The sequence below is a fragment of the Lampetra fluviatilis genome, chromosome 30, assembly GCF_964198595.1.
Source record: "Lampetra fluviatilis chromosome 30, kcLamFluv1.1, whole genome shotgun sequence".
In the NCBI taxonomy this organism is placed as follows: Eukaryota; Metazoa; Chordata; class Hyperoartia; order Petromyzontiformes; family Petromyzontidae; genus Lampetra; species Lampetra fluviatilis.
Window position 1 is genome coordinate 12,408,224 of NC_136304.1, and position 144,179 is coordinate 12,552,402.

The 144,179-nt window shown below is 49.1% G+C and overlaps 1 protein-coding gene across 2 annotated transcripts; it reads right to left on the reverse strand.

The window, feature by feature from the left end:
- Positions 1-11,761: 11,761 nt before the first annotated feature.
- On the reverse strand, positions 11,762-111,035 carry INO80 (INO80 complex ATPase subunit). Of its 2 annotated transcripts, none has more exons than XM_078870646.1 (37): positions 110,675-111,035; positions 94,989-95,172; positions 90,917-91,038; positions 88,801-88,962; positions 88,229-88,296; positions 86,897-87,040; positions 85,487-85,607; positions 84,300-84,505; positions 83,983-84,036; positions 82,897-83,100; positions 81,404-81,593; positions 79,343-79,410; positions 78,129-78,338; positions 75,911-75,991; positions 72,074-72,169; positions 66,429-66,488; positions 64,511-64,653; positions 64,250-64,334; positions 63,856-63,973; positions 63,217-63,302; positions 61,269-61,433; positions 60,518-60,651; positions 58,406-58,473; positions 55,102-55,195; positions 53,922-54,087; positions 50,113-50,253; positions 42,076-42,292; positions 26,549-26,676; positions 23,704-23,798; positions 23,451-23,523; positions 20,819-20,977; positions 19,724-19,826; positions 19,253-19,347; positions 17,999-18,145; positions 16,944-17,085; positions 14,423-14,689; positions 11,762-13,179 (listed from the first exon to the last, which is right to left on the reverse strand). In XM_078870646.1, the coding sequence occupies exons 2-37, from the start codon at positions 95,138-95,140 to the stop codon at positions 12,941-12,943; spliced, it is 4,803 nt and encodes a 1,600-aa protein (XP_078726772.1). In that variant the 5' UTR covers positions 95,141-95,172; positions 110,675-111,035; the 3' UTR covers positions 11,762-12,940. The 2 variants fall into 2 exon arrangements, with proteins under 2 accessions (XP_078726772.1, XP_078726773.1); XM_078870647.1 differs by lacking the exon at positions 110,675-111,035 and adding an exon at positions 107,033-107,098.
- Positions 111,036-144,179: the final 33,144 nt, after the last annotated feature.

Sequence of the window (144,179 nt, forward strand, 5' to 3'; positions counted from 1 at the left end):
AATTCGCGTGCCTCGCTCGCATAATGAAGCCTCCGCCGTCCCATCTCCCAGGGGGATCCCCCCCACCTCACTCCCAGCGCAATGGGACAAAATAAAGATTAATAATAACCCAGCCAGAACTCAACAGCTGGCAGAGAGAGGGAGAGAGGGGGAGAGGGGGGGGGGACTGCATGCCCAGCATTGCCCAGGGCAGCATGAATTATGGACGAGTGTGTGGCCAGAGCGCACTGCCCGCTGCTGAGCACAGCACTTCGGGTTTGAACCAATGGCCCTGACCGTGGGCCATCGACTCGCCACATTATGCCAAAACATGATAGAAAATAATTTAATATAACCCCAGAGCCATCTGCAAACTATTCTTTTTTTCCAAAGTTTCTTCTTCTTTCTTGAAACCTCAGCGCGAACTACATGAATGGATGCAACGGCGATACGAATGCGACCGCTTTTTTGCCGTGCAAGTGATGGCACAAACAGGGAGACATTTGTACATGCGAAGGCTATTGAATGCAATAAATGAGGACCATACATCATAGAGGGTCCTTGTCTGTAATGCAACGCCTGGCTCTGCTGATGAGACACAATGTCGACGCACGTCCAGTTTGCTCGTATTAAACCACTTCAGCTGAAACGTAATAATTTCAAGATGCCATGTGGCTGATGTAATTATGTAAAACGTACACCCACATGCTTTGGGAGAGACAGTCATTGGAAGAAGGCATGCTGTCTGCCGTCTACTTACTTCTTTAGTGAATTAACAGATTATTTAAATTCCGGAATTGATTATCGGTGCACAATTGAGTGTTGCGAGCTTCAAAGACAAAGACTCCCCCCCCGTATAGCCTTAACAGACTGTTAGGGCAAGTGCTGTTAGCGAGCAACTCTGAAGGCCGACACGGCACACGAGGGGGTGGTGGGGTGGCCAGCATCACGCTCGGCCGCCTTTGCCTCCCTAGTGCTGTTTACAAACCGCACCAGGTACTCATTTGAGGCCGATTCGACCTAGGGAGACCCAGGACCGGTTCAAATAATCGTCACCGGTGTTGGCCGTGAGCGGGAATCGAACTTGGGTCGACCTTGGGCCTCCTGTAGGTCAACTCAGCCTCCACCACCACCACGGGCTGGCGGCGCGGCCCTCGCTCCTCGCGATGGCATCGCCCAGGGAGCGTCTCGTGGAGAGCGGTGGTCGACTGCAGCCTTCTAGAAGCCGCCGCGTTAGTGATGCGATACAAAACATCGCATTGATACATCATCGCCCTCAATTAAATTGCCAGGTTTTTTCTCATTCATTCGTACCTGATGGCTATTGCTTGTGTTGCAATCGAAACGTCGTATTCTATTATTTAATTTATTTTCTTTCTACGTGACTTTACCGAAAGAACCAAAAAGTTAATTCTAGAATATGAGCTGCTGTAATTAACCACCCTTGCCGCCAAGAGCACTGCCTGCCTGATAACGTCGCTAAATTAACATCTAATCATTTAATGTTTGGTTCATTGCTATTCCAACAAGACGCCGCACCAAATCTCAATAGCCGGGATCCCTTTCACCCTCGAGTTGTACGCATAAAGGAGAACCCTGTCGCCGTGGTGTCGCCGTGGGGTCGCCGTGCGTGCGTGCGATTGGCGAGGAGCGCTGCTCGGGCTGGAGAAAGTGGTGGTGGTCGGTGGGTCGGGGCCATCGGGAGCTGATGGGGGCCCTCCCGTCACGTCCTGCACACCAAAGCCCCCCCCTCCCCCCCGTATAGAATAATTGTGAGCTGTGGGCTCCGCAGTCACGATTACAGAAGGCTGCTACCGCCTCCGCCTCACCCCGTGCGCTCTGCTGGATTGTTTTATTATGCAAATGCTCATATTGCCCACCCAGATTAGCCAATATAATCGGCGCGGCACCACGGGTCCCACAATACGCACGCTGCTTTGCTCGTGTGTGGCGCTCGCCGGCGCGGCGTTGATTGCGCGATACCGCTCCACAATGCGACATCGCCACTGGCATCGTTCAGCATGTCATTATTTTTTTTAAGCAGTGAGCTAGGCAATTAGAAATCTCAATATTCGTTTTAAGGCTCTCGTCTGTCCCGCAATCCTAATGCTCAGTAGTTGAAAGACACATCATTAGCTGTTGACGATTCACGCATTAAAATCAAACACTCTTTAGCATTTGCGTTTGTCGCCAGTTGAGGTGTATCCCAGCTGTGCTGCTGGCATAAATTTGCACGTGTGCGATTTTTTTCCTTCCCCATTTTGAACGCCTTTACAAACAGCGGTCACACGTCCCATGGAGCAACCTGGAAGGAGACATCGGACATTCATCACCGGCCAGCTAAATGTGCAATGTAACCGGTATTGATCAAACATCCAAATGCAAAAAATTACTACAAAATTACTCAATTGGCATACACGCAGCAATATCACTCCCTGCTGCGACAACTTGAATCGGACTCTCCCCCCCCCCCCCCCATAAAGAGGCTCGAGACTCATCCCACACAGAGCCTGCACACGGCCCAATATCGTCGGCTCCATTTCCCCGGCGAATGTCCTTCCTGGGCGCTTTCCCTCCGTCAGCTGCCCCATCCATCGGGACAGCCGTCCACCGGTCACCATCGCGTCCAGCGACGTGTCCTGCCTAACAGGTAATTTGTACCACCGTCATTATTGTTGTAGCCATCGTACTGTTGGCAGGGTGCTCAACTAAACATTGTAAGATCGAGTAAAAAATTCTGGTTGGGGGTTTAACTTAACCGATTGCAATTTTCTGGAGGGGGTCTTCTAGACAGACTCGTTCCTGCCATGGGAACGTGCATTCGTCACCAGCTTAGAAACTCAAAAGACTCAGGTCACTTTGACCAGGCCACGGTCGTTGGTAAAGCTGACGGACCAGCATCGAGCGCGAGTTCTTGCACCGCATCCAAGACGTTTAGCCGGTGTGGAAGAGTGGAGGCTCTTCCGCCAGCAGTCGTGTGAGCGAGGAATTGCAGAGCTACAACTTTACCTTTTTACGCTGTTGTATGCAACAAAACAATGTTACACCGTTTGGCTTGGGCTCTTGGTTTTTTTTATATATATTATACCAGGTAAGGCCCGCTGAGCTATATAGCTCTTTTTCAGTAGCGACCTAGCCACAAATGATAGCCCAAGGAAGTGGCTTATCATGTGAACATTTATAGCAGCCAAATACTCTCAAGGCATGTTTCTAAATGTGGAAGTAAAAACCGAAGGTCCCGGAAAAAAATCCACGCGACCAAGGGGAGAGCATGCATATTCCAAATATACAGCCATCAGGGTCGGGATCGAACCCACAAGCTTCTGTTTTCCAGGTAAGGTATATTAACATCCCGCCACCGCGGCGCCCACTGCAGGGGGAGTAATCACAGCCACTTGTGTCGTGGATTCTAAATAGGCGCACACCGAGTCTTGGAGGCAACACGTTGATTTACTAACACAACTCGAACCAGCTAACATAACAGATAACTGCGCAACGCTCCGAAGTTAACCATGTACATTTCTGGTTAACTATGTACATTTCGGGTTAACTACATAGGGTGGTGGCCACCGCTCCTAACCACGTAACCACTGGAACAGGATCACTATATGGTGGGACCAGGACAGCTAACACACTGCCTGGTCCTCGTGCGCGAAAACTGAAGAATGGATCGAAGAAGGCGGCTTCATTCCCCGGTCGAACAGCCCAGCTCCCTCTCGGGAATGCTGCAGTGTGACCGGGCTCCACCCCTGGCCACGCCCCCTTCTAGATCCTTTGTGGAGGCTCTCGGTCCCTACCATATGGCCCTCTCACCCCCTTCTGGGGGTCCCCGTGCCCCCTCGTCCGGTCACGTGCTCTCGCGGGTTCACGCAGGCTGTCATGTCCTGACCTGACTGTAGTGATACCATTTATGTCGCTACATAACCCCCCCCCCCTTTGTAAAACACAGCTGTCCCGGCTGTCAACAATCTTAAAAAGAGTGTGCCTCCCATAACCATAACAACAATAACCGACGCCTGAGCAATACAGTAAAAATAAATTTACAGTTTCCGAGAGGGGGGGGGGGTGGAGAGAGACGGAAGAGAGATAGGACACCACCAACACAATAATAAAAACAATGTTGGCAATGTACACAACCCCGGTTACCCCTCCCAACACAAAAACACGTCCCTACGCCTGTGTGTGCGTCCGCACCCAAGAGCACGAGAAGGGTCAGGTGCTGCCAATGACCCAACTGACTCTGGAATATGACAAGCAGCGAAACGATGCAGGAACATGCATGGTGAAAGGGAGTCACTTGAACGGGGCAGTCTTTGAACGAGTCCTTGTAGCCGGGCCCCCAGGTGAGGTGGGCGTGAGCTCCCTGGGGGTCGCGGGGGCCCCTCCTGAAGGTTCACAATGCTGGGCGGAGAATGGGTGGCGGACGGTTGCTCCATACTCCGCAGTCCATCTGCGGTCGGCGAGATCGGTGGCACCGGGGGTGCTAAGTGCTTGGAGCCTGTGGGCGGGATAACATAACTCCCCTGAGGTGCGGGCCCAATGGACACGCGCCCCAGCTCGTCGGACTCACCAGACCCAGCCCTTGGCTAGTGGGGATGAGGGGACGGCTTTAAGCGTGCCGGATAGACAAACCACTGTCTGCGACCGAACTGGATACGAACACATTGAGGGCTCAGAACTTGCACGACCTCCACCGGGCCCTGCCATGGTTTGTGTAATTTAGGGGACCTACCCACCGGTACCTGGGGGCAGTGGAGCCAGACTTTGTCACCCGGCATTCACTTCGTGATGGATTTGCGGAGCAGGACAAGCCGCTCATTAGCAGCCTGTCGCAACGTCAAATTTCCCCAGGATGCTTCCCGCGCCTCAGATAGCCGTTTGAGAGTGAGGCACATGAGGTCGGTAATATTTTTACAGCTCAGCTCCGAGTTTAATTTAACGTCTATGGGGAAGTCTTGCTCCCTGCCGTACATAAGAAAAAATCGAGAGAACCCGGTGGAAGCGTGAATAACCAATCTGTAGGCAGCAAGAAAACCTGGCACGTGTAAGTCCCAGTCGGACTGGCCCTCATTGACTGGTTGGCACAACATGGAATCAGGGTTCTGTGTAGCCTTTGACCATCCCATCAGTCTGGGGATGATAGGGCGAGGTGCAAACTTTTTTTTGTGCCCAACAGATCGCATACTTCCTGTAATAATTTAGAGGAGAAATTATTGCCTTGGTCGGTCAGGAGGCGTTCAGGGGCCCCCTTGTCTAAAACATAACCATGTAAGAAGGCGTCTGTGATCGTCGTGACCGCCTGGTCTGGTAGTGGCCAGGCCATCGGCCAGCACGTGAGGTATTCCACCCCGAACAACAAGTATCGGTTACCCCGAGGGGTGTTTGGAAACGGCCCGAGCACGTCGAGTGCAACCAACTTATTCACACGAGACACACGGATGGATTTCAATGGAGGGCGGTCCACTCTCGTCGGGGGTTTTCGGCGAGCGCACTCTGTGCACCCTTTTAAAATGTTACAAACGTCGTCCGCCAAAAAATCTAACTGGATGGTGGACAGCGTTTTTTGGACACCCAGGTGCATCACCTGGGCATGCACGGCCCATATAATTCTACCCCGTAAAACAGTAGGCACAACGATGTTATAACGGTGCGACTTCGCCGTCCCACCGCATGAGCAGGCCCCCCTTAAAAACAAACGAGGACGGCCATTGCCGACCCTCCCCGTGCTCCCGTTGCCCGACGCGGCGTTGCAATTTGAGCAGCGAGGAGTCTTCTACTTGAAGTCGACTCCACTCCACGTGGATGTGGCCGATAGTGTTATCGCACACCTCCGTTGTGGCGGAAGGGGGAACATCCGCTGATGCCACTACTGTGGGGGTCGAACCTCTGTCAGGGGGTTTACACCGCCCTGACCCCGTAAGACACGCACAGCGCTCGCTCGATGTTAATTGCGACAGAGCGTCGGCATTGACATGGCGAGTCCGCTTTCTGTACACAACACTAAAAGAGTAGTCCTGGAGGACATCTAGCCATCGAGAGTTGGCCGGACGGCTGCTCAACCCGCAATACATACTGTAGAGCCGCGTGGTCCAAGCGCACCTCAAACCGTTGACCGTAAAGGTACGGACGGTACTGCTGGACGAAATGGACAATGGCCAGCAGTTCTTGGCACGTTACACAGTAGCGCTGCTCAGTTGCAGAGAGCACCCGACTCCCATAGGCAACCACACACTCCAAGCCGTTCACTACTTGAGACAAGATGGCACCAATCCCAGTGTTGTTTGCATCCGTGTCTAGGATAAAGGGTAGAGAAAAATCGGGGTAGCGGAGGGGAGGAGCATTCACCTGACCGTCTCGCAACGGGACAAACGCAGCCTCCTTCCCCCATCAAAAAATTTGTCCCTTAGAGGTAAGAATGTGGAGGGGCTTTGCAATGGTGGCAAAACCAGGCACAAAGCGACGACAATAGGAAGCGAACCCAACCAAACTTCGTACGTTGCCCACCGACTTAGGGGTCGGCCAGGTACCTACACACGCAGTTTTCTCTGGGTCCGTTGCTATCCCTGACTCGCTGACAATGTGCCCGAGGTATCGCACCAATCGTTGCAAAAGATGACATTTTAGTGGCTTGAATTTGAGGTTTGCCGCCCGCATGTTTAGGAAAACGGCACACAACCTGTGCAGCTGTTCATCAAAAGTACGCCCATCAAGGTAAATTAGACAAGCGTCTCATTGGAGTCCAACCAATACCAGTTCCATAAGCCGTTGGAATGTGGCTGGGGCCGAATGGAGTCCCATCGGAAGCCGGTTAAATTGGAACAACCCTAGTGGCGTACGGAATGCCATCTTAGGCTTAGAATCGTCATCCAAGGGTAGCTGCCAAAATCCGGACAATATATCGAGAGTGGAAAAAAAATGCACCCCAGGAGTCATCCATCCAAGGGAGTGGGTATGCGTCGGCAATTGATACCTAATTGAGCTTGCGAAAATCGACGCAAAAGCGTAGACTTCCGTCCTGTTTTTTCACAAGCACAATGGGGCCCCCCACGGGCTATTAGACGGAGAAATAATGGCTGCGGCCAATATCTCGTTGACCGCTTCACGTACGTGATTTTTTTCCTTGGGCCTTAATCTATAGGGGTTTTGACGAATGGGGGCGGCGTTCCCCGTATCAATATGATGATGTAACAGGGATGTGCAACGCTAAAAACGTCGAAAAATTCTAAGAGAAGCGCGCGAAGCCTGACTCGTTGGGCATCAGACAACTCGGGGCTCTCAGAACAAAGCGCGTCCACCAATAAGTCATTGCGCCCCTCTCCCTGTTCCACAGCTGCCACGACCCGGCCCCATCCCTACCCCCACAACCGGCGGGTGAAGCGTGTGCTAGAACCGTACCCGCCTGGATGACGGAAGTCTCTAGGCCTGCATTGAGAACCTGAAAAAAGGGTTCTTGGTCCCTCGCGACCAAAGTCTGCGCTCCCATCAAAGTCAACCCCCGGGCCATCTTGTTCGAGGGGGCCAACAAAATTCCCTCAGCGGTCGCCTCTCCCCCCAGCTGTTTACGCAGTCACAGGGGAACTAACATTTGGGCCCCGGGGTGAATTTTAAGTCCTCGCCGCCATCCACCGCCCCGATGGTAATTCGATACAGCCCTGATCGATGAGGACATTTCATCGATGAGGGCATTTTACCCAAAAAAATCAGTGCCCAGAAGACAGGGCACAACGAGAGATCTAGAGACAAGTTCAGGCCCCGTCATCCGGATGTCACCAATGCACACGTCTGCCGAAACCTGACCGACAATGCCCAGGGACCCCTGTTTGCCGAGAAACACAGAACCGCAACGGGACACAGCGAGCAAATCATGGTGGCGGACACACCCGTGTCAATCAACATCCCACCTCCACGCCCTGAACGGTGCCAATGATGGCCAAACGAAGCCGCCGTGGTGACAACGCGGTGGCCCAGTGCCGACCACTCGCTGTTTTGCCGCGGCCACCCATCGTTCCCCACAAGCTGTTTAACACACTCCGCAACCCGACCTGACCCGACCGTACGACTCGCGAAATGGACGCGACGCGCAAATGAGGTGGGTGAAGTGGATGCAAGGACCAGGTGTGTGGTTTGTCGCTACTCGCCTGCGGGCCCGACGGGGTGGAGGACGACCCGGAGGAGGATGATGATTTGTGTGGTCCTTCCCGTTCGGCGCAGCAGCTCTTGGAGATGTGGCCCAGTAGACCGCATCTATAGCAGATGGTCGGGGAGAAGGTCCCCCTCCGAGTGTCCTTCAGCCGTCTCCGGCTGTCGTCGACCCTGAGCCACTTGTCGCCGTCGAGCGACTCGCAGATCTGTGAAGGCTGGGCATCTTCGGGTGCCCCCACCGCCGCGGGCGAACCGATGCATGCCGCCACCTCCGCCCAACGTTTGCAGGCATCGCGCTATGCATAGCAAAGACAGTCTGTCGTCCTCCGTGGTGGGAAGAACGACTTTCTGATGTCCCGCGCCAACCCCAACAACCGCTCGAGGACCAGAGTCCAAGCTGTCAGCATCCATCCTCGGGTAGGCAGCCTGCGCCAGCGACACAAGCGCGCTGCGAAAGTCAAGGGGCGTCTCCACCTACCCCCGCCTTCGCGCAACGAACTTATGTCGCATGTTAGATGGCTTGTCAAAAATTCCCGCCATCTGCGCAAGTGCCTGCTGGAGCATCTCACGATCTTTTGGCGGGATGGCGTACAAAGCACCCAGGGCGTCGTCGTCGAGGGTAGTCAGCAATGCTCGCAGCGCCTCCGCGTCCGTCCACCCCGCTAAGTCGCAGGTGGCTGTGAACCGGCGACGGAATGGCGCCAAATCAAACCCTGCAGCGGTGAACTCCTTAACGCAGGGAAGGGTCTTTTTCAAAGCTGGCACCTCCGCATGTTGTTTTGGCGGGAAAAACGTCGAGCGAATCACGCCGTCCCGCGATGGTCGATGTTGTGTCATCTGCGCGTGCGGGCTGCAAAATCGTTGTTTCCTGTGCGTCCGCTGAAATAGTAGGCACGCGCACGCGGGCTGAGCAGCCGGGGATTCCCCCGCATCCGCTAAAATGGCGGCCGCGAGCGCGGGCTGCGTGATCGTGGTTTCCCACGTGCAGGAAATGGCGGCCTCGTGGTCGTCTCCCCGCAGCGGCGGCCCGCCGTCCCTCTACAGCGGCTCCTCCAGCCCCATTTCGGCTGCTAATACGGTGGCCGTTAACAAGTCCACGAGGCGGGCGCTCCGCGATCGACGCATTTTCATGGGCTTTGGCGGCGCGGCGAGGTCGGGCTCCTCTCGCTGTTCCGCCAACTGGGCTCCCACGTACACCATCTCCGAGATTACAACACCCGGGGCTGTCTGGAGAATCAACCCCTCTTCGTCCTCGTCATCCGAAGATGTCTTGGTAAACTGTCTTTTTCTCGTGAATATTTCACAATACTAGGTTACCACTAAATTTCACACTTTCTGACACCAGATGTAGTGGGTTATAAATAGGCGCACACCGAGTCTTGGAGGCAACACGTTTATTTACTAACACAACTCGAACCAGTTGACATAACAGATAACTGCGCAATGCTCCGAAGTTAACTATGTACATTTTGGGTTAACTATGTACATTTCGGGTTAACTACATAGGGTGGTGGCCACCGCTCCTAACCACTGGAACGGGATCACTATATGGTGGGACCAGGACAGCTAACACGCTGCCTGGTCCTCGTGCGCAGAGACTGAAGAATGAATTGAAGGCGGCTGTATTCCCGGTTCGAACAGCCCAGCTCCCTCTTGGGACCGGGCTCCGCCCCTGGCCACGCCCCCTTCTAGATCCTTTGTGGAGGCTCAGTCCCTACCACGTGGCCCTCTCACCCCCTTCTGGGGGTCCCCGTGCCCCCTCGTCTGGTCACATGCTCTCGCGGGTTCACGCAGGCTGTCATGTCCTGACCCGACCTCCGTGATACCCGGACCCTGCCCTCTAGTGAGCCCCGTAATGCAGTACACACACTGGTGCCATAAAACGGCACCCCGCATACAGTACCACTCTTCCCTCCGTACTGTCGCTACACTGTAGTGATACCATTTATGTCGCTACACTTGTAACACTCTCACCCCGGCGTGCACACCCCTCCCAGCACTTTAACAATAGCACACAGGAAGCTCCTCAACCTCAACAGGGCTCATTAGCGTGTCCCATCTGCAGGCCTTTCGCTCTCCCTGGGGGCTGCTCATTTATATAAACACGGCCAGGAAACTGCCCTGCTGCACTCACCCATAAAGCTCCCCACAGATATATTGCACACGTCAAGGTTCTGCGGGTTTTGGAAGGAGACGGGAGACAGCCGATGACGTAGGTTGTTGAACATTTCTCGTCACTACGTCTGGGTGACACGTCTCAACCAGTGGCTCACTACTCCACCAGTCCTCAGTGACAGTGGTGTGTCTGTAAACGGTGTTACTCTGGTCACGAGCGGAAATGAGGTTTACAAACGGATACATTCGTACACGGCCTTGGTGTCAATCCACTGTCCGGTGAGGCCCTCCCCACGCCATGCGGTGTAATATTTGACCATACTTCACCACACTAGTATGGATCCAGGCTACTAGTTTGGAATTGTGGCCTCTGATTGTTTCAATTGGACACTGCAGCTAGAACAAGCACGAGTGCAGTGCTCTTGTTGAGCGGGTAAAAGTTTGTTTTGTGTTACTGGTAAGAGCAAGGAAATTAACCGATGAACAGTTTGCCACACGTATGGAAATGTATCGAGCAATGATCGTCAAGTGTTTAGCTTCTCAACTGAGAAACCAAGACAGCTGCCACAGCTGTCTAGGTTATATTCCATCTTCTGGAGTGGCAGTTGAACCAACGGCGTTAATTTGTCAAATCTACTGCAATCGGTTTACCAGTTCACGCCTCTTGGACAAATAACCAGTTAGCGCTTGACAACCCTACTCGAGTTTTGTCTGCATCCCATTACTCAAAACGCCCTGGGTGGTCAGCTGTGATCCATTACAATACAATAATCAGATAATTATATGTACAAGAAAGCATTGTGTAAGCAAGATTTTAAAAACAATCATTGATTGCCGATTTAAAAAATTTGGTCTATGCTACCAACACACAATGGCCTACTTTTGTAAATGCAGTCAGGTTCTTGAGTGTTCACTTAGCAGAAGTAGTGGTTAGTGGAAATTAGTGGTTGGCAGCAGGAAGAAAATCAACTCGTGGCATCTAGCCACAAGTGGTATCCTAAATCAACCGGTTACCAGAGAAGAGTATTTATAAACATCTATTGTCTGCTGGCCCACAGCTTTCCTTGCAGAGCCAACACATTTCACTGGACACGGTGTGGTCCGGCAATCTTGGGCCTGAACAAACGAAGCAATTGGGGGAATCACCCCCGCAGTGGTTGACTGAATAACAGGCCTTTTTTTCTGCGCAGTTTCACTTCAAGGAATTGATCAGGGGGGACACTGCCCCCATGCCTGCGTTCCGCACGGCGGGAGCGAGCGCAAGGGGCCCCCCCACAGGGGACTCTGAAAGGGGAAGGGGTAGAGCCACAGGTGCGGAGAGTCTCGCTTCACGGACGCGGCTTCCACTCGCGGGAGGGATCCTGCAATGGGCCGAGCATTCCACAGTCATTGTTGTCTATCGAGGCTGGGCATATCTTGCGGGGGCTCTCAAGGTCAATCAACATCAATATGAGCAAGTCAATAACAGTGTTACAGGTCGACTACGGTGATGTACAAGCAGGGAGTGATGTGCCTGTGCAGTGGGTTGTGACTCAGATCAACAGGTGGCTAAGCACACTGCTTGATCGATGACAAAAGCCATGAAGAACAGCTTCACTATGTAGAATGTGGGTAGGGTGGCTTTGTAGGCAGTTGGTTCCAAGATCATGTGACCAAGCACAATGTCTCCTGCGTGTCATCGCCCGACCTAACTGGAGCATCGTAGACGCACCGTCCGAAGTGGCACGTTATTGTGGACAAGTCAGGCACAAAGACTACGAATAATATTAGAGATTTATTTCATACTTTATAAGCAACAGTGGCTCACTGGCAAAGCTTTTTATACAATTGTCCCATTGTTACAAATTGCATTTATATTATATGTAATTACAGCTAAAAAAATAAAGCCCTTCAAAATGTGGGCCTTTCATCAACCCTGTGTCTGCGAGAACGTTATTTTAATAAAGCCTTTTTGCTTTGACGTCCAAGCATGATCCGCATGTAACTCCGTGTAACGCACACGGACCTTCCCAGCGGCAGACCCAGCACAGAGCCGAGCCGGGGCCGTGTGCAGCGCGCCCCTCTTCCCCGACATCACCAAGCGCGAGTGCACGCACACCAAAACACATGCACACTACTGTGTGTTAACGAAACGGAGCAGCCATAATCAAACCAACGGGTTGTATCTATTTAAAAAGGAACGTACGTGTTGGTCAGTTTGTGTATTGTCAGTTTCTTACAGGAACGTGGGGACTGTCACATTGCCCAACGACCAAACTTGCAGGATGTGTGGGCCGTGCGGTTTGCCACCCAAGATCAAGCAGCCGAGCTTTTGCAAGTGGTGGGGGAAGCAGCGGAGGGGGTCCCCGTTGCACTAGGGTGGGCTTTGGTGCTCACGTGCCACCTTCCCGTCGTCTGGGTGTGAGAGGTGGTCAGCCCCTCTGCGTCGTTACGCACGGGGCCCCCTCTTGCAGTTGTTGCAGAGGGCAGGAGTAAAGTTTGTCGGTCACTTGCCGAACAACGGGATGAGTAGAAGGCGGCGCGTTACCTCTCCCGCTCCAGCCAGCGTACCCCCCCCGCCCCCCCAAAGCTGGGCCAGGTGCAGTCAACACTCATCACAAACCCAACAATGGCACTGCTGCTGCCTAGACCCCCATTGTCGCCACCTGCGTTCTCGTTTTATTGGAACAGTCTTCGTCTGGCACCAAAACGTTTTGTATTTTCTCTACGGGTTGGCAGAGGTGTTGGCAGGATTTTTTCCGTGCCTGCGGCCTCCGTGAGACAAAAACTGCTGCTGCTGCTGCAGAGACTTGCGGATCGTGGGAGGTAGCTTGCCAGCAGCTCGCCCGAGAGCAGCCAGCGAGGAGGGGTTGCTGAAGCCGGTCGTGCCTTGGGAGGATGTGGAGCCACCAAACCCGGTCGCGGAGGTGGGTGGGGGAACCAGAGGGGCCTGCCGGGGGCTTCCTGTCCACGCAAACACAACACACATCCTTTTGTCTCCGCGCCACACGTGCACTTGAGTGCTCCTGCATCGTGGCACAAAGAACAAGTGCACAGCACAGGAACACCGGCCACAATTGTGGTCCAGGGAACACACACTGTCAATGCAACAGTGGTGTTTAGGAAAAATGGGTTTGGACTGAAATGCATTATCTCTTTGCCGGGGTAAACCGGGGAGTTGTGATGCATGTGCAGACGATGTTAGATTTACCTAAACAATAACAAGGCATTTAAAAGTAATTAATGTCAATTAATGTGCCACCCAGGAGGCAAGTTAAGAAGGTGGTGTTCCATTTCATTGGGGGCCGAGTTTGGGCCCCTAACATAGAGGGCAATGTTCTTCATTGCAAGGCCCGCAGGACACTGGCGGCCCACGGTCGCCTTTAGTGCGGCCCCTCACGTGCAGCTCCCAACAATACACCAATGTGAAAGCACCCCATCATCGTACTGTCAAACCCCAATGGTTTCAAATGTGTGGCGGCCCTCAACAATGATGATGTCTTATCGGTATAGGGCGAAGAGACCCACCTTGCCCCAGTACAGACAGGCTGCATATCTCCTCCATATGTCGAAGCTTTTCAGCATTATTTGGGATCTTCTAGGAAGCTAAGCGACTCATAGCAACGAGAACGAAGAGTAGAACCAATGCCTCTCAGTCGGCATGATCTCCACCAGCCTAGTGGCAATCACATTACCTGTACGGCCACCCAGCCACTCGCATACACATACTGCACGAGATAAAGATTCTTAAATGGGATCTCACCGGGTTCATTCAATCATAATAACCACACAAAGTGCAGAAATTAAGAGCATATGTGTCTGTTCATTTATAACTAAACTAATTTTTATATTTTACCAGGTAAGGCCCACTGAGCTATATAGCTCTTTTTCAGATGTGACCTGGCCACAAATGATAGCTCAATAAGGTGGCTTATACACTAAACGCGTGTTTCAACATGTGGAGGGGAAAACTGGAGGACCCGGAAAAAAATCCACACGACCACGGGGAGACACGCAAACTCCAAATAAACAGCAGGTGCCACGACCTGCTGCATACCAGACGAGGGAGTTAACATCTCGCCACCGTGATGCCCTTTATTCTCTGTCAGGTTGACACTTGGACGATGGCGCGGTACCCAAAGACGGACATTTACAGAGGTACCATCGAAACCGCGGGGGGCTGTCGCATTAGATGGGGCGGACGTACCGTTGGTATCCTTGCTCACGCTGTAGCCGTATGCTGCGTAAGCTGCCGCAGAGGCGGCCGCCGCCCCTGCCATGGCCCCTGCCATGGCCGCCGCGCTGCCCGTCGTCGACTTGCGGCCTCGGCCCCGGGTGGGCCCCGCTGTGGCGGCGGCGAAGGCGGCGCCGATGGCAGCGACGGTGGTGGTGGTCGGCGCCTCGCTCTGCCGAGAGCGGCCTCCGCGGCTCCGCGCCAGCCCTCGGCCCTTGGGGAGGCCTCTCCCCGCATTCTCTGCAGCACAAGGGGTTGCCAAAGCACCGCACACGCAACACGTGACTCTCACGAACTACCACAAGTTGAACCAAGACAACCTCAAACTACTTAACAATTACTAAACTGGACGAAAGGAACCCGAGGAAAACATGAATACGTATCTTGATTCACAGGACTAGAGGACAATCTATCAAATAAAGGCAGCTGTCTTTGCAGGCGCAAAATCGTTAAAGGGCATTCGATCCTTTCTATTCGGCGGAATGTCAGATGAGTACATCCTTTTTTATAGTGGGAACAAAGATATTTAGAGCAACAAGCACTCTATTGCAATGTCAATGTCTGCCTACTTGAAAGAATAACCTGGGAGCACTCATCAGCCTTGGCAGCCCTGAGCCAGTGGTGGAAATTCCACATTACCATGGTAGAGGCCGGTTTCTCTACAGGACGACCAATGTTGACTTCCCAACAAATTCGTGCTCATTTTACTTGCCGTGGTGGCGAGATGTTATTTCCCTCGCCTGGTATGTAGGAGGCCGTGGATTCAATCCTGACCCTGACACCTGTATGTTTGGAGTGTGCATGTTCTCCCCGTGGTAGTGTGGATTTTCTCCGGGTCCTCCGTTTTTTCCCTCCACATTTATAAACATGCATTTGGAGTGTTTGGCTGCTATAAATGTCCACGTGATGAGAAGCCACTTTGTTGGGCTATCATTTGTGGCCAGGTCGCTTCTGAAAGAGAGTTATATAGCTCAGTGGGCCTTAAGTTGCCCTCATTTCAAAATATGAGTCTCGGTATTTACCCTGAATCCCGGAGATCATAATTATGCCGGTCTACCTGACTTGCATGTGAAACCGACCAGTCGATAATGTCACTTTTCTATAATTGATTAATGCCCATTTTCTTCTCACGATCGGCTTTGTTCCGCCGTTTTTGTAAAGCAAAAATATACGGCCATGTGTCATTAAGCATGACATATATTCATATTCATTAAAAGTTATTAGCTACTAAAATGTTGTTTTACGGAAGGTATCCAGACATTATTAACCATTATTTGGTAGCAATCCTAAGTCATTAACCTATACAGTCATACCTCAGTATACGACCGCTTTGGAATACGTCGAATTTGGTATACGTCGTGTTTTGACGAGAAAAAAATGTCTTGGGATACGACGTCTTGCTTGGGATACGACGCGCTTGCTAGAACTTTTATGGGTCGGGATGAGTCACCGCGTACAGTACACAATACTGTTACGGCTCTAACAAGCCGTAACAGTATTGTGTGGAATGACCAGACAATTTCACACTTCAGGAACATTCTTAGAAGAAGGCAAAAACAAACTTCAATGGACAGGTTTTTAGTGAAACTCAAACCTGGTGAGCCTCAACCAGGCCCAAGTCAAGAAAAAAGACAGAAAAGAGAAAGAGATAAAACCCCAGAATTTCAGCTTCCTGAAGTGTTTATGGAAGGGGACTCTCCTTCCAAAAAATAACATCTCCTCCTCCTCCCCTTCCTCACCACCATCCTCGTAGGCTCTGAACTCATCTCAGCAAGGTAAAGTGACGTTAAATTATATTTTTATTTCAATTTCTTTTAACCCCATTAATGTATAATATGCCATATAAAATATACTCTGAAACGGATTATTTCCTTTCCCTTTATTTCTTATGAGAAAAATTCGTTTGGTATACGTCTACCTTCTGGAACGAATTAACGACGTATACCGAGGTACCACTGTATATTAAAATGCAGCCAAGAGTAGTGTACAGTGGTAAATCATTTATGTTTCTCCTTCCGTGGCTGCTCCCTTCTGAGTTTCCTGCCCATTGCCACGCTGTAGCCATGTGCTCGGCATAGCAGAAAGACAGTCATGGCGGCCGCACAGGAAAGAGGTGCATGTGGTGCGGGCCGTGCATGCCGCAGTCGGTGTGGTGCAGGCCGTGTGTGACGTAGATGAGGTGGGATTGGCCATGTGTGACGCGGTAGGTCTGGTTACACGGGCCGTGTGTGACGCAGAAGGTGTGGTGGCACGGCCCGTGTGTGACGCAGTGTGGCACGGGCCGTGTGTGACGCAGTGTGGCACGGGCCGTGTGTGACGCAGAAGGTGTGGTGGCACGGGCCGTGTGTGACGCAGTGTGGCACGGGCCGTGTGTGACGCAGAAGGTGTGGTGGCACGGGACGTGTGTGACGCAGTGTGGCACGGGCCGTGTGTGCCGCAGAAGGTGTGGTGGCACGGGACGTGTGTGACGCAGGCGCGGGACTCGCGCGCGCACCGAGAGGCTGGTCCGCCGCCACGCTCCGTGTGGGCGTGCTGCAGTGGCTGGCCGGCGCGCCATCATCCACGATCACCAGCATGTCGTTGCTGCTCTCGTCCGGAGGGATGGAGCCTGGCTGCAGCTCGCTGCCCAGGGACATCTGAACCATACACACGCAAGCACATCACGTCCAGATATCTCCCGTGTAGCCTTTAACAGGCTGTTGGGACAAAAGCCGTTGGCGGGAACCTATTAAGGCCGGCACGGCACACGATCCGATGTTTACACATTGCAGCAGGTAGTAATTTAAGGCTCAGTCGACCTAGGGGAGACCTAGGAACGGTTCAGATATCTGCCACTGATGTTGTCTGTGAACGGGAATCGAACTGGGGGCCACTGAGTGTGTGCGAACTACTGGTATGTTATTGATATTTACCAGAAAAATTACACTGAATGCTTGTTTAATTAATGTAGGGAGTTCAAATTCTGGAAATGTTGCATTAATTTGATATCATTTTAATTTTAAAATAATTTTAAGTTAAAATGGTTGCCCAGACTAAGAATTATTTCCCCATGCTGATGATTAACTGCATTAAATATTAATTCGGGTGAAGTCGCCTCAGGCCAAATGGAGACATTAACTAATTACTGATGGGGTCCACAGATCAGTACTGAACTTACGTGGCTGGGATTGCTGTGCAGTCCTCTATTTAACAACCACAGAATTACTTGCAAAATTATCTTTGCTCATTTACATTTTGGTTACGCAATCGTTAGTGGCCAATGACAAGGACACTCCGCATACAGCGCTGCAACGGCATCTTTAATTCCAATAATTTAGGATTGCAAAGCAAAAAAAAACTATAACGCTCGTCATTTATTCTTGCAGATCGAACGCACGCACGCAGCTCGCGCCAGCCTTCGGTGGTCACGCCGGCCTGGCGCCGCTCACCGGCTGGCTGTGGCTCACCGGGGCTCACCACTCACCGGCTCGCCGTGGCTCACCACTCACCAGCTCGTCATGGCTCACCAGCTCACTGCGGCTCACTATCTCACCACGGCTCACCGCTCACCTCGCTGTAGGGGCTGGGCTGCGCCGAGTCGACGCTCACGTAGCACTCGTCCCACTCGGCTGACGTGTTCGAGTTGTCGGCAGATGGCAGCGAGGGGGGCGCCACCCCGATCTCCAGCCGCATACGCTTGCCATACCCTTCCCCAACCTGCTCTCGCACCACCACCGCCACCAAGCAGGGGCCCACGGGCACGCCGGCAACACGTTACTGAGGTGGTGATGAGGCCCCGCCGTGGCACGTTCGCTGCATTTTGCCGAGGTTCGTAAATCGAATCCGGTAGGCTGCCCACGGTTAATACTGCAGGCGCGTTAACCGTGAAATACCCATCGCCTGCTTCACAGTGGACGTTAATATTCCATTACATCATTCGAAAAAATTGTAGGCCATTATATGCTGACGTCATGCTCCTATGTATGTGAACCATACCATCTTCACAATAGCCTTGTGCCATAAGGATGGCGCAAATACCAAATTTCCTCAATCGTTGTTCCTGCACTATTGCAGTAACAACTGAGTAATGGCTTCTCAGCAATGCAAAATGCACCAACAGAGTGTGAACACAGCATGAATGCACAAAATGCATGCAATATACACACAAGCAACTTAGCACGTACGCTTTACCAGCCACTATTACGATGATTCATGATTTATTAATGGGGTTAGGCCACGTAATGATCTGGTAAAATCTGTGTTCTAAGAACCTCCACCACCCGACACATTAAAAAAACATAAAATGGTTGTGTGGTGTACAAGCGTGCGATGTGCCATTTGTTTTTGTTTCAGTTCACCGGTGAGTTGAAGAACAGTTCTCAAAATCAAATTGAGTAAGTTTGGCCCAAAACTAAAATCAATTAAGGACGGCGCATAAGAAAGGCATCAAGATTGCACAAATCACCGAGGACCACGCTGGGTGGGGCGTTGTGTAGACAGGGCGAGTGGTGAACCTTCTCAACGGCTGCAGATGAAAAAGGCACTAAAACCTGATGTGACTAATATTCTTTGAAGAAATGTTGAACTAGAAACAGACTAAAATATAACACAAAGGAGGGAATACGTCTTTCTAAAACAAACGGAAAATGTTGTTGCTGCTGGGGAGGTGTGTGGCACGGCGTGGTGGGCACGCAATGCCCGCCACGCCATCGAGGCGCGCGCACGGGCACGCACGCACACACACGGGCACGCACGGACACACACGGACACACACGGGCACGCACGGACACACACGGACACACACGGGCACGCACGGACACGCACCTGCTGCTTCTCGGCGTACTTGTCTCGCTTGCGCTTGCGTTCCTTGGCGCGGCTCACCTCCTCCTGCTGCTTCTTTTCTTCTTGACGCATCCGCACTGTACAACCATCACCAACGACAGGTGCTTCCAGGAACCCGCTAGCACTCAAACTGCACTGATAGGGTGGGAGCTTAAACAAGTTTATGTGAATCACCAACCCTCGTATGTTGTTGATGTATGTGTGTTGAACTAATTTTGCACCGTCCAACCATGCTAATCGCAAGTGCGGGGGAAAGAAATTCGTTTTTGCCTCTACAATGTTCCACTCAAGGGCGTGCAAACACAGCCGCCGCTGCCTGTCGCTTAAAATTATTTTCACTAAGATGTGGTTTTGCAAAGCCATTTGCCCATAAAACAGGCGGTGCCCTCAGCCACTGTCAGGGTGAGTGCTGGCAGCAAGAGGCTTCAACAACGCCGTCCCTCTCGCTCTTACGCTTTTTCTCAAGCTCTTCGTCGTCCAGAAGCAGGGAGACCACCTCCTTGGGCTTCAACGCATCCGGTTTGAAGTTGCTGCCCGAGATCACCATCTTCTGGATCTGCACGCGGAGAGGTTCCCCCGTTTCAAGTTAAATGTTTGTGAGCCGGGCGAGAACGCACGAGACGCGGGCAGTGCAGACACGTTCATATATCGATAGTGAATCAAACAAAAGTGTCGTAGTGCAGAGGGTGCTAAGCTCCCCGTGGTGGATAGCAACTGCACATCCCAAGTGTACAGCTGCCATTTATTTGGAGCCAGGGCGCATTGAGACCAACATGGGACACCATGGTAAGAACTTCTGCCAGTAATGACCACAAGTGTGCACGATGGGAAAGAGAATCCCTGGGTACATATAGCAAACTAAACCGTTGTTTTAGACTAGTATAATCAATTGTGTTCATTATGTAGTGGCGAACTATACTTTTTTTATTACCAGTGTTTACACACGCAAAAAGCTATTTCTTCAAGCTGATGTCTCAACAAATGGAATATGAACCAAACACGTTGTGTCTGACAAAGACAACATTCCCCACAAACCTTTCCCAGTGCTCCGAATGGCTGTGCAATCATGTGTGTGAGTCACTCTGGATATTTTATGAAAAGGAACTCATGGCTAGGTCTGATATAAGCTATTAGAAAAATACAAATTTTGTCAGTCCACTGCTGACTGCTGACCTCCCCATGCCATGTCAATTATGGGGGTTGTTTGACCATACTTCATCACTTTCGGTATGGGTTGGTGAAGGAAACAAGGACCAGTTCACATATCGATGGTGATGTTAGCTATGGCCGGGAATCGTGCTCAAGTTGCTGGGTTTAGAGCACATTGCTAACCAATGTGCCATTGCTCCCCCAACTGAGAGTTTCACGGAGGAAAGATTGGAAACGACTGGGTCAACGATGGCCAGACTAAACGTCGCGGAAGCATTCTGGAGTAATGGGCTTTATGCCAGATGGCTTTGGCTGAAAGTGTTCAGCGGCCTGGTACGAGAGCAGCAGAGCGAGCGGGCGCGGGCAATGGGGGTCGGGCGCGATGGGGCGGGCGGATACCTCGCTCTTCTCCTTAGCGCGCTGCAGGATGCGCTCCTCGATAGTGCCCTTGCAGATGAGGCGGTACACCGTCACCTGCTTGGTCTGGCCCAGACGGTGAGCTCGGTCCATCGCCTGCTGGTCCACGGTGGGGTTCCAGTCACTGTCGTAGAAGATCACCTGCGCACGCGGGCAGTCACCCCCGGCCTTATTAGTCGTTCCAATATTCACAAGTTGCTCAACATAAAAGGTAGGGTTGCCACCTGTACAGATTTGACCTGGTCGGTCTGGAAAATGGTATCTGTTCGGGTGGTAGGAATTAATTCGGACTGAGATCTGGTAAGGTTATTGTGTTGATGATAGACCCAGGCTGAACGAGAAATGGGTGGGTTTGGTCTGTGGGAGAGGTGGCAACCCTACCATGAGGAAACAACTATGTCCCCCACATGGGCAACGACTGTCCAATAACGCAGCCCTGACACAATCTGGCTTCTTCAAAAGTCAAGGCATCCAAGTGATAATTCTTCATGGACTTGCAGTGTTTCCAACACCGCACAGCCCAATGCCTTGGAGATAAACTTCTGCTCACTAGGCCCAGGAGACAGCCAGAGATGTTGCGGCGTGAATGGGCTGGGAATCCCCAATGCATGATTTGCTTCTGAACATAATCTCTCATCCACAAGGCCATCCCTACACTATGGGAACCTCATTTGCCAGTAAAAATATGATAATTGGTTCTTTACCCTTCTATCTGGCAACAAAACTGACAACTTTTTACAAGGAGTCATGTTTGCATAGACCGCAATACCTGCAGTCATAATACAAACAAAAGAACATAACTCTGATAATGTGCACTGTCCTTAAAGTTGATTGATCCACACCCGAGACAGCTTTCCTTAGAGCCTAGTCTCATATGGGTTGGACCAGATGACGCCAAAAGGGGCACAACTCAAAGACAATGCACCATCAGAGTATGAGAGCTCGGGGCAAGCATCTACACTATGGGAACCTCATTTGCCAGTAAAAATATGATAATTGGTTCTTTACCCTTCTATCTGGCAACAAAACTGACACCTTTTTACAAGGAGTCATGTTTGCATAGACCGCAATACCTGTAGTCATAATACAAACAAAAGAACATAACTCTGATAATGTGCACTGTCCTTAAAGTTGATTGATCCACACCCGAGACAGCTTTCCTTAGAGCCTAGTCTCATATGGGTTGGACCAGATGACGCCAAAAGGCGCACAACTCAAAGACAATGCACCATCAGAGTATGAGAGCTCGGGCAAGCATCTACACTATGGGAACCTCATTTGCCAGTAAAAATATGATAATTGGTTCTTTACCCTTCTATCTGGCAACAAAACTGACACCTTTTTACAAGGAGTCATGTTTGCATAGACCGCAATACCTGCAGTCATAATACAAACAAAAGAACATAACTCTGATAATGTGCACTGTCCTTAAAGTTGATTGATCCACACCCGAGACAGCTTTCCTTAGAGCCTAGTCTCATATGGGTTGGACCAGATGACGCCAAAAGGCGCACAACTCAAAGACAATGCACCATCAGAGTATGAGAGCTCGGGGCAAGCATCTACACTATGGGAACCTCATTTGCCAGTAAAAATATGATAATTGGTTCTTTACCCTTCTATCTGGCAACAAAACTGACACCTTTTTACAAGGAGTCATGTTTGCATAGACCGCAATACCTGCAGTCATAATACAAACAAAAGAACATAACTCTGATAATGTGCACTGTCCTTAAAGTTGATTGATCCACACCCGAGACAGCTTTCCTTAGAGCCTAGTCTCATATGGGTTGGACCAGATGACGCCAGATAGAAGGGTAAAGAACCAATTATCAAGGCCATCCCTGTTTTGAGGCTGGCCCGACTGGCCCCTTTTTGAGGCATTCCAAAATCAACTAAAATATGTTCTCAATCTACATCTTATAGCCCTCTGAAAGGCAAGTCAATGCCCTTTCCAAAGTCAATAATTGCATTTGCATAAGGATCATAGTTCTACACGGCAACAAATCTAAAATATGACAATAAATGACAATGTATTAATAATGATATTGCTGTGTTTTTTATATACACCAGCCAGTGTGACTCAGCACATTATAACTCATCTCAAACAATCGTAAAGGCACCCCCCCCCAGTGGCAACTGTCCCTCTAGGTGCAATGTGACTCAGCATCTGGCCTGCAAACAGGTATTAGCCTGCCAGTAGCGGGTGGGGGGTGTGCTTTGTGTAATCAAAATTGCGCAATTTTCAGGTAAATATGTTATTTGGCTAATTTAAATCGCGACGCCGCTGGCACACTATGGCCTACTCTTGCACTTGATGTCGAGGGGATCTTTAACATCCACTGTGAAGCAGATGGTGTGTAGTATTATCGTGGTTATTACACCCACAACAATATTCAGGGCGGCTGCTAGATTAAAACCGTGAACCTCTACGACAACCGCCAGGCCATATCACCGCGCCGGTGACGTGGTTAATCTCTACGCCGGAATCGAGAGGAAGACGGCTGGAGAATGCCAAGTTGCTGACGCAGTTCGATTCACGAGAGAGAGAGCGTTGAGGCCCTCCGCGCCGGGAAATCGCTGTGAACCCCCCGAGCGCCGGGGAAGCTCATACCGTGTCTGCGGCCGTCAGATTGATGCCCAGGCCACCCGCCCGCGTGCTCAGCAGAAACACGAAGATGTCCGATCTGCGGGGAGATGCATCGGTCCGTCACGGGGACGCTCTGTCCACTCAGCGCACTGCTCCGCCAATGCGCGAGCGCTTTAACGCGAGTGAAATGGCAACATCAATCCATCCCTAGGGTGCTTCACAAGAAAAAAAACAGCACTTCGTAGGGAGACCGGTAATGACGATATGACGGGGGTACCTGGTCTGGAAGTCGGCCACCATATCCCTGCGCTCGGAGATCTTTGAGGAGCCGTCAAGGCGGATGTACGTGTGGTTGCGGTACACCATGTACTCCTGCACCACGCGGGACGGAACAAGCGGCGCCATCAACAACAACGACTCCGTTCGGCTCAGTCAAAGTCCAGGCCCTCTAGATATTGCAACACCACAGGGTTCGGTGACAGAAAATGCAACAACTCAGAACCCCACTGTTAAAAACTTTTCAGGAGTGTATATTTACGTGAGAAGATCTTTGATCAGCTCGCATTATTTGTGGTAGGCTCGCAATAACCATGTCATGAGGTCAAAGTATGATTAAGGTTGAACTGAGTCAAATGAATGACCCCTGATGGGAACATTTGGTAGGAGATGCCAGTTTAAGTGCTGTGGTTACACTTGGTCCCATCACAAGGGTTTTCACTGGGGACATAGGGGCTGTCCATAAATGACGTCACGCACCTAGGGGGGGGAGGGGGGTCAGACATTTGTGACGATGTGTGAGGTGGGGGGGTTTTAGAAATGTGACGTCACGTATAAATGCTCAACTTTAAATAAATATAAACACGTTCTACTTAATTAAATAGAATTGTTATAACACTAATTTTTCATTATTAACTTTTTTATTATTTAAATTTATTAAGGTCACCTTTTATTTATAGTATAGATTATATTATGATGTTAAACATAAGAACCGGAAGTCAAACTACGTCACACTTTTATAGAGAATAATACTTCGTCAGGAAGAGGAAGTGCAAATACAAATTTAATGCAGTCGTTATATTAAAAACGCTTGATAGTTTCAAATAAGAATTTTTAAAACGTAAGTACTATTATTCCTGTCATATCAATCGACATAATTTTAAATCACACACATTTGCTTATTAAATATAAATTTTTAATGTCAGTATGACATTTTTATACTATTATTATGTTACGATAACATTTATAATAATATAGGGAGAAAAGTTTTTGGGTACAAAGATATCAAACAGCCATTTTTGAGCATGGAGGGATAATTCATCATGGAGTACCTACTAAATATACGTCATTCGGCAAGCGTACAATAGCCAACGCATCCTCCATGATTAATTATTCCTCCATGAAATTTTTGTTCTTTGTACCCAGAAAATGGCATCATGCTTCTTTTCGCCATTGTCCTACTATGAACCATGAGTGACTGAATTTAACCATTTAGGATCTTTAATTTAACTACGGAGTTCCCTTATGGACATGAAAAAAAAAATTTAACCGCTCACAATTCAGTATATCATGTGCACGATTGAGTATTTATGCGCAAAAAATAATAAATAGTTTTTTTATTCCTTGAAGGAGCATTTTGCTTCTCCATGGGAGAATGGAGAAGCATACATTTTGTAAATTTTTTGAATGATTGTTATTAAATATTTTGATTCTGATTCTACCAGGGATTTTCATTCTGTGGAATTAATATGTGATTGTTGTTATTGTACTCTCCATTTTGCTTCGTTCTACTACAAGGTTTCAAGTATGTTTTTATGGTTATAATTACTTTTATATTGTTTAATTATAAGAGAATTTCAATATAATATTCTGAACATCTGCAGTTTTAGCTAGATGATTAATATTTTCAAGTGAATTTTATGCTAAATTTAAGCTTTCCAACACCTCATTTGAATACGTGTTTTCTCCTACAACATCAGAGTGCAGTGCCACATTAAATATGCGCTACAATGATAACAGTTTAAAGTGATTTGAAGCATGTTTTATTTTCAAAATGGAAATATAGTTTTAGGGGGGGGGACAGAGCTTTGTGACGTCATCTTTGAGGGGGTCTGACTTTTTGTGACGCTGTGTGACGAGGAAGGGAGGGGGGGTAAAAAATCTGCCAAAATCGCGTGACGTCATTTATGGATGGCCCCTTAACAGACGTTAAGACTGACCCAAATTCAGGGGTGGCATGTGACTGGTTTCCTTATTTAGACCCAGGAGGGCACCATCGATATGCGATGAATATTTTGTGAGGTAGATGTGGGTTACCATACAAGGCGAGTGTCAGAAGCATTTTTGTTTAGCTAAACCACGGCAATCTGCCCTTAAACACTGGCAACCCGATGACGTGGCCACGTAGACGTGGCAAAGTATTCAACATCCATTCCAGAAACTCCCCACAAACGGCCACGGCAGGAATGGAATCACTTACTGCATGTGTAAAATAAGGCCGTGGTAAAGGGTGTGTTAACCGCTGGGCTACCCAGCGTAGACAATTATGATATACAGAATAGCGTCATGTCGTGCGAGTCTGCTTTCACTGCTGCTTTTATTCCCCAGCCATCATCTGACTCGGGGCCTGTGGTCAGCAGAGCAAGGGTTGTGCTCTATCCAAAGAGTGAACGCAAACCACTCATGAACATCATTGTGGAGAATAAAAGTATGAAAATAACTAAGTAGACAATACGCCTCCTGCACATATTCGTCTCTCCACTATAAAAAATGTAAGTATTTTTTGTACAAATCCCGTCAGCTACGAAGCCTTCTGAGAGTTTTTTTTTTTAGCACTGTTCGTTTGATACAAGTCTGGACCGGTTTAGACATTCTGCGTCTCATCATCAGTCAGGCTCACTTAAACCAACACTGACCAATACACAACATAAACATTTGGCGGAACCATAGTGCAGTGCGGTAAGAAGGGTAGGCTTGGCTCGTTAACATGTTTGTGTTGACATCGCCCTCCTTTTCCCCACACATTTGGTTTGTACGATCGCCCCATTACAGGAGCCAGACAGCAATGAGCGAACAAACTGAAGACACTCGAGCGAGTGAGCAAGTGAGCGAGCACGCATCGCTACCTCCAGCAGGTCGATCATGCGAGTCATCTGGGAGTAGATGAGGACGCGGTGGCCCTGCATCTTGAGACGGCACAGCAGGCAATCCAGCGCGTAGAGCTTGCCGCTGTCCGTGATCAGCGTCTCTTTGTCTGCAAAGCACATGTGGACGCGCGCACGGGTCGGTGAGTAACACGAGCGCAGACTGCAGTGAGGGGCTGCCCATTTCCATAGCGGGCACCCATTAAAGCTGTAATGCTCCACACTGAAATGGCACTCGTCTTTGAGATCCTTTCAATGGATTGCACAGCTAAACTACTGCACATCAACTGCAAAAACACTGATGCAAATGGTTCATGGTATCCAAAAAAAATCATATAAATATATTTGTATATAGCCACTAATCCACCAGCTCTCTGTATCCATGTCATATAAGTTCTTACACAAGTGTAAGAAATTTCTCCTGCACCTTTGCTTTTCCTGCCATATGAATGCCCTTCGGAGCGTTCTGACTCTGGTGCAATTTAATGCCCAGATAAAGACCTCCGTACTTCCCGTCTCTTGACACTTGATTACATTTTCTTTAAATAGCCATTGAGCACAGGCCCAAAGGCCCAAGATGTCAAGAGGTCAGCAACAAACAGCAGTTAACACGCTTCAGCTTGTGAAGAGAGGCGATGAGAGGAAATTGTGCAAGTCTAGGCTGTCCAGTTGTTCAGCATTAGCTGAATAGCACCAAGCTGGAAGTCCGAACCTCTGCTATGAACTAATCGCATGACACTTTAATTCTGATGCCCACAGTCCCGATCGGCCTTCAGGTTTGTTAGAGGTTTGTGGTTCAAATCTAGCAGGTGCACCCTGGTTACCACCACCTGGTTACCACGGACGGCTCGCTGTGCTTTACAGTGAACACACCGTAAAGCACAGCGCGCTGTCCGTTTAACAGTGGACAATAAAGATCCCGTGACGACATTTGAGACGAGCAGGCCTTTCATTGTGTGCCGGCGCCAAAGCCCAAATTTGAAATAAACTCACAAAGTTAGTCAACCGGGATTGCAGGTGGGAATTATCTCTTCTTGCTGGCAAGCTAATGCCCACTTCTAGGCCAGTGCCCGACCAATCCTGAGTTGCACAGCAACAGCTGCCACCCGGGGTCCTCTTTGAAATGTGAGATGAGACACAAGGTGCTGTTCAGAGTTGCTGAGGCATTTGATTGCCGTATAAATGTTGTCATAAAAAAAATACAAGGGTAGGGGTCAGGGCATTTGGGAGGGAAAAGGGGAGGGGGGTTCCTACGATGAAAACAAGTAGCTGTTCGTTATGTTATACAATTTATGTTGTCATAAACAAATTACAATTCCGAAAGCGATGTGGTTAGTTCATTTTTCCACGGCATTCACACAGAGCACAGCGCGTGACACTGGCACCCGGGTCTCAGCACCAGGCCTCCACAGCACCTCAACGAACCTTAGTCACGCGAGACCAATCACCTCCACTATACCCCCAGGAAGTTTCCCTGCGTCTACCGCAGGTTAGCAGCCGTGCATCCACCACCCGATGCATGCGTCTACAGATTTCATAATTAAGGTTTGTTTGCGTTAGAGTGCGTAAGTATAAATGTGTTGTTAACCCAACCGATGATGCTGGATTAAATTACCAGCAAAACGTTGTACTAAAATTGTAAATGTTGTGGACTTACTCTCCAACACACTGGTGGGTTGAAGTAGTAACTAATTGGCATGTTTTGTTTCCGTGATAAACCTTACTAACAGGCTGTGTCGGATGGTGGTGGGTTAACGACACATTTATACTTACATTATCTAACCTGAAAAAAACTTTATTATGAATATTGGTCGTGAAAGCCTGTGTCAAACTGTCTACATATTTAATGCCGAACCAGCATCAACATCATCGTCTTCATCATCATCATCATTAACATGAACCACACTCCATAGGCACCGCTAGGATCAAGACCTCCCCACCACACCGCTACGATGCAACAATCCAAGTAGCCGTAGTGCACGTGCCGATCTCTGCACCGGAGCTGCGCCAGCCTCATGCCAACCCATGTGGCTGGCGCTGGTGATAGAGCTTTTGTCAAATTAGCTCCAAAGTTTGGGCCCAAAACGCCACTCTCATCAGGAATTTTAAAAGCAGTGTGGCTCATGAGCAGGAAACGCACGGAGCGTGGCCGAATTGCCGTGCGATTAATTGCCGAGCGGTAGAAATAATCAGGATATTGCAAGGCGCCTTGCGGGCGTTTCACTACATAAAGGTGCAAGATTAATGCGATTATCACTGTCAATCTACACAAAATATCAATACGAACATTGTAAATGGTGGTGCCCATACGATGGAAATGACCCATATGGTACTCATAGATGTTATTCTAAGGACAAAGGTTTATTATTGTAAATAGGTCTTTAAAAAAACACACACATTACTGTAAATAAAGAAATAAAACAAGCAAAAACAAAAGGGGAGTGCATAATGACTGGAGGGTCGCGGCCGCGGGAGCGAGATTGGGGTCGCAGACGTTTTCGACACAAAACACGGGGACCGGGGGAGACCTCGGCAACAAAACAGCGCGCGGCCAGCGGCACGGCCGCCCCGCGCGTGCTGTACAAACAGGAAGGGGCTATTACTGGGCTCCGGTGCCGTCAGCACTTCCACACGGCCCTTGTTATGTAAAACGCGGCAAGGAGGCCGAGCAATGTTTTCATTTGCGTGGGGCGGGACCCCGAGCGCCCCGGCCTCCATGAGCTCCACTATTGCATCTCACGCAACCCAATCAACACGAACATGGAGCACCATCAACACGGCACCGTCAAGACGGACACGCAGCACCATCAACACAGCACTGTCAACACCAATACGCAGCACCATCAACACGGCAATGCCAACATGGCACTGTCAACACGAATACGCAGCACCATCAACATGGCACCGTCAACACGGACACGCAGCACCATCAACGAAGAAGCGCAGCACCATCAACGAAGAAGCGCAGCAACATCACCACGAACACACAGCACCATCAACACGAACACACAGCATTGTCAAAGAAGCATTTTTAATATGTCTAGGCAGTGTAATGTGGTTCTAATCATAAGTTATTATTTAGTTCATTTTGTATTTGTGCCATTCTTACAGAACAAGGTCATCACAAAAGGCCGAAGAGAGAGCCACACGTATCAACAGTTGAGGGGCTTCTTGGCAGTGCTGTATATGTGAAGAGCAGATTATAATGCGCGATGGCTTAGTGGATTGAGTGCTTGTCGCTCAGCTAGTCTGGATGGAGTTCCATCGATTGCCGTTTAATACACTCAGCAGGGACATTGCCTAGTGTACGGTTTACTGTTGAGAAAACGTTATATGTATCTTGAACTTCTTTTGCACCGTACGTAGCCAACCGTGCTAAAAACTAACCCACAAAAAGCAGTTCAAAAGAAATGAGTTTTCAAACTAATGGAATTAGGGCAACATCAATTCTTCTCGTGAAATATCTTTACGAAACAAAACGGCTCTTTTGCATGTTGTTACCGGCCGTGATTAGCTCCTGAATGACAGCGTGGCCATTATCAGGCCCACAAGCTGGCATTGCTTTCTTCCTGTTTTCTGGCCGAGTCCCATGTTCTTGGTGAAGCAGCTCAGGAAAACGGCATTATTCACACACTTCCCCTTGCCGGAGGTTACCATGGAGGCCCGAGGCAGGGTGGGGGTGGTAGGGAAGCAAGCACACACACAATAAAGTGTCGCCCCCATTAATACGTACACAACGCAGAGGACGCGGCACGCGACACACACAGGCAAACAGGGAGCAGGCGCGCGGCAAACGCGCAGTGCCCAACGTTCAATGGAGCACGCAGCGCCGAGTGCACAAAGCAGGACATGATACAAAGCTGCACCAACATAACACGGCACGTTAATACGGCATGCAGCATTGAACGGGGCAGTAGAAGGCATACAGCACCACTCGAGGTTGTAATTCCCAAGAACATTTGACTATGCTCTTATTGTTATTCACGTTTCAAACGTTTGCAATGACCAATGAGGTGCCAGGGTTCAGTCTGAGTCCCAAGTTATACAACGGTTCTCGAGTGCACTGCGGACTGTGTAGCGGTCTCACCAGCGATGACCGATTGCGCTAAGCACCCCGTGCACGGCAACTTCGGCCTGGCATTTGATTTACGGTATTCAGCAATAAGGAACCGAGCTGTATTTGTGCAGAGAGGAGGCAGAAAACCACTTCCATACAGCCGTAGAGGCGGTGTCTCGTGACTGTTGTACGAGACGCACGCAAGCGCCACACGCTATTTCTATGGCGTCTAGTCCCGGGGATTTGTCCTCGAAACGTGACACTTGACCGTCAACAAGACGTTAAGCAATAAACAGCTATTTCACCCAGAAGCAGTGATGCATCCGTGCGGCCCGACTTGCTGCACGAGACGGACTGAAAACAGTGCACAGATTCAGCACTCGTCTCCAACGGTGACCTGTGCCAGTCATTGAAATTCCAAATTACCATGGCAGTTCCAGCCATTGTTGACTTTCCAAAAAGCATTAATACAATTTTCGGCCCAAGAGAGACCATATGCAGAATTGACCGGCAACTTGGTTAGTCAAGATTCTTATTATGAATTATCAAAACAGTACTGTGGGAAAACACGCAAAGTATATTAAATAAATCAAACTTGAAACAATGAAATTGAAACATGCAGGCATTAACAAAAGAGGTCGCACACAGGAAAGCAGGTGGCTCAGGTGCTGTCATGACCGGGATCACAGGCTAAGTTGCAACGTTGGCGCGCGTGTTACGCACCACATGACGCTTCACCCAAACAGTCCCTCTCCCTGGGGGTGACCAACGAGGGCCTTCACACGTTCACAGAGGAAGTCTCATTCTCGGCACTAATTTATAGATTCCGGACAGTGCTAGCTCTCCCACTTGACAACGGCAAGAGCGGCGGTCATAAATAGCGATTGCGATGCACTCATGGCCACGACAAACCTGGCTCAGAGGGAGCGCGCAGAGCGGCCGAGCCACGAGGGCCGGTGCCACCACAATACTCCGTCAACACCACCTGCAGAAACCCCCCCTTCTGCTTTGCAAAATTCTGACGACTCGGTTGGAAAGCCCTAAGGCTTACGGCAGCACAGTTACATTCAGATAACGGTGCTAAATCGATCACCATTCTATGTAAATAATATATACTGTATATACATTTTAACACGGTTCCTAAGCACACTCAAATTCCCAAAGAAAAAAACAGTACAATCAAAGATGTAATAGGTAAGAGTTAACACATATCTTGAATTGACAAAGGGGAAAAGAAACGATGAGGAGAGGGAATTCCAAAGTGCCGCAGTGAAAGTAAAGAAGCAGAAATATACGTGAGGTGACCTGTCGTGTGGTGAGTGGGTGAATGTGTTGTGACTGCAGTGTGATGAGGGGGAGAGTGAGTGGGTGAGTGTGTTGTGATCTACATTGTGGTGGTTGAACTCGGTCGGAGGAATTAACATATGCAGTTCACGGGAACCGTAACGTGGTAGTCGCCATAGAAGAGTGATACGCAGGTGACGAACCACCGGGTGAGCGAGTGATATACTGCGCTTTACTGTGAATATAACATTACACAGAAAAATGTTCTACTTGCCACTAACAGACACCTAAGTGGGCACCAACCCCAATGAATAAAAAACGACTAGAGGCACAGAACTGCAGGATTCCCACCATACAGGATTGCCACCACTCAGCACCACCAACGCAGCATCAACTAGCGCTCGACATGGCAAGACAAAAATCTGACTTTAGATCAAGATTCACCCGGTTCGATATGGCGACGGGGATCTTTGCGAGTTCGATATCTTTTGATTAATCATTCTTAAATGATCCAAGTTCATTATTTCTTTCGCAAGGGAGACACCAGTGACTCGAGATGTTCAAGCAGCAGTTCGGTAACGTTGCACTTTAAGCCCGCGTCTCATATCGTCGCTCGTAGGCATGCTTTGCGACACCAACACAAGATGCCCCTTGGTTTTGTGAATGACATCACAGAGCTTTGATAATGCCTTTTGCTTTTCCCTGTTTAAACAAAATAAAACTTTCATTCAATGGAATAAATATCCTTCAAACAATGCCAACACATAACACCACCCCACCCCCGCAACTTCCTTTACATGAAAAAGTTTTACACGTGAAGCGTGGCGTTAAAACGCATTTTTTCCCCCAGTCCTAATCACAATTACTTTCCACGTACCCTTCGGGGGGGAAAGGATCGATTGGATTTATAATAACAATGCAACTGACGACACAATTCAATTGCAGGTGACGTAAATTTAACCTGGCCAGTGTCTAATCTGTAGTCGGCTTGAGCAGGCGAGATATGCACGCGACGGTTCCACGTTGCGCACGGCGCGAATGCCAACGCAACCATCTCTCGGGAAGATTCGGATGTGGGCCCTGCCACTGTCCAACGCAGAGGCCACACGTGCCGCACCATTTCGGCGCAGGCATGGAAGCATCCAGGAGCTGTGGCAGCACGATACCGCGACAACTGACAGCGAGCACGCGCGGTGCCAAAACCAGCAGGAACCGCACCCATCACCTGATCGCCACCAGCAACACTCCAAATGTCAAGGCCCGTACAGGAAGGAAGCGTTCAACGCTTCCCGTCAAGGCGTGAGGGGTGGCCGCCGTGTATTCCCCAGCACGTTGACACCGTGACGCTTGCATCACGAGCGGCCCCCGCTGCCGAGGCTTTCCAGACAGGCACGGACTTGCATCGGCGCGGATGACCGAGACACGGACTTTGCCTCAATACGAGGGGGCACGCGCGCACAATCACAACTTCTGCGTCTTACGCAATCCGTTTCAAATGGCTCGAACTTTCTCGATGACAACCGCAACGAGAAGAGTCAAACACATTAAGGAGCTACTCTGGTGATGGTGCCCGGGCACGTGTAAAATCGTCACCCTAGTCATGTGCAGTTGCTTATCCGTTTGATTTTTAGTAAAAGTGAAATCTAAAATTAATTAATTGGTGAGTATTAAACAAATCCTCGAACATACTTCTCTGGCATCCGTCACAAACGGTACTCGTCCTAAATAGTCAATCATTTCCACCATAGGAATATACAATTTACACCACTGGCTCAGGAACTGAAACCCCACCATGCATTATTTAATTTATTTTCCAATCATTTTAAATAATAGCAAAATTGTATTCCAATAATTTTTTTCTCTCGATTATATTAAGATTATCTATAGAGCATTCAGTTTAAAAGGACTATCGAGATAACTAGGAGAAAATAATACAATAATTATTTTACATGGAAAGTAGACACATTTTACTACAATAATGGAAAGTAGACACATTTTACTACAATAATTTCAAAGGTGGAAGAAATTTTGCTCGCTCCAAGTGTTCTTGGAGGAGACGCAAGGCACTTGTTGTATCGTGGCAAGCTGCTACACCGAGCCACGGGCAGAGGGCACCGTGACTGGCGCAAATATGAGAGAGGAGCGGCAGCGAGGAGGAAACAAAACCAGCTGAACAAGAGCCAGAGACACCAAACCAAACAAACGCACAGACAGGGAGTCGGGGTGGGGGGCTCTCTGGAAGAGCTGGCGATAGACAGACAGGGGGGCGCTGGGCTGGGTCCTGCTCCACCAATTTTCTTTGTGAGCCCCCTCGTCCCCCCAAGTTCCCTCTCCTTTGCGGTATATCACCGTCACAGTGGGGCCCCACACACAACAACCCGATGGTCCCAAATCCGAGAGGAGCTGGAGCCGGGCTTGCTCCCCAGTAGAATGCGTCACATCAGTCGTGACGAGAGAGCTGCTCCGAGCAAGTGGAGTGAGCCACTTAGTGGCACCACCGGTGCAAACCGCGCTGCTCCTAATGCAATGCTGCCGAACGATGGCACAAGCCTCGCTTTCCATTTGGGAACAGAGGAGGAAATGAGCAGCGAAGGAGCTCTGAGAGCGTAGCTAAGTGCGCGCTTCACAGGCACTGCGAGCATGAACACTTGATACGCCATTGGTCTGTCGTGCCAGCGGACGATACGCTCGACTTAAGTGGATGGAGCCTTGCGACTAGAGTCATTGCAATTGTCACCGCAATTAAATATCAGTTTGAGGATGAAGAATGTAAAACGAATCACTTGAGCATTTTCAGTCATTGATGCTTCTATCCATGTTGAGGATCCAGGCTACCAGACTGACTATATTCTTACAGCTTTGTGCAGTAATCTTCGACAAATCTCTCTCAGTGTAATATGTTTTCCTGGTTAACAAACTATATAAATTATCATTTTACAATCAAGCTTTTATTTAGTGTATTAACCTAAGCAACAAATCAGAAGCAACAGCAAAAAAAAAGTTTTGTTTTGTGACATGAGATTAATCAATGGTGGGAAAAAGGTTAACCTACCAATGTATACTTTTGTATTTATACGGCACTTGTTTTTGTATACTGGCAATATTTTGACACAAATAATTAATCAATCAAGTCAGTAGAGGACTACCTGTATATGGGGCCAAAATTCTTCCAGACTAAGATTAACCACAGCGTTACTAGCAGGCACACGTTTTCTTCTTTTGTTTATGTATGTATGTATGTTGAACTTCTTTCGTACCATACGTAGCCAACCGCGCTAATCAGAGGTGCGAAGGAAGGACAACAAACTAAACACAAAAAGCAGTTCTAAAAAAATGAGTTTTCAATCTAGATTCAAAAATGCATAGCAGCTATGAAAGAGATTCAGTTGCGAGTGATTTAGCCGTTCGGTCGCAACAGTTGCTCTTCTGACTGGGAGGTCGAAGGTCAACATTCGGTCACCGCGTTGATGATATTCGTTGTCGTGGTTTCCCACTGATGGGACTCGGATGCGGCCGAGCACAGCAACGTGCCGGAACACCCTTGGCACCTCACAGCACTGGCAGCTGTGGTCAGCCAGGTGACGAGCGCTCGGTCCAGTTCCCATCGCTACCGAGATTTAGCGGAGCTCACCATGCACTGTAGCAAAGTGGACATTTAAGACTCAGTATGCACCATTTTCTAGACTAAGCCATTGTGTGCGCAACTCGAAAATTGGAACAAATTACCTGCAAACTTAGAAAATTATTCTTGTGGAATTAACCACAATCCTGGCACTGTTATCCAATTTTCCTGTTGTGAAAAAGAAGCGCTGAAAGGAAAGGGAAGTATTTAGAGCATTTTAACGGCGGTGGCGAGACTGGGTTGCTGTGCGTATACAAGCCGCCAAAAGTTGAGATTCAACGGCATCATGGGATTGAACCCATGACGATGTACTTTCCACAGTTTTTTTCCACCATCATATTTGACCAAATTTACCTGACCAAAATAACACATTGATAGACTTCGATCACAATTATCATTGCAAGTCACCAGAAAAACATAGGCGGGTGAGGGAAGGCTTTAATTCCCAAAAAATTGTGCAGGGTTCCCAGTGCACGAGGGTGAGGAGGAGCGGCTGGGAGCGCAGCGGGCACGGGCCCAGGGAGAGGGGCCCAGGAAGCGCTCGCTCGGGGTGAGCGGCGGCGAGCGATGATAGCGGCAACCAATTCTCATCGTTGACACAATGGGAGCGGTACCGTGGTTTCCCCTGCGGCCCGTCCTTGACCCACGCGTGCGGCAGCTCATCCTGCGTTTGGTAAACACACCGGGGCCGCGCAGGCTTCCTGCTCAACATCCTTTCTCACACCGTGCAGCCATAAACAGCACGTACTGAGGCCGTGCTGCTGCACCGCACAGCACAACACGGTACACCAAGCAACACATCCTTTCTCACACCGCGCACACAAACAGCATGTACTGAGGCCGAATGCTGCACTGCAGAGCACAGTACTCTAAACAACTCATCCTGTCTCACTATTAAAGATGCCAAAGCTAGAAGAGTTCACTCGTTTCTTAAATTGGGAAAGGTGTTTTTTTTAATACATATAAGCGTTTGGGAAAAGACAATGGCAGGGAATTCCAAAGTCGAGCAGTGAGATGGAAAAAGCAGAAGAAGTGGTGTCGTGACCTGTAGTGTGGTGGTTGAATGCAGTGTGGAGGTGGAGGTAGACAGAGTCCTCAATCAACATGGGTGGAGGAGTCAATGAGTGAAGTTCACGGCAACAATAACTATGGCAGCTGCGACAGAAGAGTAACAAGAGGTAACTGACCACCACGGAGCAAGTGATGGAGTGAATGCTGGATCAATCAACCGGACTGCATTACACTGCATTTAGACACGTTTGTGTACCTTTTAACCCTTTCCCATTGCGATGACGTACGTGTACGTCATCAGTTTGTCCATAAAAGGCCATGTGGGAGGGTGTGTGGCGCAGTTTGGCGCCAGCTATCGTAGAGTGCCGTCATGTTGCTACGGTTCTCTTCGCCGAGTACAATGTATTAAAAAACAGCGGCGCTACGCCTCTCGAAATAAAAATTAACTCTAACCGCTTGCACTTTCCCAGATTCAGTGGTGAACGGGACCCACCCTGCAACTTCCAGATGTCTCGGAATGGGAGAGAGTTAATACCTTCCCCAAATGGCTAAACATTTGACAAAGTGCATTTGTGTTCATCGTCTACCGAACATGTGATACAAAACAAAATAAATTTGACCTGACGGGTGACACAAAGCCACTCAACGAGGCGTATAACTAGAGGATAAGCAAACATATAAAAAAGTCAAGGAACACAGTGACAGAATGAGCCTTCACACGGAGGTGACGATGCGTAGGTAAGCATGTCACGTTCGCTCATCAAGGCCGTACGCTGCCTGCAATGCCACTGCCACCACGCAGGGACACAATCTGGACACGCAAACTGAATTATTTTTATTTAATTCACATTTTACTTCAACTATTTTCCTTCCTATGGGAACCTCATTTGCCAGTAAAAATATGATAATTGGTTCTTTACCCTTCTATCTGGCAACAAAACTGACACCTTTTTACAAGGAGTCATGTTTGCATAGACCGCAATACCTGCAGTCATAATACAAACAAAAGAACATAACTCTGATAATGTGCACTGTCCTTAAAGTTGATTGGTCCACACCCGAGACAGCTTTCCTTAGAGCCTAGTCTCATATGGGTTGGACCAGATGACGCCAAAAGGCGCACAACTCAAAGACAATGCACCATCAGAGTATGAGAGCTCGGAGCAAGCATCTACACTATGGGAACCTCATTTGCCAGTAAAAATATGATAATTGGTTCTTTACCCTTCTATCTGGCAACAAAACTGACACCTTTTTACAAGGAGTCATGTTTGCATAGACCGCAATACCTGCAGTCATAATACAAACAAAAGAACATAACTCTGATAATGTGCACTGTCCTTAAAGTTGATTGGTCCACACCCGAGACAGCTTTCCTTAGAGCCTAGTCTCATATGGGTTGGACCAGATGACGCCAAAAGGCGCACAACTCAAAGACAATGCACCATCAGAGTATGAGAGCTCGGAGCAAGCATCTACACTATGGGAACCTCATTTGCCAGTAAAAATATGATAATTGGTTCTTTACCCTTCTATCTGGCAACAAAACTGACACCTTTTTACAAGGAGTCATGTTTGCATAGACCGCAATACCTGCAGTCATAATACAAACAAAAGAACATAACTCTGATAATGTGCACTGTCCTTAAAGTTGATTGGTCCACACCCGAGACAGCTTTCCTTAGAGCCTAGTCTCATATGGGTTGGACCAGATGACGCCAAAAGGCGCACAACTCAAAGACAATGCACCATCAGAGTATGAGAGCTCGGAGCAAGCATCTACACTATGGGAACCTCATTTGCCAGTAAAAATATGATAATTGGTTCTTTACCCTTCTATCTGGCAACAAAACTGACACCTTTTTACAAGGAGTCATGTTTGCATAGACCGCAATACCTGCAGTCATAATACAAACAAAAGAACATAACTCTGATAATGTGCACTGTCCTTAAAGTTGATTGGTCCACACCCGAGACAGCTTTCCTTAGAGCCTAGTCTCATATGGGTTGGACCAGTGCACATTATCAGAGTTATGTTCTTTTGTTTGTATTATGACTGCAGGTATTGCGGTCTATGCAAACATGACTCCTTGTAAAAAGGTGTCAGTTTTGTTGCCAGATAGAAGGGTAAAGAACCAATTATCATATTTTTACTGGCAAATGAGGTTCCCATAGTGTAGATGCTTGCTCCGAGCTCTCATACTCTGATGGTGCATTGTCTTTGAGTTGTGCGCCTTTTGGCGTCATCTGGTCCAACCCATATGAGACTAGGCTCTAAGGAAAGCTGTCTCGGGTGTGGACCAATCAACTTTAAGGACAGTGCACATTATCAGAGTTATGTTCTTTTGTTTGTATTATGACTGCAGGTATTGCGGTCTATGCAAACATGACTCCTTGTAAAAAGGTGTCAGTTTTGTTGCCAGATAGAAGGGTAAAGAACCAATTATCATATTTTTACTGGCAAATGAGGTTCCCATAGTGTAGATGCTTGCTCCGAGCTCTCATACTCTGATGGTGCATTGTCTTTGAGTTGTGCGCCTTTTGGCGTCATCTGGTCCAACCCATATGAGACTAGGCTCTAAGGAAAGCTGTCTCGGGTGTGGACCAATCAACTTTAAGGACAGTGCACATTATCAGAGTTATGTTCTTTTGTTTGTATTATGACTGCAGGTATTGCGGTCTATGCAAACATGACTCCTTGTAAAAAGGTGTCAGTTTTGTTGCCAGATAGAAGGGTAAAGAACCAATTATCATATTTTTACTGGCAAATGAGGTTCCCATAGTGTAGATGCTTGCTCCGAGCTCTCATACTCTGATGGTGCATTGTCTTTGAGTTGTGCGCCTTTTGGCGTCATCTGGTCCAACCCATATGAGACTAGGCTCTAAGGAAAGCTGTCTCGGGTGTGGACCAATCAACTTTAAGGACAGTGCACATTATCAGAGTTATGTTCTTTTGTTTGTATTATGACTGCAGGTATTGCGGTCTATGCAAACATGACTCCTTGTAAAAAGGTGTCAGTTTTGTTGCCAGATAGAAGGGTAAAGAACCAATTATCATATTTTTACTGGCAAATGAGGTTCCCATAGTGTAGATGCTTGCTCCGAGCTCTCATACTCTGATGGTGCATTGTCTTTGAGTTGTGCGCCTTTTGGCGTCATCTGGTCCAACCCATATGAGACTAGGCTCTAAGGAAAGCTGTCTCGGGTGTGGACCAATCAACTTTAAGGACAGTGCACATTATCAGAGTTATGTTCTTTTGTTTGTATTATGACTGCAGGTATTGCGGTCTATGCAAACATGACTCCTTGTAAAAAGGTGTCAGTTTTGTTGCCAGATAGAAGGGTAAAGAACCTATTTTCCTTCCTGCTTCGTTTTTTTAAGTTTAATAATTCGTCACTTGTCAATGTGGCATTAGTTTGCTCTGGTTCCTCAAGGTTACAAGTGTTTTGTCCAAAACGTTCAAAATTGTATAGAACAAATTGCCTTTAAACATGATTCATTGTTAAAACATCACACTTCGGCATCTCCCAAAGCATCACACTGCGCATTATCTGCTGCCTAATTTTCAAAACGTTTTACTTCCAGTCACAGAATTTTGCTTTTATTTTCACTGACACAAACTGCAACTACAAAAATGGCAATCTTATGCGTGTGTGTGCAGCACTATATAAATACACTGCTGGATGAAGGCCTCCCTACAACCTTTCGGTCATGGGGGTGTTTAACCATACTTCCCCAAGGTGAGGTCAGTTCGGGTTGGTTCACATATCACTTGCCACCAGTGTTAAGCCAGGGCTGGGAATCGAACTCGGGTCGCCAGGTTCATAGCGCACGGCGCTAAACACTGCTCCACCCCCACCCAGCCAGATGGACAAGTGCTCAATTCATATATAGGTAAAAGACCACTGTCAATTCCGCTCTTCGTGGGAAATCTGGAGGAAATACAATTAAAAAAATATACGTAGCACGGGAAGAGGGGACAATGTTGGCGTTGATGATCAACTCGGAGGTGTCGGGCTCCTGCATAGTGGCGCAGCTGCTTCCCGTGTCCTGACCGAGCTACGCGGGGCGGCACTTCAGAGAACGAACGCCCTCGCTGGCAAGAAGCACACTTCATCATCGCCGCTAACCATTTCACTTTCAGATTGTTCACTTTCGTTATTTTTTTATTAAAATTCAGATTAACACGTAGGCTTCAAATGTTTACCTCAAATCAGGTGTGTCGGTTAGCAGAAAAGTGACGTTGAGCAATGCAGACAGGTTGCCCACAAACAGTTAAGGTGAACGACGTGAACGTCTCTGCACTTCCACGAGCTTACTCGTAAACGCACCTCCGATTAGCACGGTTGCCTACGTACGGTGCAAAAGAAGTTCAACAAACACATATATACAAAGACAAAGATCCCCATATAGCCTTAATAGACTGTATGGGCAAGTGCTGTTAGCGAGCACCACACATATATATACAAACAAAACGAAATGCACCACCAAGTGCCACAACGGGACTCGGACACCATTGACTTCTCTCGAGCGTCATAAAAGCAGCAGTCTCGGACAACTGGTTTGAAATGCATCGGTGTTTAAATAACAATACACAATAACGTGCATTTAGTCAGTTCTCAAGATATCTTATTCCAAAGTTTCCCAAGGAGTTCCTGATAATACAAATTTGTCCCACATTAAAGTTTACATAATAGCAGCAGACACAGCCAATTAATATCACTAACCAGTGATTAGGGTATTTTTTACAGGCAAAATAAGAATATTGCCAAGCAACTGGGTAATGGCAGTACCGCAACCAGTCTCAGAACTATGGAATGCCAGTTTAAAATGCAAAAACCTTAACCTGCTGACGAATAATTATTTAATTGCTATTTATAAAATCAGTGCTGTGTTGTTTATTGTGAACTGTCACAGTCCTCCAACTGTCTGCGAATTTTAAATAGCTTCGGGCATGTCAGTCATTGGCCCATCAAACTCGACTGCATGTAAAAAGCAGCAATTATTTTGGGTGGGTGCATACTATTCCAATACACAAACTCAGAACGCAGGATTCAGCGCTCTAATACATGCACAGCAAAATTAGGTGAGCCACCAAGCCATATGTAAGTTAAAATACAAAAATTGATACACACTGCCCAAGTCCCGGTGGAAAGATGTTATCCCCCTTGCCTGGTATACAGGATGTCGTGGGTTCGATCCCAACTCTGACGCTTGCGGTATATTTGGAGTTAGCATGTGCTGCCTGTAGTCGCGTGGAATTTTCTCTGGGTTCTCCAGTTTTTCCCTCCACATTTAGAGTCAAAATGTGTTAAAAGGATTTGGCTGCAATAAATTTCCACGTGACAAGTCACTTCATTCAGCTATGATTTGTGGCCGGGTCGCTTCTGAAAAAGAGATAGAGAGTTCAGTGGGCCTTACCTGGTAAAATAAAAATAGTTAAATTTTTGTTTAGTTAAAGTCGAAAAACAACCAAAGGCCTTCAAAGGTTGCTGCCACAGCTCTGTAGCAAACGGGGCGGCATGACCACCTACCGGGAATGCGGATGAAGGACCAGCCGTGGAGTGGCGCGATGGCGTGCAGGCCGGCCAGTGGCGACGGAAAGAAAGAGTCGTGAGGCCTCCGCGCCTGAACCGCCCGGACAGGACTCCCGAAGAGCAACGCCTGCTGTTCCACCGCCCCGCCAGCCTCCAGACGCTCGAACTCCGCGCTCCGGTCCACGCAGTGCCACTGCCGGAACCCAGACACCACCTGCCAAGGCGAGGGATGGTGCAGGTGTCAAGGATCACACATAAGAAGATGGAGCCAACCAACCGGTGACATTCAAACAGCGCTGTGCGCGCAGAGATATGCGCTATATGGTCAGCTTTTATGCGGCACTGACAAAAGTTACATTATAACAGGATGCAAGCAAGATTAACCTTTTAAGACTCAACTTTCCCCAGAGGGGTGGAGCAGTAGTTTGAACATGACGCTATGAACCTGGCGACTTGAATTCGATTTGCGACCATGGCTAATATCAGCAGTGAGTGACGTCCTAACAGTTCTTAGGCCTGAGCAAAAGTGTCAAAGAACGTAAAAATGAAAGTGAAAGGAAAGTATTTACAAAAAACATGAACTATAAAGGAGGTTTTTGTTAATCATATGACCACATCCATCATTTGGCATTGTGGATGGAAGCTCAGAGCCCCTTTGCAACTTGCCAGGCAGGGGGTTATTTATTGGCTCCCAACATTTCTTGCAATTCACCTGTACAGCAGAATACGGCAACGATATCCCGAAGACCAAATAATAACAAAATAAATAAATGCTTTTACCAGGTAAGGCCCACTGATTTATATAGCTCTTTTTCAGAAGCGACCTGGCCACAAATTATAGCTCAATGAAGTGGCTTATCATGTGGGAATTTATAGCAGCCAAATACTCAAACGCATGTTTCTAAATGCTTGCATGTTCTCCACAACCATGGGGAGAACATGCAAACTCCAAATATACAACAGGCGCCAGGGGTCGAGATCGAACCCACGACCTCCTGTATACCAGGCGAGGTAGTTAACATCTCGCCACCGTGGTGCCCCGAATGTAGGTGGCTGCATTGTTAAAGCAACCAGCACGGTCCAGGATTTCACATCCCAAGGTTTCCATGGCAAACCGGCTCGGTGATGCACACTGATTGCTAAGTCTTCCTCCAGAGGCCTTCAGCCTCCAATATAATGTTTATTTTTTATTTAATCTAATTACACTATGTAACACAATTTTGTTCCTGGGTAGTAAGTGTTATTTCCTAATTGCTTATGCCAAAAAAGTATAGAAAATGGCTATTATTCCCCACAAACTTAGCTTTTGTGACCAGGACAGTGATATTTTGAAATCTACCTATTTTCATTTAAGTCAGAAAAAAAATATGAATCAAAATGAACGTGTATTTATACTAAAGTAATACAAAAATTACTACAAAAGATTTAGAAGGGAGTAGTTTTTCGAGATTTACGATTATACTGTAAATCACTTTCACGAATCAGCCCCCAAATGTAGTCTCCCATCACGATCTCGTTATACTGTCCTTGGTAGCGGCGTTCAAAGTCGAGCATATCCTGGTGGAAGCGCTTGCCTTGTTCCTCCGAGTACGCTTCCATGTTCTCCTTGAATTAATCAAGATGAGCAGCAAGGAAAAGGGCTTTGAGGGACATCTAACAGCCCATTGTGCCGTAGTTTTTCACCAGTCTCAACCAGCTCCACATAATTTCCGACCTTGTGATTGCCCAGGAAGCTACGAACCACTGCGACAAAGCTGTTCCAAGTCGCTTTCTCCTTACGAGTGAGCTTCTTGGGGAATTCATTGCACTCCAGGATCTTCTTTATCTGTGGTCCGATGAAGCTTAGAAAAAAAGTCTTGAAGGTACTAGCCACGCCCCCTCGAGGAACCTTCCCGATGGTTCCCGAAGCATCCTTCCCGATTCCGCCTGTCACCTTTGGCCCAGATGTTATTCCCTCTTAGGATTGGATGCCGGTTACATAATAGTGCCTGTATCCAGTTACCCTTTGGCACCCACTGGATGGCACTCTCTCATTACATCACTATTTATATTACTGGAAAGTTCTAAAATGGTCTAGAAGTTACTCCAAGTTTACTCAGCACTGAATATATCTGGAATGTTTTGAAAAATAGGTAAATTAAAAAATATCACTGTCCTGGTACCGAAAACAAAGTTTGTGGGGAATAATAGCCATTTTCTGTACTTTTGAGGCATAAGCAATTCGGAAATAACACTGACTACCCAGGAACAATAAATAAATAAATACATGTTACACAGTGTTATGTATGGATTAAGGGAAATATTTAGTATAAGCTTTGTAAATATGACCCTGCAAAAATTAAGCAAGCTAATGATCCAGAGCCCCCACAGATGCACGATCGTACACAACGCTGCCAGCCGTGGGGGACAGATCAGCTTGGCTGGGTATCTCAATGCTGCAGCTGACAAATGTTGCAGGGCGGTATCCAAATAAATTTCGATTTAAAGCTTTCGTGACTGCAGGGATTCATCTTCTTTGTTCTTTCGGTAAAGTCACGTAGAATGAAACATTTCCCTTCTACGTGACTTTACCGAAAGAACCAAGAAGAGGTATCCAAATATTCACGCAAAAACCATGCCGCGGTGAATGATAATGGACCTTCCCTGTTGGGAATCCCAGATCTCTCCTGTGATGAATATTAGGCTTCTCAATGGAACCACACCTCACCCGGTAACGTACAATGGGCTGCCTCGATCGCCAACCTTCCCACGCAAATACTCAGAGAATGGCGATGCAGTTAGCTGGGTGGTGCTTGTTAAATCAAATCACTGTCACAATTATTCTCTGCCCATCATGACACCTGGGGTGGATAAATTAAATACCAATATAAGGGAAGTCAAAAGTTATACCGGACCCCAATGGAAATATGGAATTTCTACCACTGGAAAATGAGTACAGCCCCATCATTCACATATGCAGAAAGACAATTTTACTCTGAACATAAATACACAATTTGTGCATGAAGATCACATGCATTGCACACGAAACAAATCAACTTGTAATTGAGAGCAGAATTACTCAAGTTATGATTTTATGACCCGATGATTAAAGCACTGTGCTGTGAACCCAGCGACCAGAGTTCGACTCCCGGCAACAGGTCTTGGTCCCGCCCTTCACCGCCCTGACCAGTCTAGTGAAGCATGGTCAAACATTCCCACAATACTGAGAATGTAGAGAGTCCATCCAGCAGTGGGTTGACAAAGGGCTCGTATAAATACATGTATTGCTACCCACATGCCAAATTTCAAGTTTGTTGCATGTTGGGAAGTATGCTAAACATTTCGAACAGACACACATTCACAAATTTCCCTTTTATATAGATGAGTGTGGTCTTGAAAGTGTAATCTCTAAAACCTACAACTGCATTTACAACCACTGATTGTGAAGTGCTCTGCAACTACACACCTGCCAGTTTTCTGTGGCAGCTGTGACCCAATATGTTTATGATTGTTAGGCCAACGGTGAAGTCCTTTATTGCCAGACCCAAATTAGTCTGCATTGCAAATACCACACGGTATGCAGGCAGACATTGTTGAAGTGCCAAAGTGCTGCGAGTTACTTTTCAGGAGCCAACTCTTATTTTGAAATTTTGGTCGTTCCATTTAGCACATTTCCCCTCTCCTTCCTGCCATGAATTAGAACGCTCCTATCAGCCATTTCTCTCTCATCCACCGAGACGGGGAAGATCTGTGATGTCACCCGCATGTGGCAGCGTTACGCAGTGTGCCTGCTGACGTCACGCACCCCCCCCCCACCCTCCGCGTAGGCCGTGTATTAATCCAAGACGAGAATCCAAGTCTCGGGTGAAGCCGGGTAGTAAAGCTAGTCAACGATAAAAAATGGACTGGATATCATAAAACTCCATCATCAGGGGACTTTGCGAGAAATTCAGAAAATTGCGTCGCGAGCTTTAATCACGCGTCTTATACGGTCTGGACAGGGAAACCAGGGGACCTTGTGTTGTGTGAGGGGCACAATGCAGCACACTGGACGAGTTGGACAAGAAGCTGGTGTGAGCAGAAAATTTACTTCGCCATTTAAATCTAAACTGCTATTATTTCACTGACCACCCATGATGTAATCTATGGCTACACTTAATTTGCTAAGGGCAACAGGAATATTTAAAAATAAATCAATCATCACACAAAGACCTGACATCTATTTTGATGTATACATTGCTGCCTGCTCAAGCCTATCCATCCCATGAATGAGTGGTGTTTCAAGTCACTTTTAATTTGCAAGCATTAAGGTTTGAGATGTGCTTTTCTAAAGTTACATTTCCAGTGAAAAATGGCTCCTTCTTTAAAATATTTTTTGTGTATTTGCTTAAAGGAAATTGATAACCAAACTGAACCCATACCCCCCACTGTGTAACCTCCAGTAAATGCAGCACACGGCAGATGCGAGGGGAAGGCCAGGTCAGGCCATCGCCGAGACGGAATCTCTAAACTGTGGTTGGCGCAGCGGTGGGTTGCGCAGAGCCTACGGGTGGCTCCGCGTGGCCACTCCATAAACACCACCGGCGAGGCATAAACAATCCTGAAACCGAGCGCACTCCACTCCCCTTTTCACAGCCGCTCTTGCGAAACCCGACCCTGCCACAAAGTGACCCGTCCGTGTACCTTGGTACCCCAAACAAAATTACCGCTTCTCTCACTCGGTTGCCCCCGCTAGAATTAGAGAGGTGCCATTACTACGGGTGGCGGTTAAGAAAATAAGCGTCCGCGACAGGTGCAGGAGCCAAGCACCTGCCAGACGGTATGAGCCACGCGCGAGCGAGCGAACGGGCAGAGGTGTGCGGACACCTGCCAGGAGCGGCTGCGACGACAACGCTGCCTGCTAACGTCACGGCCGTGACACCTGCCGACACCGTGAGGTCATGCCCCTGCCCGGTCATGCCCCCGCCCCCCCCGCCAAGCATCGAAAACAAACCTGGGAGGGAGACTGTGGTCTTAACACAAGTAATTCCAAAAGACACCTGGGCAGGCAACTGCAACAGCAATCCGTCGTGGAACCCTGGGCTAGCTTACCAGTCAATCTCATTACATTTACATTGTAAAAAACAATATCACCAACTGTAGCTCATCTGTATCTTTGGCTCTGTAGCAGAAACCAAAACCCAACATTGATTATGATGTGTATACATTTTTGTCTTGCTCAAGCCGAAGCAAGCCATGAGAGAAACATAATTTAATGAAGGCTACTCTGAATGGGTTTTGAGAAGGTAAACAGGATGAGAACACAGACAACTCAAACAATAAACAATGACGCTCTTGGAAGCTGCACCACGTTAAGTTTAAATGCAGTGCTGAGAGCGTTCAGTGAGCGTTTAGCCCAACGGCGAGCGAGCTTCGGCTCTTTTAACCTGCCAGCTGCTTTGTGCAATGGTGTTCACGAAACACTCAAAAAAATTATAAAGATTAGCTATCTACGTTGATATCACCAGTCATCTTTCCTGGAAGAAGTGGCCTCAAAACAGGCTCTTCATAATATTAATAGGCGTGTGTGTGTTTATTTTTGAGTGCATCTGATTGATGAAGGTGAAGTCTAAACAGCCGACAATGTAAGCCCGCGTTATCTGGCGAGCTTCCCGCTCCCGCAAATCATAATGTGATAGAATCGCCGGCGTGCACCCGCACTATTGTGACATTAGCACATTACGATTGATTACAACGGCTATGTGGTATGATAACATTGAGCCACGTACAATTAATACATTTTGTCGACCTTTTGAACTTTTAATTACATAAACATTTAAAATTGACCTATGCAATCATGATCCATTAACAGACCAGGTGCTGCTCATAACATTTGCTGTAGGACTGCATTGATAATGACACGCAAACAGACACAGCCACACACACACTCACGCAAACTTAGCACACGGCCAAGATGACACACAAGGCAGGTGTGACAACCTGTCCCTAATCAAGGCACAGTGCCGGTCTTATTTACCAAGATTAGCATTACCACACACTTGGAGAGTCATGCATCTCCTTTAAAACGTGTTTAAAACTTGGCAGATACTTGGAGAACGGCAGACTTCAGAGCAGCCAATAAAAATTAATTGGGCAAATGTGTATTTACAGACGCAGACAAAGGCATCTTTTACAGGGCAGAGAAAATGCCGAAGCATTTAAATTTATAATTTTATTTGATCAACAAATAATATCAGAAAGCTCCTATTAACACTGCCATGGCACACTATGGGTCACATGGCGAGTACTTGACCAAGGTGTGTGTTGATATAGTTGATGCCCAGGACTGCTTCAGATACAATTCTGCACTGCTGTGCACATCCAAGAACAAAACATGCACCTCTGGCAATGTAGCACATATCCAACATGGACCCCAACAGCGACCCAACTGAATCCCATCCTGGCTTCTCGCTACCACGTAAACTCTGGACCACGGCGAATCGTCGCATTCGGACACCTGTCGCACGGTCGGTGCGCCCCCTTCTTCTACATGAGTGGAGGACAAAAGAGAGGTCCCACCTGCGACTTCGGAGAGGAGCAAATGATGGGAGCGTGCGGTCACCCTGCTGGTGGCCCACGGAGACCATTTAGCGACATCACAAAAGCAATTCATCAGTTCGCAGCCACCAGCGCTGTCGGATGGCGACAGAACCCAGACATTGATTCATAACGTTTTTGCCGTTCCAAAAATCAGTTGCTTATCTCTGTTACAGGCTGCGCGAAAGCAAAAAAATTTAGCCACAACACTGACACCCACGCGACATGTAACACACTCCTCTGTGTAACGTAGGTTCATAAATGCATATGCTAGAGCCAGTAATGCAGACTGCATCGTTTAAAACGTTTCCGATCACAGGCGAGCAACAAACAGCACTCTCAAAGTTGTAATAGATAAGAGTTTAACACATCTCTTAAAATTGAGCATTAGAACTTGGGAAAGAGACGACTAACAATTATATATTTTTAACCAACTAAGGCCCACTGAGCTATTAAAGCTCAGTGGGCCATAAGTGGAGCAGTGCTAGGGAAGATACAAAGAGCAGAAAGAGTGGACTAGCCCCATTGTGTGTGTGTAGACAGAGCAATCGTGCTGGGTTCAATCGTTTAATTCCATCTTACAGTCGATAATGTTGTGGGAGCACGCCATCTGCTGGAAAATGGTTATTAATGACCTCAATACGTAAAGTAGGCCATTGTATGCAAATGTAATAACAAATCATTGGCAATAACAATGTAGGCACAGCAGGCGTTGGCAAAGCCACGAGTCACTCACCCTTTGCCTAAACCGAAGCAGGGGAATTTTAATATGCGTGATGTGCACATTAAGTGTACACACAGCATGACTTGGATGCACGTAGTGGACACAATTTTGAGGATGAGGCAGGCAATGACACAATAAACAACGCAATGAAAAGGAGAGATGAGTATTGAGTATACATTAATGACTACATTGAATTTTGTAAAAAGAATTATACTTTGGACCAACTAATACGCACCTGGGCAGAGCAAAGATTCAACAGCAAACACACAGTGATACGAGCCAGGTGACCGGAGTTTCACTCCCGGCCATGGCTGGTATCAGTGGCGATGTCTGAAACGGACCTGGGCCCTCCCATTTAGTCAACACGTAAAATATGGTCAAAAATACCGACGAGCAAAATGGCAAGGGAAGGCTGTCAACCAGCAGTGGATAAACAAACGAGTGTAAATTATTAACAAAATTAATTATCATGCACAATGCCTTAGGATTGAGAAATAAATTAGGAATGGAGCAACAAAGTCATATCCTGTATTAAATCCTGCAGCAAACAGCATAATTAATCTTAGGAAAATCGCACGTTTCTACGAATGCTGCTCAACCTATTCGAACGCGGCTGCCAATGCATGTATGTATGTACGTTGAACTTCTTTCGCACTGTATGTAGCCGATCGTGCCAATCGGAGGTACACGAATCGACCTTGAGGCCTCCCCGTGGCAGGCCACCTCGAGGCAAGGGTGGAAGTGTCGAGTCTCACCTTGGGGAGGTAACCGAGCAGGAAGGAGGGCACGTCCGAGCGCTGGCATTCGCGCAGCACGGTGGAGGCCGTTCGGCGCGAGCGCACGGCCTGGCGCACGTGGCTCAGCACGTGGCTCGCGTGAGCGGTGAACACCAGCTCCTGTATGGCACAGGCAGAGGACGACAAGTCACCCCCCCATCCAAGTGCTTCTCGAGCTCTCTCGCCTCCTCTCCCCGAGCGACGCTTTCCGAGCCGAGCCGTGCTCTTGCTCCGATGAGCAATGAGGCCCGGGGTGGTCCTGCAAGCAACCGTTAAGTAGGCCCGGACAACCGGCGCCAGGCACGGGCCTGTGCTGTGTATTGCAGTGGCCATTCGTTCAACAGCGGAGGCAGCAAAGATGATTGGATATGGCCTCAATGTGGCGAGATGTTAGATATCTCGCCTGATATACGGGAGGTCGTGGGTTCGATCCAGACCATGACGCCTGTATATTTGGAGTTTGCATGCTCTCCCTGTGGTCCCGTGGATTTTTCTCCGGATTCTCCGTTTTTTCATTCCACATTTAGAAACATGCGTTTAGAGTATTTGGCTGCTATAAATGTCCACTTGATAAGCCACTTCGTTGGGCTATCATTACTGGGCAGGTCGCTTCTGTAAAAGAGCTATATAGCTCAGTGGGCCTTACCTGGTAAAATAAAAAAGTTATAGTTTTTATAGTTTATACTTTTAGCCACCTAGCTTGCTAGCTTTCTTTACCTAACAGCAGCAAAAAAAACTTAACCCGATTTTAGATGTCTCCAACAACCAGCTATCAACCTACACCACACTCAAAATGGGCAGAGTGAACACTATCCAGTTGAGATGCTATTAAAGACAAGATGGTAGGTAAGAAGGCACCCTGCAACTCATGATAACAAGAAAATCACCAATTATGCTGTGTTGATCGATCACTGGAAATGCACTTCCATAAATAGGATGAGATTCAAATATTCCTTTTCATTCAATGTCCCTTTTGCATTCAATTGCAGTAAACGTGCTGCTACTTCCAAACGCAACATACGAAATAAATCTGCAACTGAATGCAATCTTGTCACCTGGCCCTTATTTGTATTTTTACTTTCAAGAAATAAATCCCGTTCACACAAAAATCGTTAGCACGGAGACCGTGGCACTGTTCCTCAAGCTGCGTCTCTCCATGTACAGAGCGTGCAAACTGGCCGAGTGAATTCAAGCTGTGGACCAACTGGCCAGCCGGAGGGCAGCCGCCCACAGCTGACAAGCTAAGGACACAACAGAGCTTGCCCCACTAATTCTGCAGAGACTTTGCTTTGGTTTTGCTCAATCTGATTGCATCCATGCACAAGCTGCTCCACTATTCACGCCAAATAGGCATCTGATCCTATTGTAGACAAAGGGCCCAGCTGTCAAATCATTTGGCCCTTATATAACAAAGTAGAGTTAAATTAAACAATAATGCGCTACGTAATTAAAGTAAACTATCACACCAAAGTGCAAACACAATTAGTGACAATAGGTTTTTTTTAAAGCTGAAAATGTTTACAACTACAATCTGTCAAAATATATACTGTATTATAAACGAAATAACTTACATTTTTTTCTCCATTAAAATTAAATACAACTTTCAACGCTCCATAACCTTTGAAAAACACTTTACCAATAGTACAGGCCAGTACTAAATTATAATCGGACTTGATTTGGAGCTTTCGTGACTGCAGGAATTACTCTTTGGTTCTTTCGGTAAAGTCACGTAGAAAGAAAATAATTATTAAATAATAGCATCCGACGTTTCAATTGCAACACAAGCAATCATCATTGGGTACAAATGAAAGAGAAAAGAAACCTAGTAAACTTAGAAATATAATGCAATACAACACAGAGAGTCGGCTAACATAACAGTCAACACCCTACCTGATTGATTACGTTCTTCCAAAGATTGCTAAATTTGAGAGAGAGACAAAACACAGACACGGAGACACAGACAGACACATAAGCAGAGAGAGATAACACAGAGACACACAAAGAGAGACACACACAGAGACATACAGAGAGAGACACACACATAGGCACACAGAGAAACAACGCCTCTGTGTCGAGGCCTTAAATAAATAGAGAGGGGGCAGAGAGAGGGGGGGTAGAAAAATTAGCATGTCAACGAGAGATTTGGAGCTTTCGTGACTGCAGGAAATAATAGAGCAACAACACGAGGACACACAGAGACAGAGAACACACTTAATCAAACAAACTTAGTAAAATTTGGAAATGTAATGCAATGCAACACAGAGAGTCAGTCAACACACAATTAACGCATAGCCTGGTTGATTACGTTCTTTTGTCCCACCCCTCCTCCTGAAGTCACTTCAATGGGACTCACTCTGGTCATACTTTTTACATGCCCTGAAAAAGAGTGCTCACAGCATGTCAAACCTACATCATTTGTAAATCTCCGAGCAGGAATAAATCAGTAACTGGGCTGACACTGGAAACAACTCATTAAGCACTAGAGAATTATGGGTATGAAAATATGCATCTGTATCGATGTAAAATTACAATTATATTTAATCAGCCCAAGTGCCTTTAGGACTGTTATTCGGCCATATTTATTTAAGCAACTATACCAATGTGCAAGCTTGGAATTCTGGACTAGTTTACTTGCTTATTCAAAAGCTGCTGGGTAACATTAATCGGTTGATGAACAAAAAAATAAAACTTTTATGTGAAAAGACAAGACTGTTGTTGATTTGAGGTTCGAAAGCCTGGTTAATCACAAGTGGCGGCCCAGATTCAAACACAGAATCTGAGCAGTGCGGTTCACTGTAACGTGGCATTAGCCTTCGATGGCTAATGCCACGTTTATCAAAGACAACAATAACGACAGAAGAACAAAAATAATATGTGCACAAGTTAATGACGTCAGTGCCAGTTTCTTGAAATCATTCCCATAAAACTACCAGTGCCTGTGACTACAGATCCACACACGGACCTCAAGTGTGCACTTAGGAAGCTCATTGATATGTAGGCATTATTCCGAATACGACGCCCACTGTGATTGCATCAAGCAACCTGTGGTGGCCCTGTCCAGAGCCAGAGCCTCCTCAAAAGGCTTCCTCTATCTATCAGAGGTGGGGGGCCCCCAGGGAGCACTCAGGGGGTGGGGAGGCGCAGTTGGGCCGGCCGTTAATCAGTACGGAGAGTCGGCCGCCACGCGGGTGTCAGCTCACAAGCTTTCTGGAACGCGCCTCCCAATGGTCGGGCCACCCGTGCGTGCGGCTGTGGGAGCTGTGAAGGGGCTTGTATCTGGGGCCATTGCAATAAAGTTCATTGCATGGCTTCCGGTGCAGAGCGATGCCGCTATTCGATGGACAACATTAAATCGGCTGCTGCCGCTTTTAACAATTGCTTCATCTCTTGGAAAAAAACAGGGACTGTGCCGCCTCCAAATTACCACCATCATGACATTCCCTGGGCAAAGTGGAGGCGTGCAGGTTAGGAGTGTCTGTGCTACTTGGGAGCGCAAAGCGCCGGTTACTGTTGTGGTATTGTACTGTATTCGATTATAAATGTAATTACTCACACAAAACATGATCTCCCATGGAATACCTGCTGCAATTTGGCTCATATCACTACACGAAGATATGAATAAGTGCATTACGTAAATAAATGGTTATGAGCAGGCAAATATGGAAAAGAATAAACTATCGATATCAACACAAGTTCAAGAGGCCGTCACGGCTACTGCAATTGCAGCCATCACCCCCTGGGCATTGTTTTAGTGGGCACTGCCACCCATTGACAAACCAGACTCTTACCTGTAACACGGGGCTGCTTTTTACACCGGGCATCGAGGTAACTCTCTGGGGAGAGAGCAGCAGCGCACGCGAATGCAGGTACGGCACGCGAGCCACCTCCTCTGGCCAAGCCTGCTCGTACTGCAGCCGGTACGAGGCCTTCATGGCAAGGAACACGGCCAACCACCTACAGGTAGGCAGGCAGGAGCGCACCGGGAAACACACACACACATCACTACGGTTCACTTGCTGCAAGGCGAAGCAGCAAACAGCATGGAGCCTGAATTGGCCGACAAAATGTCAGTGTTGAGATGGCATTTTAGTAGGACCAGGAGGATACTTGTGCCGAATTCATGGAATGCAAATTCGTTATTTTATGCTGCGGCCTCATTCATGCAAATTGCAACCTCAAAGCACTGTGCACAATGTGCAACATGCGCAGTTTACAAATGGAGGCACGGGAAACCGCAGGCAAGGCAGAGCCAGAACCGGAGACAAACAACTGCCCGAGCCCTGTGGTCTGTGAGTAGGGGGGGCGGTACTTGCCATGCATAATCACAATTGCTTAACGTGTGGGTTCATTTTCTGATTTGGCAAATGTGGACCACGACGCAAGCACACAATGCCAGTCTCATGCTAAAGATGTCAAAGAACCTTGAACGTCAACCATGAAGCAGGCAACGTGTACTCTATGATTAATACACCTGAAGTAGCAGCCAGGGTGGCCGCTGGATTCGAACTTCGAACCATTGCAACAAGCGGCGAATGCGCACTGTCACCGCCTGGATTAACATTGATATCTTTCTAACAGTGTTTGATCTATGGGATTCCACAAGAAAATAAAGGGAGGAAGTGAAACAAAGAAAATGATACTGATAACAAGTCAAACGCTTGAAATTTGTTTTAATTGACAGAAAGCTTAACACAACTGCTACTATAAAAAACGTGAAAATTTAATTTTACTGGTTAAGAATCAAATCCAAGTGTATTTTTTTACATTTCTGGGCTAAACCTCGATATGTTTTGATAATAATGTTTTGGTCATTTAAAAGCTCCAGTCTCATAATTGGTCCGAGAGGCCTTGGTCCGAGAAGCTTTGTACTACAAACAATATATGATAAAGATGAGCTACGCCTGGCACTCGGCCTGCCCCAACTAATCTGTAGTAAGTGCCCGTGGCAATGGGTAGAGGAGGCTTTACCTGACCAGCAGCCCCTGCAGCATGAGGTTAGACAGCTCGGCCGGAGAGGTGTCCACAAAGCGCAAGAAGGAGAAGGAACTGTTGTTGCTGCCGCCTGCACACAGAGGTGATGATATATTTTATTATACAATGCGATTCGTGCAAATTGCATCTCAAATACACTGTAAAATTTGTAACATGCACATATTTTGCAGGGAGGCCTGCGTGGAAAAACCGTAAACAGGCAGCCAGAACAGGAGCCAACAATTTCCCAAGCTCTCTATTCCTATATTGGGAGTTTTGTCTCACTCCATTAATGGGTGATTGTACATTTCCCGCACAACTCCCTGCCACCGGCCAGCACGGTCCAAGAAAAGAATAACAGAACTCCTCAGTCGGATGTACGCATGGTGATAATGTGCAGCATGAACATTGGGGTGCACACTGTATGTGAACATGTATGTCTCTCCACTCGGCACAATGTGCAGCCTATTTTTGGATCATCGTAAATGCATCCTGCGTCACAAGTTTTTTTTGTTCAACCTAACCCTAACTCCAAAGAGACCAGGATGAGTTTAATTTCAAAAGCGATCAGGGGTATCAGTCTGCCAGTGGGAGGGGGGGGGGGAGTGATAATGATATGTATAACAGCAATTGAGTAGTTTGCATGTAATCTTTGAATTTGGAAAAAAATGTAACCCAAATGCCAGCACACAATGGCCTACTTTTACAAATGACATGGAATAACGGAGAGAAGAGAACCACTGATGCAGTAAACAAAGAGGTGACTGGGTCGTCCATGAGTCGGAGAAATGAAAAGGCGCTACCGAGATCGACGATTCAAGTAGAGGTATCCACCCATCATTACACTGGATTCTCAGCAATGGTGCATTGTGTGCCGATGGTCTTAGTTTGGCCACAAACTGACGTTACAAAACAACAGATTTAAGTTTGATTGTGTGTGCACTTAATCTGGCAAATATTCCAGCTGTTGTTTTGTTTTACATGCGATAAGAAAGTCTACAGCTCGGCATGTGTGAAAGTGCAGCAATCGTAATATTGATAACAAGTCATTTGAACGGATCTCATAAGTAGTTCTACAATATCTCCTTCTGCAGGCCATTCTCTTATAAAAGGTGATGCACAGCTCAGCAAGAATGCCAAATGGAGAATTATTTGTTCATTACATTATGCCGATTGCACAATGGGAATACAATTTGCGAAAAAATAAAATATTGACAAGCTCATGCCAATCCATGCTGTGCTAAGACTTCAATATTGGCCAAATAATAACAGAGTCGAGAGGGTGGGTTTTGGTGGAAAAACATGAAAATCAAGTCTGAAGACCACACAGTATTTCTTACACGAGATGCTTTGAGTGAGCATCTTTTAAATGGTTCGTGCTGTAAAGCAACGAGGCCAATGCATCTTCTGTTTTAACACAGCGACTATCAGCACACTGATTTCCAGTTGCTGTCACACAGCCATGTCCCCTGCTAACACCCATATATATAAGTAGCTGTCCTCTTAACATTTCGGTACATGCCTCTTATGCCAAACTGCAACACAGGCATAACTGATTTAAGCGATTATTACATATGCTAAGCTTGTAGCTACCAACAACGTTGGCTTTACATACTCATTCGTTGATATAACATCGGCATATATGTTTGAATCAATTCTCTTTGGTTCTTTCGGTAAAGTCACGTAGGATTAAAATAAAAGAAATTTAAAAATAAAATACATTTTATACCTACATGACTTTACCGAAATAACCAAAGAGTATGGATCCCTGCAGTCACAAAAACTTCAAATCTAGATTGTTTAAATCAAGTTGAGGTTTTAGGAAATAGCTTGCAAGGCCAGCCTAGTAGATAGATGCTTCTCTTCTCAGGCCATGTTAACGATTAATTGTGTTTGAGCTATGCCTGTACATCCCTGCCAAAGCGTATGCATTATTTTTCCACAACAATTGTGCACACGGATTGCTGTCGGCCCAGTTGCAAGGCCCTGTCTACATTGGTTATCTAGTTTTATAGTGAAAACACAATACAGGCAGGGCTATGGCAATAAAAGCCATAGGCAATGCTGGTGTATTTTCACTGGGTGTTTTAACAGCCATTGCTACCTGGTAGGTTATTAATATGGGCAGTTATATCACCTCCGTGTACATAGCACAATCTGTTTTACAAAAATGTTCCAGACAGTGCTTTATGATCCCTGGCGTGCGCGCGTAAGTTATGGCACACCCACTCGGGAAGGGTGCACGCTGCAAAAGAACACACCTATTCAGAAAACGTGCGGCCTTTGTTCGAACTGAAGACAAATAATCTTTTGTTTGTTTTGCTTTTATCAAGAAGCGAAATCTAATAATAAGAAACGCAGCACTGTAGAGTGGAAGGGCTCAACGCGAACGTGTGTGTGGTTGATCGCGTTAAAACACAAATATCCTGCTGATGAGGGCACTCGCACACAACACTGCCATCGGCCCCTGCTCCCTTTCCCAGCGCGTAAGTCATACACGCCATCTGGAGCTGCCATAACAGGAAGCCCCCGCCTGCCTGCCAGGCCTCTCCTGCTAGTGGGAATGCGCTTTCCAGACGGGGGCCACACTTTGAAGCCACGGGGAGGGCGGCCCGCCGCGGATATCCTGGTTGTAACACGAGCAACGCGAGCGTGCTCCGCTGCACAACAACCCGGGCCCGCCTGCGTCTGCCCCGCGTGCCCACGGAGCGAGTGCTCTCCGAGCCGAGGGCGACACCATATGGCGGCACGGTGCAGGTGGCACCGGTAAGGACGACGGGCCGGCGTGCTGCAGGCGCTCTTCCACCTCCAACCCAGTTTATATATAAGCTCCTAGCTTGGTAGTGTCTCATTCTTCACCTGAAGACGGCTGCTTGCGTTGTAGCCGAAACGTCGTGAGAATTATTTCATTTTATTATGTTTTATTTTTATTATTTTATTACTTCCCTTCTACGTGACTTTACCGAAAGAACCAAGAAGAACAATCATAAGGTAAAATGCTGCTTGAAAAATCTGAAGAACACTGAAATACGTCTATACAATACACAGATAGTAGCTTGTATTCACTTATATATAGAACATTAACTTGTACAAAGGTATAAATAAAGGTGTAGCCCTGCCCATGGCACTGCTGGCAGAAGGGCCTTCACTTCAAGAGAGCCCTGTTTTATCGAACTGGCTACTGGCCTATAGAAAAAACGTGCGTGTTTAACACTAAAAATGATTGCTCCAAGTTACAAAAGGTGTCCGTGCGATCGCTGTCCCCTGGTGGAGGGGGAGATCCGCGAGGTGGGGCGCTTACCTTTGGCGTGGAAGAGCGAGGAGTGGATGTGCTCAGCAGCGAACGGAGACAGGGTGGAAAGCAGCAGTCTGAGGCACAGCACACCAAGCGCCATGGTGTACACAGTGTTACAACAAGGACACACAGCACCAGCAGTGTACGAAATTATTTCCTGCACGCCAAAGCAGACAAACTGATGACAAAATCCTCGAGCAATACCAATTTTACGTTCGTTAGTAAGAGACCAAAGCAAGCCAACCAGGGATGCTAACATCCCTACACTCTCAAGGGTCGATTTCAGAAAATGTTTTTTCTGCCAGTCTTTACTAACAGCATTTACCATTAAAGATAAATAACGATAAAGTTACTCATAATACAGTTTTTTGGGTTAGATCAGGTAAATGTTTTTCCACAAGTATGTGTGGTTAATGCAGACTTGATGCCTTGCAGAAAGAAATCTATTTGGTGCTTCAACATCTTAGCACCTTTTGATACTGGCAAAAATGTCCCATAGATATAAATGTCTCGTTAAACCACCATCACCCGCCAATTAGTAAGGTTTGCCATGGAAACAAAACGTGCCAATTAGTTACTAGTTCAGCACACCGGTGTTGGAGAGCATACCCACAGCATTTACAATTCATATTTACGTGACATTTTTTTAAGAATAATAATACATAATGAATGACAGATTCATGAAATATAACACGTTTTTTTCATAACAAAGAAGAAAGTAAAATCTCAGCTTTTATGGCCGACTGGTCTTTTAAATTAACTCCTGGGGTTACGACTCTGATATACCGGACGTACCAGGTGGAGTCAAGTTTACGTCGTTAGCGCAACGCCAATCAGCAGGAGGTGATTACAGCGTATAGAATGAAACGAACAACTAAAAATCACAAAACAATCAGGCAATAACCGAGCAACTGGTCAAGGACACAAGCGATTTATGCTCAGATGAGCATCGAGACAGCGGTCGTCTCTCCTGAAAGCCCTAAGCCAGTGGTGGCACATCCACATTCTAATGGCAGGCCAAGTCCATCAAAAGGACAACCACCGGTGACTTTCCCACAAAGTGGTTCTCATTGAGCTCAGTTAACCTCTAGATGGGATTGAACTCGTAGCCTTCCGACGTGCTAGCCGCTCGCTCCACCGCCGAGCCACCGGGCCCCGGCAACCAGAGAACCAACCAAACACCACCCCGCACCAGCCCCGGCAACCAGAGAACCAACCAAACACCGCCCCGCACCAGCCACGAGAACCAGAGAACCAACCAAACACCACCCCGCACCAGCCACGAGAACCAGAGAACCAACCAAACACCGCCCGCACCAGCCACGAGAACCAGAGAACCAACCAAACACCACCCCGCACCAGCCACGGCAATCAGAGAACCAACCAAACACCACCCCGCACCAGCCACGGCAACCAGAGAACCAACCAAACACCACCCCGCACCAGCCACGGCAACCAGAGAACCAACCAAACACCACCCCGCACCAGCCACGGCAACCAGAGAACCAACCAAACACCACCCCGCACCAGCCACGGCAACCAGAGAACCAACCAAACACCACCCCGCACCAGCCACGGCAACCAGAGAACCAACCAAACACCACCCCGCACCAGCCACGGCAATCAGAGAACCAACCAAACACCACCCCGCACCAGCCACGGCAACCAGAGAACCAACCAAACACCACCCCGCACCAGCCACAGCAACCAGAGAACCAACCAAACACCACCCCGCACCAGCCACGGCAATCAGAGAACCAACCAAACACCACCCCGCACCAGCCACGGCAACCAGAGAACCAACCAAACACCACCCCGCACCAGCCACGGCAATCAGAGAACCAACCAAACACCACCCCGCACCAGCCACGGCAATCAGAGAACCAACCAAACACCACCCCGCACCAGCCACGAGAACCAGAGAACCAACCAAACACCACCCCGCACCAGCTACGGCAATCAGAGAACCAACCAAATACCACCCCGCACCAGCCACGAGAACCAGAGAACCAACCAAACACCACCCCGCACCAGCCACGAGAACCAACCAAACGCCGCCCCGCAGCAGCCACAGGAGCCTGTCGGCAAACCAGCCGTGCGCAGACAGCGCAAACTCACTTGCGCTTGTAGAGATTGCAGGAGGCAGGGAGGCACTCGCGGTACACTAGCTTGGGCACAGGGTACACCTCCGTCGGAAAGAAAAAGGGCGAGCGAGTCTCCTGGCGCTCAAAAAGGTCCGGGTGGTTGCACACCTGCACAAAGAGCGGCCAGCAGACACACACATGTACCCACGGCTCCACGCCCACGGTATGCCCACCCACCCGCCCGCGGTATGCCCACGCATGCATGCACCTTCCCACCCATGCACCTACAGGAACGGGCACGACATAACAGCCCGCAATGTTAATAGCAAGCTCAACGAATGTCGTATTTTGAAAGCATTCCTAACTCTTTAAAAGTCTAAGAGGAATTTTTATTCCGCCTCAACCATTAAATGCCATCGGACATTACATGCAGGTTTGTAATACCCCACCCCTACACAAAGAAAATGTAATATTATACTCTTCCCTGATGGAAAATGTTGCTGGCAACCATAAATCCCTCTTCATCACCATAAACTCCGCACTATATCGCCATAAATGATCTTGTTCTATCCCATGCCTCAGATAAAAAAACATCCAAAACTGTAAATATGCAGGAAAATCTTTTTATCTCAAGGTTACAATCAGGGACGGTCGGTGAGAACAAGTACCACCTCCACAGCCGCCCCACTACCCCCCAATTAAGAGGCTGCCGTGAGCACGCCATGTTCGTTGGTGTGTCCGTGCACGTGTGTGCGCGTGCGATTGTGCGTGTGTGAGAGCCATGCCTTGCGGAACTGCATGACTAGGTTCATGAGGCTGCTTGTGGTGGTGTGGGCGAGCTGGGTGCCCATGGACGACTGCAGCAGATCCTCAATGGAGATCTTGTTTTTGAGGCCCTGGTATAAGAGCCGTTGCCTCGAATTCAAATGGCAGTAGACCAGCACCTCGATCTGCAATGTAAAAGCACACAGAGGACATGTTATTGCAAAAATGTAGGCAATACAGAAGCCCCAAGTCACCCAATGCCAGACTTGTTTGTGCCCACTACATAGCATTGCAGTGCACTTTTCACAACCACGCAGCATCATTAATGGGTGGCAGCAAGGATTATATTCATGACGTCATGTAAATATCCACTTCTTGTGCATGGTTTAGTGAAGAGCAACTTAAAGCTCTATTATGTCTAAGTTAGAAAGCTGCGTGATGGTTTCAGGTAAGGCTAAATGATTTCTGCTGCCTCGGTTCCAAATGCGTCTTCCGTGGTCGCCGCTACCTCGCCTGGTATGCAGGCCGTGGATTCGATCCCGACCGTGATGCCTGTATATTTGAAGTTTGCAGGTTCTCCCCATGGTAGCGTGAAGATGGGTACAAACTGAGCAATCATTGGAAGGATGTTATTAACCAGGTAAAGTCTTAACTGACTCTGATGTTTCCATCCTACAGGCCTATGTCAGCTGTTATTTACGACTCTCTCTGTCTCTCTTTCGGTATGCCTCTCTCTTAGATCTCTCACATATCCTTTGGATTGCACTCTCATGCTCACATGTCCTTTGGATTGCGCTCTCATGCTCACATGCCCTTTGGATTGCACTCTCATGGTGCTAATCTCTCATTAATACTGCTGTTGTGCGCATATGCGGGCATGATACTCGTATGCGGCGACGGAAGCTCATTCATGCTAATCTCCCTCCCTAATCCCTCTCTCCCTAATCTCCCCCATTAACACAACTAACGTGCTTGCATCCATGGATGTAATTCCTTTCAAGCTCAGACCCCGCTTGCTTGCCCATCGCCACATATATAACCTTGTTGTAACTGCTCTCTCACTGGTTCAGCAGTTCCACTGCTGGATTCTATTTTTCCCACCTGAGGACGACCGCTTGTGTTGCGATCGAAACTTCGTGATTTATTTTATTTTATACCTACGTGACTTTACCAAAAGAACCAAAAAGTATGGATTCCTGCAGTCACGAAAGCTTCAAATCAAGACTTAACTTCTATTTAGCAATCTTTGGAAGAATGTCATCAACCAGGCTATGCGTTGTGTGTTAACCGACTCTGTGGCATTACATTACACTTCCTATTTTACTAAATTCTGCTTTCTCAAACTTCCGATTTTCTTACTCTAAATATTGCCATGCTGCTTGTTTATAGTACATTGTCTCTCCTCCGGCCACTATGGTCCAGAATTCCACAACTATTCTTTGGAGGAGTGTGGTCTGCCTCTGGCCACTGTGCTCCGGAATTCCACACAACTCTCTCATTGTCCTCTGCCCGCCCCCCTCTCTCTCTGCCCCAACCCCTCCCCCCCTCTCTCCATTCAAAGCCTCCACACAGTGGCGCTGTCTTTCTTTTTGTCATTCTTTGGGGGAGCGTGGTCAGCCAGGTGGAGGGTGTTGGCTGTTGTGTTGTCCGGCTTTCTGTTGTGTTGCATTGTGTTTCTAAGTTCACTATGTTTTATATTCTTACCTTGTGTTGCAATGGATTTTCTACGTGACTTCACCGAAAGAACCAAAGAGGAAAAGCATTCCTGTAAACTGTGTCAGTCACATATGTGCTGACCACCCGGCCGACGGTGCCATGTGTAACGAACACTGTGCTGACCACAGCAGGACGCAAACTACTCTGTTCCTTGCGCAGTGTGCAGCGCGCATGCAGGACGTGCACCGTACACACACGGTGAGTGCCGTGTATGCCGGTGCAGTGCATACAGGCGGTCCCGCGGGCGCACACCTTATCGGAGAGCTCATTCTCCACGTCCTTCTTGATGCGCCGCAGCATGAATGGCTTGAGGATCATGTGCAGCCGTGACAATTGGTCTGAGGGAGGCGAGGGCAAAAACACACGTTAACTATTTTGGGACAGACTCCAAAAAATTCTGCTTGTAATATAAATACATTATAATCTGTATGATTTTCAACATCTGTGATGTCACTGGAAAAGCAACTTCCTTGACCTTTCAATTGGTACACAACGCTCGCTGACATACGTTCCACTATTAGGGCAGCGTTCACCTCAAAAGTGCGTCATGGGTAGTACAGAGCCAACACAGCCATTTCCTCACCGTAGCAGACCGAGGATCAACCGTGTCACAGTCACAGCACATATCACATAAACAATGTGGCCTTAAAACACGGATGTTTCAAATATCTGCATACAACCCAGATCTGGATGGAATCCGGACATATTTTCACTATTTGGATACAGCCTTATAAAATTATAAAATCAAACAAGGTATTTGTTTTAGGTTTTGCATTGTCACGTGTGGTCTGGGAGGTGTTGAAGAGAGAGGGGGAGAGACGAGGGAAGAGATGGTGGAAAGGGAGGGTGTAGTGAAAGGGGAAGACGGTGGAGTTGGGGAGCGGAACTCACTCTCGTCGATTACAGACTTGTTCTCGGCGTGGCTCTCGATGTCCTTGGAAAACCACTCGTTGAACTCCTCGTGAGAGTCAAACAGTGTGGGCATGATGAAGTGCAGCAGGGCCCAGAGCTGGCCATCGCAACACGCAGGCAGGCACACACGCAAACACACACACACGTGTAAGCGCGGGATGCAGGCAGCACCCACGTGGCAGCAAACAAACCCAGAGTGGCAGTGTAGCAAGGCAGGTGCCAACGCAGTAACTACGCACGTTCACAAACCACCACACAAACTGCACAAATTTCTGATTAAAATAGTTGTCCGGCATTCTGAAAGAAGCCACCTCTGGTGTGCCTATTTTACAATTATTTTAATCCCCTACGGGTAACAGGAAGCAGAGCTCACCTCCGCCATGGTGTTCTGGATTGGCGTGCCAGTCAACAGCAGCCGGTTCCGGCACTGGAACTGCAGCAGGATCTTCCACCGCACACTGCCGCATGACACGCACACAAGACAACCACCACTGTAATTCACAGCTGTATGCTGTTGACATTACCACAACTACGCAAGGTTTGGAACATGCTGCCTTAATAATAACAGCTTATACAGGCTAGGAGAAGTGTGTGTGTGTGGTGCACAGATGAGATGTGTGTGTGCTATGCTGACCTTGTGCTGCTCTTGAGGGCCTGTGCCTCGTCCAGTACCATGTACTGCCACTTAACGCGTTGGAAGTACTTGACGTCCTGCACCACCAGCTGGTAGCTGGTAATCACCACGTGGAACGGTGCGTCCTGCGTGAACAGGGTTTTCTGCAGGGCGGCACGCGCGCACATGCACACACGGTGGCCGCAGTCATGGAAACTGTATCCACACAATGTCTTCATAGGGATGGGTATAAAGACATCGAATACCCACATTAACAAAAGTGGGTATTGGATGTTGACAATGATCATTGGCTGCACAGTCAATGTTCCTCATGTAACCAAGTACAAAATCAAACATGTTTGTGTAAATTGTGTTCTGTTTTGAAATGCTTGAAGACTCGTGATATTTCTAGTAACAAAGGAGACATGGACTATGATATATATGATGGGGAATATTTTTAATGAACATTTTTCTGAAATTTAATTACAATTATATATATTTGGGCCAAAACGCCCAAAGATCATGGCCTACTCCAGTGAAGTAATTCACGGGTCTCTAACATCCAATTAACAAGAGACCGGGCACTCTAGAAAAGCGCTGCCAACATTCTAGATTTGAAGCTTTCGTGACTGCAATGATTCATACTCTTAGGTTTTTTCGGTAAAGGCACGTAGGGAAAAATAAATAAATAATAAACATCTATCATAAAATTTGATAATAAAAATACTAGAAATAATAATGGAAATTAAATAATAAATCACGATTTTTCGGAGGCAACACAAGTCTCCGTCATCAGGTGGGACCGTCACAGCTAGATTTACTGTACCTTATTTCTAGTATGTTTATTATTTATTATTAAACCTGATTATTTATTTATTTTTACCTACGTGACTTTACCGAAAAAACCTAAGAGTATGCTGCCAACATTCCCAGGCAGCGAAAGGTCCTGATTGGCTTACTGAGCCTAATTGGGATACTTCTTTCACCTCATGACACCAATGATAAGAGTTTTTAAAAATCTGAATTTAACAAGCAGTTGTACAACATCACTGATATCCTGTATGACACCACTAATGGGATCAAGTGTCAAGAATCTTCATCTATTGATGTTCTAACTTATGTCTGATATTATTATAAGAACATCATCTTTAATAATACTTTGTGACTTGCAATTGGCTATGTTCATTCAAATCAGTGAACATGGGCCAATTTTGACAAGGTAACAACAACGGTGCGATTCCCCGCAACACCGTTGCCCCGTCTCCGTCCCCGCCTCCCAGCGGCTCGCCAACACCGCCGCCAATCGTGGCGTCGTACTATTTGTCCAGCCGTGCCGTCGAGTCACTCACTAACATTTCGACAGAGGAACGCGATAAAGGGTCGGCCTGACGCGGGTCTTGTCGATAAAACGATCAGCAACATCCACACCAAACCCAGCGTGAAACTCAAACATCAACCAAGCCCCCAATCCATCAGAAAGGTCCCTCAGGAAATTGCTCTGCCATTTTCTGACAGCTTCTGCAGTGGCACCAAGGTGGCGAGATGTTAACTACCTCGCCCAGTATATAGGAGGAAGTGGGTTCGATCTAGACATTGCGTGTCCTCCCTGTGGTCGCGTAGATTTTTCTCAAAGTTCTCTGGTTTTTCCTTCCACATTTAGAATCAACGTGCATTTAGAGTATTGGGCAGCTATACATTTCCAAACATTTATGCTATTTTGATGAGCGATAATTTGTGGCCAGGTCGCTTTTGAAAAAAAAGCTATATAAGATCAATAGTTTTTAGTTGAATTTTACCAAATACGTCATGCAGAGATTAGAGTGAGTTTATGATTATCAAGGTTGACACTACGGGCAATTGTTCCCCCTTCACACGTCCTCAACGGGATCAAAGCAAGCCACAGCACAATGCAGAGCTTGAACGGAGGGTGCACCCCTACCTGGCTCCAGAACTTGCGGATCACCTTCCTGTCGTGAGGATTTCCCCAGTAAGGCAGCACCTGTCAGACAAAGGGGGATCAATGTGAGCGGTGACAAATCCCACGCAACTACCAGTCGATTAGACAGCTAGTGCGCATGTTAAGTACCAAACTGTAGTGCAAACGTGAAGCATGTTAATATGTGTACACTTGAGAGTACGAGTGATCATAAATCATGGAGAAGTGCCACATTTGTCTATTGTCCAAATTGTTTTAAATTATTTTCTACTGGTCCCATTATTTCAATGTTTGCTATAATTGTTTAACTTAAAAAAAAAAATGTATACAGGCATTAGAACTACGTGATAGCCCCCCCACCACCACCCCTCAAAATATCCCACGTGGTAACAGCAGGGACTCAATGTGTAAAATACACACATGTTAACTAATTGGAAAGTGAAAACGGTCACTTGGCTGACCGTGCCAACACTCTAAAAAAATCCATAGAGAAGGTACACCGCTCCATCCCATCGTCTCCACCATTAACTCACCCACCGACAAACTGGCACGATTTCTGTCTGAGACCCTGCTTCCATTCACTGGCAAGATCACGTCAGCTGGACTTAACTCAGCTCACTTGGTTTCTCTAATCAAAGACATCTCACTGTCTCCAGATGATTTGCTTCTCAGTTTCGATGTAGTCTGTCTGTTCACCAAGGTACCTGTGCCTGACACCATTGCCAACTTTGGTGAAGCACTGCCTTACCAATACTAACTACACCTGGAATGGTAGGTACATTCACAAACAAGAGGGTACCCCAATGGGTTCGCCCTTATCGCCAGTGGTAACGAATGTTTTCATGGAGAAATTTGAGACAGATGCCATCCAGAAATCCACCCTACGTCCTTCCTTGTGGAAGAGATACGTAGATGACACGTTCGTCATCTGGCCACATGGCAGCCAGCACTAAACCAATTCTTCAACCACATCAATTCCATACACCCAGCCATCAAATTCACCATGGAAGTGAAAAAGGATGGCAAGTTACCATTCCTGAATGTTCTGATCGAGATGAGACCTGATGGCTCGATGGAACATTCTGTCTACAGGAAAGCCACCTACACGGATGCCTATCTAAAGCCTGACTCCCACCACCATCCAGCCCACCTAGCCAGTGAGCTGGAGCACGTACAACAAACGCAATATCCAGGTTCGTTTCAACACAGTACACAAAATCCGTGGTTTGATGCCATCGGTAAAGGATGTGATTCCTTGACATGCAATATCCTGGTATCTCCAAACTAAGTTGTGGCTGCAGCAGCAGTTACATTGGGGAAACGAAACGACATGTCTCGGATCGTGTACGCGAACACAAGGCAGATCTGAAGCACAGTAGGACCAATACCTCTGCCGTTGCTGATCAGTTTTAACGCTGTGGGCACACACGAAATAGATTTTTCCAAGACGAAGGTACTCTGCAAACCCACTGGCTATCATCAGATTTGTTCATGAAGCCATCCAGATATATAAACACAGACAACTTCCGAGAAGATGGGTACAAATTGAGCAATCATTGAAAGGACGTAATTAACCAGGTAAAGTCTTAACCTGCTGTGATGTTTCCATCCTTTCTGCGATTTTAGCCGACTCTGAGTTGCATTATTAGGTTGAGTGTCTTTGTACTTGATGGGCTGGATGTCCTTCTCGCTCAGTCATCGATGCTGCGACATACTAGGCAAGTCACCGATGCTGCGACATACTAAGCTCATGCATTGACATGCTAATTTCTCACAATACAATAGCCACTTCCACAGCCTTCAGGGAGACTATCTCTAGCCCCGCCCTCTGACCCTAAGGCTGCACCCATCTTAGGCCTATATAAAACCTTGTTTCAGTAGCTTTCTCTCTCTCACCTAAAGACGGTCGCTTGTGTTGCGATCGAAACGTCGTGATCTATTAATTTTCTATTTACGTGACTTTACCGAAAAAAAATCACAGAGTATAGATTCCTGCAGTCATTAAAGCTTCAAATCAACTCAAAAAGCCCCTTAAGCCAGAATTATGCATAAGTTATATTACCCAAAACAAAGTACTCATATTTTCACACAATCAGGCAGTAGAAGACCCATCAGGGCCTGCAATTTAGAAAGTTGATTATTACTCTCAAGCTTTGAGAGACTTCAGTTTTCCCATTTACTCCAACAAATTCCTTCCTGTCTTCTTACACTTGTGAACATTTTTGCTATGCTTCAGCCTTGACATGGTCAAAGTATTTCCAGCCACTGGCAGGTTTCTATGAAAACTGCAGCTGTTCACTAAGAACCGTAAATAAAGACGTGGGCTACTGAATAAGTGAAAATAAATGAAAAAGGAAAAAAAATCTGCAAGGTCATCAAAAATTATGTGTAGAGATGTTAATTACCTTGCTTTATTTGTAAGACTGCAATGCTTTTGACACTCAAGGTTTGAAGCACTGTTAGAATGTCTAAGTGCAAAGTGGAGGCTGAAAATAACTAAATGCCACCATAATAATTAACATTGCTGTTTAAACTCAGGAAAAAACATTGCTAATGATGCAGGCAAATGACCTTATTCAGATGAAATACACACGTCTATACATTTGTGTTCACTCATTAATTTCAAGTGTATCTCCTGCAGGGCCACACTGCGAGATGATGACATCCAGGGACAGAGAACGTGCATTTGGATTACCCGGGAGGGTAAAGGGTTGGGTTCAGTGAGCGAGTAAACTTGTAATTAAAAGTACTGGTGGCTTCAAGTGGCAAATATCAAGGGTGCAGCGAGGTATGTTAACCTACATCTGTGTGGAACAGTGAAGGGTGTGTGTGGTTGATTGAAAGTCTGTTGCTAAACCTAACTGGCAAAAACGATTTAAAGCAACATCTCATGTAAACAACCCTTTTTAAATGATGCAGGAAGCAATGCTTTATTGTACTGAGAACAGGGGTGGTGGAGAAATATTTATCGAAAGCCCAGCAAATAATGGATGCAGAGCGCAGATGCTGATAAGAGGTACATAGCGAAGTGGAATGGAGAGATGTTAATGGGCAGATAAACTAATTTGATTTCAGGCCATTTAATCAAACAGCTCTGGAATAAGGAACCATGGATTATGGCCACAGAGCAGGGTTAAGGCAAAGCCATCTTTGACAACAAAAAAACAACGTCAATAACTAAAGCACACAGTGCAAGAGAAAATACTACAAGCAGCACAGGGGTTGACTGCCACGTCCCATCTTTGAACAAATCGAGGTTTGTTGAAATATAAACATTGCTGTAATTTAATTGCAAGCTATTTTAAAATGCTGGATTTGTGATTAAATTCTGGCAAGCCGTGACTTTGAAAAAAGGAACACAAGGACACCTGACAAGTTATTTTGCAGTAGTCGGTCTAACATGGTGTGATTTCACCACTTTGTGGCAATGAGGTCCAATTGGGAATTTCTTCACCTTGTGACGTGGCATTGAAGGCACAATCGGCATTATCAAAAACATGATTCATCGGTCTCCGAGTCAGTCACTGCACTCACTTCAGGAATTTTCATCGTACAGAATCAAGTAACAACACATCATTCTGACCGCAAGGATTCAGAGACCTATGGTGTTGATGATGAGCTATGTCCAACATATTACCTTAGACCTTGGTTGAAAAAACTGACTGCACATTTTCACAATGCTAATCCTAGATAATTTGAAATGCTCTTCCTGTTTCTATTATTTGTCATGAGTTTGGAATAGTTTCGTAAAAAGACAATTTCCCAAAATAAGAATGTATTCGCTTTGGTTTGAAAAAATAATAATAACCCCACTGACAAGACAAGATGATATCTCTATAATTGAATACTAGTGGGAAGTACCCGGCGTTTGCCAGGGCGAAAACTATATTTAAAAACTCCACTAAAAACATAACATATACATACACAAATACAGAAAAAATTAATGTATGGATAAAGTATTTGTGCATACATTTTACGTGTTTAGGAGAATACAAGTGTAACAAACAAAAAAAATGGTAGTCCCTGCTGGCGACATTTACGACACATCGCAGCAGGTTCTCATTTGAAGCTGATTCGACGTAGGGGAGGTGGCACAGGACGGGTTCAGATAATTGTCACCGGTGTTGGCCGTGAGCGGGAATCGAACTCGGGTCGCCGGGTTCGTGGTGCAGCGCACTTACCGCTACATCACCGACACACACACATCAACTTACACACACACATGGACTTAAACACACACAAACATTGACTCTCACACACACATCGACACACACACATACATCATCGACTCACACCCATCGACTTTCACACACACACACCCACTCACACATCGACACACACACGGACTCACACACATGGACTCACACACACATCACGCACACACATATATGGACTCACACGCACACATCGACTTACACACACACATTATTACTTTTATATTTACTAAGTTTTAAAATAATAGTTTTCTATTCTTAGGTTTTTCGGTAAAGTCACGTAGGTAAAAAATTAAAATTAATAAAAGTAAAATAAAAATAAAATAAAAATCACGACGTTTCGGAGGCAACACAAGCTTCCGTCTTCAGGTAGAACCGTCACAGCACGATTGCTGTATCAAGTAAGAGAAATTCCAAGAAAACCGTCCTTGTATGTATATATACTGGTTGAGGGTGGGAGGAGCCAAGGCAGGCCCCTGGATATTATTATTGTGAGGTTGGTGCGGCTGAAGCACGCTGCTAGGAATGAGCCTTTGTTGTGTAGACTGGTTGAACTGGGAGGTTCCAAGAGTTGTTAAGGTGCGGCTGCTGTAAAGGTGCGGCTGCTGTAAATGGGACTGAGCCTTTGTTATGTAAAGGTTGGTGCGGCTGAAACCGCTGCACATTTACATCAGCCGCACTTTAACAACTCTTGGAACTTCTTCTTGGTTCATTCGGTAAAGTCACGTAGAAGGAAAATAATAAAATAATAAAAATAAAACATAATAAAATAATTCTCACGACGTTTCGGCCACAATGCAAGCAGCCATCTTCAGGTGGAGAACAGGTCTGTCGAGAAGGCAGAGTCTGAATTCAGACTCTGCCTTCTCGACAGACCTGTTTGCGTTGTGGCCGAAACGTCGTGAGAATTATTTTATTTTGTTTAATTTTTATTATTTTATTATTTTCCTTCTACGTGACTTTACCGAAAGAACCAAGAAGATGAATCCCTGCAGTCACGAAAGCTTTAAATCGAAACTCTTGGAACCTTTTTTTTCTGCATTTTTTACGAGAATGAGAATTCCCCCCTCCCCCCACCGATCGCGTGTGTGCGTTGCTAGGGGCAACCACCGGTCAGCTTTCTCACGCATGCACAGATGCGCGCTTTGGCGCGCGCTCAGCGTAGTGATATAATTAATAGTACTAAATTGTTCATTTAACTACTTTAAAGTTGACGGATGTGAAATACGAATAGCGCTGGCTCACCACTGGACTTATCGCACGGTATCTGGGTACTTTTTAAAACGGAAACCCCACGTTTTGTGAGTTAAATCCGTCGAAAGTTGAATCCACAGACACACAGACAGACAAAAAATTACATATATAGGGAAGATGGCTGTCAGTAAAAAGACAAACAGGTTCCGAAAGTTGTTGGCATGGCATGCAAGAGATTACCTTGAACTTGGGTGTAAAGCGTGTAAATTCCTGGTGCCAGTTGTTGAGTGTAGAGGCAGGGGAAATGACCAAGAAAGGGCCCCAGATATTTTCTCTCTGCACACACACACAGAAATACCACTTTTACGTGAGCGAGCCGTTCAGGAAAAAACAAGGCTTTGTACTTATGTTAATCCAGTTTTTGCAAGTGGTCGCTGATTCACTCTGACCCCACACATATGAACCCACAACAGACAGATGGTGGAACATGTTTCATCCAATATAATCGTCCAACATCTGGCCCTGTTGGAACAATACCGCTGAGATGGCTGCCCTTCCAAAAATTGCACTTGGGACACGGCCTTCTTGGGACATGCGAAATCACCAGCCAGATCTCTCTGCTCTGCCCACTTGAGTGGAAGAAATTACTGCTTCACTAATGAATCGTGGCTTGAGGAACCTTGCATGGTACAATGAACATCACAGTTATCATAACATTCTTATATTTGCTTTCCCATCACCATACATTTGAAATGACTAAGGGTCACAGCTTGATAGCTTAACTTAGAGTTCCAGGAGAATGAGGATTCCAGCTAGGACCAGTGACCTTGATCTGAATTTCTCAATGATAGGTCCCAGAAATCTACAGCACGGCAGAAGGTTATGTGAGAAAATCGCATTGATACCCTCAATAAAAACTGGTAATGATGTATTTCATAGAATGTAGGAAATTTGAAGCTGTTCAAGATCTTGGGGCCATGCTGGTGGCTGCAGAAGGGAACACGTGCACAAAAGGCAGATTCCCCTATAGCCGTACAGACTTTTGGGGTAAATGCTGTTTATACAAGTACACACAAGAACGAACGCACGGACATAGTAAAGTTGCCGATCCTCTCAACCTCCAGTCCCCATGCCTCTGCTGTATGGCTCTGCTACTGCTCGTAGCACCACACGTCCATTTATCCCTTCTCTGAAAGTGCTCTGTATACATGTGTAGTGACATCGCTGGATGTCATCAGGTTGTGGGTGTAGTACCAGTCCTAGAGGGGCACGGTGTGCGTTGAATAATAGCGCTGGATGGCACCATGCTGTAAGTGCAGTGCCGACCCTACAGAACATGGTGTGTGGGTGCCGACCGAAGGGATAGGTCGCGTGGGGCCAGGGCACTCTGGTTGACCCGGGAGGACACGTGACCGGTTAAGTTGACAGAGGGGCCGCAAGAGGGGGCCGAGGGGGGGGGGTCACGTGATTGGAACCCAGGTCCTTCCAGAGCGTTCTGGAAGGTGGACGTGGCCAATGGCGAAGAGGGCCACGCCATAGAGAATATAAGCCGGGTCCCGAGAGGGACCGGGGTTGTTCATCCCGGGAAGAAACCCTTCGTCTACGATATCTATTCTATGAGTCTTCCAGCACGTGGACCCAGGCAGATACTGTTGGTCCCGGGTCCGTAGTAACAGTTACGTGCTAACTAGTGTAGTTAGCTGGGTGGTCACCACCCTATGTTGTTTTCTGTTAAGGGGAAGTTACCCTGTCTGTTGGAACTAAATAAAGTATTGCCTCCAAAGACTACGTCTGCGACTCAGTTGAATCCATTACACGTGTGATTTAGCTGTGCCCTCGGGCCAAACCAAGTGTTTATTAAAATGAACAATACGGTGCATCCCTATTTATCTATTTATTATGTAAAAGGGAAATTTGTGGATATTTGTGTCTGTTCGAAATGTTTAGCATACTACCCAAAATGCGACAAACTTGAAATTTGGCATGTGGGTAGCTCCCATACTGGACACAATGTAAAAAGCATAAAAATTTGAATTTTGTATTTTGGGGGGAGAAATGACCATGAAGTGTATGGTGTCAACCCGCATACAGGACTGGCGAGAATCGATATCTGGTGAGCTTTTGTGGTATCGATTAAACGGGAATAGGTCGATTCTAAAGAAATCTACCTTAGATTCCTTTGCTCGATTTAAAGAATCGATTCTTGGCACGCGAGTGTAAGTTTTTTTTTACACCGCGCGTTGGGTTTTATTTTAATTAATCAGGTAATGATCTATGTTTTATTTTCATTTTTCATTCAATTGCTTAAAATATATATAATTACATGAATTATGAAGAAGGGTTATTGTGTGCAAACGTTACATGTAGCACGTTAAACATTTTCCCCCTAAGTAACATGGCTAAACGGTACAATGCCAATGGGTCTTTTATGTAAAAAATTATTTAGGTAAATTATTATTGCAAGTACTTTTAATTCTTACCTATAAAAGTAATTTTTTGTCTGTCTGTGTACGTAACTTGCGACGCTTTAAACTCACAAACTGGGGTTTATCATTTCTAACTTTAAAGTAGTTAAATTGACAATTTAGTACTATTAATTATTATATTACTACACTGCGCGCGCGCCAAAGCACGCATCTTCGCATGCACGAAACGTCGTGGTTACCATAGCAACGCACACGGGCGATTGGTGGGGGCGGGGAAAAATTATCATTCGCTTTAATGCAAAAAAAAAAGACAACGCTCAAGTAATTCTTCAAAGTATGATGTCCTCTTCTCCCCCTCCCACCCCAATGTGTGCAGTTACTACTATAGTCAGTATATACTGCTGCAGAGTCGGTAGATACGACTATAGAGTTAGTAGATACTACTATAGTCAGTAGAAACTACTATTGAGTCAATAAATACCACTATAGATTCATTAAGTACTACAATAGTCATTAGATACTACTGCAGTCAGTAGTTATTACTGTAGAGCAAGATACTCCTGCAGATAATAGTTTTTTTACCCTTTTATCTGGCAACAAAACTGACACCTTTTTTTACAAGGAGTCATGTTTGCATAGACCACAATGCCTGCAGTCGTAATGCAAACAAAAAACATAACTCTGATAATGTATGGTCCACACCCGAGACAGCTTTCCTTAGAGCCTAGTCTCACATGGTGTTGGACCAGATGACGCCAAAAGGCGCACAACTCAAAGACAATGCACCATCAGAGTTTGAGAGCTCGGGGTAAGCATTTACACCATTGGAACCTCATTTGCCAGAAGCAAAATATGATAATTGTTTTTTTACCCTTTTATCTGGCAACATTGGAACCATTGAGGTTCCAATGGTGTAAATGCTTACCCCGAGCTCTCATACTCTGATGGTGCATTGTCTTTGAGTTGTGCGCCTTTTGGCATCATCTGGTCCAACACCATGTGAGACTAGGCTCTAAGGAAAGCTGTCTCGGGTGTGGACCATACATTATCAGAGTTATGTTTTTTGTTTGCATTATGACTGCAGGTATTGTGGTCTATGCAAACATGACTCCTTGTAAAAAAGGTGTCAGTTTTGTTGCCAGAAAAAGGGTAAAAAAACAATTATCATATTTTTTCTTCTGGCAAATGAGGTTCCAATGGTGTACTCCTGTAGAGTCACTAGATACTACTCACTCTATTGAATGTAGGGTGTTTAGGTATGCATGCCTACGTGGGGGTAAACATCTTTTTTGAGGGTGGCGGAGGGGTCGACAATTTTCGCAAACCTTTTAGATCAACTATTTACCACCAACTTTCTATAACTTTTTTTGTTGACGGACAAATGGACAAACAAACCGCACGCCGACTTTCACAATAGCTTAGTATTTGTGTATGTATATGTTATGTTTTTAAGTTTTGAGAAGTTTGTAAAATATTTTTCCCCCGTGCAACGCAGGGTACTTCCTGCTAGACGCAACAACACGAAACTAACTCTGCACTTGACGTTATGCAAAGGTATGTGCGGATAACTGTGTGTGACGTGATGCAAAGGAATGTGCGGGTCGATTCAATGCATAGCGGCCGATGCAGGGAAGTTTACAAGGGACCGCACCTCTGCCAGATGTGCGAGCAGCGCGATGCTCTGCACTGTTTTCCCCAGGCCCATCTCATCCGCCAGGATACCGTTGATGCCCTGCAGGATAAGTGCCACACAGACACAAGTTAATTGACCGATTTGCAGCACTGATATATTGTACATTGTCACTGCTGGATATTCGATGATTTGATGCCATCGACTTAGTCTTACTATTGGACACCCACTGTCAACAACAAGTGGGGCAACACCGTAGCGAGATGTTAACTACCTCGCCTGGTATACAGGCGGTGTTCGATCCCAAACCCGACGTCTGTATATTTGGAGTTTGCAGTCTCCCCATGCTCGCGTGGATTTTTCTTCGGGTCCTCCGGTTTTTCCCTCCACATTTAGAAACATGCTTTTAGAGTATTTGGCTGCTATCAATTACCACGTGATAAGCCACTTCGTTGGGTAATTATTTGTGTTCTTAGGTTTTTTCGGTAAAGTCACGTAGAAAGTAAAATAAAATAAAAACAAAAATCACGACGTTTCGGAGGCAACACAAGTCTCCGTCATCAGGTGGGACCGTCACAGCCAGATTAGCTGTATCAAGTGAGGCAATGATTCAAGATGTAATCCCTTAAAAGCGAGTTGAGGGGGGAGGGAGAGGGAGGGGGGAGCTATCCGCCAAGCTGTCTCTCCCACCACACAGAAACAGCCACATGAAACTCCGACCAAAACCATCACGTTACCATACATAGCTGGCGTGACCAAAAAGATCTCCAAAATTCTAAACAAACATAAGATCCAAGTCCGATTCAGTACAGTGCATAAAATCCGTGATCTGATTCCATCTGTGAAGGATATCGTTCCTGACTTACAGTATCCTGGAGTCTACAAATTGAGTTGCATTTGTGGTGATTGCTACATTGGAGAAACGAAACGTCATGTTTCTGATCGTGTCCGCGAGCACAAGTCAGATCTGAAACACGGCAGAACTGATTCTTCTGCCGTGGCCGATCATTGCTACAACTCGGTGGGCTCTCATGAAATTGTCTTTTCCGAGACCAAGGTTCTCTGCAAACCTCCCGGCTACCATCAAAGGTTTGTACACGAAGCCATACAAATATACAAACACAGACATAATTTCAACCGTGATGATGGGTACAAACTTAGTAATCATTGGAAAGATGTTATCAACCACGCAAAAAAGACTTAATCACAAATTTTTTGGACCATCTTATCTGACAGGCACTATTTTACTGTACTTTACCGAGTGTTAACATCCCCAGTTATTTTAACAGTACTCTCTTCATTGTTCAGCCAGCATTGGTATGAACATGGGCATTTTCGTTCTTTTGTCTATCATGTGTATCAGACCCCCCACTCCCCCTCTCTCTCCATTGTGTTGGCGTGTGCAGTAATTGGCCGCTTGCGCACAAGCGCTTCCACGTCCGTCGCCCACCCTTTTGGCCTCGCCCCCACCCCCCCCCCTCCCTCCCGATACGTTCCATTCATTGGCTACCATAGTCTGATGAGCTCCCCCTAAGTTTGTACCCATCATCATTTTCGTTCTTTTGTCTATCATGTGTATTAGACCTCCCCCTCCTCCTCTCTGCCCATTGTGTTGGCGGGTGCAGTGGCTGGCCGCTTGCGCACAATCGCTCCATTGTGTTGGCGTGTGCAGTAATTGGCCGCTTGCGCACAAGCGCTTCCACGTCCATCGCCCACCCTTTTGGCCTCGCCCCCCCTCCCTCCCGATACGTTCCTTTCATTGGCTACCTTAGTCTGATGAGCTCCCCCCTCCCTCTCCCTCCCCCCTCAACTCGCTTTTAAGGGATTACATCTTGAATCATTGCCTCACTTGATACAGCTAATCTGGCTGTGACGGTCCCACCTGATGACGGAGACTTGTGTTGCCTCCGAAACGTCGTGATTTTTGTTTTTATTTTATTTTACTTTCTACGTGACTTTACCGAAAAAACCTAAGAAGATGATTCCTTGCAGTCACGAAAGCTTCAAATCTAGAATTATTATTTGTGGCCAACTCGCTTATAAAAAAAGAGCTAAAAAGCTCAGTGGGCTTTACCTGGTAAAATAAAAACAGTTTTTAGTGTCACACACAAGATCAAATTAATTTAGCAAACCTCTGAGCAATAAGCCTGTGTTCCCATCCCCCTTCATTCGATACCTGACTGCAGCAGGGCAACACAACCGGCGAGGGCAGTCGGAAAAAACTCCCATCTGCTCATACCTGCTCGTAGAGGTTGGCCAGCCAGTTCATGCCCTTGAGCTGGTAGGCCTTGAGCTTGCCGCAGAAGAAGGAGGGCTGGGGAATGTCCTCGCCGGCCAAGATTGAGGGGTTCGCGAGGCTGTAACTCTCCCCGAAGCCGGTGCCCGACGCGTCGGCCGCGCGCAGTGCCGCCAGCCGGCTCTCGCTCGCCTCGTCATCAAAGAGCCGCGTCTGCACAAGCAAAAGCGGGCAGGGGGCAATCATCGGCGTTGTCATTCAGAATCAATTCCTCCTATACAATAAGCAAATCACAAAGCACTCACCATAACTATCACTGAATTCATCATGGGACCTCCTCTGACAGTACCAAAATGAGAATAGGTTTTTTCCCCTTTTTTCTGGCAACAAAAAAACACCTTTTGCAAGGAATCATGTCTGAATTAACCACAATACTTGTGGTCAGAATTAAAAAAACACTGTTAAAATATGCATTGTCTTTGAAACTGATTGGTCCACACCAGAAACTTTTTTTTGAGCCTCTGGTCTAACACCGTTTGAGACGAGGCTCAAAAGAAAGCTGTCTCTGGTGTGGACCAATCAGTTTCAAAGACAATGCACATATTATCAGAGTATGTTTTTATTTGCATTCTGACCACAGGTATTGTGGTTAATGCAAATAAGATTCCTTGCAAAAGGTGTTTTTTTGTTGCAAGAAAAAAGGGTAAAAAACCTATTCTGTCACTGAATTGTTGTTGCTAGGCGCAAGCTCGGTGTTTTAGACCTTTGGGCCTGTGTTCGGAAACTGTGCTAAAAACAATGCCCCACACTTGCATGAAAAGAACACTCACTGAGCAGAATATAAAGCTACACTGCACTAAATTCACCTCGAACAAAGAAGCTCTCAGCCTCCCAAACATACAACTGTCAGTGGACAGGAATGTGCAATTACCCCATTGAAAACAGGTCATGAGGAATTAGTACATTTATTTCAGTCACGTGGAAATTGTAATTTGTAAAATTATGCATAAGCATCTAAATAAGGGAACAGTTGTTATGTTCTGGTTATAGTTTTCAACCTTAACATTACCCTTTCGTTGATATTCATACTTCATAAACACAACATATGGAGACTGAATGTTTTCTGCAGATGCTAGGCAGGTCATAGGAGGCATATTCAAAAAGCTTTTGGCTTTTCGAATACGCGCTCTGCATCGCGGTGCTTTGTGAATCCTTACCCTGGCCTGATGGGCCTGGAAAGCTTCTTCAGCATTGCGTAGAGCCCGAGCCTTGTAGAATCCGCTGTCTGTGACGACAATCGTAGGACATCAAGCGGCAGCCAGATGCACCATCAATACAAACATTTGCCCGGACATCCGAGCAGCCAAGTGGTCTGCGCACCCCTCCACCGACAGTTCAAAGTACACGTTACAGAATGTGGGGAAGAGTTAAAACATAATAACTACATGCAAACACAAAATCCCCATGTGACTACAGTTGCTTAAACAGCCTGAACAGAACGTGTAGAAGACATATGAGCAATCTTGAGAGTCAGAAGAACAATGGCAGAGGAGATGGAAGAATTGAAAAGGGCTGATACTCTGTAGGACGCTGCGGTGGGAATACTGTGGTTATGAATGGAGTAGGCAGAGGATTAATGTTTGTATGTAGAACTTCTTTCACCCTCTACGTAGCCAACCATGCTAATCGGAGAATCAAGGATGGAAGAAGATATTTATTAAGTTACAAATAATGGCAGAGATGTGCGGTTGACTTGATGTGGAGGATGTCGAGTGAAGATGGCAAGTGACAAGGGAGAGGGTCACGAAACAGGAGGAACAAAGAAAGCAGGAAAGTTGCTCATGCCTGCTGATCAAGATGTCACAATGGCCAAAGCCGTTGATGCCACCCGCTAATCGGTGGGGCAGTTTGGGCGACTGGGCTTTGGGGGCGTAGGGAAGACGTTTATGGAGCTGAAGAGAAGTGTTGGGTTTCCGGCACCATTCGTGCTCCTGCAAGGGCAGCCTGATATAATTTCAAGTGTTTCTGCCTTGACGTGGTGATGAATTTTGAAACGGGACTTTGATGGCTTTCCGGCCTGCGACTTTTAACTTCGCAGATGGAAGGGGTGAACCAGGGGGCAGACAGACCGGCCTCGGGATTTTTGGCTGGCCATCGAACAAAGACGGTCACGGCATCGCACGCTTTCAAATGCGCGTCTGCGGCCATCTGGAATGCTCTTCCATCCGATATTAGGAAGCCACTGGAGCTAATCAGTTTAAAATCTAGATTGATAACTAATTTCTTTAGAACTGCTTTTTGTTTAACACGTAGGCTTTCGCGACCAATGTTATTCATAATCAACGTTTTTGGGTTTAGATCGCGTTATTTATAAATGTGTCGTAACCCTCCACCACCCGACACGGCCAATCAGTAAAAATGTGTCACGTTGACAAAAGACAAATAGTTTACTGCTTTAGCCCACCGGTGTGTTGAACCCACAACATTTACAATCTGAGTACGACGTTTCGCTGGTAATTGCATCCAGCATCATCGGGCAATTCGCCAGAATGGTGAGGCTCTGCTGTGTCTACATTACAATTCCTTATAAGGGAAACAAACACTAACTGATTACTAATGTAGCATAATCACAATAAAACACATTCCAAATGATTACTAATCTACAACTCGCATCGTAACAATAGCCTGATTACTAATCTAGTATATAATTACAATCACTCCCCCCTTGAATCTTTGCACCTGATGAGTTAATGAGTTAATGATGACGTCACCCTGCTGCTGCTCTATATAAGAACGGGAGACACAGCAGAGCCTCACCATTCTGGCGAATTGCCCGATGATGCTGGATGCAATTACCAGCGAAACGTCGTACTCAGATTGTAAATGTTGTGGCTTCAACACACCGGTGGGCTAAAGCAGTGAACTATTTGTCTTCTGTCAACGTGACACATTTTTACTGATTGGCCGTGTCGGGTGGTGGAGGGTTACGACACATTTATAAATAACGCGATCTAAACCCAAAAACGTTGATTATGGACTGCTTTTTGTGTTCAGTTTCTTGCCCTTCTTCGCACTGCTGGTTAACACGGTTGGCAACGTAAAGTGTGAAAGAAGTTCAACATACGTACATAGAGCATGAGTAGGAAGTTGGGGTAGTGGACATCCCTGGTGGGAGAGAACAGTTAGGGGTGCCGCAGGTAAGCGATGGGCATTGGTGTGCTGGGATCTGTAGGGTTGGTCGACGTTGTGCATTAACCGTTGCACATTGCCACCCTCACCATAATCGTCGCGCGCGGGGTCCAGCGTGACGCCCCCTGGCAACTGGATAGGCCTGCTGGGCGTCGAGTCCTCCAGTTTCCTCAGGATCTCGTCCTGCTCCATGTCCATCGCCGTCTTCCCGCCAACGAAGTGCGCGTACAGCTCCGTCTGCGTTATCAGGAAGTTTAGCTTCCGCTGCTGGCGCTTGGCCTGCGGGATGGGAGCGGGAGGGGAGCGGGACGGGAAGGACGGGAGCGGGACGGGAGCGGGTTGCGCATTATGGCCGTGTGCGATGGCAGCGGCCATGGTGCAACAAATGCCTTCTCTCAAATGCAATCCTTGTATTTAGCTACTTTTCAACAGAATACGTTAGATTGTTGATTATCCAGCAGGTTCGGAGGAGGAAGGCGGTGCTGGATTTTCAAAACGCAGGATAATCACATCATTATTTAGAATGACTTAACTTTGCACATTGTTTCGATATAAAGTTTTCGTGACTGCAGTGATTCATCTTCTTGGTTCTTTCGGTAAAGTCACGTAGAATTGAAATAATAAAAATAAAACATAATAAAATAATTCTCACGATGTTTCGGCCACAACGCACATTGTTGTATGATATTATGATTTTAGTTGTTGTTACATGCTTCATGGTGTTTTACATGTGTTTGTGAAATTGACATGAATTAACCTAGAGACAAAATGCCTTTTCCCACTTAATAAGTTACTGTATTTACTGGAAAGTACTTACCTCTCTGATCTCGAAGACTCTGCATGGGGCGATGTATATACATGCAGTATTTTCATTGTTTAAGTTGTATGTAAGGTAATACGTACTGTATATAATATTTGACAACAAAATAAAGCCGAGCTACTTTTTTGGTCATGCACACGGTGCCGGTCGCCGGATTGGTTACAGCCTTTGTAGCGATTTTGCTGGTTCAGCCCGGGACCACCGGATAATGTTGGAAGCCACATAATAGCGTGTCGGATAACTGATGATCAACTGTATGTCAAATGTAAGTCTGGCCTCGGTCTTCGGAGGTAATTGTATTACAACAACTGAGTCATGGGTTTTCGTTAAATTCCCTGCTACACTGCATAACAATTAAATAATACATGCCTGTAGCAGATTTTCGCAGTGGGATACTCAACTCTGTATGGCATCTATCATTAAGGAAGTCGCTTACACACATCTCATTGACAAAGGTGCTGTGTTCAGGGACGGAAAATATTGATCATGTAGCATGAAAATCAAAACTAAACATTTTTATCCCTAACAATGGATTATATCATCACAGTATACTGTTAAAGCAGGCAAACACTTCAGATCATGGCCATTATTTATCATGTGCTGCCCTCTCAAGAGGGTAGGCATTAGCTTTTGATGCATCGCTTCAAATTGAGTCATCCTATGAAGAGGACTCGTCCCTTGGCCATAGGAATGTGTAATTCCCACCACTAGTGTTAACAGGAGACAAGTGCTGCCACGTTGTTCATTAGAGCAGGAAATCACCTCTCTCATCTCCTCGTCCAGCTTGCGCTGCTCCAGCGCCTCCTTGTGGGCGCGCCGTCGGTGCTCCTTCTCCACCTTCTCGTAGCGCTTCCAGTAGAGCAGCATCTCCTTGGTGAGGCGGCGCGCTCGCGGCAGCGTCTCCTTGCAGTTCTTCTGTGTCTGGATGGCAGCTCGCCGCACCTCACGCATGCACTGGTGCGCCAACTGCTCGCGCCCACCACACGCAGACATCAGCCGTCGTCCCGCAACACCCCTCCAATGAGAAGTGGTTGGTGCCGCAAAAGCGGGCGTTAGCCGCTCGTTGCACTGGTTCGCCGTTCGAATCCGGCGGGCCGCCCCTGATTAAACGAAAGGCCCACTGAGCTACGTAGATCTTTTTCTAAAAGCGATCTGACCACAAATAAGAGCTCAAAGAAGTGGCTTATCACATGGAATTTTATAGCAGCTAAATACTCTACACGCACATTTCTAAATGCATGCCGCTGCTGGTTAATACTGCAGTGCCCGTTTATTAACCATAAAACACTACACACCCTCTGCTTCAGTGTGGACGTTAAAAAGTCCCGTGACATCATTAAAAAAGGAGTCCATTGCATGCCGACGTCATGCTGCAAATTTGCCAAATTTGAAAATTACCTGCAAATGACTGAACTCGTGACAGCCTCCCACTAGAAAAATAGCGCGAATATCAAACATACCCAATTATAATTCAATATTTTCATTCCGGGCAGGGTAGCGACAACTTTTGCAGTTTTGGTGAGAAAAATGTAAAACATTGTAGGCTGGTGTCATGATACCAAATTCAGATTACTCAAGATATGTATACATCCGCTGAAACAGGAAAAATGTACTCTAAGCACCGGGCTTAGTCAATCGCACGGGTACTGTAGATATGCAATTACCAAGCAAAGAGACACACTTCAGATTTAACAAATAAAAAACACATTAAATTGCACCACTATGAATCCAGGCAATAATGGAAGTGATACAACTTAATATGCTTTAAATGCAGAGCTCTGCCATTGGCATGGCAATGCGGAAAAAGGTCACGGCTTCCTAAACGAGACGGCGACGATCCCGACCCACCTTTTTGGCATTGGTGAGAATGTTGTTATGGGCTGACGACTTTTGTTTTGCGGCCTGCAGAAGAAAAGAAAAAACCCAAACAGGACACTTCAATCAATCCACAGCGCATTCACAAAACAGCTTTGACAAACTGTATTCGTGATTATTCATATTTGATGAGCTCTTGTTAAATCTAAAACGTGGACGAATCTGACACCGGCAATCACATGCAACACGGAGCACAGGTCCAGCACATCACACCGAGCCAACTGGAGCCGGAGCCCCTGGGTGCACCGCTGCCACTGCCGCCACCACCGCCACCACCGCCGTTCTCTCACTTTGGGAATATCTTTCTTGGCGACGGTGAGCCACGCGCGGCGCCGCCGCTGGCCCAGCTGCTCCAGGGTGAGGTGCTTGCGGCGCGACGATGTCGTCGCCGTGCCCTCCTGGGAGAAGCGCGCCACCGGCCGCCCATCCCACGGCGCCGGGGAGCCGCGCTGCTGCTGCTCCTCGCGGCGCCGCTTCCTCATTTTCTTCTTCATGGCTACGGGGGGCACAGAAGCCGCGCGTGGTGGGGGTGCGGGTGGCAGTGTTTTTAGAATGTGCGTGAATGCACTGAAATTTTCTAACCGTACGTAACCAACCATACGAATTGGAGGTGCGAAGAAGAATTACACCAACACGATAGGAGAGTAAACCATAATATTATAGCCATGCTGACGTTAGGAAAAAACGCCACTTTTTCAAATTTTCCTGCTGTGGATTTCACACCTGATGATGATTGCTTGTGTTGCAGTCGAAACGTCGTGAGAATTTTAATTGCTTTATATTATTATTATTTTATTATTTCCCTTCTACGTAACTTTACCGAAAAAACCAAGAATATATAACCATCCTGGTACATTGGAACCTCCCATGTTAGGGCCCTCCTGTATAATTGTTTAAAGCAGGAGGTTGGGAGTTAAATCCCGACCGTACCGCTGGTATATTTGAAGTTTTTCCATCCACGTTTAGAAATATGCATTTAAATAATTTACATTATTTTGCTGCTATAAGTTTCCACATGATAAGCTGCTTCATTGAGCTATCATTTGTGACCAGGTCGCTTCAAAAAAAGAGGCTAATAGCTCAGTGGGTTTACCTGGTAAGATGAAAAATTGTTTAGTTTTATTTGTATATTTTAAGTGATTTGTTTACCTTTTCCTATACTTTGCACTCCTATCGTGTCTTTGTATTGTTTGTTATTGTAAGGTTCTGACCTGCCTCTACTGGACATCTGTGAAAAACAGCTTAATAGCTCATCGGATTCCTCCAGGATAAATATTCTGATTATAATACTGCATGTAGCATTCGTCGTGTCTCAGGTAAAAGTGGAATAGAACCACATATTGCACACTTTCACAAAAACAACTGCCTAACAGCAGGACTCATCCGAAGGAGCCTCACAGACTTTGCAAACCGACCTGGGTAAAAAAACTTGCCATATTATAATCATTGTGAGAGCAGACATACAAAGGCGAGGCACCTTTGAGCTTGCGCTCCTCCTTGGGGCGCTTTCGCTTGGGCCCCGAGGAGTGGCGGTGCGCCTCGTGGTAGCGGTCCAGCGAAGACAGCAGCCCCGCGCTGTAGAACTGGTACTGTTGCAGCTGCACACGGCACACATGGGCGTCACAGCAAGCGTCAACCGCACAGCCGCGGCACCGCCCATCTCGCAAATACCACTCGTCGGCCTTCCACTGCACGTCTCGGACAGGGCCGGATTAAGGTTCTTGTAGGCCCTAGGCACTTCTGAATTTGCAGAGCCACGCAGGCCGGCTGCCTTCGTCTCCCCAGCGCTGCTGGTTGCACACCACGACAGGTTGCCGCAGCATTTCCCAATAACTGAAACAATTTAAACGAGGCTCCCTCTAGTGGGGAACGCCAATGCAGCTCCCAATCAGATCGCATAGTTCACTCAAGCGTTCTTCGTTTGAAAAACAGTGGCGGACTTATTTTGAGTGGGATCTGGAGACAAATGTGTGATGCGATCGTATAGGATTATGGTGTGGCATGATGGTGTAATGGGCCACGACGGGCCAGTGAGCCATTGCCGAAGATTCATTGGCAGCCTGCAGACCAAGTTTAATGCTTATTTTGCGAAACCAGGTGAGCACTCCAGAGACCAGGATAAGTCTCATTTGCAAGTGGGGCAGTAGTGTCCCTTGGTTAACGTTTTTTATCTGTTTCACGAAAACTACTGTTAACTGAAATAACTGTTAATCTAATATAGGAATTAATTACATGATATTACAAGACAGCAATTTCCACTGCCAAAACAGAAAACGTAATGTAAACAAAGCCAATGGAGGGTTATACGATCATAAATGGGCATCGCTGATTGTCTGAGGGCAAAACTGGCACCCGCGTGCATAATGGAAACATACCGTTAATCTAAATTTTTACGTTAGTCGAAACCAAGGGGTCCTATGGGAGGCGAAATGTTAATCGAAAAACCATTAACTGATGTCACTGTTAACCGAGGGACTACTCTAATCCCAATTCAGTAATTTGCAGACATTTTTACTTTGAAAAATTTGAAGCAATCACTTTTAAGCAAACACACTTTTCAACAAAGTCTGCTTTTATTGGCTAAATAAAACACTCATTCTATGCCATTGCCCACCAAGTTGCCATAGGCGATTATGGTTACTGCGTTGCTGGTGACAGTTGCCGGCAACAATATTCCTAAAATGTCCCTATTTTATCTCGGCCTTAAGTCAGCACCCACGCCAATGTGCCAGTTTGCTGAGTCAACGCTCCAGTGCCACTGCAGCCCAATCAAAAGCGAGGTGTGCTGCCAGTACAGGTGACTCGGTAAGTCTGGGGCTCCCCCTGTGGGTTGCAGCGGCGGTGTCCACACGGCTGCTGCTGCTTAGGCACGTGGCGTGCAGCGTACCTCCTTGTGCGAGCGGAAGCGGCTCTGATGGAGCTTCCTGAACTTGTGGAGGCGCAGCATGTCGTGCAGCTCCTCCTGCGTGAGGGAGAAGGCGGCCTCCTCCCCGTCGTTCTCCGACTCGGAGGAGTCGCTCAGGAGAATACTCTGAGGGCACGCGCCGTGCACACCACAGCCGGGGCATCGTCACAAACCGCTTTTTATTGGAGGAGGAAACTATCAGCCGAAAATCACACAATTTAAAACGTATTCTGAAAAGCACCCTAAGTACATGCTCAACAGGAGCAGGTATGCCACGTGACATGGTAGCGCTGCTTTTTCAGTACTGAGGACCAATTATAAGGTATGTATTTGCCATGTTTCTTAAAAATACAAACGTTTCAACGTTCGTTATTTCTGCTTGTTCAGCTGGTGGCAATCAGGCTGCTGTTCATGAGTCATTGCCTATAAACAATTGGCAGTTCACGAGCATTGCTTTAAGCATGCTCGACTCTGCTGATGAGACACTGAATGTCAAATTAAGTCCAGCGTTTGCTTGTATTAAACCAACGCTGCCGAAAATACACTACGGGCAGGCTGTGTGGCCGATATGATGTGCAAATAATACTTTAACTTTCATGTGGATAGACAGATATGAGGTGGTGTAGTGTCAGCTTGAGTATAATGTTAATTACCACTGTAAATGGTCTCTCGGTAGGGGCATGCCAGGTGCTAGTTACTTGCCATGAATGCAATGCACAACAAGAATTTCAGGGACGCATTTGTATTCCTGAGCATTGTTACACACCACACACAAATGCCTTGTTGTCGACCAAAATTGTAAATATTGAACAAGAAATAAGTTTCACTTCCAAGCCAAAAGCCAAAGGTTCAGCTCTATGTAATATAACAGTGCTGCATTTATCTACATGTACAATTAAAAGTGAGATCCTGCTTCAATAAGTATTGAGGCGGTGCTCATCACCTGTTACAGCCCCAGCCAGTGGTGGTAATTCCACATTCTTATGGTGGGGGCGAGTCTCTGAATAAGATAACCGCGGTTGAATTTTCCATAAAGTGGTCGTCATTTAGTGACTTCAGAGGAATGGATAAGCTGTAGTCGACCTCTGACGAGGATTTGAACTTGCAACCTTCCGATTGCAAGCCGCACTTTCTAATGCTGAGCCACATGGCTAGTTGTACAATATTACATTCAATACTTTTTTTAAATAAATATATATAATATACCACAAGGCAGTATAAACACCGTAGATTCTGGTTTGAATTCCCCCGAGTAATTAATTAATTTGTTTTAGGAACATAACCATGACCAATGAGGGTCTTGGTAAAAAATACCTTCATCCATTTCCGACTTTTCTTCAGCTTACTGAAGTTGTACAATTGCGCCTTCTCAGCCTTCAGTTCTGTCAAGAGAAACACATTCCGCTGTAGCAAGCCAGAGAAATGCTTGCGATGACAAGCACGAGCTGGTTTAGGCCACAACCCCTGCATCTATTCCTTAAGCTTCTCAAATTTACTGGCTTCCAGTTTAACGCTTCCTGTACAAATTCGCTGTCCTGTTAAAAAGCGCACAAATTTGGGGTGAACCGGCAAATGCAACTCCCAGTCTCATCGCGAGTCCCATCTCTCAACTTCTAATTGACAACCTCGGAGTCTCTCTCGAAGCAGACATGGAAAACATCGCTTCTCTGATACCACTCTGGCCGCCTGGAATTCACTACCTCTTCTCTTACTGCACACTTCGGTGTCGGCATCAACCTTGTGCCAGAATGAGAATACTTTTCAATTTTTTTAATGTGTTCTCCCACACTGCTGAATGTCCTTTAAAAGTTCATTGTGTGCGCGTTACAAATTGGTATTTCTCAATTAATGAAACGTCAACTAGGAACGTGGTGAGGACTCCCTACCTGCTGACAGGAAGCCATTGGCCGGCTGTGCGTAGTGGAACTTGTCCGCCACCCTCTTGCCGTGGCGGTCGCCGCCCTCCACCTCCTGCTTGATGCAGCCGAGCCGCGTCAAGGCCCCGGCCTCCTCCACTTTCAAGGCAGCTGCTCGGCGAGCCATGCTCCCTGATGCGCAAACAAACAGCACCCGCCCTTTCATTCCACCCGCCACAGCAAACGGCTTCACACGCGGCAACCGACGCAGCGTCATCATCGGCACATTAACCGGAGCAATTGGTAAAGTCTTGCGTCGTCGTGCAACCACTGCCGGAAGGTGCATGCTATAAGACGTGGTGTGATATCGTTAGATATTTCGCTTGTTTATCAAGGAAAGCCGCACCAAGCCTTCAGAAAACATGTTAAGGAGAGTCCTGCCAAGTTTTTGCAGTAGGGGGTGATGTTGCTTTGTGTAATCCCAGTTTGGTAATTTCTCGCTATTTTTTTGTATTGGGATGTTTAGGTCAATACCAGTTACATTGTGTGTTGTTTTCAGCTATGAGAGGAAGCCAGAGAACCCAGATGAAACCCCATGCAGAACAGGGAGATAACATACAAAATCCACAGGGAAAGGCGCCCAAGTCGAGAATCAAACCCAGACCCTTGTTGCCGCGAGGCGCAAGTGTTACCACTGTGCCACCCTGCCACCCTAAACCATATAATTAGACTCATGTGCATTTTTTCCTCGAGGTACATTGATGACATCAATGTAAAAATGGCTCCTGTTGGTGAAGACAGGTACAGGTGTGTTTCGCTTAACGCGTGACACTCCTGTAGGAGCGAGTTTCTAAGCAGTGGAACTGGAACTCTGGGAGAGCGGTAGTACTGTGCTTCAAATTATGTAAAAAAAGGACGAGGTTTAGCGACTGTGATTACGAGCATGGAGGATCGCACAACGGCTTTATTGAGTCTATGTGTCTTGAATAAGCCAAGGAGAAAATAACTGTGCGGTCGAGCGGACCTGCACATAAAAAAAATCAAGCACTCTTTTAATTGTAGGATGTCTCGTAAAGTGCCGATGTCCTCTGGTGAAATGCAATGGTACTGGCAAATGAGGTCTAATGATGTAGATGCTGACCCAGAGCCCTCATTACTTTGATAGTGCATTGTCTTTGAGCTGTACGCCTTTTGGCGTCCTCTGGTCGAGCACCAATTAGGTCGAGGCTCAAAAGAAAGCCGTCCCTTGGTGTGGACCAATCAGTTTCAAGGACAATGCATATATTATTATAGTATGTTTTTTGTTTGCATTTTGACTGCAAGTATTGTGGTTAATGCAGACATTAATCCTTGTAAAAAGGTTTCAGTTTTGTTGCCAGAAACAAGGGGGAAAACCCTATTATTATTGTACCCTTTCAGTTTGTGTGCATGGCTCAATGCAGCGGTTCGTTAAATGCTCATCCAGAAAAAGTGCCCTCAGACTTGCACTTGAATCAATTGATGTGAAAAACCAATGTGATGCAATGGTACATTGACGTCGTAAATTATCACGGTTGCTGAGATCTTGAACCTCACCGTAACTCATGCAGTGCTGGTGCTGTGACCCAGTTTGTCTGACTTTGTAAGCAGACCTATGATGGCCGAACCAGGCCAATCCTTAGTGCTGAGCACACCCCTTGCAATACATGCTGCACATCTTAGCTGGCAACTAACATCACTGATCATCATCACAGCCTTGCTCTTTCACTGAAAAGTGTTGCTTTACTAGCAAGAGGAGGTACGTGCGTTTAAAGTAAAGAGGGAACATAGAAATGGAAGGCATAAGGTAGTAGGCACACGGGAAGGGCCAGCCCCATTTGGTTGAACTGAACTGGGCCCAGCTGGATTCCAATTGGACCCCAGGGAGACCCCAGCGATACCCCAGCAAGGTCCCATCATCGTTCCACCCGAGCTACGACGTGAGATTCATATAAACACGTCGAGCCACCAAGAGGCACCCAAGCTTTGTCAAAGAATGATGTCATCACAGCCAAAGCCAACGAGGCCACTACACCTCGCCAACGCCTTCTCTCCCTCGGCCAGATCGAGCAGCCGAGGGCCCCACCAACACCGAATACTGCTGGAGGGCGGACCGAGGAAGGGGCACCTGTGATCCTGACGGACGGTCGTGCATCCTCAGCCTCGGGGCTTGCCTCCCGCTTGATGTGCAGCAGGCGCTCCGCAAGCCCCGCCTTTGAGTCTTCGCCACTCTCATTGCTGTCATCATCACTGCCAAACACATGCATGCACAAACCCACACACACACAGTGGGGGGGAAGGGAGGGGTGTTAGAACGACGTCCACCCTCTTATAGTGAGATAGATTTTAGAGTCAAGCGCACAGGAACTTGAGCCGCATCATCGGTACAAAACCGGCAAAAGTGTCATTCCCGATATCCAGGTTTCTCAAGAATGTTTATAAAGCTGTTGATGCATTGTAGAATAATTCAACAATGTTATTACCTTATATTATAAATGATCAATGGATATTTAAAAAGTTTCATTCAATTGTTATTCAGGTATATTTAGACTGAGGAATCACCAAACGAATTAGCTATTGAACGCTTGGCTTTATAGATCCTATGACATTATTCATGAAAATAAACAACCGTGCACTGTCATAACTAAATGGCAATGTTGCAAAGTATATAGATGTGGATTATATATAACCTATTCTGAAAAACACTCCCTAAAAAATGTTCAACATTTGTTAAGGAGGTAATTGATATAATTTGGATTGCACAGACCCAGACTCAAATCCACAAGCAGGAGAGGAACTCATCCTCCTGAGTGTCAGCCACCACTGTCTAAATTTCAAGGCTCCCCTCTCTCAGACTCCCCAACAAGGGAACATCATAGCAATCCTTGAGCCACGAAAGCATCTTGGAGCTCACCTGTGTGTCAACGACAAAATCTGTCAATTTTCAAAACACGTTGTGGCTGAATTCACTCACCTCTGTGACCCAATTTCCTTATGCTCCCTTTCCCACCGTCTCTACTCAAAAAAGTATCTGCCTTATTTTCCCATATTTTAATACATTTCTCTTCTATTACCATTCATCTGGAATGGCCTCCATGCCGTAACGTAATGTAAGACCCATGCTGGCAAGATGTTAACTGCCTCGCCCGGTATACAGGTCGTGGGTTTGATCCCAACCCTGACGCCTATATATTTGGAGTTTGTATTATCTCGCCATGGTTGCGTGGATTTTTCACCGGGTCCTCTGGTTTTTCCCTTCACATTTCGAAACATGAATTTAGAGTATTTGGCTGCTATAAATATCCACAAGCTACTTCAATGAGCTATCATTTGTGACCAAGTTGACTTACCTGGTACAATAAAAATAGTTTATTTTATAGTTTAATTCGTTATCTTGCTTGTGGAACTACCCAATTAGTGAGGTGCATTTTAAAGATTACGCAATGTACAGTAATGCAGTATACATTTCAGATCATTACAGGCTATTATGAGTCTCAAGCGTGCAAAGTGTTCATCACACGTTGGCAATAGTGATGACAACAGCTATGGAAACCAAACTAGATCTTCTCAAACAAAACCCATCAGAGCTCCACAATTCTGAAAAAGCACATGGCTCAAATGGAAAAAAATGTCCATTAAAATAAGTCACCTTAAACATAAGAGACCTGAGCCTTTGGATTCAAACACTGTAGAAAAGTGAGCATCGCACTGCATTTTCACAGAGCCGAGTGCAACAGTAAATATAAAGTTTACCGATTGAAGTTGAAGGAGAAAATGTGTGCTCAAGCAGAAGTGGTCAACTCTGCACAAGTGGGTCTCCGGGTGAAGAGATTATTAGGCATGAAAAAGCATCATGAACACTGCCAAGACTTAACATGTGCATGCGCCATCATTCTCCAGAGTGCACCACTCTGCGTCACTCAAAGCCACACTCAAACAATTACGCACAGATTGTAAAAAGAACGAGGCAAGAAATAAACATGCACAGAGCAAGAAAGTAGAAAATGTCTTCTAAAGGAGACAATCATATTAACGAGTTATCACCTGGTTAAAAATGGACAATTATGTAGAGTAAATATGTTATAACTTAACAACCAGAAAAGTAGAAATAACTTCATGCGACTTGGTTGTAATTGGCCAATCTCCAACATTTCACTTCATTGAGCTTTATCATATAACAGGGCCACATGAAGGATCGTAAGCAGGTCACCCTAAATTGGAACACAGAAAGTCCCCAAGTTACGAACGCCCGACTTACAAACAACCGCGCTTTCGAATGAGCGTCCATAAAATATTAACCATACAATGTGCGAACACCAGCTCGCATTTGTGAACCGAACAGCAGAACAATTTTGTTCAGCGAAGCGATCGTCCGCGTTATGTAACGAGTCTCAGCATCCCGCTGTGTTTGTGTGAGTGCGCACGTGTGTGAATTTGAGTGTGTGTGAGAAACATTTAGGCTGGCCTGCCTACGATCCATCCTGGGTTTAACCAGGCTGGATTGTGTGAGGAGCTCACAAGTCCTTGAAAGATCTGGGCAAAGTCCCATCAGTGAGCTCCTCCGGCAGGCAAGGCTGCGTTGGCTGGGTCATGTAGCCCGCATGCCCAGCCACCGCATGCCTAAACAGCTTTTGTTCGGCCGGATCGAGGGGGCTAAACAGGTGCGGCACGGGCTAGAGAAGAGATGGAGTGATGTGGTACAGGAGGACGTGGAGCTGAGTGGACTTGCCGATGACTGGTACCAGCGGTGTCAAGATCGGCCTCAGTGGAGGAGGCTCGTGAAGGACGCTACTGGGCAGTTGGAGGCAGTCGCCCTCCAACAACAACGGAGGGCGGAGGAGCAACGCTCACAACAACGAGCGGAGCGCCGGGTGGCTAAAGCACAGCAAGTTGGTACAGTAGGGGGCACAGGTGGTGCATCAGCCAGTCATCTCGGTCATCTCGGTCAGTCGACCCGTGGCACCTGGGTCTGCCCCGTGACCTCCTGCCAGCGGGCGTTCGACACTTCACGTGGCCTCAAGGTGCACATGGCCTGGCACAAGCGTCGTGGTGACGTCACCTCCACTTAGTGGCGAATGGCGGTTGTTGTGCGTGTGTGAAAGTGAGTGTGCGTATCTGTGCGCGCGTGTGTGCATACGTGCGCTCGCCCCCGTGTGTTTGTGTGGGGAACGGAAGTGCAATGGTTAATGCGCTGTGCTACCAACCCGAAAAGCAAGCCAAGCATCAGGACTCAATGTAAGTGGGAAAAAAACTGCTTTTTTTTTCTTTGCATGTTACTTAATATTACGTTTATTGACTATGCAATATTTATTATTTATGAGTTTAACAAAGCTTCCCTTTTTTGTTGAACCGTAACACGTGTTATAACACTGACTGTATGGGCATTTAAATACAGTACATTAATGTGTTCCAACTTGTGATCTGTTCGACACGAACGGGTCTTCGGAACCAAACCCGTTCGTAAGTATTGAAAAAAAAATGAAGACAGCACAAGAACAAACACCCCATGTTCTTACAAAGCACCGAATAGAGATCTAAACAAATGTTTGCGCAATCAGCAGCGATATTTTAGCACCGATTAATTACCCATACAAGCACTGATAAGGTTTTGCACACACCAACTTGCACAAAGCTCGTACACCGGCAAAGCTTATGACTAACAAGAGCCACACACCTTCTGGCTTACCCGCTTAACCGTGCTGCACACATTATTCGAATTAACATGAACATCCCCTTGCAGTGTCTACCTCAAAAACAGCATCTCCAAGGTGTTTATGCACCTTTAAACTATTTATTTCCCACTTCACCCCCTCACACGTGAAACACATTGCACTGAATAGCTCAGTTAGCAGATGGAGCACGATTACTGGTACACTTTTAGGCATCACACCTGCCATGAGCGAACAGTGGTTAAATTTTGACTTAAAGCTTTCGTGACTGCAAGAATTCATATTCTTGGGTCTTTCGGTAAAGTCACGTAGATAGGTTCAAAGAAAATAACAAAAATTAACCAAAAACTACGACCGCTTGTGTTGCGATCGAAACGTCGTAGTTTTTAGTTATTTTTGTTATTTTCTTTTAACCTATCTACGTGACTTTACCGAGAAACCCAAGAATATGGTAGTTAAATTGCCGCTTCGGGCGTCAGGCGAGCTATTTTGAAGTTCGACGCCCCCCTGTGAGAGAGCGTGTTTCCTCACCTGACGGGGAAAGTGCGGTTGAGCACGGCTGACACCTGGTGCAGAAAGGGCTCCAGGCGCAGACAGCGCTCCAGGTGCTGGAGCTGCAGGGGGCTGGCGAGGGCCGGTGGGCCGCCCCCGGGTGCTGCGTCTGCTCCGGCCTCCGTGGCCATGGGAACCTAGCGGCTTGCAGCCAACGGGGAGCCTGCACAATGGCCACGAGGAGAGGAGGAGAGGCGACCGAGTGCTTTCGCTGTCATAGTGGCTAGACGTCTGTGGAAAAGAGCTTTATAGCTAATTGGATTCCTCAAGTGCAAATAAATATTTTTATTCTGTATTGCGCAGAACCACAATCATCTGTGGCCGTGTAAACCCACGAACTGCATTCATCGCAAGTCAGGGTTTACTTACAAACCCGTTCACTCGATAAATAATACTAATTCACGAGAACTGCAGAGGAATTAGCATTCCTCTCAAATTTCATTACTCGATATACAGCAATGGAATTGTTCAGTTCGGCCTCCTGAAATGAAGATATCAAGCAATACCAGGATGGGTATTGCACAGAGGTAACTAAGAAATACACAAGAGAATTGGTCATCATTTGGATTTTTTTTATTAGAAAAGCTTACGAATAATATAATGCTAATAATTTCAGAGAAGGTGGTGTGAGTGTTGTGTGTGCAGTGAGTTAATGCTATTAATAGCAATGTTCAACACTGCGGGACAGCGTGAATGTGCATTTTTGCAAACCTTGCCAGTCTTCTTCATGAGAAGAGTGTTTTAAATTTACATTATCGTTCTCCAATTAAACCAAGTGTGTTCTTCCATTCCCGGACAGAGCGGAAAGCATTTTTCTCTTTGGAACAATTCAACAGCAAGGCAGCCGCTCATACAAGCCAGCAACCCAACAATGCCTAGCAAGCCTTTGCCTGAAATCCTCTCAGGTTCTACCTTATCACAACTTCAAGACATCCTTTATCTGTAGACATGGGCACATGGTTCACGCTTGTTTGCCTTTAAAAGAACAAACCCTAGTTTAATCAAGGCAAAATCATTTCTTGCACGTGGTCTTATCACATATTGCTAATGAGAAGGACACAACCCAGCTGTCCGCAAGACTACCATACCTCAGCTGGAGTAGATACCTGCACTTGGGATTAGGTGAGCGCAGCGGTGTAAGTTTGTCTGGGCACGCACAACAGGGACTGCAAATAGCCCAAGCCACTGCTGCTGTGGCTACTGCATGATTATTTATTATAGTGGACACGGAATTCCACTGCTCCCTTTCAAAAAGCAAATGAACACTTGAAAAACATAGATCCAACATCAAAAGCAGGTTTTTATATCATACAACACAGCAAGTGCTGTTGCATTTAGTTGTGTCGTTATATCAACTTGGAATATATGACAGAGCACATATATACAGGAAACATTTTATTAATGTGGAAACGAAATAAAGGTTACACTTACACCGAACGAACAATTTGCGCCCCTCTACAGTCGACACTATGAATACTGATTTATCTCAATCAGCCGTAACAATACTAGGACAAAACTATGTTGCATTTTAGTGCCTGCTTTTCAAAATAACAGGACACGTGCACCAACAAAAAATTATTGCATATCATTGTTACATTCACGTGTGCCTGAAGATATTTCAGAGAGCAAAGCAGAGAGGAAGGTCTTCAGCCAGAACTTGAAAAGAGGCAGGGAGTCAGAAATGCGGAGGGCCAGTGGGAGGAAATTCCAGACAATGGAAGCAGCAGAGAAGGAACGACCTCCCTTTGAGTAAAGATTGGCTAAAGGCTTTGATTGCTGGAGCAAAGGGCAGATGGAGGGGAGTAGATTGAGATGTAGGCAGGAACATTCTTTGAGGATATTTAAGAAAGTTTTTTTTTATTAAAGATGAATGACAACTAGTGGAGGGACCTGGGGATTGTGGCGATGCCGCCACATCTGTAGTAGGTAAGAGGTCCGGTCTTCTCAATTTGGAGTTTGGGGTGAGATATTTGGGGAGTCAAGAGATGACAAAGGCATGTGCATGGGTCAATGGAGTAGATAGGACAAGTGGCAGACACAGGAGATGTTGGTCAGAAATAGGTAGGGGAGACTGCAGAGATCAGATTACAAGGGAGATGAATGAGAGCTCAGGGCTGATGCTAAATACAAGTTATGGCCATTCTTTGTCAGCCTAAGGCCAGACTGTTTACACGTGATGGTAGTCACCTTATGATGAAGGTTCCCATATGATTATCAAGATTGTTTTAATAAGTAAACTTACAGCCCTTTGTCAATCCACTGGTGGATAAAGGGAGGTCTAATCAGGATACCATCTTGACCATTTCCCTTTCCAATGACATGTGTACGTCATAAGTTTTTCTTCCGAATCCGTTCCAATAAAATAACTTAATCAGTACCGAGGCTCCCACAAGGTCATGTGTGGCAGAGTTTGGCATCAGCTATCATGGAGTGCGGTCATGTCGCTACAGTTCTCTGCGGTGAGTACAATGTCTTTAAAAAACAAAGGTGCTACGCCTCTCTAGAATAACGCCAACTGCTTGCACGTTCTGCGATTCAGCGGTGAACGGGGCCCACCCTGCAACAATATAGACATCTCACAATGAGAAAGGGTGAATACTGAAATGATTCACATTAGAGGCCGGATGAGTCATGACTCATAGCAGAGCCTACTTCACGTAATGGGATTGAAAAGATTACCTTGGGTAGAAAGCACAATGCCAGGCATCTAGCAGGTAGAATATACATGTGTCTGAGATGATGCCAGTACAGCATCAATAAATCAATGCCTTACAAGAGGAGTTCTACTCATAGTCTGGTCCAAGTCAGGTGTTCCACGAATGATAACAGGTAAGCTCCACTTCACAACATTATTATTATTTTACAAATGGTGTTGGGGGAAACGAATGTACAAAGGTTTTGGTATCTACATAAATTACCATAAACATCACCAACAAAAAGTAAAACATTATCCAGGGATCAAAGGTAAAATCCAAAGTTATTGCAGTTGGACACAAATTCACAGACTAGAATTTTAGATCATGTGGGAATTACATGAAAGCCATCATCTACCCAAGCAAGGAACAGTGGGGAAGCTATGTAGATAAGCAGGTTGCAAAACATCTGCTCTTAATGTCTACAAAGTTTCAGTCCATTCTGGCTCCAGCTACCAGCTCGGCCACCATTTGTTTTTTACGAGTGTGGAGTTCCTCCTTCACAACAACGCTCCAGTTCACATGCCACAATTTGTCCAGGCTGCTATCACAGAAGTGTGCCTTTAGAGGAACTGAACCATCCAGCATGCAGCCCAGAGTTTGGCCCCATCGACTTTCACTATTGCTACTGTGCCGTTGTATACATAACAATGATAGCGCACGGCCCTTGGTCAAGGCACTTGCTGGACGAAGATCTTCCAGGGCAGTGCCGGTGGTGGAGGATGTTGGCCGCACTTTGCCACGCAAGTCAGTGGATGAATGGTAAAAGTGCGGAACCCGGGAATGATTCAGTAATCGCTCGCCACTCATGATAGCCGTGGCCGGAATTCGAACTCTGGCATCCTGGTTCAGACTACAAGTGCGTAATATCTGTGCCACCGCTCCTCCCCACTTTATCAGTCGGTGAAAAAAATATGTCATCCTCACTTAATGCCAATGTAAACATACAGAGCCACTCAAGACACGGCACAAAAAGCACCACCACCACAACTTATGTAATGCGAGGGTAAATGGGGTTGCTGCTGGACTCTGGCCCAATCACACGACCCAAGGTATTGGGGGCGGAGCCCGGTATGGGGGGCGTGTGAGAGGGGCCGCCGTTCACCTCGGCTCCAATGGGAAGCGAGGTGAATGGAGGTGGAGCCAGCAGGGCAGTATGAGAAGGCCGGATCTGACGATCCGGAAGGGAGGAGTCACGGTCACGTGGGAGAGAGGTTATAGAGGGGAGCCCGGAAGAGATCGAGGCCAGTTGATGGAGTAAAGAAGCGGGACCACGTTGGGTGGCCGCCGCGCCATCAGCCAAGGAGCGGACGGAGGAGCGGACGGAGGAGCGTGCGGGGCACGCGAGAGGAGCGTGCGAGGCACGCGAGAGGAGACGCTGGTCCCTTGTCAGGACCAGCGGGGTGTGAGGATGAGTGGAGGAGCTGAGGAGGAAGCGCGTGCGCGGGGCGCGCGAGACGACGCTGGTCCGTGGAAGAGGCCAGTGGGGGGTGCGGAGAAGAACCTAAATAAAAGACAAGCGGAGACCAGCAGTGCCTGACGGAGTCTTTTATTACACTGGAGTCAGAAGTGGAACGAGATGTCGAAACATCTCAAGAAAAAGAATATACCTGCACCATCTTCAGAAGATGAAGAGGACCTTCCACCGGCGGTGGGGGTCCCGACCATGGTAGGGGGGGGGCACCGAGGACGGCTAGCGACACGTGGCAGTCCAGCTTGATTCGTTGCAGGCCGTTCTGCTGGATTTTGTCATTCTGGTGGCGCCAGCGACAATGCCGGATCGGCCACGGGGCGGGCCTTCGAGCGGGGAGCCTTCGGGTGGGGCCAAGCCGTCCACCATTGGGGCCTCTGCGATGCTTCCGACCCTCTCCGACACGCGGCAGGACGCCGCCATCTTGGGTGTGGTCTCGGACGAATGGCGGGAAGCCGCCATCTTGTCGCCACCGCGGCGGGAAGCCGCCGCCATCTTGAACATCGGGGCGAAGAGGCGGCCATGCGCTGCCATCTCGGAGGCGCCGCGTGGTGTGCATCCTGCTGCTGAGCAGCTGTTTTGCGGGAAGGAGCCGCAAGGAGAGGGCGCCGACGCTGCTGCTGCCGGGGCGGGAGTACCTCCGTCCTGGCTCGTGTGCGAGACACCGGAGCAGTCGCTAGAGGACGCCGCGCTCACCGTCCGAGTTCTTCGAGGCGTCTCAAGTCACCACCCTGCCGTCCTCTGCTCGCTGCAGCCCCGGGCGAGTCGTGACAATATGCACCCGGCCCTAACACACACCTCACCCATCTTGCTTGTGCCGGGGTGCGATTGTTTGTATGTCTCGAGCGTGCGGAGCGCGGGTCGGGGTGTGTGTGTGTGAGGATGGACGGGCTGTCTGTTTGTGTTGCTCTGTGTCAAATAGTGGTTATGCATTGCGGCATGGGGATGTTATCTTGATGGCGAGGTTAATTATTAATTCGGTTGCGTCGAGTGTCCCGCGCTGTTGCTGTTACCATCCCGTGGGTTGCCGTGTGCGACGTGGTTATTTTGATGATTTTTTTTTTGCTGCTTGTAATCGCGATATGCTGACTGCATGTACTGTATAGACTTTCTGTACGGATACGGAGTGCGGTGCATTGTTTTGACCATTGGGTTCGGGATTGTTATTAGTTGTGCGTACCTGTTCGGAAATTGGTCAATTCGGAGGGGACCCTAAATTTTGGTTGTATGGGTGTTACCGGTTGTGCTAACCGGATGTGGACTTGAAGGGGGAGTGGAGCGCCTGTTCGTCACTCCTGCTCTACCAGTTGCTCTCTGAAGTTGGACTTGAGCCAGGCGGATAGAACAGCAACACGGACACGCTCTAAGACACCGCATTCCTGGTTTATGCCCGTCGGCCGTTCTTGCGTGTCAGTTACCGTTGTTGTGTATTGCTTTCCGTTCCTTAATTCTTCTTGCTTGTTGGACGGAAGACGGACCGGTGTTCCGTACCGGATCCAGATCCCTTCCCTTTCGTTAATTGTGTTTGTCGTTGTACTCTTCGTTGTGTCTGGGGTGATTCCTGATTGTGATGCCGTCGCTTGCATTATTTTATCCTATTGCAGCCGGGACGGCTGGATTTTTCATCAGGGGGGGGTGGGTCATGTAATGCGAGCGTAAATGGGGTTGCTGCTGGACTCTGGCCCAATCACACGACCCGGGGTATTGGGGGCGGAGCCCGGTATGGGGGGCGTGTGAGAGGGGCCGCCGTTCACCTCAGCTCCAATGGGAAGCGAGGTGAATGGAGGTGGAGCCAGCAGGGCAGTATGGGAAGGCCGGATCTGACGATCCGGAAGGGAGGAGTCAGGGTCACGTGGGAGAGAGGTTATAGAGGGGAGCCCGGAAGAGATCGAGGCCAGTTGATGGAGTGAATAAGCGGGACCACGTTGGGTGGCCGCCGCGCCATCAGCCACGTGGCTGATGGGGCTTCGGCACACCGTCGGCCAGCGGTGTGCGGAGTGGGCGAAGGAGCGGACGGAGGAGCGTGCGGGGCACGCGAGAGGAGCATGCGTGGCACACGAGAGGAGCGTGTGTGGCACGTGGGAGGAGCGCGCGGGGCACGCGAGAGGAGCGCGCGGGGCACGCGAGAGGAGCGCGCGGGGCACGCGAGAGGAGCGCGCGGGGCACGCGGGAGAAGCGCGCGTGGCACGCGGGAGGAGCGTGCGGGGCACGCGAGAGGAGACGCTGGTCCCTTGTCAGGACCAGCGGGGTGTGAGGACGAGTGGAGGAGCTGAGGAGGAAGCGCGTGCGCGGGGCGCGCGCGAGACGACGCTGGTCCGTGGAAGAGGCCAGTGGGGGGTGCGGAGAAGAACCTAAATAAAAGACAAGCGGAGACCAGCAGTGCCTGACGGAGTCTTTTATTACACTTATATGCCATGTCTTGTTTGGCTCTAGGCCGAGCACTCACTCTCATTCACACCCAGTTACTGTTGCACAAACATTAACCTCAAGCCAAACCCTTAGTTTATCCGTGAGACAGCTGGCAAAATTCAGCATCTCCTTCATTAAGATCTGCATTTCCATAATGACATGGTGAAAATAGGCACGTAAATTTAAAAAAGAACACAAACTAGAAAACGCATATTTTTTTAATATCTTCTTTAAGCGCATTACTGGAGGAAAAGAAAATTAACTAAATCACCAGACAAACACACTTGTCAAAGCCACAGCTATATGCCACATACATTACACATGAGCTGTGTAGGTGGGATTCCTACTGACAATGATAACTTTGCAATACAATGCACCTAATTAGAGAAGTAAAATTAGATATTCTGATCCAAATCTGTGAGTCTGCCAAACATGTTTAACATTTTCTAATGCAATATGGCATGTTACCAATTGTCTTGCCTCACGGCAGATGGGGAGCGTACGTTCACAGGAAGTTCCTGTTTTTTGATGCTAATGTTGGTCACGTGACCAGGAAGTGACGATGTTAGATTTCCACTGTACCACACGGGCGTCAGCCATTACACAGATAAGTCAAGATGGCGGCACGCATCGCATCTCAGTGAGACCACAGCCGCACTTGTCCATTGTGGGAGCTTAAGAAGCATTATCTGTAAGTTGTTTATATTCCTATAATATTGGAAATGCTGTTGTAATGTTGGAATGACCGTTATAGCAATGTAAATGCCTTTATGGTGCCGTTAAGTTGTTGTAGTAAATACGAGGCCTAGTTAGTAACAAAGCCTGTGACTTTCCTTATTGTGGATGTTACTTGTGATTTAGTAGGTCGAGTCAGACTTGTGCCTATGTTGCGATCCTGAGAGTGATGACGAAGTATCTCATCCACAGTTTAGTGTTAAGTGTAATGCTGTACATTTGGGGTGCAGTGTATTCACACTATGTGCCTGTATGCAACGCACCAGCTTGTGCCTTTGTCTAGTTGTTCAGGGGTAATGTGGGGGCCTGGTCCTTCCAGGATCTATTGTTATCTGAGACAATGTTCTGATGCTGTGGTGTTCATTGTGTGGGTGTTTCCGAATTATAACAGATGCTGTATCTGTGTTTTCTCACCAGTTTTACCTGTTACAATCAATAAATGACGATCGGAGTTGGACGGTCATCCTGGCTCCGAGGGTTTATTGAACACATGGTTATCTACTCGACTAGCGGTGCAACGCAGCGTACGGCGAGGCCGAGATACCAATACAGAAGTGCAATTATCTGTCTGCAAATAGCAGATGTTGAGCCCATGCATATATCGGATAAAGATATTGAGCCCTTGTGTCTATTGGGTTAGAATGTTGAACCCATGCCTTTGTAGGCAGAGGTGGGTGATTAAAGTGGTCTTTCTCAAACCACTGTAGGTTTACTGACCTTTGCTATGCATATGCAAGTTAAGCCACAACAAGTTACACGTACCTGATGGTTACTAACCACAGATCGCCGCACCACGGGGCTTATAACAACTGGAGTTTGAGAAACAGTGGCTTGTAGGGTCAACGTCTATGTCCGTGATGGGGTATTAAGCCGGGATTCTTGACATCCTCGATTCAAATAGTGGGCATTCACGAAAGACTACAGAGGGGCTCTTTCACGGGTAATGCGTTTGTTTCAGCATCATCATTAATGATAATAAAACACACACATGTCACAGTTACTTCAGTCAAGCCTAGCTCTGAAGGCTAATTGAGCAGATAGGCAGAGAACTACTCAACCATGTGCACATCTCAAGATGCCACAGTCCATTGGATAAGCTAAGCCCTGAGGAATATCAGCCTCTCTCCCAAGTGGTCCCACCGTCACAAGGGGTTTGGCAATGGAAAAAGCTCTGCAATGCGCTTAAATATCAGCAATGCAATCACTCTATTATTAAAGTATATTCTATCAAACTCTTCAGAATAATACATAAAACACACTGCTTTTGCTCACAGAATAATGTTTTTGAGGCACATGCCTTGAGCGTAATGCAAAAGCAAGCCTGGTACTGATGGTCATGAAATCTAGCTTTCAAATTCATAAAAAGTGGAGAGTTTTATATTGGTAATGTGCTTATATGTTCATATACAGAAAAAAATATGTTCTGCACGGGCATTTATATGTATTTGGTAATGCAGCATTAGTGATGCCAGAAATATATTCAATGGATTTTTTTCATCGGGTGAAAACCTATTTCCTGTCATATTGGCAGGAAAAAAAATCGAATTTAGGATATGACATTAACTCCTAATGCCCACTGTCATGAATATCGTCACTGGATCTTTATCGTCTATTCATTGCAATGCTTTAGTCAATTCTCTACTGAACGTTCTGCAAAATATGCAACGTGGATGTGGGAGCTAAACATTAACAGTGTGATCCAGCCGTGCTCAAATCCTGTTAAATGAGGTTTAACCTGTTCCAAGACTTAAACCTGGGAGAAAATGTAAGGCTGTAATTGAAGAAAAAAACCCTACTGCAACACTGCCTTTGTATAATTATATCTGTAAATAAAAAACACGGTTTAATTTCAGTTGAAAACCAATGCACAATACGACTGGTAGAGCAGCAGGCAGCCTTTTTGCACTGTACCAAGTCTTGCCTGCAGCAGTTTCAACACGACATTCCTTCCGGGTGGATACAGATCAGACCCCACACTGCTCCACTGCAGGAACGTGCTTGCACACTGCGTTTTTTAGCATGCGCCACAACCGCTGACTGGGAATAGGCGACCGTGACGAGGCTTGCGAGACCACAAGGCCTGAGCGACGGAAGGAGAAGGCTTAGGGCGAGCGCTGCTGCACAGCCCACGCTTGCTGCGTTTTGTTAACAATGCATTTGGCTGCCGCGCGCAAGGCATGAGCGCACGCCCCGTGCATTGACAAAGTCATCATCGTGGCTAAAATGAATACAAATATTCATTTGCACCATTAAGTAAAAAATGCGAGCACAAAAAAATACTTAGCGACGTACTGAGGAAGCGATACTGTACGCAATATAAACATTTCCGCATTGAGTTTCATTTCAGACCCTCCCTGTTCGTGTTCTTTAGGTTCCAGTCGAGTAGTTCATTTGGCAATTTAGCAACAACAAAACAAGTGTGGCTTTTATTTGTCATGTCCCTTGCTATTGCAGCGACTCCAAAAGCTAAATATGACTCAGTCGGTGCTATTGTAATTGTTTTATATTTTCCCTCTTCAATATCTCTGTCGCATTTCCACATGAGGAGCCATGCACACATTTAGCTTATTTAGCTAATGCACAAGACATTGGTCACATAGGTCTCCTCAGTTTCATATTTAATGACAATTCCAATACCGGTTCAGATATAATATTGCGTAAGCAAATTTGGGATTTAAAGAGACAGCATACAATAACTTATATGTGGGAATGTTAAAGGGTTGTATGTTTGATTTATATTAGCCTGAAGGTTTAGAATATATGCTGCATAAATGACAAGAAATAAAACGGTGAATGCCACAAACACTACATACTGGCAAGCCTATATAGGAAGCGTTCTCAGGGTGCTTCAAATAGCAAGTGCTTGTTTTTCTAGCCCTCTGAATGCCAAACAAATAATTAGTTATCTGACTATCTGAATTGGAAACTGAAAAGTAAAGGGTTATTTTTTGTATAATTAGGTGAATAGAAGAGACCATGCGACTGGAAAAAGTAAAAGCAGGAAGACAGGTGTTAGAAGAGTGAGATCTGTTGGGAAAGTGAGGGATGCATTACGAGAGTGAAAGATGCAGTGAGATGAGTGGAGGCAAGAAATACAGAGGCCTAAGACAATGTGGGTGAGAGATGCAGTTGCAACGGCAGAAAGCAGGCGGCAAATGGGACCGATGCAGCGAGATGAGAGATAAAGGCCAACCATCTATGTCTGAGATTATCACAGTTGGCTACATAAGGTGTGAAAGAAGTTCAACATACATAAATAAAGAGATGGTAAGGCCCATTGAGCTAGGCAGTTCTTTAACAACAGCAGTGGTGGCAGTTAAGGACATTGCAAGGTGGAACTGTGCAAACTAACGAGAGCAAAAAAGTATTACCATGAAAACCCATGCCAGAATTAAGTGGAAACACGTTAAACGATTAATAGTGCTTAAAACAAATAAAAAGATGTAACTAAAACGTATGCACAGCCTCAGGACATGATGGCATAACAGTTCCAGCATTTGTGATTGTGGCAGAAGCAATCCTGCTTCCTGGTCTTCAAGAAAACTTATTCAAGGTACCAATTACAATTTTAACCATGGCAAATTAAGCATTCATTTATATATTACATGATGAAAGATGGAAGAATTTACTCACAAACAGATAAACAGGACACAATCCTTTGATATATTAAACACTAGTTGCCATGAATCAAATGTATTTTAAAGATGAGGATAAACCATAATCTTTGGTTCTTTCGGTAAAGTCACGTAGGTATGAAATAAAATAAATCACGATGTTTCAGGCGCAACACACGCGTCCGTCATCAGGTGGGAAAGCATGGTCTTCTGCTGAGGAAAGCAAGGCATAGAGGGAGAGAGACACATTCTACAAACATAATGAGGGTACCCCAATGGGTTCTCCATTATCGCCAGTGGTAGCGAATGTTTTCATGGAGAAATTTGAGACAGATGCCATCCAGACATCTACCCTATGTCCTTCTTTGTGGAAGAGATACGTAGATGACACGTTCGTCATCTGGCCACATGGCCTGCCAGCACTGAACCAATTTCTCAACCACATCAATTCCATACAGCCGTCTATCAAATTCACCATGGAAGTGGAAAAGGATGGCAAGCTACCATTCCTGGATGTTTTGATTGAGAAGAGACCTGATGGCTCGTTGGGACATTCGGTCTACAGGAAAGCCACCCACACGGATGCCTATCTAACGCCTGACTCCCACCACCACCATCCAGCCCAGAAGAATTCCCTCATAAAAACACTACACCATAGGGCCCGTTGCATCTCCGACCAACACCAACACCTGAGACCACGTTCATGAACACAAGGCGGATCTGAAACACGGTAGGACCAATACCTCTGCCGTTCCTGATCATTGTTTTAACGCTGTGGGCTCACACGAAACAGATTTTTCCAAGATGGAGGTACTCTGCAAACCTACCGGCTACCTTCAGAAATTTCTACTCTTTGGTTCTTTCGGTAAAGTCATGAAGCCATCCATATATATAAACACAGACACAACTTCAACCGAGAAGATGGGTACAAACTGAGCAATCATTGGAAGGACGTTATTAACCAGGTAAAGTCTTAACTGACTGATGTTTCAATCCTACCTGCCTATGTCAGCTGTTATTTCCGACTCTGTCTCTCTCTCTCTATGCCTCTCTTAGATCTCTCATGCTCACATGTCCTTTGCATTGCACTCTCATACTCACATGCCCTTTGGATTGCACCCGTTGGGTTGCACTCCCTCGTCGAGGAGGCCGCTCTCCTCCCTTTCTACAGTTACATGCAAATTTCTCACATTAACATCATGCTAATCTCTCACATTAACATAGCCACTTCCGTGCCCTCGTAGAGGAGGCCGCTTTCCTATCTTACAGTTACATTCTAATTTCTCACAATGACATCACTAGCCCCGGCCACTTCTTTATGACCCTTGGGCTACACCTATTTCAAACCTTTTAAAACAGTCTGCCTCAGCAGCAGACCATGCTTTCCCACCTGATGACGGACGCTTGTGTTGCGCCCAAAACGTCGTGATTTATTTAATTTTATACCTATGTGACTGTATCAAAAGAACCAAAGAGTATGGATTCCTGCAGTCACGAAAGCTTTAAATTAGGATAAACCATGCATAAACTACGAAGATCGAGGAGCTTACTTATAGCATTCACAATCGTGGCAGAAGTAATCCTGCCACAAGGCCTGAACAAACATGGCTAGCTAAGTTTATATGTGGAATACAGTACTAAGATTGGTTATGAGGACATATGTAGGGACATGAGAAGAAAAATACAGATACAATTCAATAATGCCATGAGACGAGAGAATATAAATTCAGCGAAGATAAGTTTTAATATGGACACATTTCAGGTATCGAATTAGTAAAAAAAGAAAAGTGAGAAAATGGCGTGAAAATGTATTATTGATATAGAAATCAGTGAGATAAGGTGTGTATTTATATATTCAGACAACATGGGCAATGATGAGATGCATTGGTATGAAATAAAATGCAGATGTGCATTGTAATCACAAGCTATAGAAGAGTGAAACTCAATCCAAACCTCATTAATGCCCATTAACAGAGTTAAAAAAATCTTAAAATGTCAGTCTTTACAGTCAATGGGTGCAAAGACAAACAATCTATTCCTTCACCGTCGCATTCACATGGCATCATAGGTACAGACCCGACCAAACATTAACTTTTGACAACTTGCCATGTAGCTGGTTTGTTCACCAACCATTCGCTGGTCAAATGCGATATGCGTCTGTTGTACTCACACTGTCTTAACTAGATGTCGAAAGCTGTAAGCAATAATTTTATCCTGTTCCCCTCACTATCCGCAATGCTGGGAGAGGTTTATGACCGTAGCTCTTGCTATCGCTATGGCAGCAATGGGTACCAGGCCAAGAACTCAGCAGGAACCCGAGCTAATAATGTTTCAGCTCGAGAAAGCGGAGGATCAATTCACACCAACTACTATTCCCATATTCTATAATGTGGAGACAAATGTGCTCACAGTTCTAGAGTCATTCAATGCTGCAATGACGATTGGTGGTTGCGAGATGCCTATTATCACAATACGATATTTCATTGCATTAACATGTCAATTTTAGAACCATCATATTACCATCATTAAGGGCAAGCATGACAGGGGCAGAATACAAATCTTTCTTTAGACTGGAGGAATCTGGCAGTCCTGCATATATGCCATATTCTCTGTTGGTTCAACAGATGTGTACGGAATTTACACAGGCAACAGATACATTATTTGTGGACCAAGAGGTATCACGGGATTGTCCTGGTGCTCCTACACTATGTGATCCTTAACTATACCAGTGTACATTTAATCTAATAAATATACATATAAGGGAGGCTGATCAATGGGTCGCTCCCTGCTGGCTAACCTCTCTACGTATTCTGCTGACTTGGTGCTTGCTCCTTATTTTGAGTTCGGGTCCCGTCAATTGAACATGCCTACACAGGCATCGTCATTGAGAACCTTATACGAGCATTGGGGTGGTTTAGTTTGGGGAAGTTCCTATATCTGGGCAGTGTGTTCACAGGTGGCTCTGTTTTTCTGGACAGCACGGGTAATGCTCCAACTAAGTTGATATGCAATGTTTCATCGGCTTCATAATGCTGTGTGAAAGCTACCTGGCCTCACGCTCCACACTCAGCTCCAAGTCTTCTTAGCCAAGCTCACCAGCCGCTTGTTATATCTTCGCTCGTGTCATGTGGACCCCCTCGTAGGAACACTTGCACCAACTTCACATTAACAGGTTGAACTGCCTACTATATATCCTCAATGGTTGGATTGCGCTGGGAGCTAACACAGTTGAGATATCTGGACACAGTCCTGCGAGTGGGATTATTTGGCAGGTCAGTATGCACTGGCCATGGAGCCCGAAATCCCAAGCATTGCCAGTTTGATCGGATAGAGGGGGTTAAACCGGCGCTGCAATGGCAAGAGGTGGGTGTACGAGGTGCACAGGACGATCCTGGGGCCGAGTCGACTTGCCGATTACTGACGCCAGTGGTGTCAAGATCGGCCTCTGTGGAGGGTGCTCGTGAAATACGCTACTTCCTGGGCACTTGTTGACCGTAGCCATCCTCAGAGCACGGACACTAATATCGAGTAGAACGTGAGGCAGATACAACACAGCCAGTTGACACTTCGGGGAGTGCAGGTGGTAACATTTACCAGGCAGGTTGTCCCAGTTAACCCATGGTGAACACCCGGGTCTCTCCACAAATCACACGGCTTGAAAGAGCACCTAGCTTGGAAACAAGCGATGTCGGGTCTCTTTACTGCCACTGGCAGTGTCGGATGGCGGCTCGTGTGTACACGTGTGTGCGTGTGCTTGGCAATGACTCGGACGCCTGGGTGTGGATGGCGCAGCACACGGCCTCATGGCTAGGCCCATCTCATGCCCGGTTCAACATCTCCCGGCAGGGCCACGGCGTCCTCCTCCTCCTCGCCGTGGTGACCTCTAGCGCAGCGCGGCCATGGCGGCACAGTGCGCACTGTACATCAGCACGTGTCCCCGGCGGGGCTCGCCTCGCTCGCCTCTTATTCGCTCATTTAAACAGATCACATTATATGGCGATATCGACAGTGGCTCGGCACCAGTATACATCGCCCAAATTAACTCCGACCGAGCACAACATATCCCAAGTCGGGTATTTCAGTCGCTAGTCTGGCTGTACATATCGAGTGTACACGTGGGATTCGCTCACAAAATAAATTTTATATTGGGTCTGACGCAGCCCAAGGCGAGTTAATGAGCCCGTATGGATGGGGTTCGAACCACCAGTATCCGCAAAGCCGCGCCTGTAACCCAAACCAATTCCCTCCTCAACCCGGCCAGTTTACCCAGCAGAAATCCTACATTAAACGTCCAACGGTTGAATTTCGTTTTTTTAACAAGCCTCGGACCCTTCAATTCTGCTGAAACTATGTACACATTAACAATAACGAGTGCAATTCTCAGCACGGCATCGTAAAATCAACACTGATGGTTTAATGTTTGAGCACCACACGGCCAAGGGTCCGGAGATCCTCCAGCATCGGGACCTCCAACTCAGTCCTGAACCGACCCAGACCCGGTCAACTGAGAGTTCAACAAACGCACCTCACGGGACCCGACCCGGTCTAGACCCGGGGGTAGAAGCGCAGAGACCCAGCGCGGCCCGGCCAGGCGCGACACGACCAGCGTGGCCCAGGCGGACCCGACCCTACCAGGCCAGACCCCGCGCCGGGCGACCCTGGAGGAGCCCAGAGCCCTCCCGCAGCCCGCGAGACGTGAGGCCACGTCGCCTGCCCGTCCGCAGAGCCGCGTGGCCCGCTCACCTCTCGCCGCCCTCCGCCTCCTGCGCGTCGGCCCGTGCTCTCCTCGTCGCCTCTCCTCGTCGCCTCTCCTCCTCGCAATCCTCCTCGCTCCTCTACGCCCGGCGAACGCCGCGGCGCTGCCTGCGTTAGCACGGGGATCACGCGGCTTGAGCGGCTGCGTGCGCGGCTGTGTGCCGCTCGGCGGCAGGAGCAAGGCGCGGCGCCACCGGCTGCTGCTGCGTCTGCGGCTGCTATTGCTATGGCGCGGGCCGGACGCGTTGGCGCCTCCCGCGCGCGCGTCCCTCCTGCCCTCCCTGCGCCGCCGCTTCCCTCCTCCAAGCCGAGCGCCGCCGCCCGCCATTGCGCCTCCACCGCCAGGGCCGGCCCGGCCGCGGCTCGACCAATCGCACGTCGAGCGACGCTCGCCCGCCCCCCGGAGCGCCCCGCCCGCGCCGCACCCGGCCGCGCAGAGCCGCCCCCTCCAGGGCGATCCGCGTCAGGCGAGGACTGGGGGCCCGAGCGCGGCCCTGTTTGCGGGGGGTCGATCCCGAGCGAGCGCTCGACCCGCTCGGCGCTCGATTGCTCTTCCCGCGCCTTCCGGAGATTGCCGAAGGTGACGTCGGGGCGCGGTGGGGCGCGCGGGGCGGGGTGCGCGCCGAGCGCGGGAAACTCGCGTCACGTGACGCCTCGGGCCGCGCGGCGGTTAGGATTACAGCAACAATGGGCAATATCAACGACGTTGTTTGAAAACAACAATAGCAGCAACGACACGTTACGTACGACTAATGTTGTGGGGAATACAATGTAAGCGATGAACATTGAAAAAATATCTATAACGAAAAAATGGATGCCATATGTGATGAGCCCACTTGTGCAAGGCGCCGTTGGGGCAGGGGTTGGTGGATCACGCAGGGAGGAGTGAAACTGCCACATCGGCTGACCCAATACCGCCCCCACACGAAGCCGAAAATACTCAATACTGTAATGGGAATGGCCAAAACACCCCATCATTTTGGAGTGGTTGGTGAAAGTGTGGTGCCATGACCACGGAGCAACTCCGCAGACACGTAGCACTTGTACCCACGTAGTGTCCTGGCGGGGGATTGCCTAGCACATCGGATTTTAATCAGAAGGGCCCCTAGAGGGAAAGTCCCATGGTTTTCCGGTGCCAGGAGATTGGCCGACCCTCGCAGGACAGGTTACATTGCGATGCGTCTAAAATCGGTTTATAATTGTATGGGCGCAGAAAGAAAAGGTTCCCTGGGCCAACCGCAATGAGTTACTCACAACATTGGGGGGAGAACGGAGGGCGGAACATTGAGCAAGAAAGGTACAAGCGCCCTTCCAGACAAAGGGACAATGGGTGGCCGCTGCCGCCCGCAGCCGCCGCGCAGCACTCGAGGGAGGACACGGTAACAGGGGGGGGGCGGTAACGGCAGGTAAGCGCACAATTGGCCGCGCGGTACAATGGCACCCCGGGCCTTTGAAGTTAAGATGTAGTGACATATGACGTCACAACTATGTCGGGACTGTACGAGCGTAGGGAAATAAGACGTCACAACCGTGTCGGCTCGGTATGGGGGCTGTAGGCAGGTGTCACGGGGGTCGGGTCAGGCCGTGGCACTCCGCGTGAACCCAACAGAACACGTGACCAGATAAAGGGGGGCCAAGGGCCCCAGGGGGAAGCTTGGGGGTCACGTGGTTGGGGGCTCAGACCTTCCTGAAGGATCGAGAAGGGGGGCGTGGCCTGGGACGGAGCCGGCCACGCCGGAGCGGTTATAAACGGGGTGTGAACGGGGAGCGGGGCTGTTCTACTCTGGGATGAAGATGCCATAAGAAGTCCTCAAGTCTCAGATCGTCGTTCGTAACCAAGCAGTCGTCCCCTTGCCTTGGTCATGCTATGTAATGCTCCCGAGTGTTAGTGAGAGTAGGAACGGTGGTCACCACCTTATGGATAGTGTTCGTCTTCTTGGTTCTTTCGGTAAAGTCACGTAGAAGGGAAATAATAAAATATAAAAAATAAAACATAATTAAATAATTCTCACGACGTTTCGGCCACAACGCAAGCAGCCGTCCTCAGGTGAAGAACAGGTCTGTCGGGAAGACAGCGTCTGAATGAAACACCCCAGGCTTGGAGCATATATTTAAGCTGGGTTGGAGGAGGAAGAGCGCCTTGACAAAATAATTTGCATATCAAGAGGAATTTAGCATATTTATGGGAAATGCAGATATGGGATTAGTCACTACTTGTGAAATGCGTAGGAGGTGGGCGGGGGGTTTCAAAGTCATATTATGCCCGTGCATTATGCAGGATTAGCAGCATCAAAGGGAGGGGATAGGGGTAGCATTAATAAAGGGAAGGAATGTTAATAGTATGTAGCTGCAGTAACTAAACCACCACGTAAAAAACTAAAGTATAAACTACATAGTATCATCAGTATACTAAATATACTCTCCAATAAGCTGAGCTACTAACAGTAAGTAATACATTACAGTTCTATGTCGCAAAAAATATAATATGCTTCCAGCTAAACTTTTTTCTCTTACATCACACGGGTCTACCCCGTAGTATATACTGCCATAGACAAACCCAACATTAAATTACATACTGTATTACTATACACCACCTTCGACTATACATTGTAATATTACACTATTGTAATAATGTTCCAGGAGACCTTGACACCGGGGTTGGAGGCACACGTATTTATTCCGTGTCGGTACAGTACAGCACTGACATACAACACTGGAGGGGGTATCGGCCCCCTCACCCGTCTAACTGGGGATACACTCTCTAGCTACACCTAGCCTACCTCTGGGTCCTCCACTAATGGGCTAGAGGAGGCTAGCTAGCCCGACACTGGTAAGTCGGGCTTACGGTACCCGGAGTCCCAGACCAGCTCTGACAAGAGCACCGGCTCTGGCTCTCGGGACCACGCCACTGGCTCGATCCTGTGCGGCCCTGATAAGGGCGGCGATCCAGGGGAGTTTAGGGCTCTATCTCTGATGATCTTCCGTCTTCACTGGTTTAGCTTAACATCTCCTCTTGAGCCCTCCGGCTCATCCCCTTTTATACCAAACCCCCCGCTCCGAGTCAGCCCCCCCAGGCTGCCCGATGCGGACGTCGCTGGAAGCACCTGCCCGTGCACCGACATAGCCACGCCCACTGTGTTTTTTTCCCATCTGATTCCATTGTATACAGCCCCTCCGTAACACCCCTACATCACCCCCCCCCCCCCCCCCTGTACAGCTCGCAGCCGTCCCGGCTGCAAAAAACAACAATAAAAGTGTATTTACCCCTTGAACCCGCGTGTGCCTCACAATTTTTTTTAACAATAACAACAACAAGAACACCAACAAGAACTGCAACAGCAAGAAGAGAATTAACCCGGCGCGCCCCCCCTGAATAAATACGAATACCGTAAGAGCACCCTATATACAATTTGTAGGAGAACACACCACACACACAACACACAATGAACACAACATATGTACAATCCAATGTGCAGGAAACACACCACCCACACAACACACAATGAACACAACATATGTACATTTCTCTGGGCCTCACAAAAGTCTGCGCATTTTTGCGCGTGTTCTTGCAGCAGGCCCGTCACACGGGGCAACCCCGGACGGCGGACTGTTGGGTGGCAACCGTCCGTGTCCGAGTGAGTCACTTTCCGTTGCCGCGTGACCCTTGGCATCCCCAGGAGGGCTTGTCGGGCGTGAGCCCGTCACTCCCGGTGCACCTGGGGGCGGGACAGCCGGCAGCACGTTAGGTGAGAGCAGCGGAGACGGACCCTGTGAGTCGGCGGACCCCCCACATGTCTGGCCACGCGTGTGTGAAGTGGGAACTCTGACCGCAACGAAGGGTTTCAATCTGGAGGGGTGCACAAACCACCGCCGCTTCCCCCATTTGATGCGTACACACTGAGGCCGCAAAACCTGAACCACCTCCACAGGGCCTCGCCACGGCCGCACCAGTTTAGAGGAGGTTGCAAGCGGTACCTGTGGACAGTGTAACCATGCCTTGTCACCCGGTTTCCACTGCAGTACGTGCGCCCAACCCAGCCTGAGCCTCTCGTTAGCCTTTTGGCGGAGGTCGGAATTTTGCATAGCAGCCTCCCGTGCCTCTGTTAATTTAGCAATATTGAATTTAACGTGGTCGGCCAATTTAGTTTTACCCCGCGGCGCGGAGATCTGCAGCTGGGTCTGAACAGGTGGGTCAGGTTCGCGGCCGTACATCAAGAAGAAGGGGGAAAATCCCGTTGCCGCATGGGGAGCCATTCTATATGCTGCCAAGACCCCTTGAATTTGAAGGTCCCAATCGGTCTGTGAGTCCGAGACCTGTTGGGACAGCATCGACGTGATGGTTCGATGCAGACGCTCGACCATCCCGTCAGTTTGCGGATGATATGGGGAGGTACGAATTTTTTTTCGTGCCCAGGAGCTCACAGACTTCTTGGAGAAGTTTACCAGAAAATGTTTTGCCCTGGTCGGTCAGCAGCCGCTCCGGAGCACCTTTGTCCAGGACGTATCCCTGGACAAAGGCCTCCGCAATGGCTGCTGCCGACTGGTTGGCAAGGGGCCAGGCCATAGGCCAGCGCGTAAAATATTCCACCCCGGTCAATAGGTATCTGTTGCCCCTGGGGGTAGCGGGGAATGGGCCCAGAATATCAAGCGCGACAAGCTCGTTGACCCTGGAAACCTTGATGGATTGCAAAGGCGGGTTAGACTCCCGTGCTGGTGGTTTACGTTGCGCACACCGAGGACATGATCCCAACAGATCCCCGACATCCCTTGTCATGCCCGGCCAAAAAAAATCTAGCTGGAGCATGGCGAGGGTTTTTTGAGTCCCCAGGTGGAGGAGGCGCTCATGAGCGGCCCACACCACCTTACCCCGCAACCCAGAAGGGACCACCAGCCGGTGTCGATGGGATCTCCCGTCCCAATGCATTAACAGACCCTGGACCATCTCCCATGAGTCGACATCACCCCTCCCCTGCCCGGCACTTCCGACGCGACGACGCAACGCGAGGAGGGAGGTATCCTCCATCTGGAGGCGCCCCCATTCAGCAACAGGCAACCCCAAGAGGGAATCTTTTCCCTCTTGTGCAATTGAATCCGTCATCGACGTTGCGTCAGCGGCGGCCGCCAAGACCGGAACGGACATTTCACTCGGAGGCCTGCAACGTCCCGACCCCAGGAGGCATGCGCATTTGGAGGTGGTTGGCATCCGTGACAGAGCGTCCGCATTTGTGTTGCGAACGCCCTTACGGTACGTAGTTTCGAAATCGAAGTCCTGGAGAATCTCCAACCATCGAGACAATTGTCCCGATGGTTGTTGAACTCGCAGGGCGTACTGTAGTGCCGCATGATCTGTGCGGACGGTGAAATGCCGACCGTACAGATATGGGCGATACTGTTGGATGAAGTTAACAATTGCCAACAGTTCCCGACGGGTGACACAATATCTTTGCTCCGCTGGAGACAACACCCGACTACCGTACGCGACTACCCGTTCCACGCCGTCAACCACCTGCGAAAGCACGCCCCCAATACCCGTGTTGCTCGCGTCCGTGTCGAGCAAAAAGGGTTTTGAAAAATCAGGGTAACCCAAGGGAGGAGCGTTTACCAGCGCGTCCCGGAGGGATCGGAAGGCAGCCTCCTCCTCCTGTCCCCAGTGGAACCGGACCCCCTTCGATGTCAAAGCGTGTAGGGGCTTTGCAATCGTTGCAAAATCCGCGACAAACCGTCGGTAATACGACGCGAATCCAACAAAACTCCTGACCTCTCCCACAGAGGTGGGAGTCGGCCAGGAGCTGACACACTGCGTTTTGGCGGGATCGGTAGCAATACCTGAGCGTCCGATGATATGTCCCAAATAACGCACGGATTCGCGTAACAAATGACATTTTTGGGGTTTAAATTTCAAATTAGCAGCCCGCATTTTGAGGAAAACCGCCCGCAACCTCTGTAGATGTTCGTCGAACGTTTTGCTAAAGACGATAACGTCATCCAAATAAATCAAGCACGAGTCCCATTGTAACCCAGCCAAAACCAATTCCATCAATCGCTGGAAAGTTGCCGGCGCTGAGTGGAGTTCCATCGGCAACCGGTTGAATTGGAACAGGCCGTGCGGTGTACGGAATGCAGTTTTGGGTTTCGAATCATCGTCCAGAGGAAGCTGCCAGAATCCCGAAAGCAAATCCAATGTGGAGAAGAATCGCGCCCCCGCCAAGGCGTCAAGCGATTCGTCTATCCGTGGGAGCGGGTATGCGTCGGCAACAGAAATTTTGTTGAGGCGACGAAAATCTACGCAAAACCGCAACGAGCCGTCATGTTTTTTAACTAAGACAATCGGCGCTCCCCAAGGGCTGGTAGAAGGAGAAATGATGTCGGCGGCTAACATGTCATCAACGGCCGATTTGACATGGTCCTTTTCGGCGGGAGTTAACCTAAAAGGATTCTGGCGTATTGGCGCGCTGTCACCCGTATCAATATGGTGATGCAGCAGATGCGTACAGCCCAGATCGTATTTGTTCCGACTGAAAAAGTCGGAAAATTCACGCAGCAGTGTTTTAAGCTTTTGACGCTCTATGTCCGACAGGTCCGTCGATCCCGTACAAGGCGCCTCGAGCCACCCCTCATCACTGTCCGTATGTGGTCGCGGCAGAGGGGCAGCGCTCACGTGATTTACGACGGGTTCCTCACAGGGCACCGGCGTTGCGTGAGCAAGCACGGTCCCCTGTGGAAGCACCACCGTCCGCGACCCCACATTGAGGACTGCGATGAAAGGGTCCCCGTCCCCCTTAACGATGGTCTGGGCCGGAATTAAATGAGGTCCGCTAACCCCGACCCTGGACGGGCCCAGCAGAACCGCCTGGTCCCCAATCCCTTTAGCGAAAGGCCGACGTAGTTTAAGAGGCACCAGCATCTGGGCCCCCGGCGGTACGCGTACCGTTCTGTCAACGAGCGCCGGTACCATTGCGAACGCCGTCCGACCCGCAGAGGGAGACGGCAGAAATGCCATACGTCGGCCCGACGGGAGCTCAATACAGCCCTGGTCGATTAAGATACGGATCGGCATTTTGCCCAGGAAGTCCGTCCCCAGCAGGCACGGAACCGCCAGCGAGGAGGAGACAACAATTTGGCCAGATAATTTGATATCTCCGATACAAATTTGCGCTCGAATTTGTCCAATGATGCCCAGTGAGCCCCCGTTAGCAGCATAGAACGTACATCAACGGGCAGCAAAGGACGGCTCTGAACAGGAAGAATGTTGTAAATCAATTCCGAAATAATGGTCGCCGATGCTCCCGTATCGACCAGGATGCGCACCTCAACCCCATCAATGTGCCCCACAACGGCTGACGACCCCGACGACGCGGCCACAACGCGATGGGCCAACACAGACCACTGGCTGGGTTGGATATTAGTCCCCACAGTGGTACGTGTTGGCGCGACGGTGTGCAATTTCGGCCCCCCGTTCGTTGCGGTGCGTGAGTGTGTGATGGGTGTGTGTGTGGGCCAAACATGAGGGGTGCCGCGACTCGCCGGGTTATGTTGTTGGAGCTTGGGAGGAGGCGCGGCGTCCTGTCGAGGCGTCGCCCCGCGCTGCCGAGGAGAGCGGCATCCCGAGGCGACATGACCCCGGAGGCCGCAATTGTAGCAGCGCGGGAGCGCTGGCGATGACGTTGGCTGGTCAAGGCGGCCCGGTCCGTCCCGAGCCGGCCGTACTCCCGCTCTCCACTGCAGCTGACGGTCGACAGCGCAAATTTCCTCCGCCGGGAGGGTGGCTGCAGCCACAGCACGACCGGTCGCCGCCTTGCTGGCCTTTCGTCGCTGCGAGAGTAAGTTGGCGTGGAGGTGTTGTGCGGCCCGGAGGGAAGACATCTCGGCGTAGTCCTGCGCCACGATGATGATGTCCAATTCGTCAGCCAGCAAGAGTATCTTTTCGGTGACCATGGCGTCCACTCCTTCGTCATCCATTCGCGGGAAGGCCGTTCTTGCTAGCGCCAGGAGACTCGTGCGATACGCCAGGGGCGACTCCTTTGAACCCCGCTGATGATCGTAAAATAGCTGTCTGCAGTCAGACGGTGGTCCGTAGAATGCAGCCAGCAACTGCAGTGCCATTTGCAGCGTGGCGCGCTTGTCTTTCGGCGCCGAGGTGAGAGTGGCGAGGGCATCGCTGTCGAGCAGCGCCGGCAGCGCGCGGAGAGCTTCGGCATCGGTCCACTCCGCCATCTCCTGGTGTGCGAGGAAGCGCCGCTGGAAGCCGCCCCAGTCTCCATCCTCGCCCACAAACTCCGTGAGGGGAGGCAGACGTTGGTGTAATGCAGCGGCCGCAGTGGAAGGTCGCCCCCCGTTGCGCCCGCCACTCGTCTCGGCTTCGGCTTCGGCGCGAACGACGAGTGGCATCGCCGGTCGCACCACTGGTGACGCGCTGGCCGCTGTCGATGACGTTGCAGCCACTGTACGGCCGACGTCGGATTCGAGGCTCAGCCCGGCCACGCCCTCAGCAGCTGCTGCGGCGATGGCGGGAGAATCAAACTCCGGCTCCGTCGAAATGGCGGGAACCCGTGCTGGTTGTTGGCTGTTGTCGCTCCGTGGCGGTCCACCAGCCCCCAGCCGCGTAATTTGTTCGAGCGTGGCGGCAGCAGCGTAGAGCAGCTCCGCCAGTCTCGCGTGAGCCTGCCGCAGTCCATCTGCTGACGGCTCCCCTCCATCCGGACGCTGCTGTGTGGACGTATCCGGCCCCGGCTGCTCGGCGTTGCCTTCAGCCATCTCGGGCTCAGCTTCTGCAGCGTTGTCCTGCTCCCCCGGTACCCTGGCATGAGCTGTCCGTCGCGTGTCCATGTTCGTGGATGATCACTTCTAACACCAGATGTAATAATGTTCCAGGAGACAGCGTCTGAATGAAACACCCCAGGCTTGGAGCATATATTTAAGCTGGGTTGGAGGAGGAAGAGCGCCTTGACAAAATAATTTGCATATCAAGAGGAATTTAGCATATTTATGGGAAATGCAGATATGGGATTAGTCACTACTTGTGAAATGCGTAGGAGGTGGGCGGGGGGTTTCAAAGTCATATTATGCCCGTGCATTATGCAGGATTAGCAGCATCAAAGGGAGGGGATAGGGGTAGCATTAATAAAGGGAAGGAATGTTAATAGTATGTAGCTGCAGTAACTAAACCACCACGTAAAAAACTAAAGTATAAACTACATAGTATCATCAGTATACTAAATATACTCTCCAATAAGCTGAGCTACTAACAGTAAGTAATACATTACAGTTCTATGTCGCAAAAATATAATATGCTTCCAGCTAAACTTTTTTCTCTTACATCACACGGGTCTACCCCGTAGTATATACTGCCATAGACAAACCCAACATTAAATTACATACTGTATTACTATACACCACCTTCGACTATACATTGTAATATTACACTATTGTAATAATGTTCCAGGAGACCTTGACACCGGGGTTGGAGGCACACGTATTTATTCCGTGTCGGTACAGTACAGCACTGACATACAACACTGGAGGGGGTATCGGCCCCCTCACCCGTCTAACTGGGGATACACTCTCTAGCTACACCTAGCCTACCTCTGGGTCCTCCACTAATGGGCTAGAGGAGGCTAGCTAGCCCGACACTGGTAAGTCGGGCTTACGGTACCCGGAGTCCCAGACCAGCTCTGACAAGAGCACCGGCTCTGGCTCTCGGGACCACGCCACTGGCTCGATCCTGTGCGGCCCTGATAAGGGCGGCGATCCAGGGGAGTCCAGGGCTCTATCTCTGATGATCTTCCGTCTTCACTGGTTTAGCTTAACATCTCCTCTTGAGCCCTCCGGCTCATCCCCTTTTATACCAAACCCCCCGCTCCGAGTCAGCCCCCCCAGGCTGCCCGATGCGGACGTCGCTGGGAGCACCTGCCCGTGCACCGACATAGCCACGCCCACTGTGTTTCTTTCCCATCTGATTCCATTGTATACAGCCCCTCCGTAACACCCCTACACTATGTATTATTCTACCCACCCTACTGTATATCACACTGTTGTATATTCACTATACAATTACGATACTATATATTACCTCATACATTGTATTAAACATTACAATTTAATACTATTTATTATTATACAATCTGCTATACACTATACCATTGACCGTCGCATGAAAGATACTAAGAGGAAGCAACGAAATATGTCAATGGGAGAGTGCTGTGGGAGACTTGCAGCGGAGCAAAGAATCCATTCCCTCTGGAGAATACAAGATATATAGTCAATGCCAGTGAGTGGACTGCGGTCTGAAAGTCACCGTAAACGTGAACACATTCAGTTAAGATCCGAAATGGATTATTACGACCTTCCAATGATTGCTGAGCCAGAATCGATCTTCTCGGTTGAAATTGTCTCCGTGTTTGTATATGTGGATCGCCTCATGAACGAATCTTTCATGGTAGCCAGATGGCTTGCAGAGAACCTCTGTCTTGGAGAAGTCAATGTCATGTGGGCCCATTGAATTGTAACAGTGATCTGCCACGGCTGAGGTGTTTGTCCTACCGTGTTTCAGGTCTGCTTTATGTTCACAGATGCGTACTCTTAGTTCTTTCGGTAAAGTCACGTAGGTGTAATGCGAGCAAGGACAGGGTGGGCGCTGCCTCCGCACCACTCACGCGGGCCGGAGTATAGGGGAGGCGGAGCCTGGTCGTCGGGGTGAGTGGGGGCGGAGTCAGGTGACCCTGACTCCGCCCCCACTCACCCCGACGACCAGGCTCCGTGAGGAGGAGGAGGAGTCAGGGTCACGTGAGGAGGAGGATATGGGGTGAGACCCGGAAGGGGATTGAGAGTCGAGAGAGAGTAAAGATAGAAGGAGCCACGCGGGGTGCTGGCGGAGGGGTGGCACGAATTGCCACGTGGTCGGAGTCACGGCACCGTCGGCCAGCGGTGTAAATGGAGCAGCGGAGTGGCTGCAGAGTGTGCGGGAGCACACGGAGCAGCAGAGTGGCTGCAGAGTGTGCGGGAGCACACGGAGCAGCAGGGTGGCTGCAGAGTGTGCGGGAGCACACGGAGCAGCAGGGTGGCTGCAGAGTGTGCGGGGCACACGGGCAGCGGTGTGGCTGCAGAGAGAGCGGAGGACTCGAACAGCGTGCGGAGGGCACGCGACGAAAGAGGTGCGGGTCCGACCGGGGACACGCAGGGTGCGAGACAAGAACCCAATAAAGGACAGACGGAGACCAACATCGCCTAAGAGTCCTTTATTACATTGGAGTCAGAAGTGAGACGGCATGTCGAAACAGCTCAGAAGAAAGAATATACCTGCACCATCTTCTGCACCATCTTCTGAAGACGACGACGATCTTTCTCCGGCGGTGGTGCTACCAACGATGGAAGGCGGGGGCGACGCGTTGGGAGTGCAGGATGTTGCTGGCTCAGCAGGACCGTCTGCATTGGTGGGCGCCGAGGAGGGATGGCGACACGTAGCGGCCCAACTTGAGTCGCTGAAGGCTGTTTTAACGCAGTTATGCACCCTGGTGACGCCCACGACGAGTTCGGGGAGGCCAAGCGGGGAGCATCTGAGTGGGGCCTTGCCGACGCTTCCAGCCCTCTCCAACACGCGGCACGAAGCCGCCATCTTGGGCGTGGTCGGGGAGGAACAGCGGGAAGCCGCCATCTTGCTGCCTCCACCACGGGAAGACGCCATCTTGGGCGTGGTCGGGGACGAACGACGGGGAGCCGCAATTTTGAACACGTTGCAGAATGACGCCATCTTGTCGCCGCCGCAAGTATCACCATCGGCGGATGACGGCAGCGTGGGGACCCGCAGCCATCGTCTAACGACTGTTAAAGAGTTCTCCATTGGCGGAGATTGGAGCGCGTTCGCCTGCCGGTTTCAAGCAGCGGTACGATCAGCAAAATGGACGGATGCGGAAGCCCTGGAGGTCTTGCCAACGCTTCTTGATGATGAGTCCGTCAGGTTTTTCCGTTTCATCAAGGCCGCAAAGAAGACGACGCTACAGGGGATTTTTTAAGAAATGGCGGAGGCGTATGAGCCCCCAGACGATGCACATCGCAGGTTCGTGCAGCGGCAACGGGCACCCGAAGAATCGCCGGTGGCATTCCGGGGCGCTGTGATGGAACTAGCTATGGCCGCGTATCCGGAGACGGAGCCCGACTTGTTGGAACCCCTGATACTGGGTAAAATGTTAGAATTATCCAGAGATTTGGGCATCCCCATGCCGGTGTGCGGCCACGATAAGTTAACGTCCTGAACGGCGGCTAAGTGCCTGGATGCCCAATTCAACCTTCGCCGTTGGAAACAGGTGACGGCTTGGACGGGGAGTCCCACCGTCGAGGGCGGTGCAACAGGGTGGGACCCGAAGAAGGCCGTCTATGTTCGTGACGAGAAGGGTCCTGAGGAGCTGACGGCGGCATCAACCCAGTGGCCAGCTCGGGGGGGAGCGGGGTTGCGCTCCGGGCCGCCGGCGCGGGAGCACCAAGACAGAGGGGGTGCTTCACGGCGAGCCAACTTGGCGTGTTTCCGCTGTGGCCGTAAGGGCCACTTCGCCAGAGAATGTTGGGCTTGCATTCGGCCGCCGCCCCAGCAGGAGGTTTCGGTCACGGACGCGACGCGGCAGGACCACCCACGACAGGCAAGTCGGTATGCATCAGACACCCGGCAAGGCCTGTCATCTCATGCATCACCATCGCCATGCGGGCCGGGTGCCATTACTAACGGGGGGGCGCTTAGTGATCCGCGTCGCTCTCTGACGCAGTGGCGGAAATTGGCGTGATGGGTGGTTGCGGCCGCAACTGGGTCATCGACCGTGCCGGGTTCGATCCAAGGGATTGACGTACGCATTTTGGTTGACTCAGGTGCATCCGCGACTATTATCTCCGACGTGATATTCCATATCTTGTCCATTCCGCCGGGGCGGGTGCGGCCGGTTTACGACTCTTGCATAGCGGCGAACGGGGGTAGTATGGGCATTGTGGGTCAGGTGGACGCCAGTATATCGGTTGGGGGTGTTTCGGCTTCAGGGACCGTGTTGATTTCCAGGTCCCTCGCGGTGCCCTGTTTGTTGGGGACCGATTTCTTGGCCAAGATGCCCATTCAAATAAGAGTGGATCACAATTGTATTGAATTGCCGGGGGGTCGGCAAATTTCATTCTTGCCGTCACCCTGGGGCCAGTCGGCTCCTGACCGTCAGGTGCAGGCGCTGTCCGAGGTATCGGTGGATATTCTGCCTGGCTCGCAGATGCTTATTCCACTGCGGTATCGCAAACCGGTACCTGGAATCGAGGGTGCGGCGGGTGTTTTGTTATCACCATCCGCTGCTATAACGGGTGGCTTGACGCTGGTCGGGGCACAGACGATTGTTCGGCCGGGTCAACCTCCGTTTTTACAAGTGTTGAATGGAAGCGCGGATAATGTTGTTGTACCGGCCGGAACGGTTTTGGCTCATGCTACGACTGCTTTCACGAGCCATGACGATCAGGGCCGCCGGGGCCTTGTAGGGGGGGTATCGGCCTCCATGTCACAGGACAATCGATGGATTTCCGAGTTGTGCCGGGAAAATGCGTCTTTGACTGGGGACCAGCGGTCCGCGCTTCGCACGCTGTTGGGGAGGTATTCCGACGTCTTTAGTGCAGACGATTTCGATTTGGGTCGCACCTCCTTGCTTTCCCACCACATTGATACGGGTAATGCCGCTCTGATTCGGATGAACCCACATCGGTTGAGTCCGCCGGAGCGGGATCACATTCACGGCGCAGTCGAGGAGATGCTGGCCGCTGACATCATTTCCCCGTCCAACAGTCCGTGGGGCGGGCCGGTGGTCCTTGTGAAAAAAAAGGATGGCAAGTTGCGGTTTTGTGTTGATTTTCGAAAATTAAATAAGGTGTCGGTTGCAGACGCGTACCCCCTACCGCGTATGGATGATTCCCTCGATGCCTTGTCTGGGGCGAATTTTTTTTCTACTCTTGATCTCTCATCGGGATTCTGGCAACTTCCCCTGGACGAGTCCTCGAGGGAAAAGACGGCTTTCCGGACGCCACAGGGATTTACACTATGGGAACCTCATTTGCCTGTAAAAATATGATAATTGTTTTTTTACCCTTCTAAAAAAAAACAATTATCATATTTTTACTGGCAAATGAGGTTCCCATAGTGTAGATGCTTGCCCCGAGCTCTCATACTCTGATGTTGCATTGTCTTTGAGTTGTGCGCCTTTTGGCGTCATCTGGTCCAACCCATGTGAGACTAGGCTCTAAGGAAAGCTGTCTTGGGTGTGGACCAATCAACTTCAAGGACAGTGCACATTATCAGAGTTATGTCTGTTGTTTGTATTATGACTGCAGGTATTGCGGTCTATGCAAACATGACTCCTTGTAAAAAGGTGTCAGTTTTGTTGCCAGATAGAAGGGTAAAAAAACAATTGCCGCAGGGATTGTTTCAGTTTAATTGTCTTCCCATGGGCTTGAACGCCGCCCCCGCGACATTCCAGCGGTTGATGGAGCTCGTGTTAACGGGTCTGCAGTGGGAGATGTGCTTGATATACTTAGATGATGTTATTGTCTTCAGCCGCACGTTTGAGGAACATTTGCGGAGGTTGGACGCGGTGTTTGCCAGAATGCGTTCCGCAATTTGAAATTTAAGCCCAAAAAGTGTCACCTGTTGCAACGATCCGTGCGCTATTTGGGCTACATTGTCAGTTCGGAAGGGGTCTCTACGGACCCGGAGAAGACGGCGTGCGTCCGTAACTGGCCGACTCCGGCCTCAGTGGGGGACGTGCGTCGGTTCGTTGGGTTCGCTTCATATTACCGCAGGTTCGTCCCCAACTTTGCCACGATCGCTAGGCCGTTGCACCTCCTTACGGCTAAAGGCCGCAGATTCAGCTGGGGACCGACGGAAGAGGCGGCGTTTCAAGGCCTGCACGATCGTTTGGCGTCGGCACCGACGTTGGACTATCCAGATTTCACTCGACCTTTTATTCTGGATACTGACGCTAGTGACACCGGGATTGGGGCTGTTCTGTCCCAGTCTAGGGACGGCGTCGAACGGGTGACAGCTTACTGTAGCCGCGTGTTGTCTCCAACAGAGACACGTTACTGCGTTACTCGCCGCAAACTTTTGGCTATTGTACATTTTCTTCGCCAATATCGGCCGTATTTGTACGGCCGTACGTTTATTGTGCGCACGGACCATGCGGCCTTGCAATATGCCCTGAGAGTTGACCAACGGTCTGGTCAATTGGCACGATGGTTGGAAACCCTGCAGGAATTTTCGTTTGAAATTCAGTATCGGAAGGGGTCGCGTCACGCGGACGCACTCTCCAGATTGCCACAGGGGTCCCCTTGCGCTTGCGCTTCGGGCACGAATAGGTGTACGCGGATTCCGCAACCCCCTCGGCCTGTTGTGTCCGCTGTCGAGGTGCCTGAGGCTCCCGTATGCCCGGGACCGGCTGATGGGGTTTTGAACCTGCCGCATTCGGTATGGATTCGCGAGCAATTGCTCGATGAGTCGCTGGGGACCTTGCGGAGTCGGGCTGCGAAGGGCACGGGGGGACCGCTGTCCGGTGGGACGCCGGGAGCCGCTCTCCGGGATGGGTTGCTGATGTGGAGGGAAGGGTTGCACGATCGCTGGCGTCTGGTGGTGCCGTCGTCGTTGCGGTACGAGTTGGTTCGGACTCTGCACTCCGAGACGTTGTTGCATCTCGGGGTGCAGAAAACCTTGTTGACATTGCAGCGGGACTACTTCTGGCACGGCATGATGACTGATGTCGTCGGGCACATTCGGGCGTGTCCCGACTGTGCCCGGCGGAAACCGCCTAAACACCCATATGTGCCGCCAGTGCAGTCCATACAGGTGTCTCGGATTAACGAGTTGGTGGCGTTGGATATTTTGGGGCCCTTCCCACCTCGGGGGAATACATTTTTGCTGGTCGGGGTGGAATATCTTTCCCGCTGGGCGATGGCTTGGCCCTTATCCGACCAGTCGGCGGCGTCTATCACGGACGCGTTCTTGTTCGGATACGTAATGGACAAAGGGGCGCCGGAAAGGTTGCTCATAGACCAAGGGCGAAATTTTTCTTCTAAATTATTGGCTGAGGTGTGTGCTGCACTGGGGACCAAGAAGGTTCGGACGTCTCCCTACTACCCGCAAACGGATGGGATGGTGGAATGGCTTAATCGGACCTTGTCGGCCATGCTCTGTCACGGTTAGCGAAAAGCAGGCTGATTGGGATTTGCATATCCCTGGGGTGCTCTCTGCATACAGGATGACGCCTCATGCGTCGACGGGGGTACTCATCTTTTTTTTTATGTACGGCCGCGAGAATGTGCCGCCGGTGGACGTACAGCTGGGTACGGGGGCGAGGGGTCCTGTTAAGCCTCTCCCGGAGTACATTCAGGACGCTGTTCGTCGCGTGGCAGAGGCACGGGAGGGGGCCCAATTGGCTACGGCCAAGACCCAGGCCCGGAACGAACATTGCGCTCGGCGTTCGGATGGGGAATCCCCCTGGCGAGTAGGGGACATGGCCTGGCTGCACTGCCCGCAGGTGCGGGTGGGGACCTCCCCTAAGTTGCACAAACCATGGCAAGGGCCGGTTGTGCTCATTGAGGTTCCTGTCCGCAGTCCGCACGTGTTCGTTTCGGATCGCGGCGCTGGTACGTCCATACGTCTCGATTGAAACCTTACGTGTCCCCGCAGATGGATGCGTCATCTCCTAATGTTGCCTTGCCGGTGTCTGTTGCATCCGACGCGCCACTGACTTTGCCTGTTCAACCTGCAAGCGCGCCTGTCATGCCTTCTACAGACGGACCGGCCGTGACACAGACGGATACAATGATTCCTGCTCCGGGTGGGCCTACCACGGCGACGGGGACACTTGACCCCGCTGCCCCTCCAACCCCGCCACGGACGCATTTGCAGGAGACCCCGGTGACGGGTCTCTCTGGGGAACGGGAATTTGGAATTGACAGGCCTCCAACAGCGGCGGGCAGTTCCGATCCCGCCGCTCCTAAAACCCTGTCGCGGTCTGTGCGGGGGCCGCTCCCCGTTCGGGACGGGCCGGCGACCCGCACGCGTTCCAAGTCCCTTTCCTTTCGTTGGTTGTTGTTGTTATTGTTATTGTTATAATCTCCGTTTGTCTTGTGATGCTGAATGCTGTTTTGTTGCTCGCATTATTTTGTTCTGTTGCAGCCGGGGACGGCTGGGTTTTTCATCAGGGGGGGGGGTCATGTAATGTGAGCAAGGACAGGGTGGGCGCTGCCTCCGCACCACTCACGCGGGCCAGAGTATAGGGGAGGGGGAGTTTGGTCGTCGGGGTGAGTGGGGGCGGAGTCAGGGTCACGTGAGAAGGAGGAGGAGTCAGGGTCACGTGAGGAGGAGGATTTAGGGTGAGACCCGGAAGGGGATCGAGAGTCGAGAGAGAGTAAAGATAGAAGGAGCCACGCGGGGTGCTGTAGGAGGGGTGGCACGAATTGCCACGTGGTCGGAGTCACGGCACCGTCGGCCAGCGGTGTACGTGGAGCAGCGGAGTGGCTGCAGAGTGTGCGGGGCACACGGGCAGCGGTGTGGCTGCAGATAGAGCAGAGGACTCGAACGGCGTGCGGAGGGCATGCGACGGAAGAGGTGCGGGTCCGACCGGGGACACGCGGGGTGCGAGACAAGAACCCAATAAAGGACAGACGGAGACCAACATCGCCTAAGAGTCCTTTATAACAAAGGTAAAAAATGAAATTAAGATTAAAAAAAAAAATCACGACGTTTCGGAGGCAACACAAGCTTCCGTCTTCAGGTGAAACTGTCACAGCAAAAAATCTGTATCACCTTCTACAAACAGAATGAGGGTACCCCTATGGGCTCCCGCTTGTCACCAGTGATAGCCAACATGTTCATGGAAAAGTTTGAATCAGACGCCATCCAGACATCCACCCTGCGTCCTTCCCTGTGGAAGAGGTATGTGGATGACACTTTCGTCATTTGGCCACATGGCCTCCCAGCATTGAACCACTTCTTGGACCACATCAATTCCAGACATCCATCCATCAGATTCACCATGGAAGTGGAGAAAGATGGCAAACTACCATTCTTAGATATTCTGTTTGAGAGGAGACCTGACAGATCCTTGGGACATTCTGTCTACAGGAAAGCCACCCACACAGATTCTTACTTGAAACCGGATTTCTACCACCACCCATCTCAAAAGAGTTATCTCATCAAAACGCTATACCACAGAGCTCATGGCATTTCTGACCAACACCACCTGGCCAGTGAATTAAGACACGTACATCGGGCCCTCAGGATGAACGGATACTCTGAACGCACCATCCGCCAAGCTGTGTCTCCCACCATACAGAAACAGCCACTTGAAACTCCGATCAAAACTGTCACGTAACCATACATAGCAGGCGTGACCAAAAAGATCTCCAAAATTCTAAACAAACATAAGATCATAATCAACGTTTTTGGGTTTAGATCGCGTTATTTATAAATGTGTCGTAACCCTCCACCACCCGACACGGCCAATCAGTAAAAATGTGTCACGTTGACAAAAGACAAATAGTTCACTGCTTTAGCCCACCGGTGTGTTGAAGCCACAACATTTACAATTTGAGTACGACGTTTCGCTGGTAATTGCATCCAGCATCATCGGGCAATTCGCCAGAATGGTGAGGCTCTGCTGTGTCTCCCGTTCTTATATAGAGCAGCAGCAGAGTGACGTTATCATTAACTCATTAACTCATCAGGTGCAAAGATTCAAGGGGGGAGTGATTGTACCTGATGAGTTAATGAGTTAATGATGACGTCACCCTGCTGCTGCTCTATATAAGAACGGGAGACACAGCAGAGCCTCACCATTCTGGCGAATTGCCCGATGATGTTGGATGCAATTACCAGCGAAACGTCGTACTCAAATTGTAAATGTTGTGGCTTCAACACACCGGTGGGCTAAAGCAGTGAACTATTTGTCTTTTGTCAACGTGACACATTTTTACTGATTGGCCGTGTCAGGTGGTGGAGGGTTACGACATTTATAAATAACGCGATCTAAACCCAAAAACGTTGATTATGAATAACATTGGTCGCGAAAGCCTACGTGTTAAACAAACATAAGATCCATGTCCGATTCAGTACAGTACATAAAATCCGTGATCTAATTCCATCTGTGAAGGATGTCATCCCTGACTTGCAATACCCTGGAGTCTATAAACTGAGTTGCAGCTGTGGTGACTGTTACATTGGGGAAACGAAACGTCATTTGTGTCCGCGAACACAAGTCAGATTTGAAACACGGCAAAATTAAGTCTTCCGCCGTTGCCGATCATTGCTACAACACGGTGGGCTCTCATGATATTGTTTCTCCGAGACTAAGGTGCTCTGCAAACCCTCTGGCTACCATCAAAGGTTTGTACACGAAGCCATTCAGATATACAAACACAGACATAATTTCAACCGTGATGATGGGTACAAACTTAGTAATCATTGTGTAATAAAAGACTCGGACGCTTCTCTCTGTCCTGTGTCCTTTATTTGGGTTCGATCTCTTTTCCCTCACGGCACTCCCCTATATACTCTCCACTCTGCAGCCCCAGGCTGCTGTCGCTCACGTAGCCCAAACTCCCTCCTAGCAGCCCCGCCGCTGTCACGTCGTGCAGACCCCTGCTGCCGACTCCTCCCTTGCAGACCCGCTGCTCTCTGCAGCCTCCTCGCTGCTCCTCCTGCCCCGTGGTCGGTCACCGTTGGCCGACGGTGCCGATCCTCATGGCTCGGGTGTGTGGCGACCTCGCCACTCTCTCTCACCCTTCGCCCTGCGTGGCCTCTCACTTTTCCCAGTCCCCAATCACTCCCGACTGCTTCCGGTTACACCCCTTATAGACCCTTACCCTCTCCCCCACGTGACGTAACTCCTCCCCCCATGACGTCACTTCCGGGAGGTCGTTTACGCCCGCATTACACCACCCTCCCCCGTAGAGAAAATCCAGCTGACCTCGGCTGAACACAACTCTAATAAGCAATGCGAGCGAACACGACCGAATACGAAAAAGGACACAAAACACACGATAATATACGGAAAGAACAAGAACACAACACAATAATTAACGAAATGTGAGGGATTTCGAGCGGGTGAGGGTCGCCGGGCCGTCCCGGACGGTCGGTGGCCCTCCCGCCGAGCGGGAACGTGGCAGGGTTTTAAGAGCGACAGGCTGAAGTTCGTCTGTCGCTATTGGAGGCCTGGCAACGTCCCGGTCCCCTATTTTCGAAGGCGCAGCATCAGAGGCGTCCCGCGATCGTGTCCGCGGCGGGGTAGGAAGGGCTGCGGGCCTCAAAGGTTCCGTAGCCGTGGTAGGCGCACCCCGAGCTGGGTCTGCTTTCCCCTGCCGCGTCACGGCCGGCTCGTCTGTGAAAGGCACGACAGGCGCTCTAGCAAAGTCAGCAGGCACAGGCAAGGGCGAGTCGGCAGCAACAGACCCCGGCAAGGCAACCTCAGGAGATGACGCATCCGGTCGAGGGGCCACGTATGGTTTCAACCGAGATGTATGGACGAACCAACGCCGAGAACCAAACCGAACACGCGCCGACTGTGGGTTGGGAACCTCGATGAGGCGAACCGGCCCTTGCCATGGCTTATGTAATTTAGGAGAGGTACCTGGCCGCACCTGTGGACAATGGAGCCAGGCCAGGTCCCCCGTTTTCCAAGGGCATTCCCCTTTTGAACGTCGCGCACACCGCTCGTTCCGAGCCTGGGCTTTGGCCGTAGCCATGCGAGCCTCCACCCGCGCCTCAGTGACTCGGCGAACGGTGTCCTGAATGTAATCAGGAATAGGCTTGACAGGTCCCCTCGCCTCGGTTCCCAACTGTTCATTAATCGGCGGTACATATGGATGTTTAGGCGGCTTACGGCGGGCACAATCGGGACACGCGCGAACGTGCCCGACGACATCCGTCGTCATGCCGTGCCAATAGTAGTCTCGCTGCAGCGTCAATAGCGTCTTCTGCATCCCCAGATGTAAAAGCGTGTCACAATGCAGAGTCCTAATCAATTCGTACCGCAATGATGCCGGTACAACCAGACGCCAGCGTTCCTGCATCCCTTCCCTCCACATCAGCAAGCCATCACGGAGAGCGGTTTCCGGCACGCCGCCCGCACAGAGTCGCCCACCCCTTGACAGGCCGCTTACGTAACGTTACAAAGGAATCATCCAACATCTGTTCCCGAATCCACACAGACCTTGGGAGATGTAGAATGCCATCAACCGGTCCCCCATCAGCCGACCCCGCATCAGCCGGTCCCGGCTCAAGTGGAGCTTCCGGCACTTCGACTGCCAGCGCGACAGGCGGAGGGGGGTGCTGAATCGGGCCACACCTATGCGTCCCCGACGCACATGCGCAAGGGGATCGCTGCGGCAGCCTGGAAAGTGCGTCCGCATTAGCGTGATGCACTCCCTTTCGATGGTGAATTTGGAAGGAAAATTCTTGCAGCGTGTCCAACCATCGCGCCAGCTGGCCAGATGGTTGGTCCATTTTAAGAGCATACTGCGAGGCCGCATGATCCGTGCGAACAATAAACGAACGACCGTACAGATACGGTCGAAATTGGCGGAGAAAAAAAACAATAGCCAAAAGTTCCCTGCGAGTGACACAGTAGCGGGTTTCAGCGGGAGACAAAACCCGGCTACCATACGCGACCACGCGTTCTACACCATCTTTGGACTGAGATAACACCGCCCCAATACCCGTGTCACTCGCGTCCGTATCCAGAATGAAGGGATGCGCAAAATCCGGATAATCCAACGTCGGTGCCGTAGCCAATAGATCGCGTAGGCCTCGAAACGCCACCTCCTCTGGGGGTCCCCAAGCAAATTTGTGTCCTTTACCCGTCAGGAGATGCAAAGGCCTCGCGATCGTAGCAAAATTTGGAACAAACCTCCGATAATATGAGGCGAACCCCAAAAACCGACGCACATCCCCCACCATGGCAGGGGATGGCCAGTCACGGACGCACGCAGTTTTGTCCGGATCCGTGGCCACCCCGTCCGCACTGACGATGTCCCCCAAATAACGCACGGAGTGTTGCAGCAGGTGACATTTCTTGGGCTTAAATTTCAAATTAGCAGAACGCATCCTGGTGAACACGGCCTCCAAGTGCGATAAATGCTCGTCAAATGTGCGGCTGAAAACGATAATATCGTCCAAATATATAAGACATGTCTCCCACTGCAACCCCGTTAATACCAACTCCATCAACCTCTGAAAAGTGGCAGGGGCCGCATTCAGCCCCATCGGAAGACAGTTAAATTGAAATAACCCCTGCGGCGTACGGAAAGCAGTCTTTTCTCGCGAGGACTCGTCGAGGGGAAGCTGCCAGAAGCCCGAAGAGAGATCTAGCGTTGAAAAGAACTTCGCCCCCGACAAGGCATCGAGAGAGTCGTCCATACGCGGCAGGGGATACGCATCTGCCACCGACACCTTATTTAATTTACGAAAGTCTACACAAAATCGCAATTTGCCATCTTTTTTCTTGACCAAAACAACAGGTGCGCCCCATGGGCTGTTAGACGGAGATATTATGTCCGCAGCCAACATGTCATCCACTGCCCCTCGAACATGCTCTCGCTCAGCCGGACTCATCCGATGCGAGTTCAACCGAATATGGGCAGCGTCCCCTGTGTCAATATGATGGTAAAGCAACGAGGTGCGTCCTAAGTCCAAATCGTCGGAACTAAACACATCAGAATAGCTCGATAACAATTTACGAATCGCACAACGCTGTTCCCCGGAAAGAGCTGAATTCTCTCCACACAATTCAGCAATCCAGCGGTCATCCACAGCTCCGGGCCCCGAAACACCTCCAACAACCCCCCGGCCGGACAGATCATCATGAGCTGTAAACGCAGTAGTGGCATGTGCCACAACGGTACCCGCCGGCACACACACGCTTTCGGCACTCGCGTTAAGCACCTGCAAAAACGGCTGCTGGTCTGGCCTAACAATAGTTTGTGCCCCAACCAGCGCCGATCCACCCGTGATGGTGGCGGACGGTGACAACAAAACCCCAATCGCTCCTTGACGACCAGGTACAGGCTTCCGATAACGCAAAGGAATGAGAATCTGTGAGCCAGGTGGAATATCAACAGACACTTCGGACAACGCCTGCACCTGGGCGACAGGAGCAGGTCGCCCCCAGGGCGACGGCAAAAAGGCAATTTTACGGCCTTCCGGTAATTGAATGCAGTTCTCATTAATTCTAATTAAAATGGGCATTTTGGCCAGAAAATCGGTCCCTAATAAACAAGGAACCGCAAGAGACCTCGAAATTAACACAATTCCCGAGGCCGACACTCCCCGGATAGCAATTGTAGCGTACACCTGGCCCACAATGCCCATGCTACCCCCGTTCGCGGCGACGCAGGAAGCGTAAGCCGGACTCACGGCCTCTGGTGGGATGTTCAAGAGATGGAATATTACATCCGAAATAATGGTCGCGGACGCTCCGGAATCTACCAAAATCCGTACGTCCACCCCTTGTATCGACCCAGGTACGGTGGACGAACCGGTAGTGGCCGCGACGACCCGCCGAGCCAACTTACGCCACTGCGTTACCGAACGACAAGGCACAGTCAATGGTCTCCCGTTATTAAAAACACCCGGATCGCATGACAACGGTGATGAGTGAGGTGTCAAGCCTTGCCGGGTGTCTGGTGCGCACCGACTTGCCTGTGCTGGCGAATCCTTCCTTGGAGCGGCCGCTGTCGAGGCCTCCTGCTGGGGCGGACCCGGGACGCGGGCCCAGCAGTCCCTGGCATAATGGCCCTTACGCCCGCAGCGGAAGCAGTCGATGTTGTTGCGCCTTGCTGCGGGCGCCCCGTCCCGACGCGGCCGTGTCGGCGGCGCAGCCCGCGGCTCCGGCCACGGAGCAGCGGCAGCCGACAGCTCCTGCGGGCTCCTGTCGTACGGCACATAAACAGCTTTCTTGGGGTCCCAACCAATGGCTCCCCCTTCGACGATGGGCCCACCCGTCCACGCCGTAACCTGCTTCCACCGGCGCAGGTTGAACTGGGCGTCCAGACACTTAGCCGCAGCCAGGGATGTGAGCTTCTCGTGACCGCACACCGGCATGGGAATGCCGAGATCCCGGGACAACTCCAACATCTTCCCCAGGATGAGAGGTTCCAACAGGTCAGGCTCCATCTCCGGGTATGCGGCCATTGCCAGCCCCAGTACCGCGCCCCTATACGCCACCGGAGACTCCTTGGGTGCGCGTTGTCTATGCACAAACCGGCGATGAGCGTCATCTGGCAGCTCGTAAGCATCTGCCATTTCGTCGAACACACCACGCAATGTTTTCTTCTTCGTGGCTTTTATAGAGCGAAAGAATCACACGGACTTATCATCAAGGAGAGTCGGAAGAACTTCTAATGCCTCGGCGTCAGTCCACCTCGCCGAGCGCACTGCTGCCAAAAATCTGCAGGCGAACGCACTCCAATCGCCCCCGATGGAGAATTCCTTGACAGTCGTTAGGTGACGACTGCGACGCCTTGGCGCGTTCCCTCCAGCCGCTGACTCTTCCGGTGGCATGTTCAACATGGCGTCGCAGCGTGGTGTCGACAAGATGGCGGCCTTCCGTCGCGGAGTGCCCAAAATGGCGGCTTCCCGCCTTTCGTCGTGCGCCACGCCCAAGATGGCGTCTTCATGCCGCGTGGTTGATGGCGTCGACATTGAAGACAACCCGGGTTCCTGCGGACCACCAACATCGCCTTCCGACGCCGTCCTCGGCGTAACAAGCGCACACAACTGTGCAAGCACGTTCTTGAGAGTTTCAAGTTGCTCCGCCATCTGACTCCATCTCAAATCCGCGTCCTTTGGTGCAGACTGGTCCGCCGACGCGGCGACATCTTGGACCCCTGGACCCGCACTCGTCCCAGCACGGATCTCCTCCTCTGCCAGATTCGGCTCCACCGCAGGAGGAAGGTCATCATCGTCGGAAGATGAAGCCGATGCCGGAGACGGAATATTCTTTTTTCTCAGTTGTTTAGCCATACCGTTACACTTTGACACCAGTTTAATAAAAGACTCGGACGCTTCTCTCTGTCCTGTGTCCTTTATTTGGGTTCGATCTCTTTTCCCTCACGGTACTCCCCGATATACTCTCCACTCTGCAGCCCCAGGCTGCTGTCGCTCACGTAGCCCAAACTCCCTCCTAGCAGCCCCGCCGCTGTCACGTCGTGCAGACCCCTGCTGCCGACTCCTCCCTTGCAGACCCGCTGCTCTCTGCAGCCTCCTCGCTGCTCCTCCTGCCCCGGGGTCGGTCACCGTTGGCCGACGGTGCCGATCCTCGTGGCTCGGGTGTGTGGCGACCTCGCCACTCTCTCTCACCCTTCGCCCTGCGTGGCCTCTCACTTTTCCCAGTCCCCAATCACTCCCGAATGCTTCCGGTTACCCCCCTTATAGACCCTTACCCTCTCCCCCACGTGACGTAACTCCTCCCCCCATGACGTCACTTCCGGGAGGTCGTTTACGCCCGCATTACACCACCCTCCCCCGTAGAGAAAATCCAGCCGACCTCGGCTGAACACAACTCTAATAAGCAATGCGAGCGAACACGACCGAATACGAAAAAGGACACAGAACACACGATAATATACGGAAAGAACAAGAACACAACACAATAATTAACGAATTGTGAGGGATTTCGAGCGGGTGCGGGTCGCCGGGCCGTCTCGGACGGTCGGTGGCCCTCCCGCCGAGCGGGAACGTGGCAGGGTTTTAAGAGCGACAGGCTGAAGTTCGTCTGTCGCTATTGGAGGCCTGGCAACGTCCCGGTCCCCTATTTTCGAAGGCACAGCATCAGAGGCGTCCCGCGATCGTGTCCGCGGCGGGGTAGGAAGGGCTGCGGGCCTCAAAGGTTCCGCAGCCGTGGTAGGCGCACCCCGAGCTGGGTCTGCTTTCCCCTGCCGCGTCACGGCCGGCTCGTCTGTGAAAGGCACGACAGGCGCTCTAGCAAAGTCAGCAGGCACAGGCAAGGGCGAGTCGGCAGCAACAGACCCCGGCAAGGCAACCTCAGGAGATGACGCATCCGGTCGAGGGGCCACGTATGGTTTCAACCGAGATGTATGGACGAACCAACGCCGAGAACCAAACCGAACACGCGCCGACTGTGGGTTGGGAACCTCGATGAGGCGAACCGGCCCTTGCCATGGCTTATGTAATTTAGGAGAGGTACCTGGCCGCACCTGTGGACAATGGAGCCAGGCCAGGTCCCCCGTTTTCCAAGGGCATTCCCCTTTTGAACGTCGCGCACACCGCTCGTTCCGAGCCTGGGCTTTGGCCGTAGCCATGCGAGCCTCCACCCGCGCCTCAGTGACTCGGCGAACGGTGTCCTGAATGTAATCAGGAATAGGCTTGACAGGTCCCCTCGCCTCGGTTCCCAACTGTTCATTAATCGGCGGTACATATGGATGTTTAGGCGGCTTACGGCGGGCACAATCGGGACACGCGCGAACGTGCCCGACGACATCCGTCGTCATGCCGTGCCAATAGTAGTCTCGCTGCAGCGTCAATAGCGTCTTCTGCACCCCCAGATGTAAAAGCGTGTCACAATGCAGAGTCCTAATCAATTCGTACCGCAATGATGCCGGTACAACCAGACGCCAGCGTTCCTGCATCCCTTCCCTCCACATCAGCAAGCCATCACGGAGAGCGGTTTCCGGCACGCCGCCCGCACAGAGTCGCCTACCCCTTGACAGGCCGCTTACGTAACGTTACCATGGAATCATCCAACATCTGTTCCCGAATCCACACAGACCTCGGGAGATGTAGAATGCCATCAACCGGTCCCCCATCAGCCGACCCCGCATCAGCCAGTCCCGGCTCAAGTGGAGCTTCCGGCACTTCGACTGCCAGCGCGACAGGCGGAGGGGGGTGCTGAATCGGGCCACACCTATGCGTCCCCGACGCACATGCGCAAGGGGATCGCTGCGGCAGCCTGGAAAGTGCGTCCGCATTAGCGTGACGCACTCCCTTTCGATGGTGAATTTGGAAAGAAAATTCTTGCAGCGTGTCCAACCATCGCGCCAGCTGGCCAGATGGTTGGTCCATTTTAAGAGCATACTGCAAGGCCGCATGATCCGTGCGAACAATAAACGAACGACCGTACAGATACGGTCGAAATTGGCGGAGAAAAAAAACAATAGCCAAAAGTTCCCTGCGAGTGACACAGTAGCGGGTTTCAGCGGGAGACAAAACCCGGCTACCATACGCGACCACGCGTTCTACACCATCTTTGGACTGAGATAACACCGCCCCAATACCCGTGTCACTCGCGTCTGTATCCAGAATGAAGGTATGCGCAAAATCCGGATAATCCAACGTCGGTGCCGTAGCCAATAGATCGCGTAGACCTCGAAACGCCACCTCCTCTGGGGGTCCCCAAGCAAATTTGTGTCCTTTACCCGTCAGGAGATGCAAAGGCCTCGCGATCGTAGCAAAATTTGGAACAAACCTCCGATAATATGAGGCGAACCCCAAAAACCGACGCACATCCCCCACCATGGCAGGGGTTGGCCAGTCACGGACGCACGCAGTTTTGTCCGGATCCGTGGCCACCCCGTCCGCACTGACGATGTGCCCCAAATAACGCACGGAGTGTTGCAGCAGGTGACATTTCTTGGGCTTAAATTTCAAATTAGCAGAACGCATCCTGGTGAACACGGCCTCCAAGTGCGATAAATGCTCGTCAAATGTGCGGCTGAAAACGATAATATCGTCCAAATATATAAGACATGTCTCCCACTGCAACCCCGTTAATACCAACTCCATCAACCTCTGAAAAGTGGCAGGGGCCGCATTCAGCCCCATCGGAAGACAGTTAAATTGAAATAACCCCTGCGGCGTACGGAAAGCAGTCTTTTCTCGCGAGGACTCGTCGAGGGGAAGCTGCCAGAAGCCCGAAGAGAGATCTAGCGTTGAAAAGAACTTCGCCCCCGACAAGGCATCGAGAGAGTCGTCCATACGCGGCAGGGGATACGCATCTGCCACCGACACCTTATTTAATTTACGAAAGTCTACACAAAATCGCAATTTGCCATCTTTTTTCTTGACCAAAACAACAGGTGCGCCCCATGGGCTGTTAGACGGAGATATTATGTCCGCAGCCAACATGTCATCCACTGCCCCTCGAACATGCTCTCGCTCAGCCAGACTCATCCGATGCGAGTTCAACCGAATAGGGGCAGCGTCCCCTGTGTCAATATGATGGTAAAGCAACGAGGTGTGTCCTAAGTCCAAATCGTCGGAACTAAACACATCAGAATAGCTCGATAACAATTTACGAATCGCACAACGCTGTTCCCCGGAAAGAGCTGAATTCTCCCCACACAATTCAGCAATCCAGCGGTCATCCACAGCTCCGGGCCCCGAAACACCTCCAACAACCCCCCGGCCGGACAGATCATCATGAGCTGTAAACGCAGTAGTGGCATGTGCCACAACGGTACCCGCCGGCACACACACGCTTTCGGCACTCGCGTTAAGCACCTGCAAAAACGGCTGCTGGTCTGGCCTAACAATAGTTTGTGCCCCAACCAGCGCCGATCCACCCGTGATGGTGGCGGACGGTGACAACAAAACCCCAATCGCTCCTTGACGACCAGGTACAGGCTTCCGATAACGCAAAGGAATGAGAATCTGTGAGCCAGGTGGAATATCAACAGACACTTCGGACAACGCCTGCACCTGGGCGACAGGAGCAGGTCGCCCCCAGGGCGACGGCAAAAAAGGCAATTTTACGGCCGTCCGGTAATTGAATGCAGTTCTCATTAATTCTAATTAAAATGGGCATTTTGGCCAGAAAATCGGTCCCTAATAAACAAGGAACCGCAAGAGACCTCGAAATTAACACAATTCCCGAGGCCGACACTCCCCGGATAGCAATTGTAGCGTACACCTGGCCCACAATGCCCATGCTACCCCCGTTCGCGGCGACGCAGGAAGCGTAAGCCGGACTCACGGCCTCTGGTGGGATGTTCAAGAGATGGAATATTACATCCGAAATAATGGTCGCGGACGCTCCGGAATCTACCAAAATCCGTACGTCCACCCCTTGTATCGACCCAGCTACGGTGGACGAACCGGTAGCGGCCGCGACGACCCGCCGAGCCAACTTACGCCACTGCGTTACCGAACGACAAGGCACAGTCAATGGTCTCCCGTTATTAAAAACACCCGGATCGCATGACAACGGTGATGAGTGAGGTGTCAAGCCTTGCCGGGTGTCTGGTGCGCACCGACTTGCCTGTGCTGGCGAATCCTTCCTTGGAGCGGCCGCTGTCGAGGCCTCCTGCTGGGGCGGACCCGGGACGCGGGCCCAGCAGTCCCTGGCATAATGGCCCTTACGCCCGCAGCGGAAGCAGTCGATGTTGTTGCGCCTTGCTGCGGGCGCCCCGTCCCGACGCGGCCGTGTCGACGGCGCAGCCCGCGGCTCCGGCCACGGAGCAGCGGCAGCCGACAGCTCCTGCGGGATCCTGTCGTCCGGCACATAAACAGCTTTCTTGGGGTCCCAACCCACGGCTCCCCCTTCGACGATGGGCCCACCCGTCCACGCCGTAACCTGCTTCCACCGGCGCAGGTTGAACTGGGCGTCCAGACACTTAGCCGCAGCCAGGGATGTGAGCTTCTCGTGACCGCACACCGGCATGGGAATGCCGAGATCCCGGGACAACTCCAACATCTTCCCCAGGATGAGAGGTTCCAACAGGTTAGGCTCCATCTCCGGGTATGCGGCCATTCCCAGCCCCAGTACCGCGCCCCTATACGCCACCGGAGACTCCTCGGGTGTGCGTTGTCGTTGCACAAACCGGCGATGAGCGTCATCTGGCGGCTCGTAAGCGTCTGCCATTTCGTCGAACACACCACGCAATGTTTTCTTCTTCGTGGCTTTTATAGAGCGAAAGAATCTAACGGACTCATCATCAAGGAGAATTGGAAGAACTTCTAATGCCTCGGCGTCAGTCCACCTCGCCGAGCGCACCGCTGCCAAAAATTTGCAGGCGAACGCACTCCAATCGCCCCCGATGGAGAATTCCTTGACAGTCGTTAGGTGACGACTGCGACGCCTTGGCGCGTTCCCTCCAGCCGCTGACTCTTCCGGTGGCATGTTCAACATGGCGTCGCAGCGTGGTGTCGACAAGATGGCGGCCTTCCGTCGCGGAGGGCCCAAAATGGCGGCTTCCCGCCTTTCGTCGTGCGCCATGCCCAAGATGGCGTCTTCATGCCGCGTGGCTGATGGCGTCGACATTGAAGACAACCCGGGCTCCTGCGGACCACCAACATCGCCTTCCGACGCCGTCCTCGGCGTAACAAGCGCACACAACTGTGCAAGCACGTTCTTGAGAGTTTCAAGTTGCTCCGCCATCTGACTCCATCTCAAATCCGCGTCCTTTGGTGCAGACTGGTCCGCCGACGCGGCGACATCTTGGACCCCTGGACCCGCACTCGTCCCAGCACGGATCTCCTCCTCTGCCAGAGTCGGATCCACCGCAGGAGGAAGGTCATCGTCGTCGGAAGATGAAGCCGATGCCGGAGACGGAATATTCTTTTTTCTCAGTTGTTTAGCCATACCGTTACACTTTGACACCAGTGTAATAAAAGACTCGGACGCTTCTCTCTGTCCTGTGTCCTTTATTTGGGTTCGATCTCTTTTCCCTCACGGTACTCCCCGATATACTCTCCACTCTGCAGCCCCAGGCTGCTGTCGCTCACGTAGCCCAAACTCCCTCCTAGCAGCCCCGCCGCTGTCACGTCGTGCAGACCCCTGCTGCCGACTCCTCCCTTGCAGACCCGCTGCTCTCTGCAGCCTCCTCGCTGCTCCTTCTGCCCCGGGGTCGGTCACCGTTGGCCGACGGTGCCGATCCTCGTGGCTCGGGTGTGTGGCGACCTCGCCACTCTCTCTCACCCTTCGCCCTGCGTGGCCTCTCACTTTTCCCAGTCCCCAATCACTCCCGACTGCTTCCGGTTACCACCCTTATAGACCCTTACCCTCTCCCCCACGTGACGTAACTCCTCCCCCCATGACGTCACTTCCGGGAGGTCGTTTACGCCCGCATTACACCACCCTCCCCCGTAGAGAAAATCCAGCCGACCTCGGCTGAACACAACTCTAATAAGCAATGCGAGCGAACACGACCGAATACGAAAAAGGACACAGAACACACGATAATATACGGAAAGAACAAGAACACAACACAATAATTAACGAAATGTGAGGGATTTCGAGCGGGTGCGGGTCGCCGGGCCGTCCCGGACGGTCGGTGGCCCTCCCGCCGAGCGGGAACGTGGCAGGGTTTTAAGAGCGACAGGCTGAAGTTCGTCTGTCGCTATTGGAGGCCTGGCAACGTCCCGGTCTCCTATTTTCGAAGGCGCAGCATCAGAGGCGTCCCGCAATCTTGTCCGCGGCGGGGTAGGAAGGGCTGCGGGCCTCAAAGGTTCCGCAGCCGTGGTAGGCGCACCCCGAGCTGGGTCTGCTTTCCCCTGCCGCGTCACGGCCGACTCGTCTGTGAAAGGCACGACAGGCGCTCTTGCAAAGTCAGCAGGCACAGGCAAGGGCGAGTCGGCAGCAACAGACCCCGGCAAGGCAACCTCAGGAGATGACGCATCCGGTCGAGGAGCCACGTATGGTTTCAACCGAGATGTATGGACGAACCAACGCCGAGAACCAAACCGAACACGCGCCGACTGTGGGTTGGGAACCTCGATGAGGCGAACCGGCAATTGCCATGGCTTATGTAATTTAGGAGAGGTACCTGGCCGCACCTGTGGACAATGGAGCCAGGCCAGGTCCCCCGTTTTCCAAGGGCATTCCCCTTTTGAACGTCGTGCACACTGCTCGTTCCGAGCCTGGGCTTTTTGGCCGTAGCCATGCGAGCCTCCACCCGCGCCTCAGTGACTCGGCGAACGGTGTCCTCAATGTAATCAGGAAGAGGCTTGACAGGTCCCCTCGCCTCGGTTCCCAACTGTTCATTAATCGGCGGTACATATGGATGTTTAGGCGGCTTACGGCGGGCACAATCGGGACACGCGCGAACGTGCCCGACGACATCCGTCGTCATGCGGTGCCAATAGTAGTCTCGCTGCAGCGTCAATAGCGTCTTCTGCACCCCCAGATGTAAAAGCGTGTCACAATGCAGAGTCCTAATCAATTCGTACCGCAATGATGCCGGTACAACCAGACGCCAGCATTCCTGCATCCCTTCCCTCCACATCAGCAAGCCATCACAGAGAGCGGTATCCGGCATGCCGCCCGCACAGAGTCGCCCACTCCCCTTGACAGGCCGCTTACGTAACGTTACCAAGGAATCATTCAACATCTATTCCCGAATCCACACAGACCTCGGGAGATGTAGAATGCCATCAACCGGTCCCCCATCAGCCGACCCCGCATCAGCCGGCCCCGGCTCAAGTGGAGCTTCCGGCACTTCGACTGCCAGCGCGACAGGCGGAGGGGGGTGCTGAATCGGGCCACACCTATGCGTCCCTGACGCACATGCGCAAGGGGATCGCTGCGGCAGCCTGGAAAGTGCGTCTGCATTAGCGTGACGCACTCCCATCCGATGGTGAATTTGGAAGGAAAATTCTTGCAGCGTGTCCAACCATCGCGCCAGCTGGCCAGATGGTTGGTCCATTTTAAGAGCATACTGCAAGGCCGCATGATCCGTGCGAACAATAAACGAACGACCGTACAGATACGGTCGAAATTGGCGGAGAAAAAAAACAATAGCCAAAAGTTCCCTGCGAGTGACACAGTAGCGGGTTTCAGCGGGAGACAAAACCTGGCTACCATACGCGACCACGCGTTCTACACCATCTTTGGACTGAGATAACACCGCCCCAATACCCGTGTCACTCGCGTCCGTATCCAGAATTAAGGGATGCGCAAAATCCGGATAATCCAACGTCGGTGCCGTAGCCAATAGATCGCGTAGGCCTCGAAACGCCGCCTCCTCTGGGGGTCCCCAAGCAAATTTGTGTCCTTTACCCGTCAGGAGATGCAAAGGCCTCGCGATCGTAGCAAAATTTGGAACAAACCTCCGATAATATGAGGCGAACCCCAAAAACCGACGCACATCCCCCACCGTGGCAGGGGTTGGCCAGTCACGGACGCACGCAGTTTTGTCCGGATCCGTGGCCACCCCGTCCGCACTGACGATGTGCCCCAAATAACGCACGGAGTGTTGCAGCAGGTGACATTTCTTGGGCTTAAATTTCAAATTAGCAGAACGCATCCTGGTGAACACGGCCTCCAAGTGCGATAAATGCTCGTCAAATGTGCGGCTGAAAACGATAATATCGTCCAAATATATAAGACATGTCTCCCACTGCAACCCCGTTAATACCAACTCCATCAACCTCTGAAAAGTGGCAGGGGCCGCATTCAGCCCCATCGGAAGACAGTTAAATTGAAATAACCCCTGCGGCGTACGGAAAGCAGTCTTTTCTCGCGAGGACTCGTCGAGGGGA

Coding starts and splice junctions, on each gene's coding strand:
- INO80 (XM_078870646.1), bottom strand. CDS start 95,140: ATGGCCACGGAGGCCGGAGCAGACGCAGCACCCGGGGGCGGCCCACCG. Junction 91,039..94,988: donor AACCGCACTTTCCCCGTCAG/GTGAGGAAACAC, acceptor TGTGTTTGGCAG/TGATGATGACAGCAATGAGA. Junction 13,180..14,422: donor CGTGAGCAAGGATACCAACG/GTACGTCCGCCC, acceptor TTGCGTGGACAG/GAAGCCCCCGGCAGGCCCCT.